Source organism: Marmota monax, unplaced genomic scaffold, assembly GCF_021218885.2.
Source record: "Marmota monax isolate L192 unplaced genomic scaffold, Marmota_monax_Labrador192_F-V1.1 WCK01_AAM20220418_F8-fsc00115, whole genome shotgun sequence".
Classification (NCBI taxonomy): Eukaryota; Metazoa; Chordata; class Mammalia; order Rodentia; family Sciuridae; genus Marmota; species Marmota monax.
The window spans coordinates 4,334,931-4,479,109 of NW_026694419.1; the positions used below are offsets into that span (position 1 = coordinate 4,334,931).

At 33.7% G+C, this 144,179-nt stretch overlaps 1 protein-coding gene and 1 pseudogene across 2 annotated transcripts; one reads left to right on the forward strand and one right to left on the reverse strand.

The window, feature by feature from the left end:
* Nucleotides 1–11,320: 11,320 nt before the first annotated feature.
* Pkia (cAMP-dependent protein kinase inhibitor alpha) lies at nucleotides 11,321–100,699 on the reverse strand. 2 transcript variants are annotated; one of them, XM_046468244.2, is made up of 4 exons: nucleotides 100,542–100,699; nucleotides 46,291–46,418; nucleotides 18,827–19,004; nucleotides 11,321–14,847 (listed from the first exon to the last, which is right to left on the reverse strand). In XM_046468244.2, exons 3-4 carry the CDS (start codon nucleotides 18,975–18,977, stop codon nucleotides 14,768–14,770), a joined length of 231 nt encoding a protein of 76 aa, XP_046324200.1. In that variant the 5' UTR covers nucleotides 18,978–19,004; nucleotides 46,291–46,418; nucleotides 100,542–100,699; the 3' UTR covers nucleotides 11,321–14,767. The 2 variants fall into 2 exon arrangements, with proteins under 2 accessions (XP_046324200.1, XP_058426701.1); XM_058570718.1 differs by lacking the exons at nucleotides 46,291–46,418; nucleotides 100,542–100,699 and adding an exon at nucleotides 24,030–24,167.
* Nucleotides 100,700–106,018: 5,319 nt separating this feature from the next.
* Nucleotides 106,019–106,699, forward strand: LOC124109581 (large ribosomal subunit protein uL11-like; annotated as a pseudogene).
* Nucleotides 106,700–144,179: the final 37,480 nt, after the last annotated feature.

Here is a 144,179-nt window from a genome sequence, read left to right on the forward strand (position 1 = left end):
TACTATCTGAAAAATGTGTTTCATTGAACACAGAAAAATATTTATTCAAGGACAATTATAGTAATTGTTTAATCAGAATGTTACAGGAAATTGACTTACGGCTAGGAGCAAAATACTTTTAATTTTACTATTGTTACAAATAGACTTAAATTTAGCTTTTCTAATTGAGTAAATAATTTGATAGGCATCATAGTCTCTGTATGTGATGGATGAGTATTATCAAGAGAGTATTTCCTTTGTCTGTGTGAGTCACATGTGAATGTCACACTAATCATATAATCAATACTGTACTTAAAAGTGAATAGAGAGAACTTTCATAATATATCTAACTATTGGAAGAGAAGTATCTCTTAGTTTAGAATTAGAGGAAAGACCTGTAGATGAAAAAAGTAAAATGTTCTGTACAGTAGCTTATCTTCCTTTAGCAGATCTCATAAGTGATAGAATGGCCTGAAGATTGTGGGCTGAAGTTAACTACATAAAAAATTAGAAACCTTCATTAATCATTCAAAGTCATTCAATCTGTACACCCTCTGCTTTTCTTTGCTTTTTTTAAATTCGAGTTTATTAGACACTTCGGTTTCAATATAACTAGAGGGAACTAAGAAAATATAATTTTATCTGCCCTTGAATTAGAAGACTAATAAGAAAGCTCCTCTCAGAAGTGCTGGGAAAAAAATGTTTTCAAATGACTGCTCTGTCCAAAGTTGTGCTTGCTCTTCCATTGTCAATATCTGATGGTTTTATATTTTCTATTATTAAGAGAACTTATATTCTGCTATCTTTTGGTATTGTGAAACTTTTTAAAAGCTAATAGGGGTAAGAAAAAGTTAAGACTGAACTTGCATTGACCCTTGGATAGTCCTGAAGCCGTTTTTCGTTTTTCTCTGTCTCTTCCCTTCTCTGACTTTTTGTGTTAGTAAGCTTTCCATAACTGTGACAAAATACCCAAGATAAACAACTGAAATGGAGGAACTTAATTTTAACTCATAATTTCAAAGGTTTCACTCCATTGTCACTTATCCCTGTTGTCTTTGGGCTTGTAGCAAAGCATATATCATGGTGGTGAGCCTGTAATGGAGGAGTCTATTCACTTCATAAAGTTCAAGAACCAGAGAGAAAGAGGAATGGGTTAATAATCCAATATCCCCTTCAAGGTCATGCCCCTGATGACCTAATTTCCTTCCATTGGGCCCAACTAGGACACTTTAAATCTAAACCATAACAGTCTCTTAAGTGCGGATTCAAATATTTAATAATTTTGCTCCACAAAATTTGGCTTTCCTACAATAGACTAGAAGCTATACTCTTACATATTGAATTTACTGTGATCCACCTAAATCAGTTTTATGTCTGTGGTTAAACCATTGGATAGTCAGGTTCCTGAAAGCATGTGGCACTTACAGGGAACTTATTCGTATTCATTTAATAAATGAATTAATAAACCTCTGTGTGATTGTGTAACACTACTTTAAGAGATAAAAGCTATTTACTGCACATAACCTATATAGCTCATAATAAAAAAGTAAAAAACAATATTAGTCACTAATATTTTTGTAGTAAATACCAAGCAATGTTTTCAATGGTTTATGTATATTGATTAATCTCAACTTTAATATTCTTCTAAAGGAGTATTATTCAACATTCCTAAGAGATGTTTTTATTGTTTTAGGTAGGAAACTGAGTTTCAGAATGGTTAATTGTCCAAAATCATATGGTTTAATTTTATTATATATATATATATATATATATATATATACACATACACAAATAATATATAATATATATTATATATGCAAATAATATATTATATATAGTATATTATATATGTGTCTATGTATATATATATATATATATATATATATATATATATATATTATTTGTTTAATAGAATAGGCTCAGAACTCAGACTCCTTATTAATTAAATATGATTTTGGACAATTAACTATTCTGAAACTCATATTCTGAAACTCAGTTTCCTACTTTAATAATAATAATAATAATAGCATCTCTTAGGAATGTTGAATAATAGTCTCTTAGAAGAATATTGATAGTTGAGATTAATCAATACACATAACTACACACAACACACACACATACACACACACATGATATTTAACTTTCAAGTGTTTTCTCAAATTGTTTCATTTCAAGTTCCACAGTTCCACTGAATGGACATGATAAGACATCAGGTGAAACTCTGAGATCTGGGGAACTTATACAAGTTCACTTGTGGTGGAGTTGTGGTACTGATTGCCACCTACCACCTCTCATAGTTGATGAATGACTCAATGGAAATCTATAATAATAGAGGTGAAGATTGCTTTTGCCACCCATGTTATTTAAACATTCCTTCTTTTCTACTTTGGCTATACCCCAATCCCTCACCAAAGAACTATATGTAAGGGTTATTTCCATACTTCCAACAAACTTGAGATTGGACCATGTTTTAGACGCTTAGGTATGGAGTTCCTTTCCTTTTTTCTTTTTTCTCTCACTGAATGTTGAGTAGTGACTGAGCCATGTACAGAAAGTTTCAAACAGAAAGATTGAGGAAGGAAGTCAGAGTGGGGACGATGGAGAATGAAGTGTAACTAATTGGGTATTCTTGAGGATTATAAGAATGATTAAGGGATAAAATAAGCAAAAATAGTGATAAGTGAGTAGGAGGAGAGTAATGTGGAGAGACACAGTGTAAGTGAGGAAGTTGAAGTAGGAAAATGGTGGAACAAAGCAGGTGGGCTGGGTAGGAGGAAGATAAGTCAAGAAAGAAGACAGCTGAATTAGGATATTGTCAGATTGAGCTAAAGAAAGGAGAACAGATGGTCATGTTTTCCTTTTCTCAACTGTAAGTGCTGTCTTTGAAAAGTCATACTCATTCAAAATACTCTTATATGGGCTGGAAGTATTTCACGGCACTGTTCTGAGAGCAGAGATATAAATCAACACTGTAAAGGAATAGTCATTCCAAATAGAAGGCAAAATATCGCTGGGTATTTCATAAAACTAGCAGTTGTTTACTTAGGACTTGGTATAGCATGGGGTTCAAGGATTTGATACACTTATGTTTCTTAAGTAAACTGAACTTGAGGTATGTCTTAATTGATGATTATTTCCTAATTATGCCCACAAGGAAACATATTTTGAAGGCACTAAATTTGAATTTACTTAATAAGTGTGTTTTAAATCACTTGAATCTAGAGAAAGTAAATGACCAATATAAAGATCAAATGCTGTTTCTGCAGAATTTATTTTACGGGACAAGAGGATTTGTGTGGTAACGAGAAGGACTGTCACAAAAGTTGAATTATAAACCAAGGAAAAGGTAGTAAACCTATGCTTTTATTAGACTGTTTAGCAGAAAACTGAAATCTGTATTATTAGCTTCGTACGATTATCATCCATCGAATCTGTCAATCATCAGGTAGGAAAATATGTGTAGAGTAAAAGAAAGGAGAGGAGAGGACCAAGTTCCTGGGATCATGAATTTAAGAAAAGCAGAGCAGAGATAGAGACAGCTTGGTGATACAGGTTTGAATGGAGGTTGAACCAGCATGTATAAAGAGATAGTGTTTTGGAGGACCTGTATCTCTGGGGTAGAGATCCTCTAGAAGATGGATTTCTTGGAAGGTGGGTTATGATTTCTGGGGTTTCAGGTTGACCTGAGAAACATGATAGTAGAATTCTAAGGAAGGGTCATCTGCAATAAGCATTAATTCTTTAGATGATCATTTGGGGGCTGACCTCTGGAGTCTGCTCTGAAAAGACAGATGGCTATTTAACATTTGGCCACTCTTAGGGGATGTGTCCCTTTCCAGAGGGTAGTGACTAGAAGGTATGTGAAAGGGCTTCTAAGGTGTTCAAATATGCAGATTCTGGATACTAGTTACCTGAGTGTGTTTATTTTAGGCAAATTCATAAAATTGTGAACCTAAGTATACTTTTCAATTATTTAGTATGCTTTGATACAAAGTTTAAAACTACTGATGGACTGACTTTGCCCTACAATAAAATTAGAGTCTGTAGAGCTAAGGCTCAGTTATTATTAGTATGTTTAAAAAATTTTCCAGGTTTTTCTAATTGGAAGTGAAAGTTAAAAATCATTAAGAACTATACATATATGTGTATACTATATAACTCCATCCACCAAAAGTGAATCCTTGACCTGCAGTATGATAAGCAGTACACTTGAAATTTAAGTTGTCTGTGTTGAAATGCATGTGTAAATCAGACATTAGATTTTGACTATTTGGTACTGAAAAAATGTATTAATAATTTTAATAACTGATAAGATTTAAAATGTTGGATAATTTTATTGCTTTTTATTTTTAAAATACTAGAGAATATAAAATTATACTTTTGGCCTACATTATTGTTCTATTGCTCAGTTCCTGTTTAGTCAAAAAATATAGGGAATTTACATCAGAGAAAATGCACATGAGTTTCAGTCCTGGATTTGCAGCATAAAACTGAATAGCTTTGGACAAGCCATTTAATTTCTCTGAGTCTTAGATTGCTCATTTACAATGAGATAAGTTCTCTCTTATTTCATAATAATTGTGAAAATGGAGATAATATAATCAAGCATCTGATACATTTTCAGAACATAATACTTAGAAACATGAAGAAAAGGTAAAGGAATCTTCTACACCCTTCCTATGGTCCTATATAAAATGTCATGTTTTTTTCTCTACATGTTTTCAGCAGAGAAAAATGATACCTTTAAAAACTGAGTTGATCAGGATGTGATTAGAAAGTATAGATAAAGGACAATAGCAGCTGCTTTGCCAGAGGGAATCTTTTCTCATTTTCCTCCTGATGTCCCTGACTTTTTCAGCTGCTTAATTTTTAAAATTGGAATAATTCCTCCTGATGGCTCTGGCTTTCTCACTGCTTAATTTTTAACCTTGGAATAATTCCTATGTCTACTGTCACTCTAACTCTTAGCCTACATTGAAAACCTTAACACTCACTTTCGGAATTCTTTCATCTCTATGTGGGGGTTCTTGGCATGAACCCAGTTGTGGCTGAGAATTCTTGTGTGGGGAATATGCCTTGATGTTTATATTCTTTGCCCTGACTAATCTCTTGGAGGTGGCCTGCCAGCTGCTGCTGAATTGTTAGGCATACCTTGGAGTCCTTAGTAACTTTTATTAGCTTTTGGGTTTTCCAGGTTCTCCTCCATAGGGTCTTAGTATTCAGTCCCTCCATCTAGCCCAGTGTCTCTTCCAGACTTAAACTTATATACTGTGTTCAAGTTAACTTGCATTATTTTAAAAATATATGACTATGACTTCTTATCTGTGGACCTTATGATGACCTTTTTTTCTGATTTTTTTTCTTAAATTATATCAAATTTTGAAGAAAGCATTCCAGTCTGTCTTCCTTCCTACCTTCTTTTCTTTCTTCCTTCCTCTCTCTTTCTTTCTTTCTTCATTTTTTACCAGGGATTAAATCCAGGGGCACTCAACCACTGATTCACATCCCCAGCAAGTTACTTGTGATCCTCCTGACTCAGCTTCCTGAGTCATCTTTCTGTATGTTAATTCCTGTTAAGTGATATTTCTCCTCTGTATAGAATGTTACTATATAGAATCTGTATAGAATAATAATTATTATAGAGAGGTGCATGCTTGTTTTTCCATTTCTATTAAACAAATATACTTTAATGACTACTGTGACTTTGCCTCTGTATGCAACTTAAGAGTTCTCATCTAAAACTCAGAAATAATTGAAAAGTATTACCAATACTTACTTATATCTCTTTAAGAATATTTTAAAAAGCTTTGTTCATAACTTATAAAGAGCATTTTATCTCCTTTCCAATTGTTTCATTTTCTCTTCATTGAAGCCTCTTACATATCAATCCCTCAAAACTATTTTAGAAACCCCAGTTTCATTGCTTTCCCAATCCTCCTGTTAATTCATTGTTCTCAATTATGCATGTTGACTTAATATTTAATTTTAATTTTTTTGTCTGTTTCAATCATTATGTGGTTTACCCACAACCAAGAATAACTCTGGCATTGATTCTTCATGCACAAATATTGTTTTTCCTATTAAACCTTTATCCTGTATATCTATTTTCTTAATTCTGTATTGCAAGAGTTCTGGGAATCAACTGAGCCAATAGTAAATTCCAAAGGGAGTGGTGCTTCAGAAGTTTACCTTATTTAAGGAGGGATGGAATAATAATGAGAAAACTGTACTTCTCATCATATATTTCAATTTCTATTATTTTATTGGATTTTGTGTTCTTGTCTTAATTTTACTTCTAACTTAAAACTTAATTTTTTAAATGCTCAATTCTAATCCCTAACCAATTCAGTGATTTACTGGATTTCATTTAGGACCATCTGAGAAGGCAGGTTCTGTTTAAGTTCTCCTCCTTAGCTATAGCTATTTTTACATGACTTTTTACCTTTAAATTTCATGGTTATGCATGTTTAGTGAATCCCAAAGAGTAAGTGGGATAAAACAAAACTTAGAAATTCAATGAGACAGTCATAATAATCACACAATTCTATTCAAGTGATGTGTAAAACGAATCATGGCAAGTGCAAATGTGTTGTTACGAGTTACCTATATCATTACCTTTGCCTGTCTTATTTCTTTCTTTTGAAGTCAAAAAGTACATAATAGTTCTATAGTCCTGCTATAATGTTAATTTAATTACCAATGTTTTCTAAAAGACAAATAGTCACAAAAAAGACTTTAAGTTTCTCTCTCTCTCTCTCTCTCTCTCTCTCTATATATATATATATATATATATATATATATATATATACTTTCTTGAGTATATCGATATATGTTCCTTGGTTCTTTTATATTTTTTATTTTGTTTTCTAAGAATTCCTACCATTGAGGCTAATCATATTCTTATCATAACTTTTACTTATTTATGATATTATATGATATTACGAGTACATTTTCATTAAATATATTCTTAGAAACCATAGTATATCATTTTTTTTAAGGCTTGCAGAAAACTTCATGAAGATCTTCCTTTCTGACTAATGTGTTGTATAGGGTAATCTTAATTCCATAAAATTGATTCTACAGAATGCCCAGAAATATTTTTACCAGTATTATTATTTAACTGGGTGGCTTCCCTTCATTTACTCATTTATTTATGTACTACACTTTGGACATGTTATCTCTGCAAGTCACATCAAATATGTGTGTGTGTGTGTGTGTGTTGTGATTATGTGTAACATAAAATTGGAGTTACAGATTTATAAAGTTACTGTATAGCACAAACTAGAAAAAAAGTGCTAGAAATCAAACTTTTTGGCTTCTGCAATGCAATATTCTGTAGACTTTATTTTCAGCCATCAACTTTATCTTTGAATTGCGTTATATGTAAATTCTCTCTCTTAACAATATCTTGAGCTTCACATGGGACACCATCATTCATTTACAAACATTTATTGAGTGTTTAATAGACAGTGAACATAAAAAGATGAATATAGAGCTGCTCAAATAGCTTAACTCTAATTGAAGGGAAATGCGTGCAAACAAATAAATAAGTAGTGAGGTCCACTTGCTGATGAAGTGTTAGGAAGCATAGAGTATGAAACAGCTAATTTCCTATGGTAGGCTTGGGAATGGGGAAGCAAATCAAAAAAGCTTTAAAGAAAGGATGCAATGAGGCATGATCTGAATGGATCAAAGGAAATTTGCTATCAAGCATGAATAAGACTTTGAGAACAAGAAAAAAGAACACATCAATGTAGTATATAAAAAGCGTACATACAAAAAAGTTGTATACTTAAAGGTAAGGATTTTTAAACAAGGGAATGAAATGATCAGACTTATGTATTAGAAAGATGCATCTGGTTGCAAAATGAATAGGAAGAGTGCTGGATGAGGCAGATCCTGACGAGAAAGTCATTCTATTATGTCAAATACATGATGATTTAAAAGTTGAAGTGCAGACAAAAAGAAGTGGACCTTATCAAGAAATAGTGAAGAATTAGAATTGAACTAATAAAGAAATTGGAGGAAGAGGAAAAATTTAAGAGGAGTCTAAGAATTTTGATATAAAGTTACTAGGAAACCAATATTGCCATTATATGAGATTTGGAACATGTGAGGAAAGGCAGGTTTGGGAATGGGATTTCATGTTGGAATGCTGAATTTTAAAGTGTGTGTGGGTAAACCAATGCTCAGCTATCCAGTAGGTCAGATGATCAGTAGTAACTTCTGGGCTGGATATGAAGATATGAGATTCACCATTGTAAGTGTGGTGGTTGGTGGTATAGATGTGAAAGAAACCACCTGGAGAAAGGGTTAAGAAAAGAGGAATGAGGGGGCTGGGGTTGTGCTCAGTAATAGAGCACTCGCCTAGCATGGATGAGGCACTGGGTTCTATCCTCAGCATCACATAAAGATAAATAAATAAAGGTATTGTTTCCATATGCATCTAAAAAATATTAACAACAACAACAACAAAAAAAAAAAAGAGGAAGACAGAATCCCAGAGAAACACAATGTTTAGTGGGGAAGTAGAGAAGGTGGCAATAATCAAGAGAAGTGAGGAGGTGTCAGAGAGGAACAATAAATAACTAAAAATACAAAAAAAAAAAAAAAAGCAAACAGGTAAGTAAATGAAGTATTTCAAAAGAGAGTCCAGGGTGAAGTGAGCTGAATGCCAGTGGGGTAATCTAATAAAAATTTGATAATTGGATTGATCTATTTGTTTAGGCTTAATTCAATAAGTATAATGGAACTGCAATTGTGCTTGTACAGGACTGCTGTTGAGAGGAACTAGTGGTATCACTGGCCATCATCCCAGAGCCTAATGTAAAACATCATGAGATGATCTCACCTATCTCTACTTGTCTAGGCTTCAGGGTGGTGCCCACATGTGACAATTGCCCCCATCAAAAAGTGAGCACTACAGGATCTCAGGATGTTAACAATAAATAAAGACCCTGTGAAGACACTGTGGTCATAGGGTACGAACGTACCCATTTATTATGGAAGGTGCAATCCTAGAGAGAAAATAGACTTCTTCTTGAAAGATGTGGATTCTGTCCTGAAGAAGACCTGATTATGCAGCTATACTCAGTCCTACTAATATCAACTAAAATTATAAAAACATATTTAAGGCAAAGTTTGAATCCTTTGAGTCATTGTTACTTCACTTTCCACATTGGCTATGGCTTCAGTGATAATTACTTAGCAACTAGGTGCTACTAAAGATGTCACTGGTGATGACAAATTGCAGAAGGATAAAAAAGTGTTTTAGTCAGCTTTTTTGCCGCTATGCCTAAAAGACCTGACCAGTCAATTGTAGAGGAGGAATAGTTTATTTTGGTGCTCCCATTTTTGTAGGTCTCAGTACATAGAAAGCCAACTCCAGTCCTTAGGGCCTGAGGTGAGGCAGAACAACATGATGGAGGAGTATGGCAAAGGAAAGCAGCTCACATGATGATCAGAAAGCAGAGACAGTCCACTTGCCAGATAGACAACATATACCCTAAGGCCATGCCCCTAATGCAAACCTCCTCCAGCAACACCCTATCTACCTTTAGTTACCAGTCAGTTAATCCGTGTTAGGGGATAAATTCACTGATTGGGTTAAGGCTCTCACAACCTAATCATTTCTCCTCTGAACCTTCTTGCATTGTCTCACAAGTGAGTTTTTGTGTGTTGGGGGACACCTCACATCTAAACCATAATAAGAAATGCACATGAAAACAGGGAACAGATTACTATTTTGAGAAATATAAGTAATGAAGGTAAAAGGAAACCTGAAAACTACAGCACATTTGTGGAAAAGGGTCAAGTCAATGAAAAGAGGACAGTTAATGGTCCCTTTGTTAGGGCCAGAAGAAAATTATTTATAGACTTCATATGGAGAAATAAAATCTGGCCAGGAAGTGAGAAGCTTCCTCTTTCCCTATAGACATGAAGAGAAAGCTGTGCAGCACTCGAGTCTAAACTGAGGTTGCAAGCAATGAATAAGCATTGCTATAAACTTTTTACAGCTATCCAGAGGCAAATAAGGATAAGGGAGATAATTTGCCTTGTTTTATTTTGGGCAGAGACGACAGCAAGACAATAAAGTGACTCCAGAGCACTGAGGCAAAAAATTAATAATGGATTGTAGAGTAGGAGGAAAGTTGCTGAGGAAATGATTATCTTGATATGGTCAGAAAAGAGTTGTGGTACAAATTAGAAATTTAGTGGGTTATGGTCAGAGTTTTGTTCATTTTGACTTTATAGTAAGAGATGGTCATAATGTCTACATCCTCAATAAGACTGATGTAAGAAATATCCAGAAGACCCTAGCATTTCTGCAGTTTGTTTCACTGGCTCACATTACATTTGCTTAATATTCTTAGGTAATGTTTTATTCTTGTGAGTGGAATAAGGTGAACTTAAAGATTTACATTCCTTTTCTGGTTTAAGAACTTGCTTAGACCCAAATGTGTGTGGAGGCTGAGGCAGGAGGATCTCAAGTTGGAGACCAGCCTCTGCTGGTCAAGATAAGAAATAAAAAAGGACTGGGGATGTAACTCAGTGGTAAAGCAACCCTGGTTTCAATTCCCAGTACTGCAAAATAAATAGTAAATAGATGAGTAATATATCTCATGATTTAAAACAAAACAAAACCTGCTTCTCTTAAATCCCACTTTGGTCTGTTTGTCCTTTACTGCCCATATGTAATAAAAACAATATAACAAAAAGAGAAAATAGGTCAAATTTTCTTTGCTCCTCTACCCCAAAATGTTATCCTTAATGCAATAAAACAAGGGTTTCTGTGAGGACTGCATTTTGTTGCTGACTCATTTGTAAGCCTTGCAATAGAGTAGGCAGGGTGGGTGTATGGGAGCCTTGAATTTCTTCTCCATCAGAGGCTCTTGAGTGGTGGAGGTGTAGGTGGGAGGGAAAAAGTTATTAAAGTCATGTAGAGATTTATTTTAAGGGAAATGTGAATGTATCTATGAGTGTGTGGGTAAAGGATGGATGTTATAACAATTTTCAGGGGATCCTGATAAAAACCCAGTTTTCTCCTGATTGGAAATCACCTCCCTGCAGATCAGCAAAAAAGAACTATAGGTCTGATGTTGGGGCTTCAGTTCCAAGAGCTGAAATGGTTCTGGTAGATGACTAAGTCCAAGAAGTAGGTTGCCAGAGTGTAATGGAAATGAATATTACTGAAGAAAAAGTCAGGAAAGCATACCTAGAAGGATATATACATCCTCTGCAGGATGGCTGAGGTTTTGGATTTCTCCTATATCACCTGCAGCACTTTCCCTAGCACCAAGTACAATAGAATGTGTTCAATAAATACTCTTAATAGACTATATTTCAGAAAAATGTGTTACCTTTAATATCAATTATGTGAGCATGCAACATTGCTAAATACAAAAGTCATACAAGCTCACGATTGACTGCAGAGACTGCCACTCTTTTACTTAAAGAACAATTTAGGGTATTCTAAGACATCATAAACCACAAATCCTTTCCTGTTTTCACTTGAATACTATACATTTTCTCTTTGCTACTACAGGTTTCACTCAGAAGCTTTCCTGCCCAGCCAGTCCTGCCCAGCATTTCTTTACCCATTATTACTTTTTTCAGGGGAAATAGCAATATCATTCATCTTCTAAAATGATACATTGGCCATCATATCTGAGTAAATCTCAGGTGTAGGGCAGGTACAGTGTGCTGCTCTGGGGGTACTAAGAATCAGAGGCTGCAATTTCTGTCATTGATTGGAAAAAGCATTTGTATGAACATAGGATAAAAACTGTGTCAGCATTGGGTGTTTACAATTGATAAAAAATAAGTTTGACACATTCACACTTGTTGCAAATGAGTCAAACTGAAATATTGTGTTTCTGGGCAATTTAACAAAATTAGTATCATTTGGCATAAGAAATGTAAAAATGCTAAAATTTACAGACCACATGTCAGAAATATACATTCTATGAGGTATACTCCCTAAAATAAGTTGTAATCAACTTTTATTTTGTTCGAAGTATGCTTTCTATAATCTAGTTTCATCTTTATCATTACCAATTTAGGTGACTTTGAGAAAGGCAGTTCCCCTTTTTGGTACTCAGTTTTCTTTTCTAAACATTGGAGGCAATGCAAGTCCTTCTCCAGAACTTACCTACAGATAAATATATTCTTTAACTAGCTTTAATGTTATGGCATTGCCATAGAGAGTTCCTTGGACATAGACAAATGGACTCAAATCTTAATTCATCACTTATTCACTTTTTAAGCTTGGAAAAGTTATACCTTATTGAGTGCTACTATGTGAAATGGAATAAAGATACCACTTTAATTGAATTGTTTGAGGAATAAATGGGAGAACATGTGGGAAAGAGATGAGTATAGGAATGGCCAGTTAATAGTCATCCAATGCCTCTTGTCAAATCATTCCTTTGGTTTCCTATCTTTTCTTCCTCTCCTCAAATTCAGATCCATGCATATTATTGGCTTGCAAACTAAAAATATTAAAATAAAATTTGGAAGATACAGTGTATTTTTTGCTAAACAAAATTTAAAGGATGTGAATGTTTTGGAAAGTCAATTTTTTATCTTCCCAGCTTGGGAATGTCTCTGAGTTTGAATATAGCAGACAAAGTAGCAGTAAGTGTTCAAACTCAAATGAAGCTCCATATGACTTTGCATTCGAGCACTATTTATATATATTCAAAGACACGCATGGCATCACATGCATTAATAATAGTATATCACATAGGAATATAAACATTCCACATATACTCAGCACTGATTTTAAACTTTGCAAAATCACATGAAATCAGTTTAGAATTCTACAACTTTAAGGAAGAAGAGAAATTTAGATTCCACAAGAAAACCATCAGGATAGTAAATGAGGACATCAAAAACCAATTATGTGGGTTGGTGTTTGAAACAGACTACCAGAGCTTGTCTAATATAGTCCCAGAAACTTCTGTTCACACTTGTGAGTATATTAATAGATGGATTTGTTTAAATTTTCATCAGATATTTTGGCCTCTGATGGGTTTTATAGAAGGAAGTAACCTAAAATTTAATCTGTCTTCTAGAAGACTTAAATTGTTAACTTCCTTTTGTGTGGTAATAACTAATGGATAAGATAATGAGACTCATACCCTTATCTCAGTCAGTGAAGATGACTGTAAAGGGAAATGTGAGCAGACTTACCTTTCAATCTGTCCCTACCTACAGAGAAAGGCTGAGTTCCTAGCACAACTACATAGATTACCTGTTAAAATGATGATTTACTACCTACTGTAGCTGGAACTGTGCCTAAGCCCTTGAGGACAGCTTAGTGAGATCTTAATTGTAAAGAGACTCCTGGTGTCTGCTATTTGTCCAGTAACTCATGAGCCATTGGCATATTACTGGTTCCTTATTTATTACCACTGACAAAAGACTTCATAATACTGACCAGAAAGATTACACAGGTCACAGAAACTTTCCATAAAAGAACCATGATGTCAAAACACAGCATAGGCTATCAACAGTATTAGTGAAAATTTTGTTAGCATCTAATGGTGATAATTACTGTATCAGAATGCAATTCAAACTAATTATTAGTAAAAGTTTACAAAGATTAAAAAGTGCATAATAACATTTGGATCTGAGAGGGCTGGAAAAAGACACGAAAGACACTACACAAGGGCTTTACTTTTGTGATTGGTGTCCACATGATTGCAAGGAGATCACTTTCTCCATCCTTTTCAGCCTGGTGGAGATAAGTTTTTCTCCAAATTTAAATAGTAATGTACAACATTGTGAGACATTTGATTCCACAGAACAAAATTTTCCAGTTCTTGGTATTATCTTGTCTTTTCTTTTGTACATTCTCAATTCTCCAAGGTTCTTACAACTAAAATTAACAACATTGGTTGGGAGAAGGCCCCTAATTGGGAAGGAATAGAACAACTTGACAGATTGAATTCCAGTCTGTGCAGTCTCCAAACAGACTGAATTCAGGAATATTCACATTGGTGGATATTTTCAAATGCCTGTATAATAAAGCAAATGAGTCTTGATGAAACTGTTACAGCTTAATTCATCAATACACAATGAAGGAGGGGAAAGATTATGTTATTAAAAAGTGTGTTCTGTCCTGTGCACACCACCACACTATGAAAAATTAAAAACAAAAACAAACAAACAAAAAAAGCCAGGCAGCCCTTTTAAAAATGAGTGGTATAAAAATTCACAGTAATGTACATCACTTTTGTTTTTCATAAGCAATCGAAGAAGGGGGCAGTGCTGAGCATCTATATTGTACAATACAAAACAGTGTAAAGAACACAGCAGTAACACACAGATACATAATGCTAAAAACGGTGCTTTCTAGATGGTTCTTTTACTGGGTGAATACTTGATCCAGAGATGTTTAAACTCTGGGTTCAACCAACCCTTTCCAATTAGACACAATTAAATCCTCTGACATTGTGAGGGGCCAGATGCTACAGGAATCATCATCTAGGTCAGTGCTACTCTCTACAAGCATTTCATCATATGGTCAAGTGAAAGGATCCATACAAAAATGACATCCAAACACAAGCCACAGGATTTCAACCATTGCTAATGACAGAGGTAGAGAAAAGTCTGTCTGCAGCCACAGCCTCTGCCCCCATTTTTAACATGATAATGAGCAGTTTCCTGTGATACAGCACAGCCATTTTCTTTTTCCTCTTTTTACTCATGGAAACAAATGCATTGCAGCAAGGCCTGGAATTTTGCCACATTGTCAGGTGTTGTTAAAGGTCAAAGCGGGGCTTTAGCTTTCAGATTTTGCTGCTTCTCCCTGGGCTTCCCCACTTTGTTCTGTTGAATTTCGCTGTGCATCATCTTCACCTTCTGTAAGAGAAAATGAAAAAAAGGATGAAGGCAGACTACAAACTATTCTTTAAATTTACTGGCTCGCAATATGTCATACTGGAACTTCTGACATACAAAAGAAGTCAAAATCTTCATACAGACAAGTGCATTTTCTTGGTGGTCAGAGTTCACCATTAAGGATGTAGCATAAGTTTTGAAAGCCTGGCTTATTCTGTGAAGTTAGGACAGCATGACTCAAAAATATAATAATATTTGAATTTTTGGAGTTACTAGTGATTGACAGGGGACAGATGTGAACATGAGGTTAAGGGAATAATTTTATTAAATGGGCCCATTGTGCTGACCCCCACATGCTTTCTTTTCCAAGAAGCAATTTACCTGCAGCCCTGCCTGGCTTAAGTGGACAGGATATGTCACATTCCTTAGCAAACTACCTGTTATCTACAGAAGAAATGCAGGCCCAAAATAATGTCAATAAGATGAACCAAGTTACTCTGAATGGGAAGAATTTCATGATCCTTTCCATGGACCAGATCCCCAAACCCAGGGAGATAAGGCTAATTCCTTTTAAGTATAAAATCTGTAAGAATTTATGGTAAGTATCCAATTAGAACGAGTCAGCATAGGCCAAAGTGACCTAGAGTTGTCATGGCAGTGGGGGACTTGAAAGTCTGATGTCATCCTGCTATCAGTCAAAAGTCAAGAGGTGGACCTGGGTGGTACTATCTGGAAACTTCTCTGGGCTGAAGTGTAGGAGAGACATGCTGTTCCTCTTCTCTCTGAGAAGACCCACACCCTCTCCCCTGGGAGTGTCCCTTTCCCTTCAGTAAACTCATGCCTGTTACTCTGAGTAGTATGTTTGAAATCTTTCTGATTTGATTTCGACAAATGGGATTTGAAGAGGAGAAGGGATCTTCCTGCTGCCTCACTTTTCCAGAAGGCCACAGATCTGTAACAGCAATAAGTTATGCTTTTGATAAATAGATAGGAAGTATCATGGCCAAGTCATGCCACTTAAGTGTAGCTTTACAGGATGCAGAAGTCAGTAGTGTCTTTAAGCAGATATCAGAAGTAGGAACATATTTACTTTTTTATGTTTGTTGTATTTGAAGAAATATTTAAAAACTATTTTTCATTATTGATAACACTTAGAATTAACTGATTTATCAGAGATTCTATTAATTTAAATTAAAAGTGATGGTAGAAAATGAAAGGACATTAGGTCAGTTGGTCTGTCTCTTCTCCTATAGTTATAGTGGCCCCTGGCCTGCCCTTAGAGAATATATGCAAAGTTCTAATAATACCACCCTCATAACTGTACCCACAGCAGCAACCTTAGTCAGTAACATTGCACACACTGAAACTGAACAATGCTTTCACTTCATATTAGTTCACTTTGCAAGCAAGCTGTAGGCATTCCTTAACTCAAAACATTCGTATATCTCAATGTGTCATTTGGTTACTGGGAGACCAATATGGCTTGGTGGGAAAAATATTTTGGGGTGTTACATGACATAAATTATATGCTAGCAATCTGTTATCATAATTCAATGAATGGAGATAATTACACAGGTCCATTCTTTAGACTATAAAGTTTAAAGCCAATTACTCTTTACTCTTAGAAGGTACACACAAAACGTTCCACCAATCTCTAGTGACAATAAGTCCTTAGGGAAAAAGAAAGTAGTTCTTCTACATAAAAATCATATTCTGTTTTAAATCTGCACTAAGGATGTGACCAGGCATTAGTTATCATTGTTTGTACACTATTTGTATTGTTAAAGTAATGAACAGGATTCCAAGATGTGCAGATGGCCTGAATCTGAGATATGTAGATTAGCATGCAAGAAGAATTTGATAAAAAGGAGAAGAGGTTGTTAACCAAAGGAATAAAATCAAATTGAGGCTGATGTAAGATAGTAGAATATTTAAGGATAACAATGACTGCATATAACAGAAGATGAGAAATTTGACTCCCATGAGGACTGGGACTTTCTAGGTGTCAAGAGACATTATGGTGCAAACAAGCTGTAGCCAAATAGATGTTTGTTAACAAACCAAGGTAAACATAGGTAGCAATATTACTGAGTATAAACTAAAATGAAGTGGAACACTTAGAAATTACAAAGGAATTCATATAATTCTCAGCAATATTAAATTTGCCATTATATATTTTTCATTTTTTATATTTTATGCTTACATATTATATAGTTATTTTTTTGTAGCTGTTGATAATTTGCTTAGTTCTAGACTTCATAACTTGAAGAGAAATAGAAAATTTTGCAAGGACCTAGGGAATTGCAATTAACATTGTAGAAACATTTAGAAAAGGAGGTATTTGGGGCTGGGGATATGGCTCAAGCGGTAGTGCGCTGGCCTGGCATGAGTGCGGCCTGGGTTTGATCCTCAGCACCACATACAAACAAAGATGTTGTGTCCGCCGAAAAACTAAACATAAATAAAACTCTCTCTCTCTCTCTCTGAAAAAAAAAAAAAGAAAAGGAGGTATTTGGCAGCATGAAGATATCTGGTTTATTTTAAATTGTGTAATTAGATACTTAAATATGTGTCAAATAATTTTATTTATATATTAACATAAAATCTTATTATCATTTGTTACTTATAATTATTCATATAATTTAAATAATGTTATATTGTTATATTGTTAATAAGAAAGGTCTTCATACTAACAAGTCTTAATTTCAGGGAAAAAAGAAGAAATTAAATTATTGTGATTAAAAATGTCATAAATATTAAGAGTGGCTAAAATTATTAAAATAGCATATTAATGTAAACATGAAAATATAAATATGATAAAAAATGAACAAATTCTCAAAAACAAATTAAAAATGTATTTACTCATTTTATGACACCAAATTGTAATAATTTTCCTAAAGTCTTTCTCAGAACTGCTTTGAGAAGTAACTATGTTTAGTTATAGTAGAGAAGCAATGAAACCTAAAATATTAAAGGTCTTTATATTCCAAAGTGGTGATGTTTAAATTTTATTATTAATCTTAAATTGAAAAGTTGTACCTGTGACCTACTGACATTTAGCCATTGAATAAAATCTGTATTTTAGGTCTTGTTGCTGAGTTGCTTCATTAACGCATATATAGTCTTAGTTTTCTGACAAACTGAAGGCTTTGTCAGAGAAATTCTAATAGTGAAAACATATGAATGTTACAAGTGGAATCAGCAACTGATAAGTGTTTTCCCATAGACAAAATAATATGGCTTAATTGTGAATTCTTTTCAATTTTAAGTGTTATTTTTTGCACAAGTCTTCTCAAATAAACACATTCAGTTTTGATATTTGAAAAAGATACAGATGGAGAAACTAACAGGGAGCTTATTCTAATACTTTTAAAAGTAAGACTATCAAAAATTTTAATTATTAAACTTGTTTTTGTTTGTCATTGGTGAAGTCAAACTCCTTGGATAAGAATTTAAAGTCCAGTAATAAGATATTTTCTTATTACAAGCCCATTTAATCATGAAAGAAAAACCAAAAACCCTTTTTATCTAAGAGTTACTTATTTAACAAGCTATTTTATTTCCATCCTTAATAAAACTGGTCCTGAGACCTTTTCTTCTGAAATTATTCTAGAACTGAAGTCCGTCAGACTCACTTAAGAATCTATTAAATATCTGCCTGGCAAAGTTAGAAGGGGCCAATATCATTAATGTAGGAGCTCCAACTTTGTTAAATGTGCTACATAAGCAAGGACTAAAATAAAAGCCATGTGTTTTATTAATTATATTAATAAGTTAGAGTAAAGACTCTGCATTTGAGTGGAAAACTGTAAAGAAAAGTCATCAAAAACAAAGTGGGAGTGATTCAGAAAGTAGTCATATACTTTCATCTTGCCCTAGACTATTTCTAACTCTTTCTTTTGGATTACTTTCAAAGGTGGCTTTTTATGCCTCAGTCCTACTTAGAGAAATGCTGTATATCATTCTATGTTCATAGAGAAATGTATATGAAATGACTCACCTGTCTTGTTGATATCAAGACCTGCTAATTTCAAGGCTAATTCATTGCTATTGCCACTTGCAGAGGAAACCAGGATATCATGTATTGCATTTCTTCTACCTGTTCTTCCTGAAGCAATAAAATCTGCATATGTAGTTTCCACATCAGTCATTGCTAACAAATATCCACATAGCAGGGACTATAAAAAAGAGGAAAATTAATAGGTAAATATAATGGTAGTCAATAGTATACATTTAACAAAAACACTTATTAAACTTTTGGTCTGCAATATGAATGTGAAACTATGGTTTACATGTTCACAAAACAAGGAGTGCTTTGATTCTTGTGCTAAGTATTTAAATCAAAGATCAGGGAGCTTGTTGTGTGAAGGCCTAGTAGTAAATGTTTAGGCTTTGTGGAACATAGGATCTCTACTCCAATTACTTAATTTTGTACTAATAATGTAAAAGTAGCCATTGACAATATACAGATGTAATAAACATTTTTTAAATTTTTTTATTTACAAAAAAAAAAAAAACAGGCAGAGAGCCAAATTTAGCCTTCATGACATATTTTGTTGATATCTGGTTTAGATAATAAAATTCTCTTTTTCTAATGCCATTTTAGCCAGTCTTCAGTCACAGAGAGATTTTAGAATCAGAGGTAGAGTCAAGTAGAAGTGGTTCAACCAACATAGGGGGGTAAGTAGTAAGCAAGTGTGCTATCCATAGTCTATGAATGTTAAAGAAATTGACCTAATATAGTTCGTTTTTTATAATCACCATGCAGCAGCAATCCCTGCCAGTGATAAAATACTGCTTCAACCCAGGAAGACAACTCCTTTGCCCCCATTAGCTTGACAGGAATGACAAATCTTCTTGATGATATCTTTAAAATAAAATGTTTGAATCTGCAAAATCAATAAAACTGAATTTTTCCAAAAAACTTGGTGATATACATTCTTTAAGTCTGCTAAAGTTTGGATACTGAATGTCCCCCTGAAGACCATGTGTTGTTAACAACTTGGTTCCAAGCTGTGGTGCTACTGGGAGATGTTAGAACCTTTAGGACATAGGGCCCAATAAAAGGAAGCTTGGTCATTTCAGGCATGCTCTGAAAGGGTATATTTGAATCCTGACACTCCTTTTGCTCTCTTTTTGGCCTCAATCATAAGGTGAGCAGTGTCCTCTACCACATTCTCCTGCCATGATGTATTTGGCATACCATAGACCTAAGGGAAAAAGAATCTGTAGGACATGGATTGAAACCTCAGAAACCAAGAGCCAGAATAAGCTTTTCCTTTGTACAAGTTGTTTAGCTCAGATATTTTGTCACAGTGAAGTACCTGGAACTTGCGTTCTGGTCCTTGTTCTGCCACTAAGTCATGGAGTGAATTTCAGAAATGCAATTTACCACCTTATTCTTACATTGTTAGGAAACTGAAGCAGCTGGATAATGTGATAATACCTTCAAGCAAAGGTATCTAAATAATGAACACTCAGAACTACCTCACTTCTAAAATCCTAAATTTAGAAATTCTCTCCTCTGGCCATAGCTTCCCTCTCTCCCTCCATTCCTCCCCTCCTCCCTCCCTCCCTCCTTCCCTCCCTCCCTCCCTCCCTCCCTTCCTTCCTTCCTTCCTTCCTCTCTTACACTTAATGGATTAGTTCTTCACACTGATCCCATCTTTAATTCCTATAAATATTTTTAGTTTTAGTCTACCTAGGTCCACCATTATATTAATCAGTTGCCCATCAGTTATTTTAGCTTATTATTAGCACCAAGAAATTCCTTTGATTTACTGTAATTATTGCCTTCCAGTCTACACTTCACTCTTGGGAAAACACCACAGTATACTTTCTCTGTTCTCACTACTGGGGACTGAGTGTTGCCAGAAAAAGACACAAAATTGTGCCAACTGGCTCACCTAGAAAGTTCTGATTCTATTATTAGTATATACTACACTTGTACAGAAATGCTTTTGTTCCCCTCCAGTTGACTCTTCCTTTTTTTATTCTCTGCAAGAAGGATTCCAAGCCCTTTCCAGTCCACACACAAGACACCAACTGTTTAAAATATGACTGTGTGTCTTCCTTTTTTTGAAAAGATATACGACTTCTGCTATGAGTTCTCCTTTTCCAAACATGTCTGTGGATTTTCTTTCTCTTCTGGATGAATTGGGCTTTTCCTTTTTAATATGTGCTGTTGATTTTATTTCCTTCCATCTCTAATGACGTCACCCACTTTACATTAACATAACATACTATGTTTGTAGAAATTTTCATTTCTCTCTCTCCCTCAACATCAACATCTATTCACTTGCCAGTTAATCATTTTATTTGATGTCACTCATATTTATTCTCTGTAAAATACAGGGGACTCTTACTGGAGGATTGTGGCTGAGTGCTCCCATTCCCCAAGATTCTCCATGACTTGGTCATGCTGCCACAAGAGTGACCTTTGGCCCATTCAACAAAATCTAACCTACGACGTGTAGAACACATTCTGAATTTTTAACATTTCTTTTAAGGCATTCCATGATCTGGTTAGGATCCACTTTTGTTGTTTTACTTCAACCATTTACTCTTATACTTGATATATTGTAGAATAATGCACAATATTTTTCCAGAGTTTCCCTGCTGGTGCTCAAGTTTTTACTCCACCTGGAATGTCTTTACTCAACAAACTTGCTTGTTGAAACGGACTTAGCCCTCAAAATTCAGCCCCCAAAGAGTCTTTCTCTTACCACTTTTCCCTAATTCTTCTCTAACTGTGTGAGTCTGATTTTTGCCTGGACAGGTCACTTACATTCTAGCCAACATTAGGGTTACCTCTCCTTCCAGACAGATTACAGACTCTATCAAGACAGAAATTGCATTTTGTTTATACGTCAATCACAATTCCTAGCAGAGTCACTTGCAAATAGTGCTGAATAAAAGTATGTTGAATAGAAATGACAAATGAAAAAGAAACATACTACTTGCCTTTCATCAGTAGCCACAGAAAATTCTCCTGCTTTCTGATTGTATTAAATTATTCAACATTGATCTATGTCAATCTAGAATTTTTACAGTTCAAGAATCACAATCAGATAATTCAAGTGATCTGCTAATCTTCACATAAGTAATAATTCCCTGGGATTTAGGTCTATCAAGTTCTATCTTACTTTTTCTACTTTACTAGGTTATTTCCATGAGGATGTTTGAATAAAATTTTTGACCTTGGAGTAATTCAATGCAATTGGTTGTAAAGGTATTTTTATTATCTATAACACTAAGACAGTATTTAGTATTTGTTACTTTAAAGGTTTACAATTGAAAATGCACATCAGATGGGCAAAGTATATCTTATAAATGTTTAAGGGAGGTGAAGGTAGAAGAATAAACTCCAGTCATTTCCACTGTAAATCTGTTTTTATGGCATTTCAAGAAATAGGCTTTAAATAAAAGTACTATTATTTCTCATTTGGTAACAATGTCATAAAGTAGGAAAAAAAGTCCTGATTTTTCAGATAAAGAAAATACATCCCAAAGACTTTTAGTGACCTCTGAATCATACACAGAACTATGACATAAACCCAGATCTTATTTTGTAATACATGTCCTTGTTTTGTTCTATTAATATTTTTCTCGGTAGACTGCTATAATAATACATGTGGGGGTTTTATTTAATTAATTTTGCTTGTAATAATTTTAAGATAATATGAAGTATCAATAATAAAGCAGAGAAAAGTGGTGATATGAAATTGGCATATTTGGGAATGTTAAAATATTCTAGTGGTGGCAATTCTACTTATGAGAGGAATCAACAACTGTGGATTTTGACATAGTACACTCCCAGGTTAAGAACACATGCAGGGAAAAATGGGACTATGAAAGATATGACTGTATGTTGTGCTTTTCTTTTAAATAGACTTTACATAAATTTCATTTGGATTGCATAAAAGAAAATATAAACAACTGTGAGAAAATCTTATTCCTATGAACATCCCCTCTCCTGAACATTTTAAAAAAATATTTATTAGATTGATGTGAACCCAAATCTACACCTGGAAAGTAACACAGAAACTAAGTTCCAGGCTTCTAATTACAGTAGCCATTATACTTATTGTAGTAATAATAACTATTATTATAAAAATAGTATTTCATTTATTATTTTTCTCCAAATAATAAATTCCTTTTCTAATAAAAGAATAATAGTTGGCAAATAGCACACACTAAATATGTAAATGACAGAATATAACTATAAATAAAACATACAAATGCTGTATATTGCATACTTTTATCTCTCCATTATTATTGTTCTTTCAGAGACTTCCTGTTAGGTGTTCAAACATGGTTGCTTTCACATGCATGGATGGCTATTTTTTTCAGTTTAACAGTTTTATTTAGTGATAACAACTACCTGAGATCCAGAAATATCTTTTACATCAAATATATCACTATACAGATGACTAATAAATACTTTTGTTTTGAAATACTGGAGAACTGTCCCCAAAATCTATGTCTTACAGATATTCACACACAAATAAATAAATAGAAAGAAATTCCAAAAAAAAGTCAAATAAATGTCAGCAACTGATAGAAGTTTAATAAAATAGCAATTAGCATATATTGTGACCTTATAAAAATAAAGAGAAAAAACCCATAAAAACTAAACAAAAAGTGGACTTTCATTTCTCACTAGAGTTTCCTGTTTGCATTGCTAAAATTAGAACTTTCTAGACATGAAAAAATTAGTGTTAGATATAGACAAGGAAATATGCTGGGTATTTTTTTTCTTACCCAACTATGCAAAATATCCAATTATAGTAATATTTAAATTCTGATGGGAGAAGGAAAAAGACCTTTTATTATTTAAATACTGACCTATTCAAAATTTAGATTAAATTTTAAAACTTAAGTCTCAAAAAATTGAGATTTAAAAATTCAATCAAAATTCATGAATAAGAACTAAGCTTGCTGTTTCTTTTTCCCCTTAAAAAACCTCACTTTCCCTGTAACAACAGAAGCATCATAATGCTGTGCTCTAAGAATTTTTGCTTTGTATGATTGATTTCTAGATTGAAATACATGATTCATGTTGGTCTTTTCCTTGTTTATGCCCTTTATCTTTTCTAATACCATATACACAAATTATTTGAGAAAATAAACCAGAAGATTTTACCCTAGTATAATTTATAGATTTAGATAGATTCCCAAAGTCTATAAAAGTATGTACTTACGTCTCCTATATTAAACAAATTGGAGTGTTCCACATGGATGTATTGTAGAAGCTGGGCCTATGAAGCTGCTAAAATGGTTTTTATAGTGACATTGAGTCATGAGCCAAATGGTGACTACAGAACATGCTAATTTTACTCCTGTAAATGGGACACACGAAATGAGACTCACAGACTTGGAAGAAAGAATGGAGAGAATGTCACCAGCAAACACTGAGGACTTCTCTCTAACATGAATAGTATGACTTCTTTAAAAGGTTTAAAAAGAAAAAAAGTTCTTCTTGTTCCACTAATATTAATGCAGTTCTACAACTTCTTGACTGTTACTTTATGAAATTATGTAAGTGTGTTGAAAGCTCTTCAGTAGTTTGCTGTGTGCTTAGTATTTGGTCAACATCAGAGTTTCTAAATTTGGTTTCAGATATGCACTACATTCTTGAAGATTATGGAAAATCTACCATTATTTACCATATTTGAAATGATAAAGCTGAAAGCCATTTAAAGATACCAATAAGACCTTTACATGTTTACATAAATATTTTTAATGAAAATAAATATATTTTCTAAACCATGAAGAAAATAATGACAAGAATAGTACAGTTTTATATTTGCAACTCTGGCTTAATATTGCAAATGTCTGGCTTCATAAGAGACATCTGGTTTCTTAAATCTGCTTCTGCATTCAATCTGTCTCAACATATTGTTTTACTTGAAGTATATGAAGAAAATGTGGCCTCATACAGAATTTTTGCTTGGAAAAATGAGGAGAATTTTAATAGTCTTTTCAAATAATTGTGGATTTTTTAAAAATGTGGAATTTAGAACCAGAGCAATATGCTTACTATACACTGTTTATCTTGCAATTTGAATGTATTTTTTTTCCAAATGAGCAATATCTGATATTAAATATATACTTAATACATAAACATAGTATCAATATATTAATATGACTACATTATATATTTAATAGTTTAACATAATCTATTGTACATTTAATATATTTATAATACTAATAATCTATTAAATATATATTTAATATCAGGAATTGCTTATTTGAAAAATACTGCTTCACTGGGTTTTGTAAATTTTCCAAATGGTAACCTCTTTCATTATTTGGTATCACTTTTGTTAGTAATGCTGCCTTTCTTGTCAGAAAAGTCCTCAAGAATTGAGGAATTAAGAAGTCCACAGAGCCAGGTAATAACTTTTCCAAAATTGTAATTTTTTTGTTTGAAAGCTAATTTTTTGTTTGTAATTTTGTTATTGGCAACCAATAGTGTTGGATTTGTTTCCCTTGCAGTGACAAGCTCCCTTTGTTCATTTTTTAAAAAATCCCTGCTAAATGTCCAAGCATGAATAACTGCAGTTTTCCTGATAGTTGTCCTTTCCAGTAAAGATGTTGTTCCATGGAAAACAAGGCTGGTGTTAATACTCAAGAGAAACAGCCCTACAGATTTACTTGATACAATCATGTATTTTGGTACATGGCAGAAGTGCTTCATGAGATTTTCCATTTCATCACAAGGAGTATTAAAAAGATGTGTACTCAGTGGCCGAGAGTCAACAAAATTAGTCCTTTTTAATGCTTCATCAAATACGTTTTTAGGTAAAATCTGATATTTTAAAAAATATTAACTATGAGTGTATGGGGATAAAGAACACATGGATTACTTACTAGTAGAGTTAATTGTCCCTAACCTGATTAATACAAAGATGCCAGTATTTTTTCCCACCATACTTTTTCACCATATGTGCAAATGTCAGACTTTTCTTTTCATGAATATATTTTTACAGTTTTAAAAATTTATAAGTTGGTCAATTGTATTATTACTTAATTTTGTCTCTGAAATTTTCTTTAGCCTAGATAAAAATCTTTTCCTTCTATAATCCTTAGTCAATTAAAACTTGGAAATAAGAAATCTTAGTCTGCATCTGTTAATAAAGCCAGAAGCTCCATTTTTCTTTTTGGAAATATTTTCACTGTCTATTTAAGCAACAACTGACCTCACAGATACTCATAAATGCCTTACCTATTTCTGGCATACCCTTTTACCATTCCTTACAGCAGCTATTTCTTTTCTTCTTTGCTTCCTAAACCTTATTTGTATTTTGCTTTCTTTCTTCTTACTTGCCAAACAGCTTTATGGAGAAAATCAAGGTCATTCTACATAAATTGTAGGAATTCTTTTTTCATTAACACACACATAAAAAGATACCCCTATCTCTGCATTCAAGAATATTTTGCCCAACCTTAATACCTGATTGGACTTGTTTCTCTCTCATTTTGTTTTAGGTGGTACTGGAGACTGAACCCAGGGTCTAGCATGCTAGCTACATCTCTAGCTCTCTCCTCCTCCTCCTTCTCCTCCTCCTCCTCCTCCTCCTCCTCCTCCTCCTCTTCCTCTCTCTCTCTCTCTCTCTCTCTCTCTCTCTCTCTCTCTCTCAGTATTGGGGATTGAACCCAGAAACACTTTACAAGTGAGCAACATCCCCAGCCCTTTTTACTATTGTCTCAGCCTTCCAAGTTTCTGGGATTACAGACAAACACCCTACCTGATCTGACTGCTTTTCTTGATTCCCTTTTTTTCTCCCATTCTTATTCCGTAGATTTTTCCTCCTGCTTCTAGACTCTCATCTTTTGCCTAGCTACTTCTTGAATGCCTATAACATTCTTCATCTTCCCTGTTATAAAAGCTCTCATCTTTCAACCTGTATGTTCTATAATATACTCATTTCTTTTTCTTTTGTTTACTCCCAAACATGCAGGAAAAGAGCTGGAGAGTTTTTTTTTTTAAATTTTATCTTATTGGTCCTTCTTAGTTATACATGACAGAAAAATCCATTTTGCTAAAATTATACAAGCACAGGATATAGCTTATTCTAATTAGGATACCATTCTTGTGGGTGGGCACTATGGTGGGGTTCACCAAGGTAATTTCATATGTGTACACAGGAAAATTATGTTAGATTTATTCTACCATTTTCCTATTCCTGTCTGCCCTTCCCTTCCTTTCTTTTCCCTTTGTCTAATCTAATGAAGTTTTATTTTTCCCTTCCCCTAGTCTATTGTGGTTTAGCTTCCACATGTCAGCGAAAATATTCAACCTTCAGTTTGTTGGGATTTATTTCACTTAGCATGATATTCTCCAGATCCCTCCATTTGATGGCAAATATCATAAAGTCATTTTTATTTATGGTGGAATAATATTACATTGTGTATATATACCAAAATTTCTTTATCCATTCATCTGTTGAAAGTAGGTTGGTTTCATAGCTTAGCTATTGTGAATTGTGCTGATACAAACATTGATGTGACTGTGCAATTGTGATATGCTGATTTTAAATCTTTTGGATATAGGCAAAGCAGTGGGAAACTGGGTCAAATGATGGTTCCATTCTTATGTTTTTGAGGAATATCCATACTGCTTTCTAGAGGGGTTGCACCAATATACAGTCACAGCCACAACGTATGAGTGTTCTTTTTCCTCCCATCCTCACCAAATTTGTTGTTACCTCTATTCTTGGTAATTGTCATTCTGGAGTGAGATGAACTCTCACTGTAGTTTTAATTTGCATTTCTCTAATTGCTAGAGATGTTGAACATTTTTTTCATATATTGATTGATTATATTTCTTCTTTTGAGACGAGTCTGTTCGGTTCCTTTACCAACCTTTGTTTGGGTTATTTGTTTTTGTTTTTTGTGGGTTTTTTTTGGTGTTAAGTTTTTTTGTATATCCTGTAAATTAATGCTCTGTCTGAGGTGCAGATGGCAAAGATTTTCTCCTATTCTATAGGTTCTCTCTTCACACTCTTGATGTTTTCTTTTGCTGTAAAGAAGCTTTTTAGTTTGATGCCATCCCATTTATTGATTTTTTTATTTTATTTCTTATGCTTTAGGTGTCTTGATCAGAAAGTCAGTTCCTCTGCCAATATACTGAAGAGTTGATCCTACCTTTTCTTCTAATAGGATGCAGGGTTTTTGGTCTAACTCCTAAGTCTTTGATCTACTTAGAGTTGATTTTTGCACAGGGTGAGAGATAGGGATTAATTTTCATTCTATTACATATGGATTTCCAGTTTTCCAAGCACCTTTTGTTGAAGAGGCTGGCTGTCTTTTCTCCAGTGTGTGTTTTTGGTGCCTTTGTCAAATATGAGGTAAATTTATGTAGGTTTGTCTCTGTGTCTTCTATTCTGTTCCATTGGTCTTCTTGCCTAGTTTGGTGCCAATACCATGTTTTTGTTACTAAAGCTCTGCAGTATAATTTAAAGTCTGCTATTATGACGCTTCCTTCTTTGTATTTCTCATTAAGGATTGCTTTGGCTATTCTTGGACTCTTATTTTTCCAAATGAATTTCATGACTGCTTTTTCTATTTCTATGAAGAACGTTATTGGAATTTTGAATGGGAATTGCATGGAATTTGTATTTCACTTTTCATAGTTTGGCCATTTTGACAATATTGATTCTGCCTATTCAAGAACATGGGTGGTCTTTCCATCTTCTAAGCTCTTCTTCAGTTTCTTTAGTGTTCTGTAGCTTTCATTGTGCAGATTCTTTTTCTCTTTTGTTAGATGGATTCCTACGTATTTATCTTTTTGGAAGCTATTGTGAATGGGATGGTTTTCCTAATTTCCCATTCAACTGATTCATCATTGGAGTATAGGAATGCAATTTATGGGTGTTGGTTTTGTATCCTGCTACTTTGCTGAATTCCTTCATGTGTTCTAGAAGTTTACTTGTGGAGTTTTTTTTGGGTGTTCTAAATATAGATTCATGTTGCTGGCAAACAGAGATAGTTTGAGCTCTTCTTTTCCTATTCATTTTCCACCCTATATTCAATGTACATTCAACTCTATATGTTCTATATGTTCAACATATAATCACTTCTATATGTTCTATAATATACTCATTTCTTTTTCTTTTATTCCCTTCCTAAATTTACAGGCAAAAGAGTTGGAATTTTTGCCTGCTTCCTCTACATGGCCTTAATTTATTTCTTTTTGCATTAAATCTATCAATTTACTGGAATTGTTTTTTCAAAGAAAAATCATTACTGATTAATCAGCAAACTCAATTGTATTTTCACAATAGCCAACCATGTAAATTGCATATAGCATTTTAAAATGTTGTTCATTTCTTTCTGAAACGTTCTTCTACCTGGGCTTCCACAGCTACTGCACTCTTTTGGTTTTCCCATAATCTTCTTGTGTTTCTTGCTCTTTCCTCTACCTACCTCTTAGGGATTCTTTATCTTCTTTTTTTTTTTTTTTTTTAGCCAAAATACAAGGTCATCTCAAGTGAGTCCTTTTGTGTGACTGTTTCGTTTGAGAGTTAATCTCACTATTAGCTTTAACTGCCACCGGTATATTGAAGACACACAAATATATAATTTTAAGGCCTGATGTTTTTCTGAAGTTCCATTTCACAAATTTTACTGTTTATTGGATCTTCCCCCATGGATATTCTTTAAATCTCTAATTCAGTATGTTAAAATGAACTCTCTAGCTCTGTCTCTCTTCTTTACCCCTAAAGCTATTCATTCTTTTCATTATTTTTAGTTGATATTATCACTATTTCCTCATCCATCTGTGACAGAAATCTAAGAACTGTCTTTGGTTATGCCATCTAACTAATAATTCACATCCAATCATTTCCAAAATCTCATTGTTTAATTCCATCTATTTGATGCTTATTAAATATTCTTCATTTCCATTCTGTTTCATTATCTCTTTTTGATGATTGCTATGTAGGCTAATTACTCAATTATCTAAACACATTCTTCACTTATCTAAACATATTCTGTAACTTATCCTTTATGGTATTGTCAGAATTAGCTTTATGAAAAATAAATCATAACAAAAACTTTTTAGTGATTTTTGAGAAGCCATGAAACATAGTTCAAATTTTTTCATGACACTTAGAAGTTTAAACCAATGCACTTTCCCAGCTTCTTTTTGTATAATTTCTCTCCCATCCATAGGGAGGTCCAATCATTGCAAAATGTGCAATAACTCTGTTGGTCTCCTGAAGGTTGGTTTTCTTGTGCTGTTCTCTCCCCAATCAGTGAAAATAAAAATTCTCATGTTTTAAGTCTGCTTTATAGGTCACCTTTCTTCCTTATCTACAGGTAAATTAAGTGACTTCAGTATTAGTATTTATTTAATTCTGCATTATGTAAGAATTGTTTTCAGTTGATCCTTTTCCTCTGTTACATTTTCCTTGCAATGTGAAGCTTTTTTTTTTTTTTTCTAATCCCTCACAATTTTGGGCAAAAATTTTGTATATTTTTCTTACATACAAATGTGTTTTGTATATTTGTTCTTGAACTTAAGATTCTCTTTGGTTATGTAGTTTTTCAAGGTCACACTGTTTATAGCAAAACTTAGTTGAGAAAGCATGTGTCCTTATTTTTATTGAGCCTGTTTTCCTGTCTAATAAGAGACTTTATCATTTTAAACATTGGAAGTATTTTTCTTCAGTATATTCCTGATTATAAAGGAAGAAGTAAGAAAAAATAACCACAGCAATAGAAGACACTACAGAATTCCTAATAAAACTACTCTATTTTCAATTTATTGAGAGCTACTTTTGTAAAGTTTTTTAAAAATCAAATGTATATGAGTAAAGTTGCAAATTAATGCATGGAATAATTTGTTCTGTCCTCATGTAGGGCTTTTTTACATCATTTATTTAATATTTTATAGGGCTCTTAAATAATTTATCAACTAATCTTTGCAATACCCCTGCTGGGACAGTCAGTTGTAGACGTACTGCTGATTGGCAAGTGACATGTATATTACTTGTATATTACAAATGAAGAAACTAAAACAGAGAGAGGTTAATTGACTTGACCAATGTCTTACATATCCAGTGGCAGTACTGACCTCAGAATTAGAATGTGGGTTTATTCACATCAAATTCACAAAAGAATTAAGAGCCTGAGGTTGGCAGCCCTTTGTTATTTAGTACTTTCTAAATCCTTTAACTTGACTTCTCCTTTACTGGCTCTGTATGAGTCCATGCAGGGAAATTACTTTTAAAATCCATACCTTCTCATTAAACTAAGAATTTTTCCTCTATGTCAAATATATATTTAGCTTTTGAAAAGATGTTAAAACCCTGAAACATTTTCTTGCAAAATAATTCATTATTCAGTTTTCTATCTTTACATCACAAAGAGACCCCACTACTACATAATAGTAACTATAAACTATAATATAACTATGAAGCACCAATAAGCCAGTTTTTAAAAAAATCACAATGAAGGGTCTAATCAAGCTCAAGCTTTTTGGATTGTTCCAACATTTGATAATGACCACAAGAATAATGAAACAGTGATTGTTTATTAGTGTGTTTTGAATCATAATAATAACAAAAATCTAAACAATATGTAAACACTAAGAAGTATATGAGAATAATTTAAATTTCTTAATGACTCTACCACAATAGTATTCTCATTATTTCAGTCTTACAGATGAAACAGTTTAGAAACCTTAAGTTATGAAGCTAAAAGGTAAATTAAGTGCTTACACAAGCAGTTACCATTTTCCAACACTTGTTATAGGTATATTAAACTTCACTCTCTGTTGATAGTCCATCAGTAATATTGTTTTAAAAAAATGTGAATAGTTCACATGCTGTTTTGAGGAATTACTCCATAAAGTGCTATTATTTTGAAATCTCTACAGGACCTGTTTTTTAATATTATCATCTGACACACACACATTTATAAACACCATCATCTCTTCTTTGATTTCTGTTTGCTTCAGAAACACTTCCCATTCCAAGTCCCACATATTTGTTATAATCTACTTAGTGATGGTCCTGATATTCGGATGCCTGTGGGGCTGTTCAGCATTAGGTAGTAAACACATTCCTTAGGAAATATGAGTTTGAGAAAGACCTAAAGTATATTTGACACCTAATAAAATGGTTCAAAAGTATGAAAAAAATCCTGCAAAACTGAGATAAAAATATATTTAAGTAATAATATTTGCAACACCAATATTGGTATATCGCCTCAAACACAATATCAAGCAGCTTTCATATAGTTACTACAAGTTATATTGAATATGTGATTTGTGTACATTTCTCTATATATTTGATAAGATATAGTGTGGAGTTTTCAATAGTGAATTCTCTACGACAGAGGAAGACTTATAAATAGTGCTGCTCACTGTTAAATAGAGTTGACTTCAATAGGCAGGCTGAGGCAGAGAAGCTAGGTCCTGGCAACGTGAGAGCAGGAGTAGAAAAGAGCCATCTGGCACAGCAGTATCAGGAATTACAGTCTTACTGAGTGGGAATAATGTGGGTGGGGGACTCTAGAATGAGAAACTTGGGTTACTTCTAGAATTCTAACTTGGATAAACAAGAGGGCAATGTTTTTTAAAAATATTTTTTAGTTGCAGGTAGACACAATACCTTTATTTTATTTATTTTCATGTGGTGCTGAGGATTGAACCCAGTGCTTCACAATAGTAGGCAAGTGCTCTACCGTTGAGCCATAACAACACTGAGGGCAGTTATTATTTGATGTATTCAAAAGGAACAGCAATATGATAAGTCTAAGAATGGCACTTTAAGATATCACAATTCTACATTTAAATTTAATTCAATGACCTTTTCCTTTCTGAATAAGTGAAAACGCATTAATGAAACACATTTCACACACATGCTAATAACTGTTTTTCTGCAAGTAAATATTTTCTGTATGTTATCGAAATATCTATTTCAATTGAAATAATGTTTAAACACTCCTATATGCCTCTTTTCAGCCAAAAACCGTTGCTATGACTGTTTCAACATATTTCAAATATATGTATATTCATTGCCAATTTATCTGCTTTGCAGATGCTAGTTTCCTATAAAGTATTTATTGTCCTTGACTACTGAATATGTCACTGCTCAGTATTGTAATGAATGTTTTCCACCTTTACTATATGTTTCAATGCTATAATTATTAATTTTTCAATTAATAGAATATTTTTTAATACAATGGTTAATATCTTCTCTGCCTTTGTTATGTTATTTCAAAATTTCTTCACATATTTGCCTTAAAATACTATTGTTAAACCTTTCAGACCTTTTTTAAAAATAGTGAAATAGGTTCAGAGAAGAAGAAATGCTGAAAAAACAACACAAAATAAACAAATTTACATCTAATTAAGAAATTCTTTTTGGGCCATGGAGATATGTATCTGTATATATGACATGTAATGGATATATAAGTCAAAAGACACTTTTAAATAAGATAATCTACTAAATGAAATATCTAAAATATAAATGATAAGATGAAGTAAAATCAGTATATTAATTAAATAAAAATATAATGTAAAAATATTAATAATAAATATATTTACTTTGATCAAGAGTCATGCTATTGTCTGGGAAAATCATGACATACTATAGATTATCAAAATCATTACACTAGCCAGGTGTGGCACACTCCTTCCTGTAATCCCAGCAACCCGGGAGACTGAGGCAGAAGTATCGCAAATTCAAGTACAACCTTAGCAATTTAGGGAAGCTCTAAACAACTTAGTAAGACCCTGTGTCAAAATTAAATAATAATAATAATAATAATAATAATAATAATAATAATAATTTAAAGTCTGGACATGTAGCTTAGTGGCAAAGTGCCAGTGAGTAAATCCCCAGTACAAAGAAAGAAAGAAAAGTCACTTCACTATTAATATTGAGCCTCTTACTATAGACTCTATTATTATCATTACAACTCTATTCCATTATGGGGAACATTAAAGAAACTTTTAAAATGCTAAATGCTGGTGTTAACAAGTACTGTACAACTTATCTAATAAAATTACAGTGAACTGAGAAGTCAAAATATCTCAAAATAGAGACATTTCATTGACAACAGTATCAATTAGTTAAGAGTAAACTTCGTTTTTTTAGTTTGCCCTATAAATTTCAGAAAGGGCTTTATGCACAATATAAGGAACAAGTAAATACTTGAAAATAAACATTCTTGAATTTATAACCTTGTGGTGTAACATAACTAGAAGATTTTATTTTATCTTTATGAGTCACTAATATCTATATCTAATTCCCATAATGTTTTGTGTCAACCAGAATCATCTCAGTGATAATTAGAAGGCCTGGTGCTGATGATACCTTCCAGGCCTTCTTTGATACATAGGAACACACACCAACTTCTTTAATTCACAAAGACTTTTAATATTTTCATAATACAAAACCTCTATAAATACATAGAATATGCATTTGACCAATGTTTCAGAATAAAACAGGTTTCAGATATACAATTTGAGCCATGCTTGGTTATACTTCCATATAGTACTACATGGAGAGGCATGTTCAACTGCATGTATAAGTGATGTATGGTGTACCAGCTTATTAAAGTACAAACAGGCAGGGAAAAGTTAAAGACAAGACTTTTGAGTTATTTATTTAAAAAAAAAAGTCTTGTAAAAATTTTTAGGAAATAACATGAAATGATGAAACACAAAAATCTTGTGCTTTGTTCACTCCCTAGTCTGCAACAATGCAAACAACAGAAGTTTCCCTAGAATTAAAATTAAGAAATGCTATGTTGTATTAGGGCAATCCAAATATTATCTAACTTGCCACTCATTTTTATTTAGAACAAATTAAATTTCTGTTTCCTTCCCCCACCCCCAATCTTCCCTTAAGGTTTGACATCTCTATTCCCCAGCTTATTGAACTCAACTTTTATCTCCTTTATTATAATGTCTTTGTGTACTCTTCACTATACAGTAATTTAATAGTAAAATACTATAAATGCATGCAGAGTCATTTGAAGAAAGTAAAAGATTCTCATCAATTTTTAATATATAAATAACATTTCAAACTGAGTTACAAAAAAAGTAAAATTTAAATAACATTACAGCTAATGCTGGCTTCAGTTTTCATGCCTCCAAAATGTGGTTCCCAGACTAAGGAAATATTTCAAATATTTTCTAGATCTAATAGACTCTGACCTTAGTGGCTGTGTGCCCTTTATAAAGGCCAAGTTTTTACAAAAGATAGCATTCTTCTCAAAGCCTTTGGAGGAAGGGAAAGCTATATTTAGAAAGTCCATTTGGCATCCTGGGGTGTTCTCATATCTTACTGCTATTTATAATCAGGTGTAGGCCAGTAGGACAACAGATTTGTTTTAACTAATAATTTCCCAGGTTTCTGGGAATTAAAAAGTAGTGCTTTAGTGTTCTAAAAATTGATTCTAGAAATTGTTAAAAGCAAGAAATTTTAAAATTTGTTTACTGATCACCCAGTTGTTACATGGCCTGACTTGGAGCATGATTCAAAAAGTTACATTTCTGGTTGGACATATAGTTGTCATCCTGCTGGTTTATGATAGATGTCTTGCAGAGTAAATATGCTCAAATGTTTTAAATTCTTGATTGTGAGTGTTCCTTATGATTTATTTTCCTTTTAAATGTCATGCCAATGTACTCCATTTTGAATGCAGACAGAAATAACCAATTTTCCTAAACTTATTTTCATTCATATGAATCTTATTTATTTTAATGCATACGACTTAACTAATTTTGTAGACATTTGATATACCAAAAACAGAAAGAAACAAAACATCATTAAGAAAAACCTCAAATTGTTAAATGACATATTGCCATTAGAAGGTATTAGAGAGATTAACAAAAATGGACTTGAAGCTGACTACTAATGTAGCCAGCCTTTAACTATATTAGTCATACAGAAAAGGATTATCTAGTTCAGGAATATTTTGTTGTTGTTGTTCATTAAAAAAAAATCAAACCAACAGAAAATTTAAAATGACAGTTAAAAAGGACTTATTTCGCAAACCATTTGAGAGATGGCAACACCATGCACTCTCAACCCCCAATATGTCAATATTTCCTATAAACATACAACTGCATAATACTATGGAAATCAGAAAATTCACACTGACACATTACTGCAGTGTTATTTAACCCTCAGTCACGTTTTAAGTGTTGTCAGCAATCCCAACATCCTTCAGGTCAAAAAGATCAACACTGAATCACATGATGTATTTACTTTTCCTATGTGTTTAGTTTCTTTAATCTGGAAATTTTGGTGGGGGCATTCTTTTGAATTTATGTCCTTGAAACTTTAAAGATTAAATTCAGTTCTTAACTATTTCACTTTGACTCATGATTAGATTCAATGTATGTCACGTGAAGCCTATTTTCCTGCTACTTCTTATCAAACAATTTTGGCAAACTTTTAAATATTTACTGCGATACTAATTTTCATTAAGAGTGTTATCATTAATTTCATTAAGATTGTTATCTCTCTTTTTACTATAAATTTATTTATTTTTCCTTATTTTTAATTTTTTTATTTGCTCTAATTAGTTATACATAACAGTAGAATGCATTTTGAAACATTGTACACAAATGGAGCATAACTTCTCATTCCTCTGGCATGATCATACATGTATATAGGGTAATAATGCCTGTCTCATTCTACTGTCCTTCCCATCTCCACAACCCCACCCCTCCCATCACTCCCCTCTGCACAATCTAAATTCCTTCATTCTTCAAATATAAAGAAGCATCCACTTGTCAGACAAAACATTTGGTCTTTGTTATTTTGGGATTGTCTTATTTCACTTAGGATGATATTCTCTAGTTCCATCCATTTACCTGCAAATGCCAGAATTCCATTCTTATTTAAGGCTGAGTAATATTTCATTGTGTATATGTACCACATTTTCTTTATCCATTCATTTGTTGAAGGGCATCTATGTTGGTTCCATAGTTTAGCTATTGTGAATTGAGCTGCTATAAACATTGAAATAGCTGAGTCACTGTAGTATGCTGTTTTTAAGTCCTTTGGGTATAGACTGAGGAATGGGATATCTGGGTTAAATGGTAGTTCCATTCCAAGTTTTCTAAGGAATCTCCACACTGCTTTCCAGATTGGTTGCACCAATTTGCAGTTCCACCAGCAATGTATGAGTGTGCCTTTTCCCCCACATCCTCGCCAACACTTATTGTTGCTTGCATTCTTGATAACTGTCATTCTAACTGGAGTGAGATGAAATCTTAGAGTAGTTTTGATTTGCATTTTTCTAATTGCTAGAAATGATGAACATTTTTTCATATGTTTGTTGATTGATCATATTTCTTCTTCTGTGAAGTGTCTGTTCAGTTCCTTAGCCCATTTATTGATTGGGTTATTCTTTTGGTGTTTTTTGAGTTCTTTATATTTCCTGGAGATTAATGCTCTATCTGAGGTGCACGTGGTAAAAATTTTCTCCCACTCTGTAAGCTTTCTCTTCATGTTATTGATTGTTTCCTTTGCTAAGAAGTTTTTTACTTTGTACCCATCCCATTTATTGATTTTTAATTTTACTTCTTGTGCTTTAGAAGTCTTGTTAAGGAAATCAGGTCTTAAGCTGACATGATGAAGATTTTGGCCTGCTTTTTTTTCTATTAGGTGCAGGGTCTCTGTTCTAGTGCCTAAGTCTTTGTTCCACTTAGAGTTGATTTTTGTGCAGGGTAAGATATAGAGGTTTAATTTGTGGTAAGGTATGTTGTGATTATATAAATATTAAACTTATAATTAATTTAATCACACATTAGAATGGATTCATAGAGTCTTATTCAGTGGATTATAATCTGATTGTGTCATTATTTGTTTTCAGGCTATATTGCTCAAATTTATCCAATGGAAACTCCTTCAATGTGTCTTTTGACATTTTCTCATTATTCACTGATATCTTTGATACCACCTGGAACAATCATATGTTCTAGGGTCATTTTATATTTTCTCTCCTGTTGCTCTGGAATCAATCTTTTCTTCAAAAAGCTCCACTTCCTCTAGTTGAAATTTTATTTAAAAAACAAGATGTGGACTCTAGCTGTGCTCACTGCTGTTGGGAAGTAGCTGCTCTAGGAGGTGTCAATATAGCTATGGAATTTATGTATATAAATATATACTTACATATATATATATATATATATATATAAACACATATACATATACATTTATTATATATTCATATATAGATACATTTTATATCTATTTTTTCTTACCTATCTATATATGTATTGAAAAATATGAGTTCACCTAATATTATCCATTGTCATCTAATGCCACAAGTTAATTCTAGTTTTTGTCTCTTTTATACTTTAAGTCCCTCTTCAGACAGTGAGAAAAAAATAATTACTATAATATTCAATATCCTTACTTATTCAATCAATAAGTATTCTACCATCCCATCTCATAGAACATTCTCCCCATTCAGCCTCAGTCTGTGACTAGCTGTGTCAGTGGTTGCTGTGATCACCTCTCCAGGTAGATGCTTTTGATACTCCAATATGTCTCAACATCTCACACTAGGTTCCTCTATGCAATGTCTCTCCACTGCTTTCTCCCGCTCTGTAATAATGCCACACCTTTGTGGTCTGCATGCAACAAAACTATGGTTTATTTTTATTTATCTAAATGTTTAAATATCTAGCAAATTAAAAAAATACACAGCACAATTTGGATTCTATCGGTTCTATGAATGGGTTTTTAAAATTCTTAACCAATATTGGTTGGAAAAGGTATACACTCATCGTCATTAGATTCTCTTTCTTTTTGGTCACTTACTATATATCATGTGTTGATCTTCAATATTATTCACTTGTTGATGTGCACTAGCCCATTAGGTCCCTTCCTTGTATCTGAGCAAACATATCAGCTTGGTGTCTCTCAAGAGGCTATGGAAGCCACTGACAGCAGAATCAATTAAGATAGTTATTAAAAGGCTGGTCCCTGAGCCTTATTTTCATTTGCTGTTTGTAATCTCTGTGGATGGGAATGGGTATACAGAACTCACCTCATGTGGTTCTCCTGCATTAAATATTGAAAATATGAGGTATCTTGCCTGTCTATCATTTCTCAAAATTTAAAACACAGGGCTCACCAATTGTAATTCTTATTTTAGATCTATCAGATCAAACTTATTATTTTACAAACTTGTGAACTGCTAAATGTGTGCATAGCCTGCAAAGTAAAATATATTCTATCTTTTGCAAAATGTCTTCTACCAAATGTTGTCATGAAATGAAATGTAATTTCTTTTTGAAATTTTGTTTGGAGTAAAGTTACAGATCTTCCAAGCTTTTTAGAAAAAAAACATGTACAAAGGTCCTAATTCTGAACAAATTTTTTAGAGAAAGAAAAATCCTGGAGGCTCGCGTGTGAGTGTTCAACCCCCAGAAAAGAATGCAGTTAGTTAATCAGAGAGAATCCATATTATGCAGCTACGTAGGATACAGGTATTTTTATGCCTTTGATAAGAAGTATTTTGTTCCTATAATGAGATGCTGTAGTGATTCAGGAAGGGGCCAGTTGATAATTGAAGGAAAGAAAGAATGTATGGGAAAGTTATTCAGGGTAGTTTTTGTCCCTTTTGTGCCATTAAAAAAAGGCTGTGGTAGAATTCTCAGGGTGTCTCTTAAGTCTTCACCCTGTAAAACTGATTAAGTAGAAACTAATTCAGGAAAAATAGGATGTATGAAAGTTGTATAAGTCATTAATCATTGTAAGCAAATGTACAAAGGGAACTCCTTATTTCTGTTTTTCCTAGTAAGTAGACATTGTTCAATCTAGAGACCTAAACCAGATATACAGGAATCATATTTGATTACTCTTTTATTCACTCCTAATATTTACTCCACTAGCAAATACTGTTATTTTTATCTCTAAAATAAATCTTAAATCCCACCTTCCTCACTAGCTCCACTGTACCTAATCATGCTATCATCTCTGAACTGGTCCAGTCCTTCAGTGGCCTCCACCAGAAGCTGGGTCCCAACGCTTCCATCATTGTTCCATCCTTTCTCTGCACTCCATCTTACATATAGTTGCAAAAATGATTTTTTAAAAATTGTACTAATTAAAACCCTGGTGGCTTTTCAATTTACTTTGAGTAAAATCCAAACTTAAAGACCCTGATGCATTCAGCCCTTACCTGACTCCCCAATCTCATACCAGCTCCTTTGCTCATATACTTTAGCAGTGATATTCTAGGAGTGCTGGGAACCAGGATTTTTAGTGATGATATAAGCTGGTTCATGTTTCTTTAGAAGACTATCTGACTTTTGTAATTGCTTTATAGACAACAATTGAAGGATTGAAACAAGAGAGAAAGGAGGACAATCATGTAAGAGTCTGCCTATTGAATTAAGTGAGGCAACAATAAAGGCTTGGAGTTGGAGGAAGATAATAAAGATGCATTTTTAAGACAGTGGCTGACAAGAATTTCTAATGGACTAGATAAGGAAACTGAGGGAAAGTGAGGGTTTAAAGATAAAGCTAAAGTTTTTGGATTCAGCAACTGAATGAGCTATGGAGTTGGTAAAAAATGGAGTGAAAGTCATTGTACTCCATAAAGTTGTACAATTAAAATAATAGTAAGAAGAATGCTCATACTTAGAAGACATTCAAAAGTTTATTCTATGTTTGGGAGCTGGGAATATACCAAAAAAGAAAGAGAAAAGAATCTCTTCAGGTACTTGACACTCCTACTGCATGATGAATGACAGGTGACATTCCCACCAGTGAGCACCTCAACCCCAGGATTGTGTCTATTGCAAATTAAATCTTGTACAATCAATTTTTATCCAATTGTTTTTCTCAGGAAAAAAAACTTGAATGAAAGTAATAGATAAAACTAAAATCTTTGGTTTTATTTGCTAACTTTGAAATGTCAAGGATGCAGAGAGTGAAGATATTTAGTAGGAGGCTGGAATTATGAGTCCGGGATGTAGGTGAGTGGCAACAGCTAGAAATATGAATTTAGGAGTCATAAACATTTGCTTATTAAAGCAACTGATCTCAGTGTAAAGAACTGGAAGGCCAGGAATGAGCTATATGGTGCTCTAATACTAGAAGCTGAGGGATAAAGACATCACCAGAAGAGCTTAGGAAGAAAAGGCAAGCAAGAAAGGAAGAAAATCAGGAGGGTTTGATGTCCTGAAAATTAATGAAACAAGATCGTATTCCAAAGTTTATTGTATTAATGGAAACTTAAACTATATATTCTAAAAAGATCTTACAAAAAAAAGAACAACTTTCTATTATAACTGATGGATTACTATAGCACAGGGAATGAAAAAGTGGAGAGGGAATCAAGAATTTAGGTAAAATACCATTTTAAACAAAATGTCTATTTAAGGAATACGTAAACAGTGTCTAGACATAATATTTTGTCTGTATCAACTACAAGTATGGTAAATGAAGATGAATGATTATAGTTCAATATCAAGTTCTGGGGAAAAAAGGGAAATGCCTGGTTCTCCATAGATTTTTTAAAGCATATTTCAAATCTTTACAGGTTTGAAACTTGTCATATTTCAAACAATTTTTAAAATGATTTTACCCATTTTAGAAGCATAATTGAGCTTATTATAAAATTACTTACTTGAATTCACATAGTTTTTGTTTGTTTGTTTATTTTTTGATACTAGGGATTGAACATAAAGCACTGAGTCACATTCCCAGCCACCTTCACCATCCATTTTTTAAATTGAGACAGGGTCTTACTAAATTGCTGAGGCTGGCCTTGAACTTGTGATTTTCCTACCTTAGCCTTCCTTGTCATGGTATTACAAGTGACAATTTTATAGGTAAAGTCTAGAACTCTGGTTTTCTGGATAATGATTATGGTTTCTCTTTTTTCTTTTCCCACAAAAGACTACTATTGAGTATCCCTTTTTAAATATTATCATTTTATATTGTACAATTTATAAATCTCATGTACAAAATTGTAAGTGTGGTAGCACCAGCTACATAAGAAAATTAGATACTTCTTAGCTTCAGACTTAAGAGTCATTCACCTGTGAAAGTAAAGTACCTGAGCATCCTGTATCTCAGTAATCTCTGAAGATGGAGACAATAACACAAAAATTATTTTCAATGATTGTACATTTACACATGGATTTACACATGGATTTTTCACATGGAGTTTACACATGGATTTTACATATGGAGTTTACATATGTATTGTACATTTATAGTGCATACAGTGTTCCTAAGTCATATACTCAAAAAGACTAACTTTCTGTGTGACCTTAACCTTGGGCAACACTTTACTTCTCTGGGCCCTATTATTAGGACATAATATTATAGAATGCCTTCAAACAGTAAACATTTTATGGTACTATAGCTTCACGATTCATAAGATTAAGGGAACACTATATATAAACACTATATATATATATATATATATATATATATATATATATTTTTTTTTTTTTTAAAGACTAATGAGGTAAAAAATCTTACAGCAACACAATGGCCTTTATTTTCCAAAGTTCACAATGTTTCATTTAAAACTCTCAATGATACTAAGGGGTTGATCCCTTCATAGTATATTTGATTTCACTGCAATTGCTAACAAAAAACTTATAGTTACTTATACTCCTTTTTTGTCCACACATGAAACTATCTTTTATTTTTTATTTTTTTCTTTTCTTCTTTTATTTTTAACCAAGTAGAATGTCTTACTCTGGCACAATGTTTGAAATATCTTTCCATCCTTCATAAGATTAATGGAAGAAAGGGCTTACCAGTGATATTGTTTTCTAAATGCTAAATGATTAAAGTTAGGGGAAATAGAGCTCATGAAAATTAAATTATAATAAGAACTTATAAGAGGGCAAAAATAAAACAGATCTATTTCCACATTGACAAATATAAGATTTTAGGAGAAAATAATTAAAATTGTACTTATAAAGTGATGATACTAGCTTAATGAAACAAAGACAGCCATCATGTAAACAGTAGGCAATTTTGAATATGAATTTAGATTATGAAGATAGATACAGAGTAACAGCCACAGAAAGCAAGGTAACAAAGATGTCTTCATCCAGTCACAGCACATCAGGCATATAGGGACCTCTTGACACTTTGATATGTGCCATTTTAGGACAATGAACCTTATTACAAAGTGAAAACTTATTTCAATAGTAGTTTAGGTGAAATATAAGCATGTTTTAAAAATCCATTAATGGTGAAAGCTATGTTAGAATACTTGAAAAAGTTAGGGATGATCAGTTTAAGTAAATTTTCTTTTTAATGCTGGAATAACTGTTACATAAAAAATAGCTTTCACTGTGCCAATGCTGAAGACAAAAATCCGGCAACTTCAGACTTCTGCCTTAATAATATAGAATTATGGGGTCCAGTATAGTGTCTATTACCCTCATGTGGCTATTGGATATTTAAGATATGGGCTAGTTTATTCAGGAACTGAAACTTTAATTTTGCTGAATTTTATTGAAATGACATTTAAGTGATAATAACAATAAAAACATACAAAGCTTAGGGTTATAGTGCAGGACAGCATTGAGAACACTTCCATTATTAGAGAAAGTTCTACTAAACAGAGCTCACATTTAGGATTTTAAAAACTCACTTACATTTTTATCCTCTTGTTGAGAAAAATCTATTCTTATCAGTAAGTAAGAGTAGTCAGAGTGCTGGATATAAGTTTAAGATGAAAAATATTATTGTGTTTCTACAGAGGAACAACACAGAAAGAGCTTAAAAGTCATTTACAGTTAAAAAAAAGTTACTCAGGAATAAATCTAAATAAAGATATGTAAGACATTTTTGGAGAAACTACCAAACTGTACTAAAAGATAGAAATAAGGAACTAAATAAGTGCAGAGAAAAACCTTGTTTCTGGATAGAAAGCCTAACTATAATAATAGAAATTCTTTCTAATTTTATGTGCACATTAAGTACAATTTCAGTCAAAATATTTGTGGAACTGTTAATTCTGAAATTTATATAAATGGTCAAATGACCAAGAATAGCCTAAGTAGTCTTAAAGGATATTAATGTAGAAGGATTTGCTCATCAAATATAAAAATTATTATAAAGCTACATTAAGTAAAGATAGTGTAGTGTTGTTTCAAAGTAGTCAAATAAACTCATGAAACAGAATAAGGAGCCCCAGAGATGGATCATAACATATTTGGAAACTTGAAAATTCAGAGAGATCATTAAAGATTACTGGAATAAAGACAGACTATTTAATAAGTGATCCTGGGAAAATTAGTTATGCATAAAATTGGATCACAACTACAAATCAATTTCTCTTTTAATTTTTTTTTAGTTGTAGTTGGACACAATACCTTTCTTTTATTTTATTTATTTTTACGTGGTGCTGAGGATCAAACCCAGCACTTCGCATTTGCTAGGCGAACACTCTACCACTGAGCCACAACCCAGACCCACAAATCAATTTCTTTTATTGTCTTTCGCCTTTTATTATCTGTAATAATAATTTGTTTTACTAATTACTCCTACCCAATGAAATATTTCTAATTAATAAACATCAGTAAAAAAGGAAGTTTTATTTTGCGTACTCAAGAGGAAATGTTGACTTTTATTTTATTTTTTTTTTATTAGTGCATTGTAGTTGTACATAATAGTCGGGTTCATTTTGACAAAATCATGCATGAAATTTAATTTACTCCATTTCACTCCAGTTCTCCCTCTTTCCCTTCCTTCCTCACTCCTCCTATTCTCCTTCTTCTACTCTACTTGTCTTCCTTTCACTCATTTATTTATACAAATCAATTCTTGATAAATTAATATCTTGACTAAAAAAATACACTATAACTTCTAGGAAAAAATTTACAATGATATCTTTATAACATTAAGGCAGAAAAGGACATTTAAGTAAGATGGAAAGGCACAAACTAAAAAGAAAACTTAGATCTCATAAAAATTGGAAGCTGCTATTTCTTCCAAGACAATATTAAAACTGAGAAGACAAGTATAATCTGAGATAAATTATTCATATGATATATAGCTAAAAAGGCTTAATTTGCTATATTTAAAGAAGAATGAGAGTAAAAAAGAAAGAAGATAAATAGAGGAATAGAATATATTCTCTATAATTTTACAAAATAGTTTTGTTGTAAATGAATTATGCTAAATTTATATTTCTTTCTTTAGTTAAATAATTTTTATTTTCCATTTGAACTGCAGAAGATAGAAACAGAAGTTTAGAGAGAAATAGCTGTTACAGTACAACAGCTGTACTCCATGTAAAAATAAGAATTTTAGAAGCTAATGATTCTGAAATTGCCCTTAATCATATCATAAAAATGCTTGAAAAACATGTTGGCAAATCATATAATTTAGATTCTTATCAGGATAATTTTTTACATATATCCACATCATTTGATAGATTATAATGTAGGTGTTATGCCTACATGTAAAGAATGTTATGTAAAATTATTAAAAATCAATCAGAAAACCAGATACATTGTCAGCTTCATCGGTAGTCTGAGATACAAGCATTGATGTCATGGATACTTCTGCCATGGATCTTGGCAAATATGGAGTCTATATTGTCTTATAAATATCCCTAGAATTAGGAGGATCCATTCATTCGTTCAGCCCATTTTCTGCTTGTATTTCATGTGTCATTACAGTGCTGAGTCCTGAGACTAAAGTCAACACACAAGGCAATATAAGGGCAGGTGCCTTTTCTATCTTGTTAACTTTTTCCATTCATCCATTTCAAGATGTCCTTGTTTTGAGTACTTACTAGAGGTCAAGTGCTATGCTAAATATTGACTACCTAATTAAAAATGAGAAAAACTAGCCCCTGATTTTGATGTCACTACTGTCTTTTGTTTTGTCATAAAAAGGGAAGGCCCTTTGCTATAATTTTAATCTCAAATTGCAAATGAAAATAAAATTGTCAGACTCTGACAAGCATGGGTAAATACAACAGAGTTCCTCTTTTATATGTCTCATTCTTCTCCCTTCCATTTCCCTATGTGCACTCACTTGCACATAGACCAAGGCAAGATGTACTTCAACAAGAATCAAGCCAATTTTCTCACACCATTGAGTGGGACTGTTCCTCACTTAGAAGACTTGATGCCATCATGGCCCTTAATTTTGATAAGCAACTAAAGGATCATGTTGACAACCTATGAAAATTATTTCTCTTAGGAGAAAATACCAAGGGTTAATCTGTTGCTTCACATGCATTAACTCCTGGGATTAGACCACAGACACAGGTATCACTATGTGTACTTAGTAACATCAAGCTAAAAATGGGAAAAAAAATATCATGCTGTTATTGTCTTCCCTTTTCTCTAAGGTACTCTCTGATAAACACCTGTGCCTCCAAGGGAATTGTGAGCAAGTTCTTTATAGGGCAGATTAGATATACAAATAGCTATCCTCACACTTAATTTAAGATGACTGAATTTATGAGTTTCAGTGTTCCTACCTGATTGGAAACGTTCTTGTCTTTAATTCATTGATTCTTCTTCTTTTTTTGTTTTTTGGAGATAACCTTTGAACTTCTACCAGATATTGCTTCTTTGGGGAAACCAGTCCTTCCAGAAAATCAGGCAACTGAAATGGAGACAGCAAGGGAAAGGGAAATTATCTATATATGCAGATTTTGCTTTTAACAGTTTTAAGTAAATGTCTAAGTACACCTTTCACTAACAGTAGAATAACTTTAAAGAGATGCATGATTTATAAATTCAAGTACTCATAAAGCAACAAATGACAAAAGTATAGGATGCATTTTGGGTCTTTAAGACAAGCAAAGACTTCCTAATAGAAAAATTATCCTTTGCTAAATAACAAAACTCATTTCTTTCCTTCAGTCTTCACCTAGACTTCTTTTCATGAGTCTTCTCTTAGGATTCTAGGAAATTAATTTGACTAAACTGAAATTTCTTAAAATAAACATAGAAACTTGTTGAAAATATGTCACAGACACCTTTAATGGTTTTTAAGCTCTGCCATACACAAAAGTATTTGTGTGTGTGTGTATGCATGCACACACATATGTGGGGAGAGAATAAATTTGTTGACCCTAGTCAGTGATTTAGAAAGCTGGATATTAGGGTAAAAGGAAAAGAGACAAATAAAGCAAATAAAGTCCCGAGATTGGGATTCCAAAATAACAATAGCAGTTTCCCAAGTGAATAAGGGAAAATCTTCTCAAATTGTAGTCACACCTGTTATAGACCATCTGCCCATAAATTTCATCATTAATGGAACACACTATCTCTCCCTCTCTGCACTCATAAGGCATTCTCTTATAAATTATTCCTCTTTATAAGACCATGTTTTCTTCCATCTGTTTGAATATATTAGGATCTAGGAGGAGCAACATAAATTGAGCCATGCCTTGGGACCTGTACCATGGTATGTAAGAAGCAGTGTATTGTTAGGAGGTAAGAAATAGTTTGTGATTATCTTAGGTTGAGTTCCCCAGAAACAGAACTTATGATAAAAATTTGAATGCAAACTTTTATCTGGGAAATAGTCCCAGGAAACTCAGGAATAGAATGATAATTAAGAATAGAGGCATGGAAGAAAAATAGTAGTCATGTTAGTGAGCAGGTTATTCCTGTCAGAACTGTTAGTCCTTCTAAGGAGTTCAGTGAGACTCTGTGGTACATGCCTTAGAGTTATCCCAATCAATGTGTGAGAAAGCTGATATGCCTATATCTCAAATCCCCTCTAATTGGTTGAAAGCTACACACAGATACATGAACTCATGAACATTCTGATTTGCCCCAACATAAATAATTTCAGGTAATATTATTCTATCACTATATACTGAATGGATGAGTGCTGGGCAATATGGATGGGGCACTGACAGCACTGGATATGGTGGGTGGCAGTAGCATATTAGTGATTGGCTTCTAATTCCAAATGAAAAACCTTAATCTCTGAATTAGTGGAAAACTGTCATTATGTTTGATAGAATCCTAGTGAAGAAAGAGAAGCAATTAAAATTTCAAGTTGACCATTCATTCACTCAGTTATCAACATACATTTAATGAACTTCTAATGTCTGTCAGGAATTAAGCTAGATACTCCTATTATAATCATTATTTTACCATCTAGAATTCATTCTGTTGGAGCACCCAGATATGTAAATCCATAATTATAGTACAAACTAGTACAGAGTTTCTACAAGAAAGATACAGAATTCTACACAGGGAAGACACAGAATTCTACAGTTTTTTACAGGGAAGAAACAGAATTTTAATTCACTAATTTACTGTAAGCCAGTAGTAAATAATAACAGGTCTTCCTTTAGAAGGCAGTAGTGGAGTTGGATATGTAATAGGAAGGAGGGGTGAGTTTTTGAGATTAAAAAGAAGAAAAATTTACAATGGCAAGAAAAAGAATGGTTAGGCACAGAACAGAAAGGATTCTTTTATACAACCAGTATAAAAAGTATGCAGATGTCTGGGATGTAGTTCAGTATTAAAGCACTTAGTATGTGCAAGGTCCTTGGTTCTATCCCCAGTGCTGGGGGAGGGGGAGTGCTCAAAGAGGTGTGTAAAGAGCAAAGACAGTGGATAGGATGGTAGCAGCCAGAAAATGAATGGTCATGTATGTATGATAAAGATGTGGGATTTAATCCTTGGGAAGATGGGCAGCGATTGATTGATTTTAGCTGTCATTGGAAGTTAGAAGAGAGAAAATTTGATTTGCATAATAAAATCAGGATGGGTTAAAGATTTTTGTCTGCTTTAAAAAGATCACTTTGGAAATACCATGGCTGAATTATTGGAGAAGAGTGGTTGCAATGCTGGATTCAGAATGATTAGCCCATTAACATAAGTCAAATGAGAAAATGCGTCATGAAATTCATGACTGACAATTCTTTTCTTTCAATACTAGAAAAATATTATGCCATCATTTCTGACCTTCATTATTTCAGATCAGATTTCTAACGTCATTTGAATTGGGTTTTTCTCTATAATTAATGAATTATTTCTTTCTGTCTGATATTCAGATGTTTTCTTTGTCTTTATTCTTCAGAAATTCAATTATACATAGTGGCATAGATATCTGTGTATATATCCTATTTTGGGTTTGCTCAGGTTGTTGAATCTATAGGTTTATGTTTTTTGCTAAATACTGGAACTTTTTAGTCACTATTTCTTCAAATGCTTTTTTAGTCTCACTTTCCCTTTCTTTTCATTTTGAAATATTGATGACGCAAATATTAGCACCTTTAATTGTTCCACAGGTTCCTGAGATCCTAACTTATCCCCTACTAAGTTTAATTGTCTCTGTTTTTCATATTTGATAAATTCTATTGATCTGTTCTCAGGTTTTCATTATATACACTTTACTATTGAGCCTTTCCAATGAAAGATTATTTTATTTTTGATTTTTGTTTAATTTATTTTTAATTCAATAATTTCCATTACTTTTATAACCTTTATGTCTTTGCTTACTGTTTTAATGTATTTCAAGAAATATATAATTGCTTGTTGAAACATTTTTAATTCTTTGTCAGAACTTTCCAACACCTGATTTATTTAGTGTTGGTGTATGCTTATTGCTTTTTTTATTCACTTTGTGATTTTCTGGGTTTAGGTATGATGAGTGATTTTCAATTTCATTTTGAACATTGAGTATTATATAACTCTTAGTTTTATTTTATTATTATTACTTTCTTACCAGGAAGTGTCTCTATATTGAGGTGTAATGTGAATGTATTGTACAGCTTTTCAGTGGGCCTTACTGACTCCACCTCAGGAAAAGTGTGTCACAGACTCACACTGACTTACTGCAGACAGATGGGAGAAAAGTTTAGCTCTCCAATTAACCTTGCTGATATCTTCCCAAAGAAAGTAAAAACAAAACTTGTTGCCTAAGTGGGAGTAGGAGCTGTTTCTTAATGTGCTCTCTGACACCAGAGGAAAGAAAAGTGAATCATCAACAGGTTTTTTTTCACACCATTCCATTTTGTTGATGCTGGGTATAGGTAGCAGTTCAGATCTCCATTGGGTACCACTGACACCAGATATTATCTCTAACTTTCCATATTTCATTATCCTTGATAAACTAAGCCTCCAAGACTGGGTGGGGACATAATGTTAGCCCTGTCTGGTCCTACCTCTTTAGGTGACCTTCATGCATGAGACTGGAGGCTTTAACTCACCACTGAACCACATTGAAAGAACTCTGGCAAGTGAAATTGGAATCCTATCTGCTTTTGGAGGACAGAAGTGGGATGGTATGGAAAAACTCCTTACTTGGTTTTACTTAAATTAAGGCATAGAGGATGGATGCAATGCAATTTTCCATTACTGTTTGGCTGTAGTAGTATTGCATGTATTTCCAAAATGGTTTTCCCCTTTCCTCATACTTTTTCTTGGAGGAATGTTTTTATCTTGGAATTTTAAAAAAAATTTTAATTTTTTGTATCTGTTGGTGGACATATCTGGGACATTTAGGAGGTAACAAGGAAAAAAATATCATTGCCATGTCATTCTTCAAGTCCAAAGGTCTTTAGAATTTACACCTTACAGTGTTTCCTATGCTTGCTGTTGTTGATTTTTTATTTTTTAATATTTTTACATTACGCTTAGCACTTTAGTTGTAAGTGCAAACAGCAAAGAAAAATGGGGCTACTTCAATTTGTCAAAATCAGAAGTGTGGAGGTCTACTGATGTTAAAAACTTCTGCTAGCCATAAAATGAACTTCAGTGATATAAACCATACCCTTTAGGAATTATTCTGCTATAGAATATGGCTTTTCAAGGTAGCATAGGAATCAACTGAAATAGTTTCTCAGGGGTAACAAAATTATTAATTTGATTTTCATACTTTCAAAGTTAAGTGATCTTCAAGGTGAAATGTACAGATAAGCAAGGGAATAAGACTAAGATAATCATTTGTAATGAATTAGTGTTGGATTCATCAACATAAACTCATGGTTGGCCTAATATAGTTATGCATGGCAATATATACAAATATTTATAGATATGTATATATACAAGGTTTTTCAGCATGGCTTAGTCAGCTGAGAAGACCTAGAAGCAATTTCACTCTAGTAGAAATGAGTATGCCTAATAATCAGATCTTGATGTCTAATGCCATTCTCAAAAAAAAAAAAAAAAAACTAGAACTTCTTGGAGAAATGGTCAATACTAGGACTGGGGCAGGAAATATAAAAGATGAGTCTAGACATCTTATAATGCAAGAAATTGAGGAAGTGATTAAAAATAAATAAACCTACCTTGAATCATGTCAAAGTAGCACAGGAATAAACTGAAAGAGTTTGCAATAGGCTAGGCGCTGTGGTACATACCTGTAATCCCAGAGGTTTGGGAGACTAAGGCAGGAGGATTGCAAGTTTAAAGCCAGCCTCAGCAACTGGCAAGGTGCTAAGCAACTCAGTGAGACCCTATCTCTAAATAAAATATAAAAATAGGGCTGGGGCTGTGGCTCAGTGGTTGAGTGCTCCTGAGTTCAATACCTGGTACCAAGAAAAATGAAAAAAGTTTGCAGTGGCCAAGCTGGACCTCTGAGCAAGAAAAATAAAGATTTGGAATAATGTAATCCAAAGTCTGAAATAAAAGCATATATATATATATATATATATATATATATATATATATATATATTCAGTATATGTATGTATATGTAGTATTTACATATATATAAAAATTTCTGTAAAATTAAAACTGTTCTAAAAAATAAAATCTATTTTAAAAGTCAAGCATTTTGTTCTTTTATGATTATGTTTCTGTATCCCCTAATGAATGTGTAAATTTTCTTTACCTTATTAATATTGATACGGGAGAAAAAACTTTGTGACTCCAATTCAATAAGCAATAATTCTTGATATCAATTTTTTGTAAGAAGCTTCCAAATAAATCTAAGTAAACTGTTTATGAATGCTGACTTTATGTTGATGGTTTAACCTTATATATGGTTAATATGTGCTGTGAGCATGATTTCACTTTAAAAGACAGTGATTATCATAAACATTGATTATAGGCATTGTCTAATAAATGCTGAAATATTAGTGCAAGATGCAGTAATAACTTTACCTAATGTATTTTATGTTATCAAAATAATTTAGTGTTATTTAATCCTGTAAAGGTTTCACTTTTCTACATTTTCCACTCATCTTTGGCCCCCAACCAAAAAAAAAAAAAAAAAATCACAAGGAAAGGATATAATAGGACAGCATGATCGTGAATTTAAATTGGGGACTCATTTTGTCAGCACTTGTGGTTGCCAATGATACTGGCACGTTACTTTTATAAATCCCTTCCATGATAAAATCCAAATCTCCAAAGCAGCTTTCATTGACATGTAGGTGCCTAACAGGCATATGGCATATAGCTTTGTAGTTAGATATATGAAGCACTTTACCTAAAGGTAAAATACCATATTGAAAAGGGTATTTCTCTGTTTTTTGCTACTCAAAGGTCACTCACTATCTACTTTTTATCCACCAGCTCAGAAATGTCCCAAAAATATAGACTATGTATTTGTAGATAAATATTTTATCTTTAGTATGCATCATTCCACATTATTCTATTGGTATAAATATGAAAAGCATCATGTAATTTTGTGTTTAGCATTTAGAAATAGTTAAAATAAATTAGTCACCACATTTTTCTTTTGTGTTTTTCAAAACAGAGCAATTCTTCATATACTGCCCAAGGGAACATAAGTGATTTGGCCATTTTTATCCCTGGTCTGTTTTCTCATCTCTTCTACTATACCATATTTGTTCATTTTTCTCAAAAGTAGGGGGTTCAAAAGCTTAGGTTAAATTAAGACTTAATAATAAAAAATCTGTGGTGCATGCCTATAATCCCAGTGATTCTAGAGGCTGAGGCAGGAGGATTGCAAGTTTAAGGCCAGCCTGTGCAATATACTGAGACAGTGTCTCAAAGGTAAAATACAAAAGGGCTGAGGCTGTAGCTCAGAGGTTAGTCCCTATTACCAATTATAATAATAAAGTAATAAAATTACTAACTGCATATTGAATGTGTGCTTTGCACCTGGCTCTGCAAAAGAAACTCTTTTCACATAATATCAGACAAACCTTCAAAATAGTCCTTCTGATTAATCTCTATTTTACAGATGAAAATAACAAAGATAAGAGATTATTTGCCTAAAGTAAGATGGTCCCATAACTAAAATGAGTTAGAACCTTGGACTTACAGTGCCAGAGTATGTGCTTTTAATCAAAGTAAGTGAGTATATCTCTTTGTGTGTGAAGAAAGAAACTATAATAGAGAATTTCTGAGAAATGGCAAGAATACTGCCAGGTATCCGATAACCAATAATCAGGAACTCCTACCTAGGCAATAAGTGTTCATCCTATGGCTGAATATTAAGGATTTCTCAGTTTTGAACTAAGAAATCATAAGACTTCTAGAAGTTGAGTCGATCCGTATAATAAAAGGCCAAATTATAATTCAGTAACTAAAGAGTTTGAATATATTAGATGTGTTCATATCAGCAAGTTTTCATAATGTGGATAATAAGAGGATTAAGAAATTGGCAAATGCACCTACAGACTCATTTGTTCTCATTTCTGGGAAAGGAAAGATAAATGAGATTAGTAGAAAGGAATGGCTAGGAAATTTAGGTAGTATGCTTAATTTCTACTCCAAGAAAAATATGGCCAAAACAAAAAAAATCTTAGAATGACCCTTTTAACACAAGAAGATATGGCTTTCTCTACAAAATAACTTTGAAGTGTGAATTGTCAAATTAAGTCTAATCCTCTCTCATACTGGATTGCTTGCTTACCTAACAGTATGAAACTTTATATATTGTAGTAATTAGAAAGTCTTAAAAAAAGGAGGTACAAAAAACTTCAATACTCCTTAAAAAGCAAAATTATAAAAAGAATCATGTTAAATAATATTTGAAACAGAACATTTTCATTATTAAAATATTTAGCTTAGTGGTATAGAACTTTAAATATTTTATTTTATTAAATAAATATTGATATGTTTACATAGTTTTTACAAGATAGACAAATTTCTTCATTAACCATTATTCTATTTTGTGACAGTCTTGTAATTAGAATTTTAACAAATGTGTAATTTGCTACAAAGTGAATATAATTTACTAGATCATTTCCCTATTGTTGGCAATTAAAAGTGTTTCCCATTTTTTGCTATTACAAGTGACAGGACAATGAGCACTTTATAATTTTCTAAATATAAATTATTTTTAGAGTAATTTCCAAAATTAAAATTGATGTACAAAAATTTTGAACACTTTTATCTTACTAGACATTGCTAATGAATTACTTTTCAAGTAATAAAACCAAATTAGATTCTGAAGAAATTTGCCAACATAAGATATTATTTTTTATTTTGGTGTTAATAAACTGGAACCTCATATTCCATTTCTTTGAATGTTTTGATTACTATTGTTTGTGTATGTGAATATATGTTCACACACATATCTATATATTTCTCTCATTCTTTTCTGCTTCTTTTTGTAACTTATGTCCAGGTAGCTGGAGAAAAACCGGGAAGAGCAAATTGGAATTCCAATACATTAATGATTGCCTATCTCAAATGAGCTTTCAAGATTAAGAATATTACTCTGACTCACCAGTAAATTCTTTCTCATTCCCCTTAAAGATGATATTTTTCATAAATCTTCCCCACTCTCCTCAAATTTCCCTCTGTCCTCTTACTTTCCTTTCTCTCAGCTAATGAATTGCCTCAGATCTCATTAAGAAAACAGGAGCTGGTAAATGACCCACTGTCAAATCCATTAATTTATTTGCATCTACACTCATCTTTGAAGTCCCTTTTATTATGAGAATTAAAATTAAAAAGTAATTTCTATGGCATGTAGCCACTTTTCCATTTGTTCTCATTTTATCAAAAACGTCACTACAACTCACCTACTCTTTATGAATTATTCCCATCAAAATATAAACTTATACTAGGCTGGTAACTCCTTAAAATTTTAGAATGAAAATATATCTTCATATATATTCATTATCCAATTCATATATAATTAAAATTGTTATCTTCACATATTGTTTCCACTTCCTCATGTTCCATTTACTCTGTAATGTACTTCCGTCTGACTAACCCACCCCCACATTTCTCCACTGCTCTGAAACTTTTACCTATGCAGGGAACTCGTCATCCCCATGTCACTACAAATAGTGGAAGCTTTTTGTCCTTATATTTCTAGGCTGTGTTCTTCTATTAAAAAGAAAATAAAATAACAAACAAAAATTGTTTTATGATTCTATGCTCTTACACTTTTACAATCTTCTACCTCAGTATATTTTGTTGCCCCCCTTTCATCTAATTTCTAAATGTTCTGATTTCATTTACCTTGAAATTAAATTATTAAATCTAAAAGACCAGAAAGCAGTGGAACATTTTGTATTGAATATGAACCAATAAGTCATACACTAGCAACTATGTATGACTGATTGATTCTACTGAATGAACAAGTATTTTTTATTACTCTTACTCTTTTCTTTCAAAAGAGAAATATTTTTCTTGTAGTGTTTCTCGTTTTTTCCTGTTCCTTCCTATATTTATTTATTTGTTCAGAACGTTTCCTGAGTATCTACCATGCTTTTTTGAAAATTTTAAAAGATTCACTAGTGAACAAGAAGTGCAAAGTTCTTGTTCTTAAGCAACTATCCCAGATGTATGGAGGTAAAGAAATGAACACATTTCATTTAGTGAAAGACATACAAATGTATAATTGGGTAGAAAATTGAGGAGGCCAGTCTCTCTGGCTAAGGTAGCAGTATTGGCAATTCAAATGAGATGTAAGTGATCAAAGAGAAACCAATATAGGCACGAAAATTAAAAAAAAAATGTAGTCATGATATTGCTGTATCTGAGGACTTAAAAAGACCTGGAACCAGGTGAAGATCTGAAAAAGATGGTGGGGGTAGCCACAGCACATAGTGCTCATAAGTCTTGCTAAATATTTTATGTGTTACTCTCTTTTTAATAGATGGTCTTTGAAGGTTTTAAGCAGGCCAATGATATCATCTGACTTGTGCTTTTTAGAAGATTACTTTGATTATTGAGACTTTAAACAAAAAGTATGCCTCTGTGAAATGTGAGTTGAAATATAATGAATTTTAAAATATCAATGAGTTAAAAAGTAACTGATTGACTATCACAATTAGTCCCAACTAAGCTACACTAACAAAAGCTTGGTGATCCTGAGATTCTGGGAAATATTAGATTAGGGAAACCCAGCTTTTTTCATATTAGTATGATTTTAAAATTCTATCTGTTTGGGGTCCAGGATTATTAGAACTGAGAGGTGGACAAGGGATTTAGAGTAGGAAAAAAGATCTTGTAGGTAGCTGCTATTTCCCTTTTAGTGGGACAAGTAAATGGTGCGGGGTTGATTACCCTCCTGGGAGTGAATTTCTTAAATGTTAGAACTAACAAATGTGCTATTTGCTGAAAAACTACTATGTATTAGGCACTAAGCTGGGAATAGGGATGCAAAGGAGACAGTTAACATTATGAGCAGCTGTTACTTGATAAGAGGCGCTGTGCTAATGCTTACTGTGCATCACCTCATTTCAATTTACACCATAACACTAAGAGGTAAATGCATTTATTATCCCATTTTCCAGATAAGAAATCTAATATTTTAAAAGTGTTTCAGTGATTTCTCCAGGGTTACATAAGTGCATTAGGGTGTAGGCAGTATTTAGACTCAGAAGATCTGATATCAATTCCAGCTCTCTTAACCATTATATTATTGCCTACAAGGACCCTATTTGAGAAGTCCAAAATAATACATTTATGTGCACCAATCTTAAGACTTCCTGGCACAAATTGACTGTGTGGGAAGGCCTGGGTTTATGCAAGATGCACTTGGAATGAAGAAGCTTTTGAGGGAAGGTCACAAAAACATTCTCTCCATATTATAGGGAAGCAGAAGCAAGAATAAATTGGCCTAAGGCAATGGGGTAAGCTAATAGCATGATGATGAGAAGCCAAGGAGTTTTTTTTTTCTTTTGTTCTGTAATTATTAAATTATATACTTCAAAATATCAAAAGAAAACCACTGTATATTATGCAGTTGTGAACCCAGCTTGAATCCTGGCATATGCAGATATAACATTGGCATTTAGATATAGTTAAATACAAGTCTATATTTTTAGCTATAAAGCAAAATAATTTTCTAATATATATATACATATATATATTAGGAATGTCTTCGGAGAAAATATTTGAAGCCTATAATCTAAGGGGAAAACAATTTTGCAAAAAGATCTTTCAGAAGAAGCAAGTCCAACAATGACAAACCTTTAGTGAGGTTTGTACCAATACAGCATACCTCATGTTGTTTATCTGTGCGTTTTTCTGGAAGGTAGTCAGTGTCCATCAGTTCTCAAAGTGATAAAGATTCACACTGAGAAGGAAGAAAGAGCTTTGCTCTGGAATTAGATCAGCTTAGGTACCTACTTAACTCTAATTAGGTACCAATCTTAATTTTTCAAAGCTCATTTCCTATCTACAAATAGGAATTTCATTATCTATTACAAAGAGATGTAATGAAATTAAATAACATATATAAAAATCTATATATTCTATCAGACTATTAGAACATGCCTACTAAATGTTAAATGAGCTGAAAATACTCTGCTTCCTTAAAATGGATGAAACCTGTCCTTTTGTTCTTCATGGTAAGTTATTGGTTTAAATATCAAAGCCAAAGTTACTTAAAAATTATTCTTGTTCTTTCACAGTCCATCTGCTACCCCAATGTATTCCTTAATGAATCAAGTCTCAATATTACCAAAATCTATCACTTTAGCTATGACTGTTCATGTTTAAGGTATTTCAGTGTGAAATAAGTCATTATTCAAAAGAATCGCTAATGTGGTTTTCTTGATGATTTCATTGAGACATAAATACATCTTAATTAGAATTAGTTTTTGAAGAAGAGGAGAGCAATGAATCAAACTGTGGGTAAGAAAACCTTTTATTTCTGTACAAGATGTTATTGTCATTTGCTCTGGATGGAAAAAAGACAGCTTATATTTAGTCTAATTTATGTTTCATGATTTGTTTAAAAGAAAATGTCATTTAAATTTAGAGTGATAGAACAATTGAGTTTTCTTTAAATAGAAATGCAGATTTATAATTTTCTTAGTGAAAGTAGGAAGACTGTTTACTTTGCAAGTTCCCAGACTCTGCTTGAGTTTTAAGACCTAAACTCTAAAATGCAAACATAATCAGTATTCCAGATGTGGCAATCAGGAAATGATTTGTGTGCCAGCAAACATAACACATGAATAGTGAAAGTCAAAATGATGCCAAATGTGTATGAAAGTAGACTACATAAAATTATACATTACCTTTGCAGATTAATTATAAAATTCAGAAAGACTTGTATGATTTGTTCTTATTTAAATGCAGAAAGCAGGATCAGATTATCTGTTATGAAATTGGTACAATGATATGACCAAAACTTTTTTTGTCCTGAGGACTGAACTCAGGGATGCTTTACCACTGAGCTACATCCCCAGTTCTTTTTATTTTTTAAGACAGCATCTCACTAAGTTACTGAGGGTCTTGGTATATTGCTGAAATTGGCCTCAAACTGAAGAGATGAATAGGTAGCAGTTTATTTTTTCCAAACTATAAGGAACCAGCGTTTAGTTTTTATCAAAACCTTAGTTTCGGGTTATCAGGGCCTGCAGTTCCTAAGCAAACAATACAATGCTTACACTAGTACTGCTTCCCTTCAAAGAACAGCTCCCCAGAATAGCCACTAGGTCCTCTCCCTTCTCTCCTGAATGTCTTGGTCAAAGAATCCAGAAAACCTCTTTTTATTTCATAGCTAGTACCTGGTCATGTTGATAATTCAAACACCTTAGCTATTTCCTAAGACAGGTAGTATATATGCAAGATTTAGATAAAACAACGCCTTGTCCTGGGGATGTTGCAAGTGGTATGGTACTTGATCAACCCTGCCACAACCCCTCATGCCTATAAAATGCTTAATGCTCAGTTTTTAAGACAGTATGAAGCACCAGTAACTGCTAACCAGCAGTATTCTTACATCATTTTTATTTAAAGTAACCTGTTTAAAACAAAGAAAGAACTGCATTCTTTATGTATTGCTTAAGGATTCTATGTTTCTTCCATACACCTGTATTCTTTGTCTTCAACTGAGGTAAAGGAAATAAATATTTGTTAATTATTTACACTGAGTGGGGCTCAGGATTGAAACTGGCCTGGGTTTAAATTTTAGCTCTGTCATTTACTTAGACCTCCCTGTGCCTCAGTTCTCTTACTGTTAATAATTATTTCAGAAACATTCTAAGGATTATAAATAATTAAAATGTTTAAATCCAGAAGAGGCATCCATTACCTGATTTGAAGTGAAATACTTAGTAATTTGTTTTTGTTTTGAGAATCTAACATTGAGGTTATTAAGTCAGAGGAGAGGTAGAAATAATAATGCTGAGGTTTAGGAAAGCTGAAATTTATCAACCCAAATTAGCATCACAGGTGATTTTTCATGGACTTGATATACATGATAAACACTCAATTTGTGTTTATCTGCATTTCTTCATATCAACCAACCAATAGCACACAGCATTTTGCAATGTAACTCCAGGCTTTTGCTCATACAAAACCAGTCAAAACTTATAATTGGTAGAAGAAACTTGGAAACAATTTTATGATCAAAAGAACTACAGTTCTTTCTGGAATACAGATTATTAACCTGGAAAAGGACAAGCGATATTTAAATGAGGTTACAATTTAGGTCAAAACTAATCATGTCACTACCTGTTTCAGTTTAGTGGGATTGAAATTCTTGACACGACTGTCCCTTTCAAAGCAGGAATACCTCCTAGATAACCTGCAATTGAAGAGCCTCAGTCACTTTTTCAAAAAATGGGTATGTTAATGCCATTATGACAAGAGTATTATGAACATTAATTTCTTTAGCAACCTTACCTCAAAGTAATAAAATCTTTCATTTCTTTTTCCTTCTTATGTTCTTTCTTTATTTTTTAAATGTTTTATTCTAATTTGTTATAAATGACAGCAGAATGCATCACAATTCATATTACATATATAGAGCAAGTTTTCATATTTTTGGTTGTATACAAAATACATTCACACCATTCGTGTCTTTTTTTTTTACCCCCTTGTCCCTCCCTTCCCTCCCACCCCTCTGCCCTATCTAGAGTTTGTCCAATCTTCCCCTGCTCCCGCTCCCAACCCCACTATGAATCATCCTCCTTATATCAGAGAAAACATTCAGCATTTTTTTTTTTTTGGAATTGGCTAACTTCACTTAGCATTACATTCTCCAACTCCATCCATTTACCTGTAAATGGCATGATTTTATTCTCTTTTATTGCTGAGTAATATTCCATTGTGTGTGTGTGTGTATGTATATATATATATATATATATATATATATATCACATTTTCTTTTCCATTAATTTACTGAAGGGCATCTAGGTTGGTTCCACAGTTCAGCTAATGTGAATTGTGCTGCAATAAACACTGATGTGGCTGTGACCCTGTAGTATGCTGTTTTTATGTTCTTCCCTGTTCTGAGTTCTCTGCATCATGTTTCACCATGATATTCACTGTAATGTTTTGAAATAATCTCACATGACTTCTAACATAACAAACAAATCCTAATAAATTGTTGAGTAAGCAGTATCATTATTACTTTGGGTAGACAACCTGGTTTGCCCATATAATATAACTATTTGCTCCTTCTTTACTATTAGTTGCTCTTACTCATGAGCACAAATTGAGTGTTTATCATGTATATCAAGTCCATGAAAAATCACCTGTGATGCTAATTTGGGTTGATAAATTTCAGCTTTTCTAAACCTCACCATTATTATTTCTACCTCTCCTCTGACTTAATAACCTCAATAAATGGCTTCTAATTAGTCGTTATACTAATTGGCATTACATTCATTCTACCTTGTGTTTCTCCTTTGCTTAAACCAAATGTCAGCCAACTCCAAGTTTACTGTGAGGGACCTTCTGAATATGAGGAAGCTTGGGAGGAAAAAAGGATTAGTAAGGTAAATAGCCACATGTGAAGTTGGTAGAAGCTTTGACAGTAGCAAAGCTAGTGAAATTAGAGTCAATTAATGGTCAGAAACTCTGTCATGTGGACCATTTACTGGTTGCAACTGGGCTCGCAAACACTAGAAAGCAAGGGGTGGTAAATACCTTGTTCCTGCCAACTTCTGCTTGTTATCAGAGCAATTCTTTACTACTTTATAAAACAACAAAATTTTAGTGTTCAAATGTAAATGTTATCAATATCAGTGATAGAAATAAACCTGCTCAAGTTGCTTCATAAATCTAGTTTGACAGCATCTTCAATTTCATAGTGAAAATTATTTAGTAGAAAAGTAAAATTCATTCAAAGTACAATACTATTTTAACCTCAAAAAATTCAAAAGGATTTGCTTATTCAGTCTTGGCATACTTTTCTTCAAAGAATATATTAGAACCCCTTCTTTTTATTAAGACTTGTTTCTCTGTAGAGAAAGAGTGTATTCGTATTCATAACTATCAGATAAATCAATGAACTGACTTGCTTGGTTCATTAAACACTTTTTCCTCATTTCCTAAGAAGGAGCAAGATATCTGATAAGAAAACTAAAATCACCCTCTTGTTAAAATCATAAACAATGAAATGTTAGTAAATAATTTTTACTTTCCATGCAAAATGATCAACAACTAAATAATATCCCATGTAAATAACAGAAAATCATCTTTTACTGTCTAATTCTGTTGAAAGAAAACTGCATCTTTATTTAGAAATTATTTTCAAAACAAATGTTCTTTAGGTAACTGAGTAAATATGAATGTTAAGATCAGCTGGTTTTAATTTGGATAACTGCCAAACATAATTTTTAAATGCTGAGGATGTTTTTAAACTACTATTTCATTTTGACATTATATACAGGACAAAGGAAGAACTGCTTTCTACTTTTTCCTACTCCTTTTCGCTGTCACTCGTTTTGGATTCAGGAAACAGGGAATGATTTTAGTGTTTTCTTAGGTTCTAAATAGAAATATTTAGGTTTTAAATAGAAAGTAGGTTTACTTTCTATTTAGAACCTAAAGAGAAATTATGTTTGCTGTTGTTTCTGATATCTAAGCCTGTGGTACAGTTACTTCTCTTCAGCTGTATGGCTTACAGAACTAGTCTTATTATTGGGTGAAGCAGAAAACTTCTGATTCCTAAAAATGTCTTCCCACCTACTAACCTATGTTTGGTAGAGTCATCCCTGATCTGAGAACCTTTTTTACTTTAAGTCTTTCTTTCCCATTGAAATTCAAATATCTGTACTTTTAAGATCTTAGTCATTTTTTTACCTCAGCCTGAATGATCCACAAGGAAGTTTTGAGGATGTGGAGGAGGGAGGAGAACTTGGGGGCATATGGTTTCTTCATCAGGTATTAGGTAACAGAACTTACAGTAATAAATAGACTCAAAGGAGAAAGAAACTTTAAAAAGTGGAGTTCAATGAAACTTTTAAACAATCTGCATAGTTTTTCTAAGGTCTGTTCTCATTGGAAAAGAAGATTCTGAAGGTGATTGCTACTCTTGTTTTAAAAATTTGTCTCAAAAGCATAAACAATAAAATTTTTGTGCCCCTGTATATTACAGAATGCATACTATTATTCAAATAGTGCAAGGAACCCAGATTCCCCTAGGCCTCAGCCATGTAACATTTTGTATCTTGCTCACTTTGAGTATCAGAAACTGGAATGAAGAAATCTGGTTCATCTTATTTTAAACTCCTTATTTTCCAAATTTGAACATTTTTAAAATATAGACTCTAAAATGACTACAAAAATACTGTAAAATTATTAATTGAAAAAATGTAGTGTTTACTTTTGCCATACATTATGTGCAATTTATTGACTTATAAGTATATCTTTACATATTCCATAATCTAAAATTTATATTAGATGTAACTACTGTCTTGTTCTGGTGTCAACCATAAAAGCCTCTCTGAAACTTTATGATATTCTCTGCTACAAAAATATGTCTCTGTTTTTTATCTTTGTTTCTATAGTAGTGGAATCTATATTATCTAACAGATTATTTTCATCCAGGTAAACTTTTTATAGACACTTTCTTGAATCAGTATAAAATACCAATTACAGAGAATTTTCTATTTCTATTCATACTTTTAAAATCAACTGAAAGGGCAAAGTCTTCATCAATGGTATTGGAAAGCTGGCCCTCTCTCTAAGCCTAGTTGCCTCTCAGCTGAATATTAAGTTTCTGGATTTAAATACCTATGACTTTCTTCTAATGTGTAATTTTTAAGAAACTTTTTCTTTCTTTAGAATTCTTAGAAGAAGTGATATTTGGGTATGCGGAAGAAGAGTATTTTCCCCAAATTTTGAACTTCAGGGCTACATTCTAGGTTAGAAACCTGGCCCAGCATCATCTAGTAGATTTAAAACCTACTTTTCACTTTCTTGTAATGAAAATATTTCCACCAATTTCTTTTGTATTAAAAATAGAATTTAGAACCAGTGTGGGCATGGTTGATGATTCTGCTTCTCTGACTCATGATTTTAGACTTGTTGCTTCCAACAACTTTGTAAATACAGCGTTTACAGCGTTTAAATAGCATTCTCTATTTATATATGACTGTCAGGTGTGTTTGCTATTATTGCTTGCAAACAGTGTAATGTCATGGGGTATCTTCTAAAGTTATTTCTTTGCTATGTCAATACAGTATTTTCTCCTTTCTCTCCCATCCTGAGTTTTGATGCCTATATAAATGTTTGTAAATAGTCTTCTGGATTTGTTTTTTTTTCTGGTTCATTGGCTGTTTGCCAAAATTTTGTTGTTGATTTTGTTTGCATGTTTAAGTATGACCTTTTGGTTAAGAAAAGACAAACAGATGTGCTCATTTAACCCTTTTCTGAAGATTATGCTAAAAGAATCCAGTTGTTTAAAACAGAATGTCTCAGTATAAAGGATCGTAGCATATTACATCTGCCCTGCATGTTTTCAGTTTTCAGGGACTAAACATCAGTTCTGCAACATATAATCAGGCACATGAAGCCAAAAAAGAAGCCAGCAATGAACAATTTATGCCTGAGTTCAAATGGTATTGGTGAACTATTACTACTAATATTTACATAAAGACAGTGGCCAAATAACTGATTCAATAAAACAACCATTTCTTTCATAAGAAAAAAAGAATGACACTACTTAGAGTTGGCAGACATGGACTTACAAGTATGAGATCTGGAAAAAATCTTGGAAGCCTCATTTCATTGATGAAGAAAAGGAGGTCAAGAGTGATTTGGAGACTTATCAAAACCAGAGACAGAACTAGGGTAAAAGTCGGGTTACTCTGCCTCCCCACCTAGGACCTGACACTTTTTGGACTTTAAGGCTATTATGCATCAAGAGAATCTGCATGCACCAGATTTGTTTCTGTTTTTATTAAAAGAAGCAAGACATTGCTTTTATGAACATCACAGCATAGAATCAATTCATCCATTAAGCTAGTTAAAAAACAGTCAATCCAGTACTCTCAAAGGAACAGTATTTTAAACCTTATTTTTTTAAAATTGGAAATAGAAATCAGATAGATATATATTTGGGTATGTTTTGTGGGTAACCACACTATTAAATTGAAAACATACAAATATAAATTTTGAGGTTTTTGATAGTTCAATTATATGTGATGACATTAAAATAGAATCTTTGTAGTTAATCAAATATTTTGTAGTATTCATTTATTTTTGTATCTTCCTTTCTTTATAAACCTCTTAGTTTTAAAGATAATTAAAGGTCCAAAATAGAGATAAGATACTATGTACATTTGTACTAACCTTTATAATCTTTCTTAAATGGCCTAAATTACATAAAGACTGAAAATGTCATTGTTCTATCTGTTCTATAGTAAATTGTTCATGTTTAGCTATCAAATAAAGCTCAGAGAATAATCCTTACATTAAAAAGTGCATTCTCTTCATAAGATAGTCTTTTTGCTACGAATACATTCAAAGAATTTGCCTTTTTAAGGTTTCAATCATTTTCACCATTGTTCTTAAGCATGTTCCTGCTAAAGGTGCCTGATTCTGTTGCTAAGCAACCTTGCATTCTTGTTAGGACATGATGATGAACTAATAATTATTTCAAATATGCTCGTTTGGATTTGGCCCCTTTAAGAATATCTTGATACTTTTCTTTGAGAGGCTATACAGGGTTCTGAATTTCAACTCATAGTTCTGTAGGCATATAAATGAAAGAATGGTGTTTTCCAGAAGAATTAGAAGAATGCAAATAGTGCACTGGAAAAGCACAAACCTTTCATCCTACCAGTGTGTGCCCTCCCAACCCCCACAGATACCAAAAAGGGCAGTTTCTGACAAATCCAGAATTTCAAGGAAATGTGTGAGGAAAACATATTCCTTTTATTGAGTAAACTATATGTTTTTCTTCTTATCCTAAATTCTTGAGAAAAACTGTCAATCCATGTTATTTGAAAGAATAACAACTCAACCTTACCTCAGTGTTTTAGCTTTTTGCGACTTTCAGAGCAAACTCAATTATTAATTAGATTCTCTCCACTCTGCTTGCTTTTGTCCCAGATACCTCGCCTCATTTGAGGAATATCCTCCTTTAAACAGTTTGATCAGATAACTCCAGTACCCAGTCTTAATATTTCCTGTCTTGATATATAGAGATGTATATGGGGATTACCAACCACTCTCTAGGACATAATGGGAGCTAAACAGCATTCTCTATTTATACATGAAAAATAAAATGTTCCTTTAAACAATCTTTGTCAGTGAAAACAGAATCAAAGAAACATTTTATTACAAAGAATCACACAAGACTGTTCTAAGTAAGAGACAGAGAACCCCACAAATTTCTATTTCAATGTCCAGCAAGCCCAGCACTGCATTCAGATTCTCCTTTCTTGTGTTGACACCACCTTCAAATGTTTTGGAAGGTATCCCAACCTGTTACCCGCTTTCTTGTCTCTTGTACTTGAAAACATGTTTAATACCATATGTAGTCTATTGTATTTGTAGGATGATCCCTCTCTAAGGGCATCATCTAATATCTAAAGTTGAAAGTTCTGATTTTTTTTATTCTTCTAAAAATTAAATTATTGCAATCTATGTTTAAGACAGCAAAATTGCATGACTTTAAGACTTGAGACCACCTTGGCAAGGTGGCTGCTCAGGAGGCTGAAGCAGGAGAATCCCAAGTTCAAAGCCAATTTCATAAACTTAGTGAGGTCCTAAGCAACTTAGGGAAACCCTACCTCAAAATAACAATAAAAAAAAAAGAAGACTGGAGATGTGGTGGCTCAGTGTTTAAGAATCCCTGGGTTTAATCCCTGGTGAAAGGAAGGAAGGAAGGGAGGGAGGGAGGGAGAGAGGAAGGGAGGGTGGGAGAGAGGGATGGAGGGAAAGAAAGAGACTTGAGGCCATAAAGGTGGTGGAGAGTATAGCTATATAGCTATGCTAAGTTGCTAAGTGTAAACTTTCTGACTTAAAAAAATGTAGTTTGCCATTTGTTTCCCTCCCACATTAAGAATTAAAATCAACACATCAACATTAGGTCTAATGTACCACATAGTATATGTTAAATGTGAGCCCCCTTCCCTATCTTCACTTGGTGTGACCCACTTTTAGTCTTCTAGGATTTACTAGAAAAGTTCATATTTTTCAGGAATACATGGCCTTTGATCATATTCCCTTTAAAGTTTTATTGACCAAACTAAAGGTTCTTAATTCTTTTGTAATTCCCACATCCTTATTCCCACATTCTTATTTTCTATCTCATTCTCAGATTTTCTTAGAATTCAGTTTATTTTTATAAGCATTTGTTGAGTTCCTCTGAAGTGAGTAGCATTACAGTAAGTCCTGAGGTTACAAATGTAGACAGAATTTCTGTCCCTAGGAAGTTCATATTCTAATGTCAAGAGTAATAAACAGATTTAAAAGTTGCAATTCAAACTGATAAATTTTGTAAAATTGCCAATCTTGTAGGAACAAATAAATAAAATATCTAAATCAAACTAGAGAGGATGAGTGATTCCTATATTAGACTTTTCTCTAGAGTTGGCTGTTAAAACTGTGTCTGCATTCCAGGTTTGACTGACCAAGAGGCTCTTAAAAGTTCCCATTTCAGGAAGATTTCTTCCTTTCTAGACTATTCCCACTTCACATGCATCCCCTTTTCTATAGCATTTATTTAGAAAATTTGCAATTGTACAGTCTTTCTCCAACATTTAGAAATGTATATATTTTTTTAAAAAATTACTTTATTTTTTTAAATTTGTTTTAATTAGTTACACATGACAGTACAATGATCTTGACATATCATACATTTGAATCAGATGGGGTATAATTTCTCATTTTTCTGAGTGTACAGGTTGCAGAATCACATTGGTCATGCAGTCACGTATAAATCTTCTATAAACAGGAGTGTCTTTCTCAGGGACCGGCCTGGGAACCATCTTCTTGAAAGGTAATCATCAAGAAAGATAGTGTCCTTATTTCCCCATCTCTATGGGAGGGAGGAACCTAATTAGGATTAGTGCCAATTAGCAAACAAGATGGCCTAACTACATTTACTGACCTAGCCACTAATGTCCTCCAGCACTTCCCTATCAGCTCACACCAGTATTCAAAACTTTCCTGCTTTTTGTTCCAATAGAGTTGAACTCAATCTCTTTCCTATTGAACCAGTCTTAAATAAATCATTATTTGCCTGCTTAATTTTGTCTTTTGAGGATGCATCCATGTTTTGAACAAGGAGGAAAAACTAATTTTACTCAATATTCTGTTCAATGATATCAACATGTTATCAATTTTGTAACTGCTGATTACAATAAACCTGTCTCTAAGGAAAGCCGTTTACAGTGGCTTTAAACTATTCTTTTCCTAGCAATAATTGAAACCAGAAAGTTACTCATCTTCTACTTGTAATTAGAATTATTTTTCCAAAAGTATATTTCTTCACACTTACGCACACAATGTGCTTTTGTTTCAATCACTGTGAGAAAGCTAAAGTAGTCACTTTTACGAAGATGTTTATGCTTCTGTTGGTATTCACTGGTTTTAAGGGTTTAGAATTTCGAGCAATTTGGAACAATTCATTATGTCCATCATTTATAAATTACACATTAAGAACTATCCTGCTCAAGTCCCCATGAAGTTTTATGGTATCAACTTAAGTACCTGACTTTATGGGTGGTCTAGATTGAGAATTTCACATAATTGATGATGGTATTTAAACTCTGAATTCTAAAATTTGATGGGAAATTCTAAATCAATCATTAAAAATTGAAATGATCTTAGAGAAAGACTGTATAGTAAAACTTTCTAAAGACTGCTTAAAAGTTACAATTAAATTTGAGACTAGAGCTCTAAATTAAATGTAAGTATTTCCTTCATTTTGCTACCATTTTTTATTTAAAAATTTATAAAACCAGATTTTACATTTTAATATGCACGTTTGTTGTACTCACTTTTTCTACTGCAAAACTTTTCACTAACTTAAACCAGACATGTCATGTTAGAAAATACATGGCATATTAGAGTTACAAAAATCTGGAGAATTGACTTTATCTTCTCATGCTACATAAAAATTATTACTTCAATATTCTTTGGCCACTTTTTAAAAAAGATAGCAGTTGTCTAAATCATGGATTCTCACACTTTCCCATATACACCTTTATTGTTTGGGAGCAGACTTATATTGGTATAAATAGGTGACAACTGAAGGTAATGTGTTAATTTTATGTGGTCATAAATTTAAGACAGTAGAAATGTGATTTTAATATCAAAATGTATACCATTCTTCAAATATAGTAGAGACACATGCAAATATTTTACAGTGCATATATTTGCCCATTCAATGAGGCTTAGAATATACTTTAGTAGTTCAATGAGTTGAGTTAATTTTTGTAATTAGATCTTGGCTGTAATCATAGATTGTGGATATGGTCTTTGGTCAGAAACATATCTCTACATTATAATTATATCATTATTAGAAAGTGCAATATTCTTTTATTATATAAGTTAATACAAAATAACTAAGATTTTTAGTTGCATTTATTTTGGCTTTTATTGGCAGGTTTGTTTCTCTCCAGTAACTAACTGATCTTCACATACACATTAAAATTCAGTGTTCTTAAAGAAATCAAACTTTTCTTGCTTTTTCATTCTTTAATTCCCACAAAATACCTGGCATCATACAGCTATTAGCTCCATATGAGGTGGATGTATATATGAAAATTTCCTCAAAAGCCCACTTCACAAAGAGACCAAGTGATTTGTTCAGATTCCAGATCAGTTTAAGAGCTTGGTGTGCAAAAATCCTGTAACACACTCGGTTCCATTGAGCTACAGCTTTTATTTACTTTGTGTTATTCAATTAAGCTCAGATAAGCTCTTCATGTTGAATTTCTTTGAAGAATGATTAACAACATACTTTAAATGCAATTACATTATAAGAAATACAATGGAAATATAAGCAACATTAAAAAATACCATTCACATATTCCCTGACTGCTGTCAGCTCAACAAAAAAAATCTCAACACCATAATGAGTTTATTAATATACATGTTTTTGGCAGTAGCTTCTTATCTTTTGAGAAAGGATATTAAATATATTCCTATGCAGTTTAATCCCTCTTAATTTAGAAATAATACTTCATTATTATAATATTTTAAAAAATATGAGATAGTTCAATATCTTGCAAGATAATTATGAAGATATTTGTTGATATTGTAGACATTTATTGATATTTTACTTACTCTTAGAATTTTTGAAAATGAATGGATGTTTAAAGGTACTTCTGGTTCAAACTCTGGACATGAAAATTCTGAAGTTAAGTATATTGTGGACAGTTTGTTGCTGTTTATGTAGGGTAACAAAACTAAGATGTCTTCCATTGTTTCATCACATTTTAATTGCATTCAGATTAATCTGAAAAAACTTTGTCAAAAGGCTAACTAATATTTGGAGGTGGAAAGTTTTTATTGTCTGGTTAACTTTTAAAATAATGACTAGGGCAGTGTTATATAAATCAATTTAGTGCAAACAACATCCTTGCTAGTCCCCCTCAGTCACTTTCCTCCCTCTATTTCTAGGTTATTAATTACTCAAGTTATGACTTTACCTTTAGAAAGTCTCAAATTAGCAACAAATTTTCATATGACTCAAAGCAGAAGAGATTTTGCAGAATTATTTTGATGGATTAATATTTCTTCAGTTGAAATCTAGTTAATATATATTTTAATTTATTATAGAAAAGTCATATATTTTTCAAAGGAAAAATGTCTTCTTCTGTTCCCTATTTTTTTGTGCAAAATTTTGTGCAAAACTTTAAAATATTGGTCTACTCTTTCTTCTGATTTAAAACTTCAGTATGACTGATGATTAATTGTATGACTAACTGATGGTAGTTCCTCAAACATTTTAACTCATTGGAACAGTCTTTTATATGTAACAGCAGTTCACCAAGTGTTGAATGAATGAATGGACAGGCCACATTCACATTATCGTAATCCCTGAATTCTTCTTTAAGAAGCTGAGGTTAATTTTGTGATATGTTTTAAAAATGGAAATTAGACCAATATTTTCATTTGATTTAAAACATGACCTCTGTCTTTATAGTGAGTTCAAAAAAAGACTAGTTTTACTGATGGCTTTAGGAAGTGATAGGCAAAACATGTTAAATAATCAAAGATATTTATAGTTTATATTTAATTGGTTTAAGAGCCAGAGGAAGATTATTGATTAACAATAATCAAGAGCCAGTTGCAATGCTGAGGACTGAACTGCATCATTTCAAACTTAGTTCCACACCTCATTTTACTTTGGTGCACTTCATTAAGCTTCCTGCTGCTGGCACACAGCCCCTTAAGTTGAGGTTCTAGGACTTGGCTTTTTTCTTTTTTAATGGTATATTGAAAGTTTGTATGTGGCATGAGAAATCTGCTTTTTTATTTTATATATTGTTACTTATAATAAATCCAGATCTATATGCGTATATGTCAAACTTAAAAAAAATGCTAGTGTGAATTTTTTCCTTAGGCAATGACTAACAAATCTCTTGCTTCTTAACTATATGACACCATACCTTGGCTGCTGATTTGTGCAAGACACCAAAGTGCCACCTCTGGAGTGTGCTGTCGAAGAAGCAGATTTTCCAAGACAAAGAAGGTTTAGCAGGGAGTTTTCAAAGAAACTACTCACGGTTTCAGCCTGATCACAAAATTTAGCAGTTTTAGTACTTTCTTGCTATAGCAGACAAAGACTTAAATTTCATTCACCATTCAGGAATCCTTCATTGTATAGAGAATTAATGGGTTGGGCCAGATTTTGCAACCTAGAGCAAATCTGGGCTCAAGACATAATATAAGGGGAAGTTGTAACCTAAATTCAAATAGGCTGGAATTAAATATATAAATCTTTGTGAGAAGTTTAAACATCAAAAATATTTATTAATTAATGTGGCATTTCAGCTTAACACATGAGAAAAATTGAACTGATAGAATATGACCTTTTCAAGGAAGACATCACAATGATTTCTATTGATGTGATCAGAATTCCTACAAACCTCTCTTTCCAGTAGATTATATATGGTATTATAGAAGAACACTGAAAATACATAATTGAGTCTTCATGAAGAATCAGAAAAATATATTAAATCTCTATTGACAAGAAGAATTGAACTTTTGTTGATAATTAGAATATTTATTATCAAATATATAATTTTTATATATTATGGGAAGGCAGACTGGTATAATATCAGCAGTATATCAATAATAACTAATCAGTACACAAAATGTGCTAGCCTGTCCTATGCTAACTTTTGATCTTAAGGTTATGCCAGTTTAATCTCCATTTCCCCAGGAAAACAAATCAAACTTATTGTATATTATCATATACTATAAACAGAACTATTTCAAAAGCAATCTTGTTAGTCAACTCCATTAAAAAAAGAATCCAAGCCCTTCCTTTCCTATGAAATCTATGGTAGTTGCTATGACAATGGTATTTCTATCTCAGCCAACATTTCATATTCTTCATTTTTTACCGAAAGTAACCTCATTCTGCTAGCTAGGTATCATCTTCTAAGATCCCCAAAGATTTTCCCAACATTTCCTCCAAAAATTGAGATTGGGAAAACAATAGCATTACTAAATGCTGAATTAGAAAAAAATAATTTCTATTCTGAACGATTTCTATTATAGCTATTTTCATTTTGTACAATCTCAAATCTTTTTTTAGGATGATGCATAAATTTATATGGTTGCAGTTATAGCAAACATATAGTTCTCTGCTTTCCTCAACCGTTGCCAATAGTGTAAGCATTCTTCAAATGTTACAGGTTGGGAAATTCATTAATATTAAAGAACAGGTGGGCTGGGGTTATTGCTCAGAGGCAGAGTTCTTGCCTACTACATGTGAGGCACTGGGTTCGATCCTCAGTACCACATAAAAATAAATAAGGTATTGTGTCTATCTATAACTAAAAATTTTTTTAAAAAAGAACATGTGACATTTAGTTGATATAATTCAGTTTAATCAGGCTTCAATTACTGCATTTTCAAATTTACAAATTAAAGTTATTTGTAAATAACTTTACAAATAAAGTATTTGTAAATACTTTAAAATTAAAATTAAAGTTATTTAATTTGAATTCATTTTGTCATTATTACAAATAAATTCACAAATAAAATTTTTATGAAAATATATTTTTCTTTTAATAAATTATTTCATCAATGTTTTAATAAAAGTGAGACAGAGGTTATGATTTGTTTGGTTTGGGTAGTATCTATGATGTAAATATTTAGGTTTACCAAATACAGTCTGTATTCTCCATTATTTGCTCCCATACCATACTACATATTTCCCTTGTTTGTCTGATCCTTGAAAGCACATGAGTTTTTGATTATGGGATCAAATATATAAGTATTTTTTTTTACTTTTGAAATTACTATCATGTACCTTTTCAAAACCAGTTGTACCTATAGTTAAATGTCATGAACATTTTACTCATTTGAGTGCTTTCTATAAGCCAAGTGCTGCACAGTAACCATGGAGATACAAAATAGTATCAAAATAGTAATAAATAGTATACAAAATACAAAATACACAAAATAGTTAAAAAATATACAAACTACAAAATAGTAAAAAATAGTATACAAAAAAAGCAATATTATGAGATTGAGCCTCAGTATCACATAAAAATAAATAAATAAAATAAAGGTAGTGTGTCTATCTACAACTAAATTTTTTTTTTAATAATAAAGTAGGTCATTACATGGGGAAGGGGCGGTGGACAGTTAAAGTATGGAGGAAGGAGAAAATTCCAGGCAAATAAAGAACTACATGCAATGACCCAGAAAATGTAAAGCGGAGTGCATCCAAGAATTTTTTTTTTCCTGTACTGACGATTGAACCCAGGGCCTTGTGCTCTACCACCAAACTACATCCCCAACCCTTTTTAAAATTTTGAGACAAGTTCCCCAAGCTAGCCTTGAACTTTCAATCCCCTGTCTCAGCCTTACCAGTAGCTGGGATTACAGCTAAGAGATTTTAAGTATTATGAGAACAATGAGTGTGAAGTTAAATGTTGGAAGACATGAGACTGTAGTGTAGAAGTAAGCTGAAGAAAGATCTTGAAGGTACTTAAAGTTTGTTACAGGATAGCATACAGTATATTTATACCTGTTTTAAAACAACATAACTAGAATTAAAGTCATTTAATAATTTTTTGTCTAATTTATTAGCTTTAAAAGCACATTACAGCCAGGTGTGGTGGCACGTGCCTATAATTCCAGGGACTTCAGAGGCTGAGGCAGGTGGATCTCAAATTTGAGGCCAGCCTGGGCAACTTAATAAGAATTTGACTCAAAGTAAAATCACAAAACAATGGCTGGGGCTATATCTCAGTGATCATGTGTCCCTGAGTACTGCCAAGGTTAAAAAAATTTTTTTAAAGTATATTTATACTAAAGTGGTTTTAATATGCATTGAATCAGAAAATCAAATTTCTGGCATGGTCAGTAGCCTAAAAATGGCACAGAGATTAGAAAACTCACCAGCTTTTGAGAGGAAAACATGCAATTTGATGTCAGCACAGGTCTTTGTGTAGGAGGAAACGAACTCATGGAGCTATAGCAATTGTCTGGAACAATTGAAATGCCTGGAGTTTCAGGCTTAGGACTTTGGATTTAGTCAATAATGTAGTAATTTTAACATAAGCAAAGACATAATGAAAGGGAACACCAATTTCCTTATTTAAAGAAAAATTCAGAGTGTTCTGATTTTAGCTCTGGGAAACAATTTCCAGGTGGATAGTGGAGTAAAAGCACAAGTATCTAGGGATTTTCTCATTTTGATTATCATCACCACCACCACACTAGCCTCCAGGCCTTTACTGTAACATTTAAGTCTAAATGTGAACAAAATAAAAAGATCTTACTTTAGGGGCTGGGATTGTGGCTCAGCGGTAGAGCACTTGCCTAGCATGTGTGAGGCCTTAGGTTTGATCCTCAGCACCACATAAAAATAAATAAATAAAATAAAGATATTGTGTCCAACTACAGCTAAAAAATATATACTAAAAAAAATTCTTACTTTATAACACTTCAGTTCTGATTGTATAGCTAAAACATCAAAATAATTCATTAAAATAATAAATGCATCTCTGGGAAATGCAGAGAATTTAAGAACTATATTACAGTATGATTTTAAAGACCAGTTATTCTATAGAACATTGCTAATCTGAAGTACCTGGAACTCTAAATGGAACTTCAGGCATCTCCACTTCCTATGAAATAATAGGTAAGATACTGTGTGCATTTGTACAGGCTATACATGAAAGATACAATGGGTGATAGCTTCTGTTAAAAGATAAAAGGAAACCCTTGCAATTGTCTATTAATTCAAGCTAAAGGCAAAGATGGAACAATTGAGCAGAAGCAATATTATGAGAGTTCTAAATCACCTGACAAAAGTACAGAGTTTTCTGGGTTGCAAATCTTAGAATATCTGGAACTCAAGTCCGTACTTCAAGTTTCAATGTAGGGCTTCTGAGAATCACTCTGAAATCACGCTGAAAGTTTTGTATACACGTATGTGTGTATGACCATTTTCTGAGAGAGCATTACAAGTTTCATAAGTGTTGCATTTGAACTGTGTACCACATCTTCATGTCACTCCTGTGTTGGGTCTCCTCACTTCTGAAGGTGGCCCTGGATCTAAATCAGCAGATGGTGATGATATTTCTCTGAGAAAATAACCTGGTGCTATTCATCTTCAGTCAGATTAACAGATGGAGAAAGACAGGGAGTAGAGAGCTTGAAATGATAGAAGTTAAGGTAAAAAGTAATAGAAAGTGAACCATCATGGTATGAGTCAGGGGGACAGTTAGGAAAGACATCTTGGTATTTCTCACATATCACAGCATTTTTTACTGAATTATCATTCAGTGTTTGAAAAACAAATTTTCTTAAAAAAATGTCATTACTTGGGAAAAAATATGAAACCAAACAGTGAATCAGTGCTTGTAATATAGTGGTGATATATAAATTCCAGAAAGCAGACAAGTGTGGTGAAACAACAAATTTTAGTATTAGTCTTATATTAATTTGCAAAACAGACAGTAGTTAGACTTTTATATTCCTCATTTTTACACTACTTTAATTTCTAGTCATATCATAAAAATTCATTTGACTCCAGATTATTGTTGCAGTGGAATTTCAGAGGTTTAATGAGATGTGGATAATAAATGAGGTTGTGGCTTAGATGAAAAGGGTGATAAAACTGTGGAGTAATATGAAGTTTTATAAATGACAGTTGACCTCATTTAGGAAGCTACAAATGGGTATCAGTTCTGGGGTAAATGGAGTGGCCTTACCAGAGAGAGAGCCAGCACTACTTCCTAACATTAAGTTCAAACTAGGGCAGTGCAACATTGTGGTGGGATAAGAATCAAAAAATGGCATAAATGTAAGGATCAAACTGGCTCTTCCTTTTTTAAAAAAATATTTTTTAGATGTATGGACCTTTATTTTAGTCATTTATTTATATGTGATGCTGAGAATCTAACCGAGTGCCTCACACATGCTAGGCAAGCGCTCTATCTCTGAGCCACAATCCCAGCCCCAGACTGGCTCTTCTTATGCTCACCAAATGAAAGCTAAACTTCTACTGGAGATGGCAGAGGGAATTTGAATAATGCCAGATTTTAGTTAAGCTAAAGAAGTCAGAAAATTTTAAGGGTAAAAACGACTACATAGTTTATTTACAAAGAGTATGAAAGTTATAATTAACAAAACTGGTACAGTAAAATACAGTTTTGTCACTCATCAATTGTCATTTGAATAACTCTGGGCTAACCAGAAAAAAATATAAACGATAGTGTACCTTCAGACAAAATTGAGGAGAATGATATTTAAAGTACCTTTAGTTGATATTTTGCAATCCTTTAACAAAAAGTTCATATGAAAATTTATAGTTATGTACATATATGTAGATTTATGAAATAATTAGTAGAAAGTTCAAAATTTTTGAAATAACTAGAATATTTGAATTCAAAAGAAACCATGCTTAACAGAGATCTGTTATCATTTAATTCAACAGTTTGAGTAACAGAAGAGTTCAATGGTAATACTTTTCTGACAAACTTTTCCTGCTGTCAGCCATTACAACAAAGAAAGTAAATATCTACCCCTCATTCATTTTAAATGGGTTAACTACTTTGAAAATCTTTTAACTTCATGGTTAAGAGCATGATTTCTGGAGCCAACTTCCTGAGTCTATATTCTATACCTGCAACTTGCTAACTGCAAATTTAACTGTTAGACCCTCTTAAGTTTCCCTATCTTTATTTACAAAATGTGGATAATACTTGTGAGTGATAAACAGCAATTGGTACAAATTTAAGTTCTCAGTAAGTGGTAGCTAAAAATAGTATTTTATTTATCAGGAGGAATTTGGAGAATAGATGATACTGGTAGATAGATTCATAAGGCAAATGCAGAAGATATTGAAATTGGACTGAATTCAGTTAAATAGTTTCAAGAAGGTAACAACTATTTCAGAAATTTTGAAATGTATCCTAAAATATATACAATTATTATAATAAATATTATAAAAATTTCAAATAAAACTTAAAAAGGTAACAACTTTTAAAAAGCTGTCCCTATTGACACCCTTCTCTGTACCTCTTGCAGAAAAAGAGAAATGGTTATCAATAAAGAGAGAACAGGTGTTGAAACTGTCAACTTCTAAATGCTTTATTTCTTTGCTTTGAAATGGGCATAATCTCTGCAGTTTGCCACAGGCCTCTCTCTTCTTGTCTTTGATCTGTCCTAATTTTCTTGGCCCTGTGGACATTTGAATAGGGAAAATATGCTTGAACTGCTTTACACACACAAATGGAAGAAGCAAAATGCAACTATCCAAAAGAAGAAATAGCAGCAGGGGCCATGGAGCTCTCAAGAGTGTAAAACAATCTGCTGGTACCCTCAGGAGGCTGCAGCATCCCATTTCTCTTTCCTTCTAGCACCAGAACTCTCAAAGTGACTCAGACCCTTTCATTGTCTTATGCATTCTCTCTGTACGTCTTCCACAGTCAGTCTTCTCTTTCAAAATTTTTAAACTTCATCTTCTCCTCTGATGTTATAATTATAAAAATATAGTGAATTTTCCTCAGTCCTCTTTCTTCTTGACCACAGTGAACTATGAAACTATGAAACATGTTTTTCCTCTCTCTTCTCTAGTGATTCATGTTTTAGGGTGTGAAATCCCACAAAGTTTAAAACAAATATGTCCTCTTGTAATATATGAAAATATGTATGTATGTACACATGTACATATTCACATGCAAAATATTCATACAAAATATACATAACATATATAATTTAAATGTGAGAATTTCTCTAATTTTAAATTTGAAACTTCCAGGTAATAAATATTTTTGTCTTTGTGGGCTGCATAAGATCTTATTGTGTTTTGGATCTAGAATGTTCCCCTAAGGCTCCTTTGTTGAAAATTTGATCCCCAAGGCTACAATTTCCAGAGTTAGGGCTTCTGGGAATTAATTAGATCATTAAGACTCCAACCTCATCAGTGGATTAATAGTATGATGGCATTATTGGGAGGTGGGGGAAACTATAGGAGGTAGGACCCAGTTGAAGGAGTTGGTGCTTTAGGGTGTGCCCATAGGAACTGTATGTTGTCCCTGGCGCCCCACCTCCCTCCCTCCCTCCCTTCCTCGCTCCTTCCCAGTAGCCAAGAGGTAACCAGCTCTGCTCCATCATGCCCTCCCTGCCATGTTGCTGGGCCTCAACCCAGACTCACTGCAGTGAAACCAGGGAACCATGCAATGGACTGAAACCTCTGAAACCATGAGTCAAAATAAATATTTCTTCATCTAAGTTTTTTCAGGCATTTTGTCACAGTAACAAAAAGCTGTCCATTACAGATTTCTATTTCTCTTGTTTTTTTTGGCTAGGGATTGAACACATGGACCTCACACATGGTAGACAATTTAGCTACACGAGACTATTGAGCTACATCCTCAGCCCCTTTTCCGATCCTTTAAAAATGCCCAAATCATTTATTGTCTCAAGAATGAATTTAGCCTTTAGGTTGTAATTTGCTAATTGTTTTTTTTTTAAATGAAACTCTGAGTCAGAAAAAAATACAATTAAACTTAATAATCCATTGTTAATTTAAGATATTCGGTATCTTAATCAAATGCAAGACAAGTACTATGGTGAGAATATGCTCATCAGTTCCCAAGAATCCAAGGAACAAAAGTAAGTAGAGTAAGATCTTTTGTGAATAAATGAGACAAGTTCTTATCTGCAAGTTCAAGTTTCGTGTTTATGCTATTGCTACTTTCTGAAGAGGAATCCTTCCTTATTTTGTGGCGGGGTTCTCATTTTCACCTTAGATTTAGATTACCATACTCAATCTCTTATCACGTGCTACTTTATTTATATAGCACAAATATTACTACTGTTCACAAAGTTATTTCTTTTCTCCATTAAATTGAACCTCATTGACATTTTCCTCCACATGATCTATACTATATTTAATCAACTTAATTTAGTTGGAGTTGATTTCCAGGCCTATCAATATACCGTTTGTGCCTTTCATTACTTACCTTATTTCTGTGCGTATTTTTGTCTATCATTTTTACTTTACATTTCTCATATTTAAATATCCTCCTTTAATACATGCATAATTAACTTCAAGATGTAAGAAAAAGAGGTGCAACACTTTTCAACCAAGGCAACAACCCTCACTCACAATGCCCAATTATAGTTTTCCTTAGGCATGTGTAGGATCTTTCTGCTGGGATGGAGCACTATCATCTAAGCAAATGCCAGACTAAGCCACACATGCTGTGGTAACATCTCCAGATGCTTCCTTTAGAGCAAGCTTTGACTCTAAAATATCTCTTTCTCTCAGGGAAATAGTTTCTAGACCAATTATTACACATTAAACTGAAATTATTACCTTAGCACGTACCAGGGATGCCAGACAAGTCAAAGTCGAGGAACAAGGTTTCTGAAGAGTTTTATCATCAATGATCACATATTCCAGAGACACTGGATACTCATTAGTGTGAGGAGTATAATATAGTAGTGCTTTTCTTTATGGCATCATGGACACTAGAATTGCTGTTACTATCTCCAGTAAGCTTGAATGTCTCTTTCTTCTTCCTTGTTTCAGAATCATTCTAATTAGGCCTGAAACCTCGACTTAGCCGATCTTTAAGCAGACTCTTGTCATAAGTGCCCATACTTCTCACTTTCAAGAGCATTCTTATTACTCTCATATTACTGAGATAATTATAGGAGTTTAAAGCTTATTATGTAGAGAAAAAAAAAGTAGATTGTTGTTTATTTATTTAACATTTATGAAGAGTTGCCATGTGCCAGCCATATAAGCATTGTGCTTTTGAGGTCAGTAAAGTTAAGAAGCCCCTGATTCCAAGTGGTCCAGAGCAAAGTTGGGGATGCATATCAATCAAACAGAATAGTATCAAGAGTGGGTTAAATGGCAGCTGAGGATGCTGAGGTGAGAAGGGGACACAGAAACAATGAGTTTCTTATGTAATAATTTAGGAGAACAGGGCATCTGATTTATGTTTTGATGAAAACATAGGAGAGTGAAAGACAACAAAAAGTTTCAGGGGTGAACCTTTCTAGGTAGAAGTAATAACATAATTTAAAGCAAAAGGCGCAAAGAAAGAGCAACTGTGGTCTTTCTGTGATTCCATTATAAGATCCATTTGAGCCAGGCCTAGTGACACATACCTATTATGACAGCTACTAAGAAGGCTGAAGCCAAAAGATAGCAAGTCTGAGTTAACTTAGTGAAACCCTATCAAAAAATTTAAAAATAAAAATAGCTGGGGATAGAACTCAATGGTAGATCACCCCTGGGTGATCCCAGGTCCCTGCCACCATGAACAACAACAAAAAATTCATTTAAGCCAGTAGCACAGAAAATGAATGCTAGGCAGCAGCCAAAACTTTATACTGTATAATTTAGTAAGGAAATATCACCTTTTTATCCTTTCATTCTAAAGGCAATATTGAGTGGCTCCTATGTGCCAGTGATTGTTATAGGTAGGTCCTCATAAAGAAAAAGGAACAATGAAAAAACTAAGACTCTGCCCTCAAGGAATACGTATTCTGTTTGCAGAAGAGCCATTAAGTAAATTAACTCAAACATATATTGTCAGGTGGAGACAAATGTTTGGAGATAAATATGTGTAGGTACAGAAATCATATTTTACAGTATGATCAAGGATTTACTGATAAAGTGACGTTCAACCTGAGTCTTAAAATTAGCTTTATCCTACTTATAATATTCTGTTCATTTGAACACATATGGATTTCTTTTCTAAAACATTCCCAATAGAAGAAATTGTACATGCAAGAGTCTTGGGATGAGTATGTTGAAAGAACAGCAAGGAAGTTGGTCATCCTGCTCTGGAGATAATAAGAACAGTTGATAAATTCAGAGATCTGATTGTGTTGAGGCAGTGCAGATTTGACAGAACATTTTAGAAATTTCCTTTAAGGAGCTGTTCCTATAAGAGCTGTTCTCTTTCAGCTTCTTACCTCTTAGAGACAAAGAACTCTCTAGCCTCCAGGCAAGACAGAATAGGTGTTTGGTAATTTTAGTGAAAAAATTAAGCTTAAAAGTCTAAAATTTTCATAGAGATTCTAATAAAATATTGCAGCTCTTTTTTACTTCATCAGAGTAACAGATGGGTAAATCCAAAGAATTTCCCTCTCAGTAAAATACATCATGGGGTCTCTTGGAAAAAGGAAGTTATAAATTAGATATTTAAAGCAAACTAAACCTTATTCTCGGGATTTGGGGAAGGGATGAGTTGGCATAGAGGTTGGGGGAAGGAAGGAAGTGATCTACAGATCTCGCAAGATCCTGCTCTACAAGATTCTAGCTCTGTTTAGTTCTGTCTACTAAATCCTTCCCACCATATACATGGACACTGCTTTAGAGAAGGAGGAGAAAATTTAGAGGCCTGTAAGTATTATCTGAGAGAACCATTCAGATTTAGGGGTTGGATAACAGTGTTGGAATCAGTTATGTGTGTGAGTGTGTGTGCGTGCGCGTAGGGGCGGGGGGTTCTAGGTATACAGATAAGTTATAGATTAAATAAAGACATGTTTTCTCTTTATAGTAGAGTTGTAGTATATTTTCTGATCCTTTTGCAGTAGTACCGTATTTAAATATTTGTGGGTCAACACACATAATGTTTGGGGTCAACAGAAGGTCTTACATATGCTTTTCCAAAAGTCAAAAAAATTGAAACAGCTTTCTGAAGATAAGTAATTGAGGGAAATTGAGTAATAATTTTCATTAAATTGCTTATTCTACTTTCTTTGGACTTTTCTATTTAAGAATTAGATGCAGTTGTTACTTTGTCCTCAGGCTAGTAATAGCATTTGTGCCTTTTAGACTATGGACCATCACCAAGAAGCATAGATAGTAACAAGAAGTGAACTATCCCTATATCAGATTCCTCTTTTGTTTCTTTCAAAGCAACTATCTTCACTCTCTCTAGTCTCTAAACAGAGAATAAGCAGCTTTCCTGTGTTGTTTTAATAGCGTTTTATGTCCCTGAGGTAGATGTACTAATTTCACAAAATATACTAATTATGTATACGTTGCATTATTTTTTAAAATTTCTTTTTCCTTATAACTAATATACAACTAAAAACTAAACAAGTTACAAGTGTCATTTGGCAATAATACTTCTTACATAATTTATAAAGAGAAAAACATATACACCATATTTAAAATAGTAACATGACAGGTTATTATGTTAAAAATACTCCAAAGATCTTACCTTGCCAGACTTTACAGGCAACAAATAAGTGTGTGTGCACGTGTGTGTTTTCCATCTTGGTTTGTTTTTAGGACGGAGAAGAAATATTAACCACTACTCTTTTGAAGCTGAGAAAGACAGCATCTGAAGAGGGAGGTTAAATAATTTAACTTTGAACTTGCATTTAAGAGAAGGCCAGGAGTGTTCTACCTGCTACTCTACACGTCTCACTCAAGGGAGGGCCATTTACTTTCTCTGGGCTCCTGGGCTTCAGAGATTATCTTCCTAACAGTTTAGACATCTGGTCTTGCTAGATCAGCAGCAGGTATCAACTCTGCTTAGCTCTTCTGCCCTCCTCCCACATAATCTTACTTTAGCGTTGTTTAGCCAAATGTGAATTGCATCCTACCAGCAAAAGCATTTCCTAGAATTAGAAACAAAGCCTGAGGGCCCACCCAGGCCTATTGAATCGGTCATCGCCAATTGGAGCCCCATAGTACCTACCTTCAAGCTAATGTTTAAAACCAACTGCTACTTTTCAGGTCTGGGAAAGAAAGAGAAGGCAGGTGGGGGTGGGATTGCCCAGGAAGGCAAGATAGAAATTAAACCTGACTAGCTTTTTATATTGGGTATTTACTGTGGTAATTTACAAATCATTTGAAGTAACCACAAATTGAAACACAAAGTGACTTTAAAGTCTCTTTAGCAGAAATCAATCCTGTATCATGGCAGTTTTCCTATACTCCAGTCTTTCACTTGACAGATCATTTCCTCATGAGGATGACTAATAACTATTCAACACAAAATGCTGTTCATATTTAAACAGTATTTTCTATCCAAAGGTGTCAAAATGTTTAACAAACAGTCAAAACGTAGCTCACTAATTTTTTTAACCCCCAACAATAAATAGCCCACACCTACCATTACTGTTGTTTACTGGTGATTTCCAGGCAGAGAAAATTTAAGTGCCTTGGCTATACTAATAGAATGTCAATGACTAAAGGAGAAAACATCATTCATTTTGGTTCCTATAGGGCAATATTTGATGAATTACTCACTAACTTCTGTTGTATCTCAAGGATAGATAATGGTGCTTATTGAGGACAAATCTCAAAGAATATTCTTATGCTTTCTTTGATTGAACCTGATTTTTGAAAAATCATCTGGCATAATCTACATTTAATTATGCTTTTATGAATATTACTAAACACCCTGTTTTTATGGTTGCATAGGATTAACATAATGTGCAGAGTAAGAAGCAAAAGCTCAAGTTGCGACCCTCTAAGAGTCAAGTCTATGACTTAATTAACTTTGATTTCCCAGTTACCCACACCTATCAATCTATAATAGTATATGTAGTCACTAACTATTTCTTGAATGTATGATGCATGAATGAGTCAAGACATTTTTAGAGTTGGAGGAAATCTGTTATATAACTTGAAGGAAAGAAGTAGTTAAAATCTACAAAATTCTCAAAATCTATTGCTGGACTGTACACTATTAACAACTTGATCTCTTCTGTCATTGCAGATGATGTTGTGGTACTAAAATCTACTAATTAATAATAATAATAATAATGATTGTCAGATATTTTTGAGCTGAGGATTCCTTTTACCAATTGTTTCTCAAGATTAAACTTGGTAACCTAGAATCAATAGACATAATGCCCCTTAAAAATTGGAAAGTTTAAATTCATTTTTAGAGGCATGAAATAAAACTGATAGCTATCTGAAATTTCATTAAAGAAAAAAATCTAATTTCCAAATTTCTGAAGGTTAGTTTCTCATCATGAACATTACCACATTATAAATAAAAACACTCCTGACTTTGTTAAGGGAGTATATAGATAATCACTTCCAGTGATTTTTTCGACTTAGCTTGAAAAAACAAAAATTGCTTGCTTTAAGTAAAACAGTTCAACTGAAATGTCAATGCATCATTAATGTAAAGCTTAATGTGTTAGATTTTTTCTATCCCCAAAATGCCAAATATGCATATTAAATAGATTTATTTTGCATGTGATTTTGTACCCTTTTCCTGTTTGACTTTTAAGTACACTTTCTTAACAATCTTGTTTGGAAATTAGAGTGTGGATTATATATGATTCTATTTAACATTATATTGAGAGCTCTTAGTCCAGTGAGTGCCTTTTTCATAGGAAATATAACCAAAGTCCTAAATTATCCTGATTAAATCCTATCATAGTTTTAAGCACATGAAGACAGAAATGAGTTCAAGTTAGATAGAAAATATGAGTAACCCAGAGCAAATGGTAACATAAGTACAATTATCTGTTGATTAAAATATGGAAAATGTCTGAGACTTGAAATTATATCCTGAAACAAAGTTCTAAGGAATGTTAAAGACTTACTTGGAGCACATTATTTTATGAATACATGTATAAATGAAGATGCTGAGGACAGAACATGCAAGATTTGCTTCACTCCAAATGGAAGTGGAGTCAAGCATGGAATCAGCTTATGAAAGGCCAAAAAGAATTCATTGTTCTACAGGAATAAGTCCTTCCTTATGTATGGAATTAGAGGGAAAAGGTCCAGGTTTCAAGGTTCCTCTCTAGACTAGCTCTCACAGGACCAGGCAATGTGCAAAGAATGTGGGAGCCATTGCTGCAAACCTTCAAACACATAGCTATCCTATTTAATAGTAAAATGTGATTCAGTGAATGTTAATTAAATCTGACCAATCAGAATATGTTCATAGCTGTGAGAGAACTAAAGGTGGGCTTGAGCAGGGACAATGTTGCTTCCCATCTGCTAAAATCTCTACATTTCCTTTGGTGTTCCTATGATTCAAGCCTAATTTAAAATCTTACAAAAATGTGTGGACTTTTTTGGAAAGGTAGATAGAAAAACTAAATGAGCTAAGAGAGCTGAAGATGAAAAAATACCTGATAATAATTCTAATATAAGGTAGAATTATTGCTGTGAAAATTACTAGAATATTTTTGTTCCAAATATGAGACTACAATATAGTATTTCCACTGTAGTTATAATTAAATGAAATCCACTTGCTGTCTCTACCTAATAACATAACCAGTGATTTCTTGTGAAAAAAATTTAAGAGTATTTATTCTATTGAGATCTTCACAAGTCCTCTAATTGAACTTCATTATAGCATACAGTGTCAACGAGCTTGCAAGATTTTGACATCTCTTTTCTTGCCTTCCCTTTCATTCTACAAAGCAAGTAAATGGATACGTAACAAAGTAGGAATCAAAATTCTTTTATTCGTGCTAGGGGAAAAGCATGTATATACTCACAATAATTGACCACCTGGTTTTAAATCCTACCTCTGTGCCTTACTAGTTATGCAACGCTGAGTAATTTACTCAATTATTCTATGCCTCAGTCAGTCCATATGTAAGATAGGTAATAACAATGTTTGCCTCCTAGGACCCTTGTGCGGGTGCATGCATGGAGGAAAAATGCTATAGTGATGAGTTCTCTCATTTTTTTTTAACTGAAAACCAGAACCAAGAATTACTGGCATTATCTGTAATCAATAAATAGTTTGAAGCCATAATATTATTTCATAGAAGATTATGAAGATTATGAACATGTGGAATGAAGGGAACTAAGACAGCTTTTACTAGTCCCAAGTGAAAGATAGAATTAATGATGTTATACGTGAAAATTCATACAGAAAAAACTTCAACTAGTTACAGCATACTTGAAATGCAAATGACTAATCCTTAAATCAAGAACCCTTCACTAAAATTAAAAATCTAAATGCTTTCTTTTTCTTGCTTTTTTGTAGGAGGTGAAAGAGTGCTGGGTAAGTGTCAGACTATTTTTAACAGTAGGTTATAGTGGTGATATTTCAGAAGCATAAAATAAATTGAGGCAGATAACATAAATGACCTGTTTAGATAATTTTATTAAAAAAATTAACAGAAGCTTAATAAGAAAGAGGAGAATTTTCTGTGAATTTATTTGTTCCTCTTTGGCAGTTACGGGGAACAAATCCAGGGCCTCACTCATTCTAACCAAGTGCTGTACCACTGAGCCACAGCCTCAGCCCTTCTGTGAATTTTAGTTATCTTTTAAAATGATATATGGTGGGCTGGGGCTATAGCTCATTGGTAGAGCACCCGCCTCACATGTATGAGGCACTGGGTTTGATCCTCAGCACCACATAAAAATAAATAAAGATATTGTGTCCAACTACAACTAAAAAAATTTAAAAATGATATATGGTACTGTGTTGTAATTAAGCTGAAAGTAATGTAAAAAATAGTATAGAAAAAATTACTATTTAAGTTAGAGACCTAGTAAATGTGTGTGGGTATGTGAGTGTGTATAGGTAAAATGATATAAACGTAATCTAGACTGGCATTTTATCTAACCCAGGTATGCCATCAGTATTGTCAATATTTGGTTATTAAGCAATATAGTGTTTAAGTAGGATGTATGGTATATTGAAGAGAAGCAATTGATAGGCAAAAAAATACACATATTAGAATGTGGTGGAGGGCAGATTTAAACCTAAGAAAACTGCTTAACATGTCCACCTTTGGGTTGATGAAAATTGTTCACATGGGTATTCTTGGTGTAAGCTCTAGTAAAGTTTGTAGAATTTGAAACCAGTTGCAGAATCAGGCCAATTTCCATTTCATACTTACTTCTTTTTTTTAGTTTTTTTAAAGAATTCTTTTAGTTATATGAAACATTAGGATACAATTTGACATAATCACAAAAGCATGGAATATAATTTGTTCTAATTGAGTCCCCAGCACTCTCCCTTCCTCCTTATCTCTCCCTCTTCTCTTTTCCCTCTACTCTACTAATCTTTCTTTAATTTATTTGCAGTTTTGTTTAAATTAGTGTCTTGTGAATATACTTGATGTTGGGACTCTTGTGCTATATTCTTGTATGTACTTTCTGTCAGATTCACCTCTTAAACTTGTACAGTTCCTATAGCACAGAGGAAAGAAAGCACTAGATTGACCATGGCCTGAAACAAGTTTGAATTTTGGCCCTGCCACTTAATAGTTATGTATACTACTTAAGTGGGAAAACTACTAAAATTCATAAACTTCAATTTTCCTATCTGCAAAAACAAGGATAATTCTTTTTTTCTTAATTTTTTTTTTTGGATGCTGGGGATTGAACCCAAGGCCTCATGTGCACTAGGCAAGTGCTCTACCACTGAGCTACAACTCTAGTCCCAAAATGAAGATAATTCTTGTTCTATCAACTTTAGAGAGTTGGCATGATCCAGTAAAAGAATGACTAAAAAAAGTGTTTTGAGAAATATATAATGCTTACAAAATAAAATTGATTATTGTTATTCCAGGATGAGTAAAACTCACCTTCCTCTACTATATTCAGTATTTTCCAAAGACCTACTCAAAACATTTATGTTTGAGTATTTTAGCTACACTTTAAGTAATGGTGAGATGATAATAAAAAAATGCTTTAAAATATGTAAGTTTCTCATTAAATAGTTTACAAAGTAATGTATACATATTGAATGAATAAGCTAACACAGTGAGATCATAATGACTTGACTTTCATTTAAGTACTGATGTTTGATATTTAAATTTTCTATTTTCTTTGGATATTTTCCTCTATGTGTATGATATTCAAAATCCATATGTAAGTATGGAACATTTATTGTTTAATGTTCCATTCTTTTTGTTTTATATTTTACAAAAAGAAAATATTAATCTGCTAGTTTCTTTATTATTTCCTCTTTTTAGCTTCTTACTTTTAATAGTAAAAACAACACCTGGAAGGTATTACGTAAAAGCATAAAATAAAGTTCAGCATAAATGAGCTAAGTAAATATGTTAGAAATGCACATACTTTAAAGGATATTCCCATATTTTTGTGAGTTTGACAATTTCAAATGTTTCGTGGACTATTCAATGAAGACTATGTATAAATTTTATTGAGTACTTTTAAAATAAAAAAATATTTTAAAAACTTGATCCACTTGAAAGCTGACATGAAGTTCTGAAAACTTCCTTTTTTATAACTGAAGTTGTAGATATAAAGCACTATACAATCCCCCAAATTTAAATAACTACTATAGAAATATTGTCTATTTCATATTCTGTTAATAATTGGTATGAGGCATATTGGTTAAAATCTTATCAATTATTTTCTTAAGATCATACTTAAGTGGCACTGTGAATTTGAGTATCAATAATATTTTATTGTCAAAGGTTGCCTGCCAAGTGACAAATCAATTTATAGACTATATTGGAAAATATTACATCTTAATATTAATATCCATATCTTGGTAATGTAATTAATAGTGTAGAAACACTAAACCAGGGTTATTTTTATCTGATATACTGTTAGAAACCAGAACAATAACATTGATTACCTTCAAATTAATTTTTTTCTTTTTTCTTTTGGTACTGGGGATTGAATTTTTAGGGGCACTCCACCACTGAACACATCCCCATCCCTATTTTGTATTTTATTTAGCTACAGGGTTTCACTTAGTTGCTTCATGCCTCACTTTTTGCTGAGGCTGGCTTTGAACTCTCGATACTCCTGTCTCAGCCTCCCAAGCCACTGGGATTACAGCGTGTGCCAATGCGCCAGGCTCAAATTAATTTTGACCTTAAAGATGTAGCAATTTCTACATGTTGACATATTTACATACAAAACTGAAAAATTCATAAATTCAAATTCTAATTTATGTAGGATTTACACGAAATATGAAATGAAGATGTTTCTCAATGTATGAGAGGATTACGGCCTGATCACACCATTGTAAATTGAAAACATTCTAAATTGAAATGCTTTTAACACACCTAGTCTATCAAGCATCATAACTAAGCCCTGATTACCTAAACATGCTCACAACACTTAATGCTAGCCTACAGTTAGGCAAAATTATCTAATTCAAAGTCTATATTATAATAGTGCTTTGAATATCTATTGTTTATTAAATACTGTACTATCAGAGAAATGCAAATCAAAACCACCCTAAGATACCATCTCACTCCAGTAAGATTGGCAGCCATTATGAAGTCAAACAACAACAAGTGCTGGCGAGGATGTGGGGAAAAGGGTACACTTGTACATTGCTGGTGGGACTGCAAATTGGTGCAGCCAATTTGGAAAGCAGTATGGAGATTTCTTGGAAAGCTGGGAATGGAGCCACCATTTGACCCAGCTATTCCCCTTCTTGGTCTATTCCCTAAAGACCTAAAAAGAGCATGCTACAGGGACACTGCTACATCGATGTTCATAGCAGCTCAATTCACAATAGCAAGACTGTGGAACCAAACTAGATGCCCTTCAATAGACGAATGGATTAAAAAAATGTGGCATTTATACACAATGGAGTATTACTCTGCATTAAAAAATGACAAAATCATAGAATTTGCAGGGAAATGGATGGCATTAGAGCAGATTATGCTAAGTGAAGCTAGCCAATCCCTAAAAAACAAATGCCAAATGTCTTCTTTGATATAAGGAGAGTAACTATGATCAGAGTAGGGACGAAGAGCAGGAGAAGAAGATTAACATTTAACAGGGATGAGAGGTGGGAGGGAAAGGGAGAGAGAAGGGAAATTGCATGGAAATGGAAGGAGACCCTCAGGGTTATACAGTGGAGGGGGTAGAGAGAGAGGAGGGGAGGGGAGGGGAGGGGAGAGGTGGGGAGGGGGGAGGGTGGAGGATGGGAAAGGCAGCAGAGCACAACAGACACTAGTATGGCAATATGTAAATCAATGGATGTGTAACTGATGTGATTCTGCAATCTGTGTATGGGGTGAAGGTGGGAGTTCATAACCCACTTGAATCAAAGCGTGGAATATGATATGTCAAGAAATTTGTAATGTTTTGAACAACCAACAATAAAAAATTAAAAAAAAAATACTGTACTAAAAGTGAAAGAATGGTTATTCTCTAAGCACTAATCTGTTAAATTTAAATGAATCAACCTTTAAAGTAATCAAATATTTAAAACACAAAGTAGTCTTGAATATATACACACGTACACATAAGTACATGTTCATACACATAATTGGTTAAATAAAATTAATTCATAACACATAAAATACACACATTTGTTTATATTATGGATATACGTATGTACATGTGTATTTAAAACAGATATTTCCATTGCTTGTGACACATTATTTTATAATGAGGCCATGTCCAAAATCTATCTACCCCTGAAACCTTTAATGATTAGCTAATAAATCCAGTCTAACAATATTGGCTTGGAATTTAGGACAAACTTACTATGCTAATGGTTTATGACTTTTTACATGAAAGCTAAAGTTGTTTTATTTCCAGATAAACATGCAGAGACTCTATCCATTATAATAAATTATTGTATGCAATGAATTGACGTACAAGGTATTTACATATTAATTTTCCTTTTTGAGTGACTTACTATTTAGATTAACAATATGAAACTCACCAATAGTCACATATCAAAAAAGAAGAAAAAAAACCCACACACGCACACACACACCAAACTATTTGAGTATTAACTAGATAATTAGCAGGATTTCCCAAGGCTTTTGTTAGATGGAGGGAATGTTAACAGTTTTCTATAAATTAAATTTGTCCTATCCCAGAAATCTCAACACTATAACTGAATAAAGAAAATGCCAACTGTTGCTCTTTAGGAAAGGGGCATCTCCAATTTATATAGAAATCACGTGTGAAATCAACAGCCTCATTCAATATCCTTACTGTCATTTTTGACAATGAGTCAGTGAAGTGTGACTATACATATGGTATGATTCAGAAAGAAAATAAGATGCAGGTCCAATAGCAAATTGACGTTCCCCAGGTCATGCAATCAGTTAGTTGAAGAGTTGAAAATAGAAGTCCAATTCCCAAGTGGAAGAGTTGAAAATAGAAGTCCAATTTCCAAGGCTGAAGCCAAGTCTGACCACCTTGCCTCAGACTCTCCTGACACTGGCATCATCTTTACTGAAACATCATCTAGTGAGATTCAGAGTCATTTCAAAGCTTACTTTGATTTACATGGGGAGAGGTAGGAAATAGATTTCATAAGATTTGGGAAAAGATGTGGTAATGATGTCTGGTTATAAATTGCATGGAGAATAAAAATTATAAAAATGAAAAACATTTATTTACTCTTACTAAGTATGTTTCAGAAATTACAGTGAATTCTCTGTAATGTTATCTTCTTTAATATTCACAAGGACACTGTGATCTTCCTGTTTTACACATTAGGAAACAGCTCACAAAGGTTAGGTAACTTATAAATCACCTAGCTAGTAAATGGTAGCAGGGAGATTAAAAGACAGATTCTGACATAATTGGTTGTCAAAACCCCCAAAGATGAAGAAGAAATAAAAAGTAAACAGAGAAAAGAAAGTGGAAATTCCAGGGATCAGCATAATTTGAAGATAATGCTTAGAGCTTTCTGACTGATCTTGAAAATAACCAAAAGCTGCCTGAGAATTCCAAGAAAAAATTATTAACAATTTGATCCAAAAAAACATTAATTTTACAATCAGATGTTCTGAGACTAACTCTAGTGCTTTGCTTCCAAACCATTATAATGCCACTCTATTTCATTTTGTTCATTAGGATAATGAAAATATTCAAATAGTTTGCCTGAACAGTTTAGTGATTTTTCTAACATAACTAAATGCCAACTTTCATCCCTTTATTCAATGGATTGTTTAGTGTCAGATAATTTTATATTCAAATTTAACTTTTTTATGGTGAAATAGACTTCACAACGCCCCATGAATAAGTCACAGGTCCATTAGATCAAACATGCATGAGAATGGAATAAATTTTCTTTTAATATTTTACTTTCTGTGTATGATTGTGATCCTCACAATAAATGAAATTGAAAAACACATAGAGATAAAAGAACTTCTGACTAATACTTTATTATTGAAATATTATAATTTGTGCTTTGAAATTTCTGAGAGTCCTAATCTGTTGTAGTTGAAGGAAGAAGGGGAATGACATTGTTTTCCTGCCCTGGGTTCCTGTGCTTGTCTGGAACAGGTAAGTAACCATATGTCAAACTTTAATATGTCTCATATCTAATTCTCATCTTATCAAACCTCATAAAGAATAGACTTGAAAAGAAACAGGGAAGAGGATAGTCCAATCCATAATTCACTCTCACCACACCTACAAAATACTATCATGATGAATTTGTGTAAAATACCAATTTTTGTAGATTTTGGAGATTTTTAAACATAAATGGTATTCATGCACTTGGTTCAATAGTATTTTTGTATATATCTATGCTGAACACAAGGACCATAGTCAGCCCTTGAGTTGCAGAAATTTTTTACACTCTTGATATTTTACTGTTAAAAAATAGCATTTTATATTTACTGAGTGCTTATTATAGTATAGATATTAATAAACTCATTAGAAATCTTAATATTTATAAACTATACCAAATGCTACTGTCTCTTGTGTTGCTTTAAATTCTGTTGCCCTCTAATCTGAAGATGGAGGAAATGTCATTTAAATAGAAAAAATATATATATATATACATATATATATATATATATATATATATATATATATTTTATAGGATCACCAGCTGTTTCTTGGCTGACAGTTATAAATGGAGATTCCCAATATATATATATATATATATATATATATATATATATATATATATATATCTTTATATATATATATATATATATATATATCTTTATTCATTATAAAACCTTTCAGTACTGATCAGCAAGTGATTCTAATAAACATGGGCATGTAATTAAAAAAAAAAATAATGTCAGCCCCATTGTATATTTCAGCTGGATTCACTGTAGGAATGCACAAATATGACTAATGAAGGCAATTTTCCAGGAAGTTTCCCTTTCTTGAGAACCAGATGACAGATCAATGTGGATGACAGTGATTTGTCACAATATATTTTTGAGGGTAGTACTAATACAGTCTTTCCAGAATGAACCATAAACTACATTATTACATACATTATAATTAGAAATCCATGAGTATAATCTTCCTTTTCTAAAATATTGCTAGGTAACCATAGCTCTTCTTTAAAATTTGCTAGTCCTTAAATCTGAATTTGGATTTAGATGAGTCTGACAGATTATTCCCAGTGATTCCACTGGGCACTCACCAATTCAGATTCAAACTAATTTCTGCAAGTCCTATTATGCGTAGAGGTATTGACATGCTAGTTGTTTTCCACTATTTTCAATAATCAAAGAATCTGAATGTGAAAGATCATGGAGAAATGTATAAGAAATGGTATTAAAGATATTACTGATTTTTCAGTACTTATTCAGTCAAATTCTACAGCACACAGCAGAAGGAATGCAGCAGGTTGTGTTGTGGTTATCATTGAAATGGCCAAAAAAAATCTGACATTTTTAGCCTTGCATGTCATAGCTACTGCAGTGCATTGTTTAAGAAGGTGTGGTCATGTTGCTTGTTCAGGCAAATATCAGAATGCTTGTTTGTTTTTAGTCTCCTTTTCAAAGACAAAGATAAATAACAGAAGAAATGTTTACTAATAAGTCTCTCCATCCCAATCAACCAAAGAAAAAGCATACTTAAAATACTGTCGTGATATGCTTAGGATCAGCTATAGTATAGAATGTGTTTATCCATCTAAATAACTATTCTGGCAACCCTTTAGTTTAAAGTAGTTTCTTAAATATGTGGTTTGAGATATGTTGCTTCATCCTTGCTCTTTTAGCATATTAATGTCTAATTCAAATAAAACATGATGCAATCTCCTGCAAGACTTCTGTTTCTCCTCTCCTGCATAATGCTATCAAAACAGGCTTCTTATGAGCAGGGTGGTTAAGGTTTCCTAATTCTCTCCTTCATATATTCTGAATGCTCTGAAGTTTACCTTCAATAAAACAATCTGTTCAGTTTTAGTTATTCTATTTCAGGACAAATTTTCAAAGGACACACTAAAGGAAATCTAAGAAAAAAAACAGAAAATAATTACAATAAAGAAGGTATATCAAAATAGTATAGTACGCTAGATGAAATGACTCATTGCTGGAGTTTAAAAACTAAATAAAAATAGGTTTAGATGTTTCTACTTTTCTACATTTTCATTACAAGACTTGATTGACATCACTGATGCACTTTGCAATATTTAGAAAGACGAAATGTGTAATTGAGAGACTTAAAATCTTTCAATATTTGTGCATAGTGTTTTTTCTCCATGAACTAGAAAATGAAAAAAAAAAATGAGACTATTTCCTTGCTTAGGTCATTTTAAATGGATTCTCTTATATTACCTGCATTCATTCTGAAGACAGTTTGAAATATTTCAGAACATACTGAAATATTATCTGTGGAAGAAAGTTATGATTCTATAGTTAATATACACATTAATATAATAAATGTTTGGGCATAATCTTTGACCCAACAGTACCATTCCAAGTATTCTTCCAATAAAAGTAAAAGCATCAACATACAAGGATGTATATACCACTATCTATGTCCATTACCACATAATGTGAAATCACAAAACAATTTTGAACCTAATGGATGTTTATCAATGGGGTTTGATTGAGTAAATTATAGCATACTTTAGTACACATTACTAGGCATCTATCAAAGACAATATGGTAATGATACAGCTAGATGTCTTTAGATGTCTTTAATGTAATAGAAAATATACTGAAAGTGTTTGGGGTAAAAATGGGAGTTCATAACCCACTTGAATCTAATGTATGAAATATGATATGTCAAGAGCTTTGTAATGTTTTGAACAACCAATAAAAAAAAGATAAAAACAAACAAAAAAAATTATGGCATATGAGATATATACACTGCGTGTATGTGTGTGTGTGTGCGTGCATATATGTGTGTGTGTGTGTGTGTGTGAGTGTGTAATAGTATTCAAACTTAAAAAGGAATGAAATTTTGATACATACAACAGTGTGGATGAACTTTGAAAACATTATGCTAAGTGTAAGAAGCCAGATACAAAAGGACAATTACTGTATGATTCCACTTATATAGGGTACCTAGAATAGGTGAATTCATAAGCACAGAAAGTAGAGTAGAGGTTACCAGGGACTGAAGGACACAGAGAAAGATGAGTTGTTGTTTAGTGGATACAGAGTTACTGTTTGGAAAGATTCTGAAAATAGATAGTGTGATGATTGCACAACTCTGCAAATATTTAATACTAGTGAAGGTTATGCTTAAAAATAGTCAAGTGTGTATATTAGTTTTAATATACATAAAATATGCAATATACAACCTACATGTAAAAATATACACACTTTAAAATTTTCCCAGTGTTTATATTTTGCTACAATAAAAATTGAAATATTATAAAGTACAAATTTACCTCATAGTGGCATATAATGAAGTTTCTATAAAATCTCACTTATTTTAGTAGCTTATACAATTATCATATTTAAGCTACAAAGAAAGGTATTTGGGGAAAATGTAAAGAAAGCAACAGCTTAGGCTGTCCTCTGAGTTTTCTTTCTCCATCTCTCCATCTTGTTTTCTTCTGGATGAATATCATTCTCATCATACCCCTTGGAAATATCCATATTAGCAGGAACCATGATAGCTAGTAGGAATCTCCTTAAGTGTCAGCTAAGAATTTTAATGCATTTCTATGTTTCTAAGTTGATGTGTAGCTCTTTAGGATGGCAGCTGTTTTAGAACCTAGGATGAATATAATTTGTCATTCTTTCTTTAACTTGGCAAAAGCAAATATATTACTACAGAAAGAATTACCAGAAATAAATAGTAACTTTGAGGCAGATACAAATCCATCTTAAGAGAAATGAATATATTTCAAAGTAGTCTACACCAGTCAGCTGCTGGCAATGTTCTGCTACATATTTGGCAGTACAGTAAGTCTGAGAACTGTCTCTTTTTTTGTGAAAATGGTTTTGATTGGAAACCCCTAAATAAACCATTTGGAATGTGTCATATTCAGAACTCCTTCTAGGATGTCTTTTCCATGAATCAAGGTTCTCTGAATCACTGTTCTCATTGGCACTTGCTTCCCTGTCATCTCAGCTGTCTGTGCCAATGCTAAAGAAGGGTTCTCAGTTCAGGTCCTAAGGCCGGGAGACAATAGAAGAACCTCATACCAAACATGGGAAATGTGTGGGCTAATAAAAGACATGTGTTGTCAGAGAGGTCAAAGAAAACAGCCTTTAACCATTCATAAGGAGAGTTCTATTCAATGTGTAAATATCTTCTCTGGTATACAAAGTCACAGGGTGTGTGTATGTGTGTGAGTGTGATATGTGTTTTGAGAGAAAATGCATAGCTTTTATTGTGTTACCTAAGGAAATGTTAACACCCAAAGTATACAAAAAACAAAAACACTAGAAAGATTAATCACCAAACAATTTGAAACTACTCTGATGGCTCTGACCTTAATGTTTTAAAAATGCTTTCCTTCACTCTGTTACACTTCAAAGAGTCACATGGTAATGTGGAAAGAATTCATGCCATTTAGATGACATCTCTGAACTTCAATTTTTTCAATATAAAATTAGCATGTAGTGGAAGCATTAAGTGCTATGCCAAAGATGAACTCCCTACCTAATGCTTTGAAACAAGATAAGTGCTCATATGTGTTAGATGCCATTCCCTGTTTGAAATGCAAGCATATTGTAAGCAGATACAATATCTTCCTTAAAGTTTTATTTCTTTGTCCTTGCCATGCTTTTAATATAGATGAGCTAAATACAAATAATAAATTTTGTTGAATATAGTTATTTGTACTTTCACTCTTACTATTAAATAAGGGTTTTATAAATTTTAAAATTAAAAAAGTAAATCAATACATGGACAAATATTGAGTGCCCCACTGATTTGAGGGAGAAGAGTAGATAGATAGATATATGCCTCTGGGGAATAATTCATTTCTTCACTAAAATCAAATTGCTGAACAGCTACTATGTAATGTAGCTAGGCACTATACTATGAGTTGCAGGTAACAAAAAGTTTTCAGTCCCTGAGCCTGCTGTCTAGGGCTGTATCAGAAAAGCAGACAGAGGGTGTTCACATGAAAGCATAAACCAAGATAGAAAATACTATAGGAATTTAGAAAAAGGAAAAAAAAAAAAAAAAAAGCACACCTGACCAAAGAAAAGAGGAAGGTGTGGAGAAGACTTCATGGAAGAGGCAATACCAGATGTGAGCAGGGTTTCAACACATAGAGGGATGGGCTCAAGGAACAAATGAAGACATCCTTAGGCACACAGTGGAAGGTATGACATCATGAAGCACACAACGGAAGTAAAGACCACTTGGTTTAGGCTGGGCATGGATTTCACAGGATTAGGAGAAACTATATGAAGAGGTATCATAGAGCTTCTTGACACATACTACTTGTTAATAAAACTGAACAGGATGAAATATTATAGAAATCTGTCAATTGAGAGGTCACTGGCAACTTTCAAAATAGTACATTCTCAGTGGAGGCACTGGTTGAAAAGAAATGACATTTCTTTCTCAGCCTTATTATTATGTCTAATTTTTTTTTTTTACTTCTACTTTTCAAAATCTCAAGCTAAGTCTATTTCAATTATAGCTAATGGCACTAATGCAGCACCAGAAAAGTGCTCTTTTGTTATGAGACAGCAACTTTATCCCCTAAATTTGTAGTCTCTAAGCTGATCATAACATGGACTGTCTGCTAGACTGTGATTAGAAAGCAATAGATTGACTTCAATTCTATCTTGTCAAAACTACAAAAGTGCCGGCAGTTAATTTAGTATCTAATCATGCACATCATTCCATTTTTCATTTTGCCTTCATTTCCAAACACTAACCAATTAATTTTCCTCTCCCCATTTAAAGAAAAGGAAATGAAGTCATAAATCAGTTCCAGTCACAAAAATCATACATATATTTCTGCTGAGGATTCTAAATTTAGAAACATTCCTCAAAATTATTTAATATAACAAGGTCCAAATTCAGAAACTCTTCCAATTTAATTATTTTTATTAATTGTACCAAAATGAAATTTAAATTTTCTAACTTTTTTTCTTTCTTTCCAACAAGGCTTCTTCAACTCCAATCAATAACTTAGTGGAGTAAGCTTACCTGCAAAATTACTGGCAGCTATTATACCACCTTAAACAACACCAGTCCACTAATCCTGACCCTGTGTTTTGCCAAATAATGTAGTTTCTTTAGAAATAATAAAAATTGCCAATTTCAAAACATCATTAGAATATTTTTATGCACTGGTCTTCAACAAAAAGATAACTCTTAACACTAAAGGAATATTTATTTTACTTCTAAGATCAATTTATAATCTATATTTCATATGCTTTTAGAATTATCCTATTAATATTTATCACTAATTATTTTTAAGAACAACAATTTATATTGTCAAGCATTTGCATATTAGGAAGGAAAGGTGACAGAATAGCTGATTTTGTTTTTGATTTTGCTCTTTGTTACCTCTTCTTCTTGATGGTATGCCTGGGTCAAAATTCTAGGATCTCAAAATTTTAATACTGCAAACTCAAACCCATGCTCAACACATAATAATAACAATAGCATTATAATAATAAGAGTAGAATAGCCTGGAGTTCTTCAAGTTCCCAGGGGTGCAGTTCTTGAAGTGGGCCACTTTGTGGTGGGTTTTGCCTACCCTGTCCTCTCCCTTTACCTCATACTGAAGATGGAGACAAAAAAAAAAATTCAAATCTTTCTAAAAGGGTATTATATAAAAGCAGAACTTGTGATTAGAAAAGCAATTTTAATATATAATAGAATGAACATGATTTTTCAGAACCAGTATGACTGAAAAGCTACATTGAAAAAGGAAGGTAAACAGAGGTACAATATTTTGCCATAAACTCTCTTTTTCATTGGTTCATTTTCATTTACTAAAATGAATTTACATTGCTGTTGAATCACAATCTAATTTCAAATTTAAAGATAACAGGTCTCCTTTTAAATAGAATATTGGCACAAGACGTGCCACAATCTGGCTTATCCCAATTGTTCTCTGTTGTCGAAGTGGTATAGTTGCAATCCCCATAACAGCCATCTTAACCATTTCACAGCATATTATTCAAATGTACATCCCTAGGTGGCAACAAGAATAAGAACTTGAGCTCAGTAGCAAGGGGTCTGTGAGAGAAATCTTAGAACAAGTGACAGGAATCTGTTAATGCGGAGAAAAACTTAAGGATGTTCAAATAACCTGAGGCTTAGATTGAGCAGCTCCACTGGCTTTCTGACTGCCTAATGAAGAAAGGCTCTCTGAAAACTCTTTTGAGGTTCTTGGGAATCCTAGGGCAAACATACTACTTGCTTTTTGGGAAACCTTTGTCCAAACCCCTAACAGCTATTTGTTTCACACGCCATCTGGACTAACAATGGTTCAAGAAATTCTGGATAAATTGGCATTTACATTTTTGTTTCTACCTATACATAAGAAGCAGCCCCCACACTCCAGTATACTTTGTTTGTCTTCTCAAGCTTTCTGGTAGCCAGCCAGAGTGACTACAAGGAAGGGAGTTACGGGAAACCATGTTGGTACTGGGCTAAAAGCAGAATATTTCATTCCATTTATTTGGGGGAAGGACATAGGTAAGGGTACATAGCGGCAATACTAAACAGGAAACCCTGTGTGAGGCAATGCCCTTTCTGGGTCCTTGACAAAATTGGTCATGGAACTGAGACTATGGATATGAGCTGACAAGAATTGTCCTGTGAACCGACTATGGCATCCACGAAAAAGATCAATGAAATGATTGACAGAGGAGATGGTAAATGAAGGGAGAATGATGTCAAAAGCTGCTCAAACCAAGCTGAACTCCAGAAGATAAGGGAAGTTTTTCCTCCATCTAGAGATCTTTCTAAAGGCTCAGTATGGAGACAGGTGTTGTGACATTGAGATGAGCACAGAGCCAGTATGATACCTGGGAGGAGAGAGGGCCCAGCACCATTGAAAGAGAGGGAAGATTTCTGGTTACTTCCCCAGGCTGCTGCCAGGAACCTGCTGCTCCAAGATCAGAAATAATCAAGTGAAAATAGAAGGCAGAAAGGTAAAAAGAGCAGTTCAAATTATTTCACATTTTAAATCTTCTTCAGGGTCTAAACGAATCTGGCATTGAAATGGTCGAACATTTTTCAAAAAGTATAGTGGCTGAACGCCGCCTTTGTTTGCCCAGTAACAGTGGTCCTCCAATCTCCAGCACTTGGCTGATTAACATTTCAATCCCAGTTGTTGCCCCTGTAGCGACTGCAGAATGCATCAGGGTTATTCCCCCTTCTTCCCCTGGACTGCAAACCCCATTATTAACCCAGCGGAAAGCACCGAGCAGTGTGGCCAAGGCTAATAATAGCCAGGCTGCTTACCTTTCCTGGATTGAGTCACCTGGTATCCCGGGCGCCGGGTGCCCGCGGCCACAGTCGCCGCGCGGGGCAATGTGCGTGGTCAGTTCCTGACCGCCCCTACCCAACCTGCCAGCTGCAGCTACAGCTCCCGCCGCCGAGCTCCGGGTGCATGAAGTCATCCTCCGCCGGATTACCACATTTCAAGCGAGCGGAGGGGGGAGAGGGATCTCATCCAGCTGCGGGTCAGACACCTAGAAACTATGCCCAACGAATGCTACCCTTTCGGGTTGCTGTTTTATTTTCTATTAATGCTTTCACAATCGCAACAGCACTGGACTGTGAACCAAAAGACAAGATCCAGAGAAACTTTCTCTGCAGAGCGTCCTTCCTCCAAGAGCTCCCCTGTCATTCTGGTTACATGGCCCGCTCCATTTGCCTGTGTGGGTTTCCCACCCTCTTCATCTTCCTTATCAGTATTGTTCATTTCGCTGAATTTGAGAGCTGGGATTGTCTTTTGAGATAAATGTTCAAATATTCAAAAAATATTTTAAATTAGCAATCGATCTTTCAAAACCCCTCTTAGCACGCTCCACCGCCCTCCAACACAAACACATAGTATACACAGAGCTAAACCACTCAAAATTATGAAAGCTGGGACCTCTCTAGCCCTCTTGCCTACGTAATAAATCGGGAATCTCCCTCAGGAGCGAAGTGGGGCCGACTAGAGAAAGCACCCACGGAAACAGAAAGGAGTCACCCCAGGATTTTGTTGCTGTTTATTGGTACAGTAGTGAGCAGATAGCTGTTCGCTCTAATACCCTTCATTCTCACCCTCCTCTGACCGCACCCCTAGCCATTACCAAACTGAATGGACTGCTCTGGCGACAGCAGTAACATTTGGAAACTAAAAGGCAGAGTCCACATTAACAGATGGCTGTAACTCATTTTTTCCTAAAAGATTTCTTAGAATTTACCTTAGAAATGAAATTAACATGTTTGCATATAAGGCCCCCTCCTTTCCTCTTTAAATTGGCACCGGGTATTATCAAGGTTATTCTCACCCCTCTTCTTCTCCCTCTCTCCTTCTCTCTTTCTCTCTCTCTCTCTCTTCCTCCAAGTTCAGTCTTTTCTTTCCCAAATTCCTGACCATATCAACAGTTTAATGATTGTTTGTTAACAGAAAAAAAAAAAAAAAAGAAGAAGGCCTAGAATTTGCTATCTTGCAACTGAACAGGGTTTCTTATCTAACTGAGTCATTTCCACGTTGGGAGGTTCCTTGACACTGAGTTTCTGTGGGTGTTGGAGTTTTCTCATTTAACTTGTCTTTTTCTTGGAATTGCCCAATGCTAGGTCCAGGCCAGATGCACCCTGGGTATTTGTCCAGCCATCTAAAGATTGTAGTTGTATAAAGTCAGGGAAGTACCTTAACTAAGTGAAACTTTTCCACCCCTCAGTTTAAGGGTTCCAAAATCAGAAGGTATTGTAGTCAAAATATTCTAGCAAAATTAAGAATTTTGAAAAATGGTACTACTTAGTTGATTTCTCTGAGACATATTTTTATAAAATCAAGTCATGGGCTGGGGATGTGGCTCAAGTGGTAACACGCTCGCCTGGCATGCGGGGGACACTGGGTTTGATCCTCAGCACCACATAAAATAAAATAAAGATGTTGTGTCCACCGAAAACTGAAAAATAAAATACTAAAAAAAAAATTAAAAATCAAGTCATTATTATTACCATACAGCAGGGACTTCATAGTCTGCATCAAAGTGGTATATGAATACACTTTGGGAGTGTGGAATTAGGATGGCAAAATTATATATTTAGTTGTACTAATCTCTAACAAACTTAGTATTTAGCATGTTCTTTAAATATAACTGTAATCAAAAAACCTCTCTAGCCCTCTTGCCTACGTAATAAATAGGGAATCTCCCTCAGGAGCGAAGTGGAACCGACTAGAGAAAGCACCCACGGAAACAGAAAGGAGTCACCCCAGGATTTTGTTGCTGTTTATTGGTACAATATTAATATTAAGGAATTAATGAAAGCTGGGACCTCTCTATTTCTCTTGCCTATGTAATAAATAGGGAATCTCCCTCAGGAGATTAATATTAAGAATACCTCATTAATATTAAGAATACCTGTGACATTGTCATCCATAAAAATCGTAGGTAATTCCTTGTTGCAGTTTTCATAAGTATTTCAGAATAATAGTACTCTAATGATAGAGGAAAAAGTAATCATCATTGCCTTTTAAATTTTTATCTAATAGACTATATTTTAGATGGTTTCAATTTACACCAAAAAATGAAAAATAGTAGAGTGTTCCCATATATACCAATTTCTTCTATTAACATCTTAACTTTAGTATGGTAACTATAACAATTAAGAAGCTAATGTTGATTCATTATCATTAAGTAAAGTCTATATTCAAGTTCCTCTGATTTTTATTTAATGTCTCTAATTATGTTGTTTGCTCCCATTCAGGATAACACATTATGTTAATTTATCATGTCTCCTTAGGGTTCTTTTGGTTGTGATAGTTTCTCAGACCTTTTGTTTTTGACAATCTTGATATTTTTTTTAAAATAATTTTTTTTAGTTGTAGATAGACACATACCTTTATTTTTATGTGGTGCTGAGGCTCGAACCCAGTGCCTCACAGGTGCTAGGAAAGCGCTCTGCCTCCGCCAGCCATAACCCCAGCCCAATCTTGATAGTTTTGCAGAGTAGCAGTCAAGTATTTTGTACGATGTCCCACTATTGCAATTTGATGCTTTTCTTGGAGAAGACTGTGGTTATGGGTTATTGAGAGGATGACCCCAGAGGTAGAGTACCCTTTTCATCACATCATATTGAGATCATTACAATCAATGTGACTTATGTCTGTTGTTGACCTCGCTCAGCCACTGTTTGCTATGTTTCTCCATTGTGAAGTTATTGCCCATCCCTTCTTTAGTGTATTTCTTGGAAGCAAGACACGATTTGAAGGGCAAACCTAAGGAGGAGGAATTGTATTTAAGGATGAAGTATGTGCATCAAGTATTTGGATTTTTTCTGCATAGAATTTTTGTCTATTCTCCCCTAAATATTAATTTGTTAAATTATCTGTTTATGTCAATATAGATTTGTGGATATGTATTTTGTTCTTTAGGTAATATCCATATCATTTATTTTGTTTTTCAAATTATTCCAGCATGGGCCATTGGGAGCTCTTTCAGTTGGTATCTGTGTTTCTTTAACTTACCTCTTTGATTTGTGTGTGTGTTAACAGTTCTTTGTGATTTAATTATGTGTGGGAAATTTCCATGGTAGTATAAGATATTCTAGGCTAATCTTGTATATTTTCTAGCCATTCCTAGAATCAGCCATTTCTCCAAGGAACCCTGGTTCCATTTACTGGAGAATGAATACAAACAAAGATCTGGGTTCTAGGTACATTCATTGCTACTGGGTGTTGTTTTGTTTAGGTCTTCTTAACGAATAAAAAAAATATATATGTGTTTACTAACCCATGTTTATAGACATATTTAACTATTTTTTATGTAAATGTCTGTGTCCAAATGTCTGTGAACTAAGTGTGAATACATACTGGTATATCCATATCCAGCTCTAATGCATTAACACAGAGATCATTCTAGCGACTTCCCCCATCATTCCTGTCATCTGCTGTGTTTTCACATAATTGTTTAATTCTGGTGTATAGGTTTAACAGCATCAGAATTATTAATCCATTCCCCTAATGTCACATAGTTTTAAAAAGTATAGCAGTTAATAGAAACACTGCTGTAATTATTTAATGAGTTTAAGTGCTCTTATATTTTTAGATCATAAATTTATTTCATAACTTTGATTATTAAACTTTAAAATTATAGTTTTCTTTGCAATTCTATGTACTGTATTTTATGCATTTAAATTTATCGAGAGGAGTTACATAGGTTTCCAAATGGACAAAGGTCCATGTGAAAACAAAACAATAAGATTAAAATCCCAACGTAGAATTGCTGTGAGAATAAAATAAGATAATGTGAAATTGCTTAGTGCAAACTTTAAGGGCAGTGCACATTCTACAAATGCTATTCTTGCAAGTTGGACATGTTTTCATCTCTAAGTGCTAGATACTTTTGAAGAATGAAACTACTTAGTCTAAACAATTTCTAACTGAGTTGAAAGAATTGCTAGGGATCTGGTGTTGAAAATAAAGGCCCATATAAAGTCAAAGGGAGGGAGGATGAGAAAGGGAAGAGAATGAGAAACTTGGAAGGCTAGAGGTTTTGCAGTTGAACTTCAGCCTTGGGTGAGGATTCTTACACACACAGCCTGACATTGTCTCTATTTTGAAGTGAGGAGAACAGGCTAATATCCAGATTTGCTCAAAGAGTGAAAGATGTTGGTTATTATCTTCATTTTGTCTGAGGCAGTGGGCAGTGCTGTGACTTGGGACAGCCCCAGAATATGTTTTCTTATCCTCTCAGTACAGTTTCCATTGTGTGAAACCAGACACTGGAGGCATAGACAGTTTCTCATGGGAATGCAGACATTTCATAGAAGGGAATCAGTATATTGATGACATTATGGAAAAGACAAAAATCAAAGATATGAAATGGTCATGTTTAACTGCTTCACATAGTACAGTGTGGTAAGAGACATAGGGAAACTGTAAAGAAAAGGAAAAAGAAGTAGAAAATGTTTTATTTAAACATATAGAGGTTGAAATTGTCTTCTTGGAATTTGACATTCTGCAATATGTCACGTAATTTAAAGTACAAAAAGTAGGGTGTTATGAAAGAGGTATTTTTATTTTTTACTTTATGACTTTTCATTGCACAGTCTTTTTTAGACACTAAACTTTAGATCTTGACTTTGAGGTCTGTAGTGTTTCCTTTCTGGTAGTCTGAAATTAGAGATCAAATGACCTACTGATGCCATGAGTCCCAGCAAGGGACAAGGTGAAACCAAAGCCACAGGACAGGGTCACCATTTAGAATTGGCCTTTGTGTTATAGGAGTCCTTCCAGAGGGGCTCATTTAAATGCAAATATCCTATCTGAAAGGGTAGCTGAATATCTCATTAGCGACAATTAACAATTTAGCAGAGATTAGCTTCTCAGATTTATTATTGAGAGGAGTTGTCTCGGTGATTTGGCCCCAGCATCTGTCACAGAATTGACTGCCAGGTCTCCTGCTCTCATCACTCTGTAGGGATCTGCCTAAAGCTGGGAGCTTGGTCTTCTAAAGAATTGAGCACTTTGCCCTTGACAATCAATTGTTTTATATAAATTTGATTTATGCAAAAAGATAAGAGGAAGATTCCTGTAAAAATGTATACAGTGTAGTTCAGGGATAGCAAGGCTAACAGAACAGGTTTATTCAAGTAAATATAGATAGAGTAAGAGTTTTACATATTAGTGTGAAAGCAATGATACAAGGTAAAATTATCATTTATATGAAGACTGGTATTTGATTCTGAAGAATAGAGTATATGACAGAAATAGGACAATGAAAGGGAAAATGACAATAAGCAAAACAGAGCTTTGGGCTTGGAAGAGGTCAAGGTGCAACTCTCTTCAGTTGTCCTGAATCCGGGTTAATCCATCACCAGCCGCCTCCACCACACTGCCCAAGTTCAACCCCAATGAAATCTAAGTTATGTACATGAGGTGCACCAGCGGCGAGGTTGGTGCCATGTCTGCCCTGGCAGCCAATATTGGCCCCCTGCGTCTGTCTCCCACAAAGGTTGGTGATGACATTGCCAAAGCAACTGGTGATTGGAAGGGTTTGAGGATTACAATGAAACTAACTATGCGGAACAGATAAGCCCAGATTGAAGTGGTACCTTCTGCCTCTGCCCTGATCATAAAAGCCCTCAAGGAGCCACCAAGAGACAGAAGGAAACAGAAAAACATTAAACACAGTGGAAATATCACTTTTGATAAATTGTCAACATTGCCCTACAGATGCATCACCAAACCCTTAGCTAGAGAACTTTCTGGAACCATTAAGGAGATTCTGGGGACTGCCCAACTCTGTGGGTTGTAATGTTGATGGCCGCCACCCTCTTGACATCATAGATGACATCAATGGTGGTGCAGTGGAGTGTCCAGCTAGTTAAGAAATACATGAGAGATTTTCTTTTCCACAGTTAAGTACATGAGAGAATATTTTAATAAAGGATCATCTGACAACCGAAAAAAAAAAAAAACAGAAATTGTTTCTTTAGACATTGCTAAAAATCCACCTTGTTTTTTACTGATAAGGAGTTGAGATAAAAGACCAGACTTATATAATACAGCTACTATGGGGTAATTTATCTGACTGGGAAATGTATATTTGCCTAACTGAAATGATCAAAGGGGCAACTGTTACCATAAGGTGTTAAAAAGGTAGGCAAGTGAGAGACCATTAAGTGCCTTATAGGAAGTGAGTTTTGAGGAATTAATTTGTTTTCAAACTTGCTAAATGTGTGATCCTGATGAGATCTTGGTGGCCATGTGAAATAGACAATGGGATATACTAGCATGAAATTCAGGGAAAAGTTGTCATGAATGCAGAAAAAAATATTGTGGACCATCATGATATTTAAATTCTTTAGACCAGACGAAATTACTTTGGAAGTTAGTATATGATGCTGGAAGACTGAGCCATGGGACACTTGATCTGGAAGATCAAGCAAGAGTATGAAGAAGTGACCAGGGATAGGTAAAACAGTCCCAGAAGGAAAGTAGAAAAGACATTAGAGGAAGAGGGAGCTATTATAGCTCCTACACCATAGTAGGTTAAGCAAAGAACCGATAATTTAATAAAGGACTTGGTAACCTAGAGATAACTAATAAGCTTGATAAGAACAATTTTTGTGTAGTAGAGAGAACAGAACAAAGTTAATGGGAGGATGTGAAGGGAAAATGTTAAAGACAGCCATCATTTTTGAGTAGTTTTGCTATATAAGGAAGTAAAGCCATGGATCAATAATTAAAATCTGATATAGAAATAGAAAAGTGGATATAGAAATAGAAAAGGAAAAAAAAGTTGAGCATCTTTGTATTCTGATATGAATATCTCATAGAAAGCAAATAATGATACAGAAAAGAGGAGATACTCTAAAAGAGAAGTCCTTGAATAGGCAAGAGGAGAAGAATCCAGTACAAAGTAGAAGATTTGGCCTTTGATCAGAGGGTAAATATTTCCTTCAAGAGAGGGAAGGCAGAGAATGTTGCCATCAGGTAGACAGGTTGGTGGACTGAATATTTGAAGCGCTTGGAAATCCTGTCCTCATCCCACCTGTATTCCAAGTGAAATAAGTAAGAAGCAGATGAGAATTTGGAGAGAGAGATTTGGGACTATGAGAAAAAAGAAGTTCGAACATAATTGCCTAGGACAGAGCGCAAAAAAATTGATTAGCAGTTAGTTTTCAAATAAGTACCAGGAATGTACTTAGGGTTAATGATTTGAGAATTTAAATAATAACCATTAGCAAGGTTACTGGGTTGTCTCTAGTTATGTTTAGCTGCTTGGTACAGGTGCTGAGTTAGCAAAGGGTGTTGAGAGCCACAGCCAAAGGGGCCCCAGCAAACTTCCAGCTGCCAGCAAACTTCCAGCTGCTGGCTGATGATTGGCTCACAGCGGCCCCAGCAACATCTAGCTGATTGGCTCCTCGGCGGTGATGCTCATTGGGCTGTTTCCCTGCCCTTTCAGACCACGGAGCTGCTCATTGGGGGACTTTTTTGGCTCCGCCCACGTGACCCAGCCAATCGGCCTCAAGAGCAGGAGGATTGTGGGAGGTGGAGAGAAGCTGGTGTGGGAGAGAGAGGCTTGGGGAAAGCCGGTGGTGGCAGTTGAGGCTCTGAGGGTTTTTCCTGAGAGACTATTTTGTTTGTCGTGTGTGGTTCTAAAAATAAAGTTAGTTTCTTTTGACAAGTGGCTCCTGATTGTGCCCAGCCAGACTGCGGCATTTGGTGGCTCGCACGGGGAGCGACTGAGGGTAAGTGAAACTGCTCGCCCCTGAGGGCAGGGCGAGAGGATGGGTAGCCATTTTAAGATTCTTCTTTTGTTATTTTGTTTCACTTTTGTTTTAAGTTGCCTGTCCCTGGAGATGAGTGAGACGGAAGAAAAACCGCTCACATCTGAGGAAAAACTATTTACATCTGAGGAACAGATAGGGAGAAAGGACGGATGCCCATGTCAGGAGGATAGAAAGGCTATAATGACTTTTTGTTGTTCCCTTTTTATTTCATTCTGTCTCGGTTTTGTTTGGCGTCATCTTGTTGGGTTGTATTATAGTAGAAATACGGAATCAGAAATTAGTAAAAAACAAACTGAAAGAGTGTTAAGTAAATTGTTAGAGGAAGGAGGCATCTCAGTAAAATCAAGAACAATCAGGGCATACGTTGATACAATACAAAAATGTAGCCCATGGCTTTTTAAGGAGGAGTTGTTAAATATATCACAATGGAACCATCATGGAGAAAAACACCTATCATGAATGCTCCAAATATATTCACTGATGGGTCAAATAATGGTACAGCAGCAGTAGTTACCCCTGATCAAACTTTTACATTTTTAGTACCCAAACAATCAGCTCAAAAGGTAGAGCTTAATGCAGTTTTACAAGCTTTTGTGATGTTTAAAGATTCTGTATTTAATTTATTTTCTGATAGTCAGTATGTAGTTAATGCTATAGTATCTCTTGAAGATGCTGGTAGGATTTCCCCTTCTTCTACTATTTTCTCTTTGCTTTCCACTATACAAAGTCTAATCTGGGACAGAAAAGATCCATTCTTTATAGGACATATCAGGGCACATACAGGATTGCCTGGAGCCCTTAGTTTGGGCAATGATTTAGCAGATAAAACTACACATGACATACATATTTTCTCTACACTAGAAGAAGCTATAAATTTTCATAAAAAGTTCCATGTCAATGCTAATACTTTACAAAAGCGTTTTAAAATAACTAAGGAACAAGCTAGACAAATAATAAAACAATGTCAAAATTGTGTGACCTTTTTACCACAAGTTAATCTTGGAGTCAATCCTAGAGGATTAATACCTAACCATATTTGGCAGATGGACGTCACACACTTGCCAGAATTTGGAAAATTAAAATATTTGCATGTTACAGTTGATACTTCTTCTGGATTTTTGATGGGCTCCCTTCATGCCGGAGAAAAAACTAAAGATGTTATAGCTCATTGCTTACAAAATTTTGCCACTGTGGGTGTTCCAAAACAGTTAAAAACAGATAATGCCCCTGGTTATACTTCTACCTCTTTTAAACAATTTTGCTCAACATTTGGCATTACTCATATAACAGGAATCCCATACAATCCACAGGGACAAGGCATAGTTGAAAGAGCTCATCAAACTATTAAAATGTACTTATTAAAGCAAAAAGAAGGAATTGGGAAGGGGTATATATTCCCCAAAGATAAACTTAAAATAACCCTTTTTACTCTAAACTTTTTAAATTTGGATTCATCAGGACTTAGTGCTGCAGAAAGGCATATGTGTCCAAAAAATGTACATAAGCCCAAGGTACTTTGGAAGGATATTCTAACAGGACAATGGAAAGGTCCTGACCCAGTAATTGTCTGGAGTCGGGGGTCTGTTTGTGTGTTTCCACAGGGAGAACAGCAGCCGATTTGGATTCCAGAGAGATTAACCAAGGTCCTGACCCAGTGATTGTCTGGAGTCGGGGGTCTGTTTATGTGTTTCCACAGGGAGAACAGCAGCCGATTTGGATTCCAGAAAGATTAACTAAAGCGATTTCTACAGACCAAAAAGAAGATGATTTGGCTCAAATCCATAACAACTGATATCCAAAACTCCAGTTTGGCTATTCTTACATCTGCAACAGAACCAGGATGCTTTTTTCAATATCTATTTTATTATTGCCCTTTGCCATATCATGAAGTTCTATTTTGTTTTTTGAGCTCATACAGACCTAGGTTAATGTTTTGCTGATCAGTTCTATTTTTTGACTATAGAGTTTTTAAACATTGCAATGGAGATTTCACCTGTAAAAAGTTATAAGGCCTTTACTATAATGTTATGTGTTGTATGTATTATATTATGTGTGCACACTTGTGTTTTGTGTTATATGTTTGAATGTACGTATGTCCATATATCATATATGATGAGCGCTCATGATAAAATGGATCCAAATATTTTTTTTTTTTTCACGTGATTTATATGGTTTAATTTAAATTGGGTAAACAACTGTTGAGGATTGTTTTAATATGTAAACAAAAAAGAAAGTTAACAGATCTGTTTGTTTACTTTTACCTTTCCTTTTCATTATATTTAATAATTCTCTTAAAGATAATGTAAATTGTTAAGAAAATTGTTTTCTTTTAGTGCCTTCTGGAATGTTACATAATTTTTTCTTTAGCCATTATTGCCAGAATTCCTACCTTCATCCCAGTGCTGGTGAAGTCAAAGATAAAACCAATCTACAACTTCTACAATAGCCATCACTGAACTGCTTGCAGAACTTGCCTGGACACATTGTGAGCTCACCTGTATGCATTGTGAACTATCTGTTGGTGCAGCGACTTGTGGTAGTGTTGGGGTATTTTTGCTGATGATGTCACCGGTGGTACAATTTTTCAAAGGAGCCCTCAATTGGCTTAATGTCATGGCATTTTGCATCCTCCTCTACTAGTGATGGTCTAAAATTTGGGGGCCAACAGAGGTGAGGCAAAGAACCTCACCCCCCCACAGGTGCAAAGGCCTATCCACAAGTATGGCTGTATGCTGGACCGGTAGTCAGTGACGGGTATGATCCAATTGCAGTGGTACCAACCTAAGACAGGAGGCTGACGCCTAGAGGTCAGTTCATCTGATGACGGGTAAGGACCATATGTTGAATTGGACTGCCTAACAGGCACGGTCCCTAAGCCACATGCTTGTTGTTTAAACAGAGAGGGGGAGATGTTGAGAGCCACAGCCAAAGGGGCCCCAGCAAACTTCCAGCTGCCAGCAAACTTCCAGCTGCTGGCTGATGATTGGCTCACAGCGGCCCCAGCAACATCTAGCTGATTGGCTCCTCGGCCCCAGCAACATCTAGCTGATTGGCTCCTCTGCGGTGATGCTCATTGGGCTGTTTCCCTGCCCTTTCAGACCACGGAGCTGCTCATTGGGGGACTTTTTTGGCTCCGCCCACGTGACCCAGCCAATCGGCCTCAAGAGCAGGAGGATTGTGGGAGGTGGAGAGAAGCTGGTGTGGGAGAGAGAGGCTTGGGGAAAGCCGGTGGTGGCAGTTGAGGCTCTGAGGGTTTTTCCTGAGAGACTATTTTGTTTGTCGTGTGTGGTTCTAAAAATAAAGTTAGTTTCTTTTGACAAGTGGCTCCTGATTGTGCCCAGCCAGACTGCGGCAAAAGGGTTCTATTTCAGCAAGCTTGGCAATTGCATGGCTAGTACAATAGAGGTGGCAGCCTAGAGAGTTCAAGGTGTATACAGAAGAATGACTTCAAAATGAACCATGGACTCTGATCTGGGTAAGTTAGGAACTCAGGACTTCAACTGTGACCAGTTGTCTTACACTTGATTTTAACTTCATGTTATAACACAAGGTCTGAAAACCCTAACACCAATGGTATATAAAAAGCCAACAACTAGAACACCATAGTTCACTCCAGTATACATAAATGCTCCACCATGTTTTTTTAGCTGAATTCCTGTCTATGACTTCTTGGCCTTTAAGTTGATGATATCATCTTTGATGAGAAGTGCACTTTTAATGTTCATATCCATGGAGACCATTTTATTGATTGATTTTTTGGACAATTTATTTATTTTTTAAATTAACAAAATTTGTACATATTTAGTGTGCAAAAAATGACATATTGAGGGCTGGGGATGTGGCTCAAGCGGTAGCGCACTTGCCTGGCATGCGTGCGGCCCGGGTTCGATCCTCAGCACCACATACAAACAAGGATGTTGTGTCCTCCAAAAACTGAAAAATAAATATTAAAAAATTGTCTCTCTCTCTCTCTCTCTTTCTCTCTGTTGTGTCCGCCAAAAACTGAAAAATAAATATTAAAAAATTCTCTCTCTCTCTAAAAAAAAAAAAAAAAATGACATGTTGAAATATATATACATTGTGGTTGGGTGTTGTAGTGCAAGCCTGTAATCCAGAGACTGGAGAGGCTGAGGCTTGCAAGTTTGAGGCCAGTCTGGGCAATTTAGAGAGGTCCTAAGCAAAATAAAAAATAAAAAGACCTGGGGATGTAGCTCAGTGGTAAAGCATCCCTGGGTTCAATCTCTAGTACCAGAAAAAAAATTTTAAAAAGTAAAAAGAAATATATATGCATATGAAATGGCTAAATTGAGTTAATTAACATGCATTTCCTCATGTATTTATTTTGTGTGTGTGTGGTGAGAACACTTAAAATCTACTCTTAGTGATTTTTAAGAATGTACTATATTGTTGTTAACTATAATTACCATGTTGTACAATAGATCTCTTGAACTTATTCCTCCTAAGTAACTGAAATTTTGTAACTTTATCAATACTTCCCCTAAATCCTGCCCAGCCCCTGGAACCTCTATTGTAACTATTCTACTCTGCTTCTGTGAGTTTCAACTTTTTTAGATTCTATATATATATATATATAAGATAATTTTACATTTCTTTTTCAGTGGCTGGCTCAATTCACATTAACATAATGATTTCTGAATTCATCCGTGTTTTATTGATCTATTTTTATAAATATCCCACATTATCTGAACATGTGTTCTGCACTTGTAAGTAGCGTTGTTTAGACTTGACAATTAGCATGAAGTTGTTCACATATTTTCTACTTTATTGACTTTTGATGGCCTGATATATCAGTTATGGAGTAAACTGTGTTAAAACTTCCTATATTAATTGTGACTTTGTCTGTTTTTTTTCTTTCCACATTTTTTAAATTGGTGAAATATAATTGTACATAATGATGTGAATATGTTGCTACATATTCATACATGCTCACAATATAACAATATAATTTGGTCAACATCACGCTCCAGCACTCCTCCTGCCTCCACCCGCCACTTGGTCCCTTTTCTCTACTATTCTCCCTTGATTTTCTGAGATTCCTCCCCCTCAACTTTATTTTTCCTATTCTTCTCTAGCTTCCACATATGAGAGAAAACATACTCTTCGCCTTCTTAGTTTAAATTATTTTGCTTAACATAATGGTATCAAGTTTTATCCATTTTCCCACAAATGACATAATTTCATTTTTCTTTATGGCTGAATACAATTCCATTGTATATATACACTACATTTTCTTTATCCATGCATCCATTGATGGAAACTTAGGCTGATTCCATAGTTTGGGTATTGTGACTTGTGGTGCTATAAACTTGAGTATGCATGTATCACTGTAGTATGATTACTTTAATTCTTTAGAATAAATACTGAAGAGTGGTATAGCTGGGGCATATAGTGATTCCATGCCTAGTCTTTGAGAAACCTCCATATTGATTGATTTTTAATAATTTTTTTCAGAAATGTATTCTATAGAACTACCATTAATGATGGACATACTAATTACCTTGATCTGAAGATTACTACATGTTGAAGTAACATATTGATATTCTACACTGTACCCCACAAATACATACAATTTAAAATCTATTTTGAAAATTTGAAGGTATCGGAGTAGAGTAAGTATAACAGAACTTTCAGTGATTTCAAGGTCTTCACTCATCTCTATTGCTACACTTGACTCCAACTTTTAGATTTACTTCTACTGGCACTGAAAATGAAATAAAAATAAAAATTAAACATCTTATCATTGAAGGGCTATATTGGCATTTTATTCTTTCTAACATGGGACTAATGTCATTACTGATTTCACTTCCATTTTTATTTTCCATTGGATCTAGTTTACTATTGCTAATTTCCCTTCCATTGTTCATGATACATTTTTGCCCCCTCGTGGTTGATGCTGGAATTGTCAACATGAAGTTTTTCTTATTTTTAGCAGGGGAGAAAAAGACTAAAAGTACAAATATTATGGTCAGTGGGAATTCATTATAAAGAAATATCCATACTGAAAAATAATTTTCAATTACAAGTTCAACACTATTCTTTAGTTTCCAAGTTTGAGATTATGTTAAGGATCACACTCCATGAACTCAGAAGATGATACTCAAAACCATTTTTTAAAAAAATATGAGAATACACAATTCCAACTGACACTTGGTCTCAATTTTATTTAAAGATGAAAATTCATAGTGTTTTAAATGAACTAAGTGGAACACATTGATTTTTAAAAAATTTATTTGAAATTTTATAAATATAAATAAAAAGAAGTCTGCTGGGCTGGGGATGTGGCTCAAGTGGTAGCGTACTCGTCTGGCATGCCTGAGGGACTGGGTTCGATTCTTAGCACCACATAAAAATGGAATGAAGATATTGTGTCCACCTAAAACTAAAAAATAAATATTAAAAATAAAGAAGTCTGCCACTGACTTAATCTTCACTTGCTAGGGTTGCATATGGAAGTACACAAATTGTGAGAAAGTCCATTCGTGGTATTGTGCACACATCAGTGTCTGAATTTCATTAAGATTTTAATATATAATTTCTTTAAAAAATAACTTCACTATGCCTAACAAAGCAGTCATGACTTGGCTCCCAAATAGCAATGAGTATTTTATCAATCATTCCTTCTTTGTGAATAACACAAAGGTATATATACAAAAGCTAAAACAAAGTGGTCTACTTTGATGTTCATGATACAAGTTGATGAATGTGTTTATGTTACCACTGATAAAAAATGAGAAAAATTCAAAGAATAGAGAAAATTTGTGTTATGTATGTATATTGGGATAAAAGAATCCTTTCAAGTTGTTAATTTCTTAGTTCATAGTGGGTATAAAGTATTACCACATGAGGCATTACCACATGAGGGCAATGATGAGAATGTGTGGATAAAAAGTTCATATTACTTGTATATTCCAGATAAGTATACGCTAGCTCTTAAAGAATCAAATACTTTGTAATTTTCCTTTTATATATCAATTGTTGTGCATAGATCATGTTAGGTGAAGACTTACCAGCTGATTAGAAATTTTATGTCTGAATTTTCTGAGCATCCTAGTAAACAATCCCAAGTAGGTTTAAAGTACCCAGTATGACAAATAAGTTATGCTAAAGAGAGTGATCAATGCTCTAAAACATCTGGAATCTAAAATATAAGAAGAAATAGCTAAAGGAGCTCTAAAATATTTGAGAAATTGTCCTATAGTAAAGCATTAGGCTTTTCCAAACCAAATGTTTTAGACCAGTAAGTCATGTTTAAGTTGATAAAAGGGTGGACATTTGAACAATTATAATTTTTAAACAATAAAATAGATTGTATTTCAAAATTGTGAACTACCTATATCTGAGAGTTTTAATAGAAAATGAATCTATAAAGTTAGAAAAGTAAACTCTAAAGGCCTTTGCAATGAGTAAATTATCTGATGCCATGATTTTCCAACTCATATATCTGAGTAATTCATGCATCCCACTTATCATGACAATTCTGTGACACCTTCAAGTGGACAAAGTTATTTGTTTCCCATTCTATACCTTAGGAATTTTAGGATTGATCTTTTGTAAACCTTATCTTCCTTTTTGAATCAGTAATATTCCTAAACAAGGAGCTTTACTTCATAATAAAGTTAAAAGTCTCAGAAATTTCCAAACTAAAGTTTTTACTAAACTATTTTCAAGTTTAAATTACCAAAAACTTCAAATATGGGTAGCATGCATCTCATATAGCCTTTACATAGCTTCTCCAAATATTAAGATTGCACGTAACCAGAGCAAACCATTGAAACCAAAATATTTACATTGGTGTAATACTATGAACTAATTTATAGGCCATGTTCACATACTGCCAGTTGTCCTATACTCCAAGGTCACTTATTTAAGTTATTTGCCATATCTTCATATCTCTTCTCCAATGTAAGATAGATAGTTCCTCAGTCTTTTATGATCTGAGTTTAGAGAGAGAGAGTCCTTTGCAGCATGTCCTTGTTTGACATTTTTTCATGGTGAGACTGAGATTATGCATTACTCAACCAAAATACATGAGTGATGCTATGACCTTCTCAGTACATTGTTTAAGGAAATTCAAAAAAATCCCTATATCTTGTTATTGGGTGATATTAGCATTGGCAACTTGGTTAGAGTGATAGCTGCATAGTTACTTTTTTCTATTTGTACTTAATAAGCATTTGGGGGGTACATAATTTGAGACTGTAAGTATTCTGCTTCCTGTTTCATTTTCCCACACTAATTTTAGCTTCATTAATAACTCCTGCCTTTAAGCACTATGATGATGTGTCACAAATGGTCAATTTTTTATTCCCATCATACCCTTTACAGTTATTAATTATAATTTAATTATAAGGAAGAACTATTCCCTCCTCATTTCTAAATTTACTTAAATATATGGTTAATTAGATAGGTATGAACTTATATTTATTTTATTCTATTGCAATGGTGTCTAAGTGTCTGTTAGGCTCATCACAGTGAAATGACTTCATAGGTACCCCTGTGAAATCAGGGTACCCTCAGATTTCTTCTCAAATGAATTTTTTCCTATTATATCCTTGAGCCTGCAATGGGTATGGTCTTGCAAATTCTTGAGATGCCCTCAGCCTTCTTTTCTATCACCTCTGTGCAAAGCACCTAGCATCTTTTTAATGGCTGTAATCTCTTCAACAGCATAACTTCTTGGCCTTAGATTTACATACATTTTTTCTGGATATACTGAAAGATTTTATAAAACCTTCAACTCTGTTTTCTGCTCCCAATTCTCACAGTAAACCTGGCTAAACTCTTCCAGCAAAATCCATGTCACTGACTGAATGCTATGCTGACTTGAACTTTTCTCCACCAGATTAATTAGTCCATCACCTTTAAATTCAGCCTCACATAATGTTTCAGGACATGAGAGAAATGGAGATGAGTTTCTTGCTAGAATGCATCATGAATGACCCAACAGAGATTTAATTTCTCCCTGAATCATCATGAATATGGTCTTCACTGTCTGTATTCTGGTCTTCCGAGTACCCACCAGAAGCACCCATTAAACTCTACTCAAACATTTTAAAACTTTTCCAGCATGTATCTCCAAATTTTTCAAAATCAATTCCAAAGGCTTCTGGACCACATGATCTGGTTAGTTACAGCAACAAGCCCATTCCTTATACCAAATTTTGAGTTAGTCCAATTTGCACCACTATGACCAAAATACCCAACAAGAACAACTTGGAGGCAAAAAAGATTATTTTGGCTCATGGTTTAAGAAATTTTAGTCCATAGTTGGCTGAGTCCAGTGCTCTGAAACCAAGTTGAGGCAGAACATCATGACAAAAGGGTATGGTAGAGGAGTGCTGCTCAACTTGTGGAGGCCAGGAAGCAGAGAAAGTGGAGAAGGGGTCACAGGGTGGATGAACCTTTGAAGGGCATGTTCCTATCAATTCATTCAAACTGGTAGAGAAAATTAGCAAATTAGAGAACTGATACAGTAAGTTTTCTGAACTGTTCACTAAATTCAGGGGAAAATATCAAATATCTTTTGTTTTTTACATTAAAATGAGGTCAAAAGTCCTATTTGTGATTAACTTGCATAACAACATTCCACTCTGTTGGAAATTCTCTCTCCTGAATGATTCTGAATTCTGGGCTTTATGCAATTCAAGATTGTAATAGTCCAATCTTTGACAAAGTGTGATGAGAATGGACTCTGATTTTACCCTTTCTGTTATTGCTTTCATTTAGGCAAAGCTGGGGATCTAACCCAAGACCTTGTATACACTAGCAAGTACTTACCACTGAGCTATACCACTAGCATCCTGCCACATTCTCTATAGCTGAAGACAAATAGTTTTACACATCCGTCAGATGAATCTGGCCCACTATTAATCCAGATCCTTGTGTTCCACATTTGAGTTTGCAGGACTTTGCTTATCCTTGTAGAAAGAACAGAATTCACTAAACTCTCAGTGTTGCAATTCTCAGTGTTCACGTCATTTATTCCTACAGATAACTATGATTCATGGCTCCAACAACTTGATAGAGATCTTTGTGCATTTGTTTCTATGAATCAAGAACAATTCTCTGCTTTCTTTCCCTTGGAATCAACACCATGGGTAGTAACTTGTTTACTTCATCAACACTTGAAATATATCTTCATAAGGGATTCTATCATATCAAGAATTAATAAAAATCCCATCTCTAAAAAGTATTTAATGTGAAAATCAATAAATCACATCTAATATTAAGTAAAATATAGAAAAATATCACAATGAATGTGAATTTTAAAATATACAAATACATGTTTTTATATTTGAATATATAAACATACAAGTATATACATTATACCTATAAAGTATATAAGTATGTAATGCACATGTTTATACATGTGTGCCTATGTACATATATGCATACACACACAAGTATAGTATATGATGAGATAAAAACACTTATAGATGTTGAGGTAATTTTTATTTTCTTCATTTAACAACATTTGCTAAATTTTTTAAGCAAACACACTTTGCAATTATAAGTTTTCTAAGATGGATGTACTTTCCTCAATTTAAATGAAGTAAGTTCAAAATATACTCCACTTCATTTATAAATGAAAGGAAACTGATAGTTAATTGTAGTAGAGACAACTAGCTTTCTATGTATTTACTATTTGAAGATATATCCCTTATTCTTGCCTTTTCCTACAAACTGTGTTCTTATGTTTGTGTTCTCTCATACACACCACATACATACACACGAAACTATAGCTTTTATTGTTAGTTTAATCTTTGTTTTCCCTCCCATCCTAGCATGAGAAAGTTAATAGACTTGAACTAAGAACAATAAGTCAACTAACATTAGTTGGAATTATGATTGCTTTTTCTATGAATATAGAGTGACAGAGTATAAAAGTACATTTTACCTTATAGATAAGTTTTAAGATTGTCTAACATTGATAAAACAATTAAAATATGTGTTATTTAATTTTAATTATCTAGCACCAATATATGCTTTTTATTTACTATCATAATAAAAACTTTTAGTAAAACTGTCACCCAAACATTTTTATTTATGGGCTTTCATGAAACCCTAAATCCTAGGAAGTCTTTCTAATGTTTTATAGAATCAACATTTTATATGATTTAATAACTACTAACATAGCTATTCTATTTTTATTATTAAGGACTATTTTTTCTTTACTTCATAAAGTACAAATTTTGAATGCCCTAGAGTGAGACAAAATATACTCTGGGCTGAAAAGGTTAAAGAGGCTCAGTGCTAATGAAGGGAAGGAAGAAAGCAAATAGGGAAGTAGGATTTATTCTTCTTTCAAAGGAGAGGAAGATTTTAGAGCCTTTTCATGGAGAAACTGATGCTTGAAGCCTTTCATTCTGAGATTTGAAAAGAATAGATGCCCTACATTTAAATATCAAGAGTATATCTTCCATTTAAAAATGAACCTAGTTAATCACCTAGAGAGGAAGAAGAAAGTAAGAGAGCCTGTGAACAAATTCTTTTTGTGGTGTTTAAATAAAACCAACTATAATGAATACCACATATCAAATGAGTTAAAAAATTCCCTTTGGCAAAACCGGTCTGTCTTTTACTCAAAAAAGAGCAGAGTGTCCAATAGGTTGTTTTCATGTAATAGTGTGGCTCTACTAATTGCCCAAATTGTGCACACTTGAAAGTCCTGTTCAAAGTCATAATTTTTATTATATATGCAATTATATAAATGCAATATATAGTTACATATGTTTGTAATATAAAAAAGAATCTATCTGTATTTATTTGATTAGGCTCCCTTTATTTACTTATTTCTTCCTCCTTTCCATATGTTGATTAGTGATAGTTACTTTTAATTAAAGTAAAAATATTGATTGTAAATATCATGATGGTCTGGAGCTACTTAGAGGAATATTAGAAAATCAGAATTTGGGATCACGATTGCTTATTGACTTTTTTATAAACTCATCAACATTATTTATTACTAAAATGTCTATGTCCTAAATCTTGGCTGGATTCCCATGACATTTAACTAGATAATATTAGTGATTTTATAGCTTCAAGAATTAGAAATTGGTGTTCTTTCCCATTATTAGCAAATATTTGTTTTAGCAATGTGTCATTAAACAGTATTTTATTTTATTTTAAATACATGAGTTTTTTGAAATTATATTTTAACTAAATAATAGCATTAGATTTGAAGATTGACCTATTTTCCAGTTAATCTTGTTAGAAGTACTTTGTTCCATATCATCCTCATTATGCTGAAAAGCAAGTATTCATATTATTTTCAAGGAGACTGTGTAAAATGTTTCCATGGATTAATGGATAATTTCTGAAACATGAAACATAGGAACTTACTTTCTTTGTTTTAAAAATGTATTTATGTTGCTTAAAATAACATAAGTTGTGTAAATTTATCATATACAACATGTTTTGAAGTACACTTACATTGTAAATGGTTAAATACAGCTAATTATCAAATGCTTTGCCTCTCATAGTTATCATTTTTGTGGTGAAGTCATTTAATATCAACTATAGAATTTTTTGACAATACAATATATCCCAATTTACAAGATACCACTTACAATTCAATGCCTTCACTTTAACAGTATACATTATATAAAGCTGCAAGTTCAACTTTTGTTGTAATTCTGCTAATCTGCAGGATGGGATTCTAAATTTGTTTTTCAGCAATTACAGCTCTGGGGCTACACAACAGAAGGCTCTCCTTCAGGGCATGCCTAGATGTTCATAGGTCATTTTTGCAGTGCTTGAGCTGGGAATTTGAATATCTTACTTCCCACTATCTTGTCTAACAACATTAGAAGTGATGAGCTATTATATATCTTTAGTTTTCCAAAAATGTTCAAGACTATCATACAGAGGGTCACTCAGTTACTTAATTGTTACAAATGGCTTATTAGGAGTATTCAGTGAAGATTTTTTTGTGTATCTCTATAAGTAGTCTATATACCATCAGTGCTCTCTTTACTATTACAAAAAGAGTAATTAACTTCCTTAAATACAATCAAGCTAGATAATTCAATCCAGAAATCTGAGAACCAATTCAGAAAACTTATTCTTAAAATTCTGTTTTTCTGGGACCACTTTTAGTATAAAAATCTTATTACTTTGGGTTCTCTAGAGAAACAGAACCTATAGAAGATATCTATATGTCTATATGTATTATAGGAATTGGCTCACATGATTATGAAGGTTGAAAAGTTCCATGATTTGCTGTCTACACACTAGAGGACCATAAATTATAGTGGTATAATTCAATATAAGTCCAACTTGTTGACAGAGTAGAAAATTATAAATGCATTTGTCCATGAGTCCTTCATAGAACACATGCTTTACATCCTAAAGCAATTGTGAATTTATTACTGGGGTGAAAAATGATTGAGTCAAGTTTATTTTTCATTGTTGTCCTGCCAAATTCACTGGACCACCAAAGTAAAAAACAACAAACTATTGCAAAAATTCTTGATAAAATAAAAATAAAAGGGTTATGTATTTCTCAAACTTCTTCTTATGCCTTTTTACTATCATTAATAAATTTATCATTGTTATTTTTAATTATCTTATGAAATAGCTTTGCAAAATTTTATTACCTCATGTAAATAAGAATCAAAGATACATAGAAGAAATAAATTCACAAAGAGAAAGAGATTCAATGGTAATATGATTTTGCTGATATGGATTTTCCTCAAATATCTTGTAATATATAGAAGTATGGTGTCCATTATTTAAGTAAATGCTACTTTCAAGAGAAATATCTAAAACAATTTTTACAAATGTATCAAAACATATTTCTAGAGTAAAAAAGAACAAAGGAATGTAAATAAGTAGGATAACACTGAAAATTTTTTAAAGTTCTGTATTTCAAATAATAACATGTAAATAATTTATTACAAAAAATCAATAACTATATATTTATTTTTTTATTTTTTTATTTTTAGTAGAGCATATTTTGACATATTATACATACATGGAGTATAACAGTCTAATCAGGATTCCATTCTTGTGGTTATGCATGATGTACAATTACACTGGTCATATATTCATATACAAATGTAAAAATTTATGTCTGATTCACTCTATTATCTTTTGTAGCCCAACTTTCCTCCCTTCCCTTCATTCCCTTTTGTCTATTCCAGTGAACTTCTATTCTTCCTTCACTCCCTTATTGTGTGCTAGCATGCACATATCAGAGAGAACAGAGAACACTGGGCCTTTTGTTTTTTGGAATTGGCTTATTTCACTCAGCATGATAGTCTCCAGTTCCATCCATTTACTGGCAAGTGCCATAATTTCATTCTTCCTTATGGCTGAGTATTTCTTTATCACATTCATCTGTTGATTGGCATCTTGCTTGGCTTCATAGCTTAGCTATTGTGAATTGTGCTGCTATAAACATTAATGTGGCTGTGTCATGGTAATATGCTGATTTTAAACTTTTGGGATATATGCTGAGGAGTGTGATAACTGGATCAAGTGGTGGTTCCACTCCTACTTTTTTGAGGAATTTCCATACTGCTTTCCAGAGGGGTTGCACCAATTTGCAGTCTCACCAGTATTGTATAATTTTCCGTTTTCCTCACATCCTCACCAACATTTGTTGTTACTTGTATTCTTGATAATTGCTATTCTGACTGGAGTGAGATGAATTCTCAATGCAGTTTTAATTTGCATTTATCTAATTGCTAGAAATGTTGAACATTTTTTCATATAATTTTTGACCTTTATATTTCTTCTTCTTTGAAGTATCCATTTATTGATTGATTGGGTTATTTGTTGTTTCTGTTAAGGTTTTTTGAGTTCTTTGTACAACCTGGAGATTAATGCTCTATCTGAGATGCAGCTGGCAAAGATTTTCTCCCATTCTGTAGGCTCTCTCTTCATATACTCCAGTGTTTCTATTGCTGTGAAGAAGCTTTTTAGTTTGATACCATCCCATTGAATAACTCTATCTTTAAATTTACCCATTTTCTAGGGGATATTAGGACAAACACATATTTAGAAACATTTTAGGAATTGATCTGATTATAGATTTTCATAATATTATTTCAAAGTGATGACCTGGACATTAATTCTTTCTTTTAAAGGAAGAATAATATTGAAACTTAGAATATTCCTTTCAGTGTCTTGACTTTAAGATCTTGTGAAGAAATTCTCTGAGAACTTGATGCCTCCTAATGTATTTTATTTAATTGTGATCCTCTACTGAATTAATGATCTCTGAAATAGTTTATATAAATTTTTAGGAATTTGGCATGTATTTTATATTACAAATGCTCTATAAACTGTATTTGTGCTTATGTGTACATTGAAAAGTTACTTTTCAACTAAAAAGTCAAACATTATGAAAAGAGATTACTTTCTATAATTATTAATTTTTTTTCTATTTTAGACTGATGTCATATGAGGGAGAGATTTTGTTAAAGAGAAATAAAAAAGCTACAAGGTCTTCCACTATTTTGGAAATGCCTTTTGAAAATTTGAGTCAACATTTTTATTTTGGGTTTTAATAAAACTTTGCCTATTATTTAGAGACCTGACAAAGTTAGTTATAACTTTACTGTATCAGAACTTGGAGCCACCTACCCAATCCCATTTTGATGACAGTACTAAAAAGTACCATTTTAAAAATTATATTCCACTTATTTTTCTTCATTTTCCTACTAGGAGTTTCTCAATTCCTTTTCTTCTGAATTCCTTTCCCAGCCCAGGAAAGACATTTACTACATTACACTGGAATTTTTCTTTTCCAAATTCTAAGCATAAATCAACTCTTTTGGGCCTAGGGAGTGGTGAAGAGGAGAAGAAATATTAGGAATTAGTAATTTTCTTTCTTATTCTTCTACTTCTTTCCCTTTATGTTCTGATCTAAGTATCACTATCTCCAGGAAGCCTAGTATGACTCCCTAAAGTTGGCTTGTCACCTTAGATATAAGAGAGCCAATGGTTCTCTGTACATATCTGACATAACACCCATTCTACTATAATGATTTGTTTAATTCTCTCCTGTCTTCTGAAAGTTTAGCAACAGCAGGTCTTGTCTGTCTTTCTTACTTTTTAATTGGCACTATATAATATGATCTCTAACATATAGAAGGCATTTAATAAGTTTTCTGCAATAATTGAATAGTTGCTAAAAATTAGGTCCATGTTTTTTTCTTACTGCTGCTGCTACTGATGTGTGTGTGTGTGTGTGTGTGTGTGTGTATCACTAAAGAAGGGAACATTTGGGGTTTCCCATCTCCTTTCCCCAGATGTAGGTCAGAAAGGAAAGAAGTGGTAGGTCTTGAAAGCTGTCAGCTTGACATTCTTAATGTAAACAATGGAATCATATTCTTTATTATGTGCACTTGATTGTAGTATAATTGCTTTTTTCTTTTTTATTAGTGCATTATAATTATATGTAAGTTGGGTTCATTTTGATAAAATCATACATGCATGGTCCCTACACTTTCCCTATCCTTTGAGGATAATTATTTTAAATTATTAATTAATCTAGGGTAGTACAATGGTGTATATGTTTACTCTGCTTATTTCTGAGCACCAAGTAGCAACTATATTGTATGGCCTAGAGTATAATCTCAATAATGTTAAATAAAGAAATGAGGCAAAACTTAATGGTCATAGTGTATTCTAACAGCTGAAATGGCTCTAAAGCAATTTTAGATGGTTTATGTAGAGAGTAGTAGGGAAATTCCATGGCAAAAGAAGCTCTTCAATATCAAAGAAAAATTTGGTGTAAATGCATAAAAATGTACCTATATGCTCAAACAAATATATTTATTTGTAAAAGTTTTTTGGGGGATGGGAGGAGGAGAGGAGAAAGTCCAGAGAAAGAAAGTATGCTAATTTGGGAATTGGTCTGATTCTATTTCTAAAACTAATGTGTATGGGGAGAGTTCTTAAACAAGTCATTTAACTTTTAGCTACTCTTTGCTCATATATAAAATGAAAAGTTAACACTAATCATGTCTAAAATGTCTTGAAATTCTCAATTCTTATGGACTGGCTCTTGGTATTTTACTCTCATTTACAAAGGAAGGAGAAAGACCTTGAACTATTTAGGTGCAATAAAACCACTTTTACTGAACTGAGGTATACATGGTTCTTATCACTGATCCACTTGTCTCATGGGGCAGATAGACTGCAATGATTTATGAACTTATCATGTCTGGAAAGATTTGCTACTCTGTTTTTTTAATTGATTTTTTTTTCAATTCAACAAACCTGCTAAACTAGGTTATTATCTACTCAGAATTGGATAAGCTACAAAAACAGAGGTTGAAAATAGAATAAAAGAATACAGAGTTATCAAGATGCCAACATGGAAATGAGACAAGCTTGATTAAAAAGATCTCACTTAAATCTTTTATCATATTAACACAATCTTTTGAAAGTAAATATATGCATATGCACACTATGCACATATAAACCACACAGATTGTAAAGTACAGCTGAATGAAATTTTACAGAATATTATTATGGACCTAGAAATTTCTGTTGTATCACCTTCCAATCACTGCATTTCCCTGAGAAGTAACTAATATTCTGAACAGTTAATTTATATTAAAAATCAATTTACCTCCTGCCGCAGTCTGGCTGGGCACAAATGCCGCAGTCTGGCTGGGCACACAATCACGAGCCACCACACAGCTTGTAGATTCAAACAGCAACTCTTTATTCCCGAACTCACACCAGCCGTCTACAAACACGTTCTGGGGAAATCCACGTTCTCTGCCCAAATCCACTCCCACTGGGCTTCTATCTCCAAAATATACTGTCTGAATCCTGTGAGAACTCAAGGGGAACTCAGGCAGCAGGATACGCCCTATTCCCAGCAGGAATAATCTTAAACCTTAAACCTGGAACCTAAACCGGGAACGCCCTAATCCGCCTTGGTCCTTGAACAAGGTCATCTACATTCAGTGTCACTGCAACATAGGGTACGCTGGCAAGGAAATTGTCATACCTACTTGGCTAATGGCTCCCAGCAACCTCCATTGACATATTCTTAAATTATCAATTTCTTTTTTTAAAAATAACATACTTAGCTGGTACCAGTGAAGCCAGATTTAAAGTTAGGTAGTCAGTGTAGTTAGGTAAATCGGGTCTAATACCGAGTGAAATCTAAAATGGAGGCCATGCTGGCAATGATTCCGGGAAACGCAGGACAACTCATGGAATGTTAATGAAGTCCGAAAAGGCCCTAGGCCAAAGTCCACCTCAAAGAAATGTTAATGAACAGCCCCCAGCAAAAAGGTGCTGACTCAGAAGTCCTTCCTGACCAGATTACTTCTTTGGCCCACCTGTGTCCCACCCCTCGGGCCTTCCAACCTACATTCCATCACCAAAACTATAAAAAGGGGAAACAACCTCACTTCCACGGATTCCACCTCTTGGGTCCCCTTCTTCCTCCGGGAGAAGTCTTTTCTGCTGTCCTTTAATAAACTTCTAATTTCTACTCTGACCTTGCCTCGGCGTGCTTCTTTGGTGTTATTCTTCAACATTGGGGAAGCAAGAACTCGTCACCGGTCAACAGCGGTAACACCAGCACAAATTTCTTTTGTTGAAATGTGAATCCACTTTCCTGAGTCATCTTATATTGTATTATATTCTTCTTCACAACCAGTTTATACCCATTAACACTTATAGCATAATGGTAGTCATACTATTTTAGAAATTTTAGAACCCATGTGAATAAAGCAAATCTCTAAGACTTGCCTCTTGATCCCAGTATGTGAGAACCACCCCCACAAACAGACTCTAATTTAGTCCTATTGATCACAATAGGGAAATTTGAATTTCTAGCCAGGTCCTGGGCTATTTTTATAGAGATTACTAAAATTAAAATTAAATTGTACTTAAAATTTAAGTATAATCTGGGAAACTACCACAATACTCTAAAGGTAACCTTGAATTAATAGATCCAATTTTTAAAATTTGTCTTGTTCAGATATCACGGCTTAAATCAGGCACAGTCAGCAATTTTTGATTTTATATGTGAATTGCCAAATGGCATACCATAGTCCTGATGCTAGCCTAGGTAGATACACTGAATCAGAGATAAAGGTCAGTGAGATGCTATGATAAAGGCCCTATGAAGCAATGAGATACCGAAGTTAGGCAATGCTATATCTGGTTGGAAGTGGTACTGAAAAATAGTATGTAGAAAAAGAATATGAATCCAAAAGTCAGGAAAAACAAAGTTCACCTCTAGTTCAGTTTATCTGTGGTCAATAATAGGGCTTAGTGACCTCAAAACTCAATATTATATAGAATATATTTATAGATATACTCTCTTGCAAAGTCAATTCAAACCACCAACTTAGTAAACAAGACAACATTACAGGGATTTTCTCATTGTTCATTCCAGAATTTTACTGTTGCCTTGATGGATAGAATTCACATTTTTAACTGCATATGCTGAGAATACTCACAAAATATGTGGCGGAAATCCATTCAAGAAAAAGGAGAAATAATGAGAATGAACCAGAAAACTGGGAGAGATGAGAAGTCGTGGTGTGGGCAATAGAGTCAGAAAGGAAACAAGGAAATGGGCGAAGAAAACTGAATCAATAATATTGTCATATGAAAATGATACCGCCTATTATCGGTGACAAGTTCTGCTTCCCCACATGTTGAAGTTTGAACATTAGAGAAGCACGCCGAGTCGAGCATATGAAGCAGGGTTTATTTAAAAAGGGTTTGTTTAACATAGACTTCTCCCACGAGGGAGAAGGGGGACATAGCTGGTATCCTGGTATCCCAAGAGGCGAGGTGTTCTGCCTTTTTTATATGTCCTAGGCTTCCTTTGTTCTCCTGCCTTTCCCCCCTTACCTTTCTCCTTCCTGCCTATGTGACTAGGCCCAGGAATGCTCCATGGGAGGGCCAAAAGGCAAGAAAACAGTGGGCTAAAGTGGGAAGGGCAGGGTGGAGTAGCCAAGGACACTTTAATAACCTTATAGCTCCCTGTAGGGAGGGGAAATTCCTGGGATTGGCAACCAGTTGGAGCTGGTTCATGATAAGATCCCTCAGGACAGTCTCCAATTTCCCAGACTCACTCAAATTGGCCTCCTAGATTCGACCTGACTCGATTTACCTATTTACACTGCTTGCCTGTCTAATTCTGGTTTCAAAAAGATGAAAATACTGAAAATAAATATAGCTGCTCTTTGTGGACCATTTACATTTCCAGGAGAGGATAACGCTAGGGTTTGAAATAGGAAAATTGGTTAGTTGTCACAGTAGTTTTCAGCTTTTAGAAGGGAGACTCTTTAAAAGTACAGACCACTTAATGTTCCTGTTTCAGTAATCCAATAAAAGATTCTTGTGAACTCCTGGGTATGGTGGTGTACACCTATAATCCTAGTGACTAAGGGGGCTGAGGCAGGAGAATTGCAAATTTAACCAGGCTCAACAATTTAGCAAGACCCTCAGCAATTCAGAGAGACTCCCTCTCAAAAATCTAAAAATAAAAAGGACTGAGAATGTACCTCAGTTGAACCCAGTGCCCTGGCTTCAACCCTCTTAAAAAAAAATTCTTGTGAATAAAAATGGATTTTTTTTTCTCTTAATGAAAACAGCTGAATGACATCTAATTACAACAGAATGATAGATCATAGAGGTTCCTCAATAAATGGCAAGTGTCAGGAAGTGATGGCTATCAACAATCCTTCCTCTTTCTTGGGGCCTAGAACATTCTTTTTGTTTAGCTGGCAGTAGGCCACATACTTTTCTTCAGCCCTTGGAGGGGGAAGTTCTATTAGTCACAGCCAATTGGAATGATTTTGTTCTCTCTGGAGCAAGTGATGAGAACTGGAACTGAGAGAAAAGTCTGTGCTAGAGGGATACATTTGGGAATTATCAGTGTAAACATGATAATTGAAATTATGAGGGTGGCCCAAATCACATGGAGGTAAGATTATAGCATAGGGTGATGGTGCAAATCTAAGACCTGAGAAACTGCAGCATTTTTTTTTGATTGGTAGGGAAAGATAAGCCTAAAGAGAAGAAGGAGTAGGATCCAGAAAAATTCAAGGAAAGTCAGGATAACTGGCATTACAGAATAAAAGAAAAAGATGTGTAACAAGAAGAAAGAGGAAAACTGTGGTAATTATTTCTGAGATATAGGACTGAATCCATAGATTTCCTTTGATGAAGTGAAAGGGGTTAAAAACAGATTAAAGCATGAGGAGGAGTGAAGAGAAGGGAATAACTTTAATTATTAAGAGTTTGATTTATGAATAGGGAAAATAGAGTAGTGTCTGGAAGAGGGCATATGTGAGCAAAATAGCTTGATTTTTTCAAAATTGAATAGACCTGAACATATTGAAGGACATATTGGATTGGATTTGGATAGGATCTAGCAGAGAGAGAATAACTGCAAATATAAAATAAGGAGCAGTTAGGAGATAGGGTAAATTTCTTCTGGAAACAAGAGGAAGAGAGGGAGAGGGATTCACACCATAACTTGAACAATTTACTTGAGGAGGAATACTCTCTTCACTTTAAAGAGGAGGTAGGTGAAGAGAATGTATGTATATGGGAAGGCTGCATACTTGGGGAAAAAAAGATCTTGAGGGAATTACTAATATATGGTCTCTACCTCTCTATAAATTAAGAGACAAAACCATCTTCTGAAAATCAGGTTGATGGGGGATGTTATATGTTTGGAGAGAGAGTGAAAGGCTTAGATTTGACAGGACTTTGATAGAGTCTTCCAGTCTCCTAGTAATTGGGTATGAGTGTATAGAGTTTATTCACTCTATCCACATGATCATAATTTAGAAACATTTGAAAATATAGACAGAGTCAGCATTGGGTAATAAATGCCACATCAGCTTCTTACTCAAGTCATGTTCTCCAATCTAGTTTGGTCCTGGACTAGATATTTTAGGATGCATATTAAAGTCATTAATGACTTTATGCTTAAATCTCTGTCTCATCAATGCTTCTTGTATGTTTTCTTCTTCAACAAGGAACACCAAGGGGAGGAATAACTTCTGTCCTGCAATTATAATAATCATAATAACAAAAAGATGCTTGTAGATAACAGAAAAATATATTAGCATTAAAATGAGAAATGGATTGTGTTTATTTTTGTCCAAGTATAGTTGAGTATGAACTATAAATATTTAGGTCTAGTCTGCTTATTTTTTTATGGAATAGAATTAATTCTTTTACTTATTCGTCAAATATTTATTGGGTACCTACTTTGCTCTGGATATTACCTTGGCTATAAATATACTGATAAAAAATAACATCAAAAATAACTCCGTGCCCTTATGTTCTAAAGGGTGTGTTCAATTTTTTAAAAAATGAGTAGATAAACATAAAGAAAACATAATATCAGATAATTATGTCAATAAAGAAACAGTATAAGAACACACTAAAGGCGGCCGATTCAAGAGAGAGTAGAGATAAATTCAAAGAAGAAATAATAGATCATAAGTTCAATGAAGTTAGACACCAGGACCCTGGCAAACTGCTTAGACTAAGAGTATAGATAGGCATTGAAGGGACTGAGTGGGCTACTCTGTCTTAATTTTCATTTTGTACAGATCACTCTGGAATCTCTTTGAATGTTCTAATTCAAATATGGAAATAAATTAGTTGGAAGTATGCAGGGCAAAAGATGAGGTTGGCTTAGAGTGGAGTGGAAATGAGTGAGTTGACAAGAAAATGTGGAGTAGAGTTATATTTAGAAGACAAAATTATGCTTCTTTGCTCATTTGTCTTTGTAAAAACGCATCTTATCACCAACGACCCGTGTAGAAGAGATGAACTGGGTTTAGAGATGGCTGCAACATTAAGCTACGAAAGCACGTGGAAAAATCATGCAATACAGAGAGTAGTTTTTAAACAGAGAGTAGGATGGTTCTGCAACCTTAATGGTCAGCTTCCACGCTGGGAAGAGCATTGGAAAGAGACCATGAGACCACATTTCCTTTATCTTACAGCAGAGACATCAGAGGGGGATAAGGTTTTAAGGGTGGAGTCTTGCTTTATGAGTTAAGATTGATCAACATCTTGCAAGTCACACCCATCTCTGGTGCTGTGATGGATCTGAGGCAGAGCTAGAGGCAAGGCGCACTTGCATCATGTGATCACTCCCTGACAGGGAGTTCATAGAGCCATGCCTCTCCCCTCAAGAGGCTACTATGCTCAACACAATCCACACACAGCCCATGGACAGCTTGTGACAGTATGTACTTTTTGTTGTAAACTCTTAAAGGTCAACAGTTGGGCTAAGAAATAATTTTAAGAAGTAACAAGATGGTTTAAAGTTCTAATAACATATATGGCATAACAAGTAAACTGATACCAAACTAATATCTTTATAGAGTACATTGAGATCAAGAGCAGATCAGTCCACTTGGGTTCAGGATAATCAATGTATATGTACTGCTTTTTCTTCTATGTGAGCATGAATGTAAACTGCTTTGATCATTTTTGTTGTTGTTCTTGGAAACAACAACACATTCATGAGATTACTGGTCACATATAAAGTATCATAGATTGTGTCATTTTGACCCAATGAAAATGACACATTCACTTAATGGTTGTGATTTGACCCCTGACATAATCAAGTTGACAGTAGTCTGCTATTCACTGTTCTTAGGGAGGGTATGTCATTTTGCAGGGAACATACAGTTGAATTGAAAGAGCGTATTAAGTGGATCACTTTACAATCCCACACCTCTTTAAATCTCCAGAGTTTCAGTGAATCTATGAAATTCTTTCAGGATTTCAAATTGTTTTCCGCAAGAAAGAGAAAATTTTAGGGACTCTTGTTGGCTATTTCTAGTATCATACATTTTAATTCATAGATATGAGAACCAGTGAAAGGTATATGTGAGTTGAACAGAACAAATCTACCAATTATGAATTTAGAAAGCAGAAAAATGTCTACAATATAGGTTTTCAACCAGTATAGGTCCACATTGTATTAGGATCACCTTCTGGTCAAGTTATGAGATATGAAAGACTATAACCATGCCTGTGAATTTTCCACTTTTAGTCTTATAATATTCTCACCCTGGTTCAATTTCTCATGTTCCTTAATTTTTGTCATGAATATATAATACATACATTAGTCAAGTCATGAAACTCTGTTGAGTAAGTGATTTTTTTTTCCACAATAGGGAAATTCTTCCTCAACTTAGACTATGCTGCAATTTTATGAATGTTCTGGAATTTCAGAAGATAATTAAAATGGTTTAAAAGGAGGAAAAACATAATTTGGTAAGGCATAACAGGTTTTTCAGGGAAAAGGAGGCTGTTTTTTTTTTTCCAGCCAAGTTGGAAACTATTCTAGGATATTAATGGGAATTTGGGGTTCAAGACTCCTAGACATATCTACCTAGTTGTTATCATATGAGACTTCTGGTCCTGCTATTTTCCTATTAGGATTCCAATTTTGTTATGGGAAACCTGTTGAGACTACATTTTTTAATATCTTTTACTTGAGCCAGATTTTAGAGGTAAGCATAAGCCAAAAAAAATTTATGTCATGGATGTTAATGCACAATGCACATGGTGCTTTTGAGTTTGAACATTTATATCAATTATTGGAGATAAAACTGGCCATTTCCTTTTTTTTTTTTTTTTTTTTTTTTTTTTACAAAATACTTATGTACAGACTCTATCTCTAGACATTTTAAATCAAGTAATTGAGAGCAAGGCCTGGACATGGGCAATTTTGAAAAGTTCTTAGACTTTCCAATATGTAACCCAGATCAAGAAGTTCTAATTTAATTTTAAATTGATATTCTACCAATATGCTGAAGAAGCACACTTGAATATGTAAGAAGATAGCCTAAATTTAAAGGAAAGAAATTGAGGTGGACAATTATTAGAGATAAGGATTGCCCTGAATTTAGGCATGTTTTGAATGTTCTTTTTATATAAACAGTTGTAAGGGTATCTTGCTTCTGAGTCATCATAGAAAATTTAAACATGCAAGTAAAGTAAGGATAGTCTCATGTTAGTGTCAATTGTTTCTAATGGCAAGTGCTATTGGGAGGAACTATATTGCATAGATTGTACTGTTAAATTGAGAAGGATTGACACAGTTAAGCTTCAAGTTTAAGATCACGGGAAATGGAAGAAAAACTCAAATATCTCTTCCTGCAATTTTATCAATATGTTTAAAGCTAACAATGTGATATGGTAAGTTCATATGTGCAGTCTTCAAGTATAAAGACAATTATGGTACTCCTAAAGGAAAAATATTTCAAATTGAAAAACTGTCATAATAGTTCTTTCTTGGTGATGCAAATACTTTGTGTTTGACTTCCTTGACAATCTGTTGCATATGTAAGGATGAAACCAGAAATTTTACTATATACTGGGTAATTTATGTATTTTTAAAATATTTATATAAAATCTATGAAGTAGTTTATTCTCTTTGTGCCTCAGTTTTGAAATATGTAAAACTAGGCAAATAATAGCACATACCTCATAGGATTATTCTGAAAATTAAATAATAAAATAGCTGTAAAAATACTGGAAGGACTATTAGAAAGTAGTAAGCACTGGAAAATTATGAAAGCTTGGTGGTAATGGTCATGATGATGAAGTTAGTATTGACATCTTTCTTTCATAGATGAGTCTAGAGATATGGATCTTTCAAACTCTGAAGTAATAAATTCAGGATTAGAACCCAAGCCCAGCTAATTTAAAATCCTTCCTTTTTCTAATTGTTCTGGACTGAATCATTGAATCCCTTCAAAATCTTTATGTTGAAGGCCTAACTCCTAATATGACGATGTTTGGATATCGGCTTTAGTAATAGAGTTTGGTGAGATTTTGACAGTAGAGTACTCTTATTTAAAAAACAAAACAAAACAAAGCAAGAAAAAAAAAGCATTGGAGAACTTGCTCTTTCTTTCAGCACAGGAGAGAAACAAGAAAAGGCTGTGTGAACACACAGGGAGAAGCTAGTTGTCTGTAAGCGATGAAAAGAACCCTCAACAAAATCCTACTGTGGTGGCAACATCATTTTTCTAGCCTCCAGATTCTTAGAAAATATATATCTCTTGTATAAGCCACCCAGTCTATGGTATTTTGTTATGGCAGCTGTTAGTTGGTTATCAATAACCCAGTGGAGACTTGAAGGGTAAATAAAGTCTTGGAAAACAGATGGAGTTTGGTTTGGAAGTGCAGGGCAAGATATTAAGGACAGAGAAAATGTAGGTAGAAAATATTGGAGTCATGATTTTTCTCATTATGTATGGAGAACTTTCAATTACTTAGGTTTGAAAAAACAATAACAACAACAATAACAGAAAAAAAAATCCCAAACCTGTTGTTCTTAATTTAAAAAATTAATTTGTACTATATGTCTGTTATATCTCTATTTACCATGGGGAAAATAAAAATGTCGAATATCTTCCTTTTCTCTAATAAATTTGTGAAATTATATAGCAACCTGTGGAAAAGTAAGCACTGTAAGAGTTCATTAAGCAGAATTATGCATCAGAGTTAAAAGGGGATGACTTAGTGTAGGAGGTGGTACCTAAACTGAATCCTGAGGGAGAAGAAGATGGTAAGATAATTTAATAGAGAGAAATGGCTTCTTGTATTAGAAGTAAATAGATACCTTGGAGGTTTGCATAGGAAAAAAATGACAAATATTTCCTTAAAAGCTGTCTTTAAGAAATCATATTAAATGAAATAAATTCCTGCTAATCTGTCCTTTGGAGAGTAGTAACAGAGGAAATGGTTTTGAATTGCATTTGAACTAGTATGGAGCTGACTCACTTTTAAGGTGCAGAGGATGTCCAGAAGTTTAAGACCTTTGGCTTTATGTCTCCTTCTTTATGTCTCCCTGGCTCTCTGCCTCTTTGCCCTTTCTGCCTGATTTTATGTCTCTTGATAGCACTACTTAAAACCTCTTTATATTTTATTGTTTTCTATACTTCCTCTGCTTCCAAGTTTGCAAGAGTTGGATTTTGATTGACAAAAAAGTAGCTTATCGTGTAAACAAATGAGGGTAGATATTATTATATAGATTGCCTTCCCTATTAATTTTGACTTAGACATGGGGAATTAATGTCCAATGAACATACAAATTGACTGGGTTAAGTTTCTTTTAAATATTAAGAACTGCCACATTTTAATGAGCATCATGAACTAAACACAGCTGTTGTACTTAATCTCCACATCATTTTGTCCATCATATTTTTAGCAATCATGTGAAAGTATGTTTCTGTTTATATTTTGTGAACAAATGGCTTTGGAAACTCTCTGTCTTTTCTCATTCTCTGACAATGAGTATATTGTTAAGACACTGCATTCATACTGTCACAATGCACACATTGTAATCACTCTGCATTTTTGCATATTTTCACTGTTCAGAGTTTCTATTTTGACACACTAACTTGTAGTGAAAATTAAAAGGTAATTTTTGTAGTTTCAGTATAGAAGATCAATATACAAGCAATGGGTAATGGAATATTAAAGAAATCAAATGACATCATTTGATATCAGGGTAAGTAGGAAAATTTTAGGGATATATCTAATTAAAGGTATGCAATCATTTTATACTTAAAACTGCAAAATATTGCTGAGATGAATGAAAGAAGACATAAATGCATATAGAGTTTATTATTCTAATGGACAGGAAAACACGATATAGTTAATATGTCAATTCTACCGAAATTGATCTATTAATTTAACTGGATCCCAATCAGAATGCCTACAGGCATTTCTCCCATTAGAACTGACAGTCAATTGTCAAATGCAGATAGAAATGCAAAGAAGTTAGAAAAAACAAAGGAACATTGTTTAAAAAGAAGAACTATGGAGGGCTTACATCACCCAGACTTCAAGACCTATGAATTTACAACAAAAATGAAACAGTTCAATCTCTTCCTCTGCCCAATCCTGCTTCTCTGATTCCCTGATAGATTTCTCAGAGAATACTCCTCAATTACTTTGCTGCATGCAAATCTCAGAGTACTGGTGTTAATTTTCTAGGAAACCAAAGTCCAGTTTGTTTTCTTTTGCTCTAACCATATCACTTCATTTTGTTACATTTTACTCATTTGAAGGGAGAGAATGTCAGTGTTGGGAGAAGCAAACATATGGGAGAAGTAATGTACCTTGGCTATAGCAATAGCAATAGCAATTAAGATAATTTTTTTTTGTCTTTTATCTGAGGGAGCTCATCTTTGCCTTGTGTTTCATGTTCACTTTTGAGTTCAGATATGCAAGAGTTCTGCTTTACAATTTTTTAATGGAATGATTTAACCTTTATTTTTATTCACCAGACATTAACAAGGTACTCCCAAATAGAGTTCCTGATTCTTCTAGATCTGTACTTTCTTTTGCGATGCTGGCACATCTTCGAGTCTTTTTTCTTCTTTCCTCCTTCCTTCCCTCTCTCCCTCCTTTTCTCCCTCCCCCTTTTTTTCTTTGTTTTCTTGTATTTCTTTTTTTAAGCCTCCAGTATCCCTTTGCCAGACATTCTGTCATGGGTAACATGTTTTAGAAATTCTTCTGTGGCTTATCCAAATCATTAGAGCTCCCTGTTCCAAGCAAATTCAAGTATAGTTTCAAGTAATATCCAGAGGTATTTAATCTTGGTACAGCAGACTTAATTAGTGAGTGAGGAGACACCTTCCTTGCTTCCTGTCTTTAAGTCTGTTCTTCTGCTCAAATGGTTAATTAGAGGTAGTACCTTCTAGGTCTGACCTTTCAGGGAATTCTACAGTGATTTGCTTAAGTTCTTGGCATCCTCTCTTGATTTAAAATTAGTTACACTATGTTTGGCAGCTGTAATTCATAGGTTGTTGTATAAGATTCAGGCTGATTTTTAATTTCATTAAAAATAAGTTTCCTGTCTATTTTTCTTTTTTATTGCTTTTAGCTGAAACAAATTTAAACAATGAAGACATCTTTCCATAGACATCTTTTTGTGAAAGTCTGCCAAGATTTTAATAATCATTTTATTAATAAGGGAAGAGGCATATGTTTTTATGTATTTACTTGAAGAACTGTGATGTGTTTTGTCCTTGTATCTGGATTTATTGCTTTCTTCACCTTATGAATATAATTTTCATTTCATTGTAATACAATGCTTCAGCCTCAAAATTAAACCTGGGTAACCTTTATTAGATTTTGAATTTGGAAATGAATAAACATCTGTATAACATACTTGTATATGTGACTTAAGTGAGAGTTTTTGTTCTTTGTTGAAATATATTTGGTCAGGTTTTAGAACATGTTAAGTTTATATTCCTTTGTTAAGACTTCAAATCAAACTACTATTTTTTAATGTTATTACATTTTTATACATTTTATTCATTTATTTATTGTTTGTTTATTTATTTATATGAGGTGCTGAGGATCAAACCCAGTGCCTCACACATGCTAAGTAAGTGTTATATCATTGAGCTATAACACCAGCCCCAAAGTTATTTTATTTTTTGTAGCTGCAATGTTTTTTTCGCCAAAAATTAGATTATGAATATGTTTCAGATGAATTCTGCTTCAATTTATCCTTTTGTTGGGGGGGACTTTAATAACAAATTTGGGGAGTAAATATATATTTGTTACATATTATACATGTTTATTAAATTTATTATTATCATATATATATAAATACAAATATATTTAAAATGGGACAGGGGATAAAATTATATATAACAAAATATAAACTTGATTTTGTATTTGACTGTAATTGGGGAGATATTTGTTTTCTGTTTGTGTCTTTCTGAATCTTTTACATTTCCTAAAATAAGTTGTTTAAATGTTTTACTCTATTTTGTTATATATGACAGCAGAATGCATTACAATTCAGATTACACATATAGAGTACAAGTTTTCATATCTCTGGTTGTATATAAATTCACATCATTCGTGTCTTCATACATGTACTTAGGGTAATGATATCCATCACATTCCACCATCTTTTTTACCCCCATGTCCCCTCCCTTCCCCTTCCACCTCTTTCCAATTTATTATTGAGAGAGTTTTGCAGCTTGGCTTGAAGTTCCAAATTCTAGACATATTGTAATTTCAGATATTGATGTATACAATTACTGGTATTAAAACAAGTGACATAAATTTGATTTACTCATATTTGTATAGAAAGTTTTATATCATTGCCAGTGTTAGACAGCCCTGAACTATAAACAGGCTATCTATTAGATCTTCTTCTTAAGAGGTTTGTCTGGCTATCAGAACATTTGGTCAGAAGTGCGGCTGAATTAAGTAAGAAGAGCAATCCTATCTTTCATGTCCTCTCTCCTGTTAAAATGGTAATCTTGATTCCATTTTACCTTTTGCCTTTCTTATTTACCCTCTGTACCAAGGTAATATATGGTGGCGTATGTATCTTTCTGTATGTATTTCTTTAGTCTCATACCCAATCAATTGTCACCACTTAGTGAATATTAATAATATGTTAATCTATCTAAAGAGGAAACATGATGTTGCATGGTTGGTGAGAAGGATGAGCAAGTTGACTTGGAATTCACTGACCTGCAATTGGGCAATTCAATCACTTAAGTTTTCCAGAACTCACTTTCATAATCTGTAAAACTGGGACCCCAGAAAATCTTTAACACCCGTTATATATACTACCTAAAGTTTTGAAGTATTTTTTATGGTATACTCTTGTTGAATATTTATATAAAGGCAACAAAAAATGGCTTAGGATGAGTCAGAACCAGAGAGTGGATAGAAAAATCATTGTCCTGCTATATTCTTACAGAATTGATTATTCTCCTATTTTTCACCCTATAATTCATATATAAATGCTATTCATTACATAAAATTTCATGTGCAAAAACCATCTGGTCTTTATAAATGCTGTTTCTGCTTTACCAAATATTGATAAATTGTGCAGCTTTGTGCTGCAAATACTTAGGCCTCTTTGTCATGGCTTCATACCAATTTCAAAATGAATATTGAATATAATTATTTAGGGATGAAAGAGTAATCGTAAATAAAACCATATGCTCACTAGTAAAACATTTTATTTCAATAAGTCTTAGTAGCATATTTTTGAAAACTTGGTCCACTTGCAATGTTGGAAAAGTACCATTTTCATTATGATCCTGAAACTATAACTTGGGCAGTAATCCCATATGTATTAATGGTCCAGGCTGAATTTAGCTTGATTAGTATTTGAAGTTGATTCTGTCCAGATACCAGATGGCCTAAGTTGGTGTTTTGTTTGTCACTTTCAAAGGAAAAAGTACTTTTTTTGTGGAAATTAGGAGATTCAAAATGATTATTTTTATCCCTCAGTTTCACAAACAACAATTAAATACTAAGTGCTTGCTTAAATAGTTCCAACATGACTGATCATTAATTTATGGCAGTACTTAGCTTTGCATTACTTTAAGGAAATACCTGAGACAATTAATTTATAGAGAAAGGCTTATTTAGCTTATGGTTGTGGAAGTTCTAGACCAAGACTGGGTACCCCACTTGCTTTGGGCTTCTGGTGAAGCTTGTACATCATGATAGTAGTGTGTGGTAAAGTAAGAAGCTTATATTAAGAATCAGGAAGCACAAAGAAAGAGGGTAGTCTAGAATCTCAAAATCTCTCTCAGCAACAAGCCCCAGTGACCTAAGGGCTTCTCATAAGGCCCCCACCTCTTAAAAGCTCATAAAACCACACAACACAACCATTCTGGACATCAAGCCGTTAACACATGAATCTTTGGGGGTCACTATCCATATTGGAACCATAACAGTGACTCTGCTGCAGCTACTGATACACTGAATTTTTCTTTCAATTTTAAAGCTTTCTTTAGATTTTGTTCCTATCTCTTTTACAAGTCTAGTTTCTTAACTAAAGTGCTACAGCAAGTCCAGATAGGTTACTTTATCCTCTTGAGTCATGCTATGAATATATTAATAACCTGTACCTAGAGAAAACTGAAGAGTTAACTGGCTTATTGACCAGATTGGAGAATTTATAAAATGGGTATTAAGAGGTAACATGAGGACAGCTACAGGGAAGGTTTGGAAACTGACTTAAAGAATCTTTGTTTCTTTCAATGTAGAAAAAAGCACATGGTGGCACATTCCTGTAATCCCAGTGGCTTGCAAGTCTGAGGCAGGAGGATCTCAAGTTCAAAGTCAGCCTCAGCAACTTAGTGAGACTCTAAGCAATTTAGTGAGGCCCTGTCTCAAAATTATAAAAAGAGGGAGGGGATGTGACTCAGTGGCAAAGCATCTTTGGGTTCATTCCCCGGTACAAAAATAATAATGATGATGATAATAATAATCATGTGTGTGTGTGTATATATATATATATATATATATATATATATATATATATATATATACTCAGCAGGAAAGAGCAGGAAGTGGGGTGAGTGGTGGAGAGAGCAGGAAGTGGGGTGAGTGGTGGAGAGTCTGGTGGTGTAGCTCTGAGCAGAAAGACTTTTGCATTAAACTGGGTCAGAGATGATCAGGTTTCTATTTGGCAGGTGCCTGGGGGAAGGGACAAGTAAGAGTTCCCTTGAAAGAAGAATTCATGATGTTTGATGATGCAGATGGTGAGGGGACTCTACTGCATCTTGGTTCCTCAGCTTTTCACACTCTCCAACAACACACAAAGTTTAGAACAGATTTGCTGATCCCCCTTTCCACAAGCTCTTGCAGGCATTTAAATACAGTGAAAAATAAAACTTTTAACAATAAAATTTGAAACTCGAGACGCAATAATCTTTCTTTTAGTTTCAGATAAAAATATGCAAGTAGGATCTGGGAGATGGAATTCCCCTTTCAAGATTCATTGGAATATGTGTATGTACAAAGGAGAAGTAATAGGAAACAATTTCAAATATTTTCTTTAAAGTAAGGAGAGATGCAACTTCATTATTTACCTAATAATGTCATTCTAATTAATTTTGTAATTCTTAAGTCCTTCAATATAATAAAATGTACAAGTGAGTAAACATGCTTGAATGTATTTGGAAAAACTACAAAAAATACATTTTGTCCCTCCTACATATTCCTCATTCTGATGAAATATCATAGCACAGGGCATGGAGTCTATTTTATCCAGTGGTTAAAAAAATGGATAGGAGAGGCAATGAATCATGGGGGCAAAATTGACCAAAGAGGGAAAGGAGATAAGTGACAGAATTTTCCTCCTTTAAGTGTATTGTGGTTTCTATAAAGCATGTCTGAAGTTCTATCATGCAGATTAAACAACAATTTAATCTTTTTGTGAAATTTTGTATTTACTTCCCCTTTCCTTACATTCTCAGTTTCTTCTTGGCTGTACTGACCTAAAACTACATTTTACTATAAAGCAGTATTCATCCAGTGGTTGCAAATCTAAGAAGCACCCGAGGAGCTTCTTAAAACACCCTTATCTGGGGCTGGGATGTGGCTCAAGCGGTAGCGCGCTCGCCTGGCATGCGTGCGGCCCGGGTTCGATCCTTAGCACCACATACAAACAAAGATGTTGTGTCCGCCAAATACTAAAAAATAAATATTAAAAAATTCTCTCTCTCTCTTAAAAAAAAAAAACAAAACACCCTTATCTGGGCTCAACACTAGACACTTTGTTAGTATGTCTGGGATGGGGCTCAATATCTTACAGTTTTAACAAGATCCAAAGCAATGCAGATGGATTTGAAGGATAGATCACACTTGGAGTACTACAGAACAGAGCATTGTCAGTTGTTCTCAAGATGTTTTCAAGTTATCTGTGACTAAGACAGCATTAGTGCAGACAGGTAAATTGACATCAAACTTACTAAACTTTTTACTAAAGCTAACAGTGATAAGATAGAGATGGAAGTTAATATATTAGGGAAATTTTAACTATTGCATTAATAGATACAGGAAAGATGATAATTATGATTGTGAGAAGGTCAATGCCATTTAAAAGAAACAACTAGCACCCCTCTCACCAATAAAATGATCAATTTAGGCAAGTCAACAATTGCCAATTTCAATTTCTTAAAAAGCCAGAGAACAATCTAACGTCATTAAAGATGACTCACTTCCTCTGGCTATAGTGCCTCATTACACTGAAAGTCAGATACAAGGTCCTATCATGGGACTATTGGAGTTGCAAAGATGATTGTGCAGTCTTTACATGTCTTAAGTGTCAAAAATCAAGGGCTTGATAAGAAAAGATTATTAATCTGAAATTTCATATAAGACACTTTTTACCACCAGAAAGCGCCCTCTTCACTGTCAGAGGACAGAAGATTTCTATTGCCTAGAGAATAATTTTAAAATGTTTCTAGAACTTAATGAGAGGTTATTCTTCTTCCCAAAACCCACCTTTACCGGCCTACATTAGGTCTCAGAATGTCAGAACTACAGATTCTGTTTGAGAAAAAAATAATGATATGCCAATGACATTGGAGGACCTATGAGCAGAGAACAGGGGAGGATGTTCAGCAATGGACTTTGAGGGTTTTGAGATTGATAGGAATATTGGATATATGACTAGATATGAAAAAGTTCTTGGCATGGGACTACTAAGTCATAATGAAAAATTTCATATTTTGGCAAGAACAATGGTTTTAATCATTTGCCTACATGGTTCCTTAAAGATTGAATTCATGGAATATACTGAATAAAATAGAGATGTTAGAAGTTTCTTAGTAAATTATTGAAGTGGACAGAAGAATCAGGAAAGTGGGAATGTTGGAAGACATTTGTTATAGTAGAGCTGAGAAAATTTTGAAAAGTTGCATTAAAATATTCACTGGATTTTGAATACTTGATATGAAAAAATATGTTAACTATCTCTTTTTTATATTGAGTTTATGTTATGATGATAATATTTTAAATATACTGAGTTAAAATATATTATGAAAAATCAATTTTATTTGTTTAATGCTGTTCTTAATGTGACCAGTAGAAAATTTGAAATTACCTATATGACATTATGTTTTATAGAATAATATTGGCATAAAACATCAGCTGATGTTTGTCACCTAAGTTTTACATTGATGGATGCTATTTAATGCTACATTTTGCTCATCTGCACAATTCCCTCCTCACTCTGTTCTGCTTCACTTTCTTTTTAGAGAAATTTGTCACCTTTTATCAACTAAAATGCTATAATGATTAGTTATTAATTGTGATCTTTTTATTGTCATCTCTCCTCATGAAAATGTAAGCCCAGAAGAACATGGAACTTAGACTGCTTTTGTCAGCTGCTATACTTCACATAGTGTCTAGTGTGTAGCAGATACTCAGTAAATAGTTCTTAAATCATTATGCTTTTGTAGAAACCCAGCATGTCATAGATCCAAATAAAAACTCATTAATCCCACCTTTCCAAATCTACTTTTCTTATTGAATTCCTTATTTTAGTTAATGACAAACACCTATTCCATTATCTAAGCTGAAATCCTGAGCTAATACCGCCTTTAATATTAGGTCCCATTTTGATGACTGTGTCCTCTCAATTTACCTTCTTAAATATTGTTCTAACACCTATTACTCTTTTCTATATCCCACTGGCACTGTCTTAATTCATCTCATTCTGTACCGTATCACATGCCTCTGGAGTGATCTGGTAATAGCAGGGATGAGAGTCAGACACTTTGGCATTGAAGTCTAGCTTTGCCCTTTATTAACTGCATGACTGAGTCTATAAGTTTTCTTCTTGTA

Bases quoted from the DNA above. Each gene is read 5' to 3' on its own strand.
- Pkia (XM_046468244.2), bottom strand. From the start codon at position 18,977: ATGACTGATGTGGAAACTACATATGCAGATTTTATTGCTTCAGGAAGA. The intron at 14,848-18,826 runs GTGAGTCATTTC...TTTCTCTTACAG, and splicing joins TCTTGATATCAACAAGACAG to AAGGTGAAGATGATGCACAG.